The sequence below is a fragment of the Tauraco erythrolophus genome, chromosome 2 (assembly GCF_009769465.1).
Source record: "Tauraco erythrolophus isolate bTauEry1 chromosome 2, bTauEry1.pri, whole genome shotgun sequence".
In the NCBI taxonomy this organism is placed as follows: domain Eukaryota; kingdom Metazoa; phylum Chordata; class Aves; order Musophagiformes; family Musophagidae; genus Tauraco; species Tauraco erythrolophus.
The window spans coordinates 115,540,339-115,684,517 of record NC_141466.1 but is presented as its reverse complement, the minus strand read 5'-3'; the positions used below and the strand labels follow the sequence as shown (position 1 = coordinate 115,684,517).

General features: G+C 41.3%; 2 protein-coding genes across 3 annotated transcripts; one reads left to right on the top strand and one right to left on the bottom strand.

Annotated features, from left to right (window-relative positions):
- The first annotated feature begins 42,049 nt into the window (after window positions 1–42,049).
- Window positions 42,050–122,305, top strand: FBXO11 (F-box protein 11). Of its 2 annotated transcripts, none has more exons than XM_086631781.1 (23): window positions 42,050–42,167; window positions 81,211–81,338; window positions 81,458–81,539; window positions 87,959–88,100; window positions 89,437–89,566; window positions 90,641–90,724; window positions 90,807–90,939; window positions 95,952–96,058; window positions 96,154–96,265; window positions 101,360–101,466; window positions 101,555–101,692; window positions 113,972–114,189; window positions 114,500–114,585; window positions 114,667–114,761; window positions 115,833–115,955; window positions 116,061–116,146; window positions 116,506–116,582; window positions 116,694–116,837; window positions 117,771–117,881; window positions 119,028–119,135; window positions 120,329–120,437; window positions 120,832–120,930; window positions 121,008–122,305. In XM_086631781.1, the coding sequence occupies exons 1-23, from the start codon at window positions 42,059–42,061 to the stop codon at window positions 121,135–121,137; spliced, it is 2,658 nt and encodes an 885-aa protein (XP_086487907.1). In that variant the 5' UTR covers window positions 42,050–42,058; the 3' UTR covers window positions 121,138–122,305. The 2 variants fall into 2 exon arrangements, with proteins under 2 accessions (XP_086487907.1, XP_086487906.1); XM_086631780.1 differs by having other exon boundaries at window positions 87,956–88,100.
- Window positions 122,306–122,355: 50 nt separating this feature from the next.
- On the bottom strand, window positions 122,356–138,427 carry MSH6 (mutS homolog 6). The gene is made up of 10 exons (XM_086630083.1): window positions 138,159–138,427; window positions 136,262–136,464; window positions 132,708–132,883; window positions 128,470–131,014; window positions 126,835–127,100; window positions 126,091–126,208; window positions 124,027–124,116; window positions 123,410–123,564; window positions 123,021–123,220; window positions 122,356–122,479 (listed from the first exon to the last, which is right to left on the bottom strand). The coding sequence occupies exons 1-10, from the start codon at window positions 138,425–138,427 to the stop codon at window positions 122,398–122,400; spliced, it is 4,104 nt and encodes a 1,367-aa protein (XP_086486209.1). The 3' UTR covers window positions 122,356–122,397.
- Window positions 138,428–144,179: the final 5,752 nt, after the last annotated feature.

The window sequence follows — 144,179 nt, the reverse complement described above, 5'->3', positions numbered from 1 at the left end:
TCATTAGCGAACTTCATCTTGTTGATCTGAGACCAGCTCTTCAATTTATCATTTTGCATTCTGATCCTGCCTGCCAGACTGAGCAAATTTTATAAGTGTACTCTATATTTATCCTTCAAATCACTAATAAAAATATTGACTAAAATCAGCCCTGAAGATCTCTGCACATCTGCTCAGAATACTCTCTTGAAATTTACTTCCAGTTTGACATTGAGTCATTGGCAATAATACTTTGAGAGTTTTTTCATTTATTTGTATACACACTGATAATCATAATTTTGCATAAACTGTATTTTGCTAGCTTATATGTAGGAATTCAGGTTACTACTGCCAAAAGTCTTCTTAAATATATTGTCTACTGTTTCTTCTCCTCATCAGTATTGAGATTATAGATATTTATGTCCTGCTACAAAACTGTGTCAATGCAGCTATGTCAGAAAGGAACAATTTTTACCCTTCCTTTAAATGTATTCATTTCATGAAATGAGAGTTAAGTCTCCGTCTTTAATGAAGGAATTGATGAGGAATAGGCCACTTAATTTATGCTGAAAGCTCAGAGGACAAAAAAAAAAAAAAAGAAAAAAAAGAAAAGAAATAAGTAAGCACTGTACCTTTGACTTTGTGTGCAGTATCAGCACAACAAAAACATTTGCTGATGATGTAGATGCTCCTTAATATAGCACATAGGACAGAAATGATGCAAGCACCTATTAATCCTAAAATAGAATTCCTGGTAAAAAGTGAAAAAAAAAAAGAAAAAGACTTAATAACTGTGTCAGTTTCACTGCTAGCACATAATTAGATCAGAAGAAGAGGATTTCAAAATTTCCAGAGCATAACTGCTTCCTGCTATTTAGGTGATATGTTTCTGATTCAGGAGCTGCACTTCATCTTAACTTTTTACATGTAAGAACCTCCAGAGTGGGAGCAAGAGGATGCTCCTACCCAACCTCCAGATTTTATAGTTTGCAGAGGAAAAGTATCTATCCTAAACAACAACAAAAAAAATCACATGCTTATAAAAGGGCCTGTTTTCTCCCTGCATGAGACCTCTCACATGTAACTCCTCTGTTTCTGGCATGGGCTGCAGGATTTTAGGGACGCCATCTATCTGGAATGTAGCATCTGCATGCCAGTCCTCTCAGGTGCTTGGGAAGAGGCCAGGAAAAAAGTTGTCCATAGGCCCATGATGGAAACAAAGAAATTAGTCAACAACCTCTTCCCATAAAAACCTGCGTTAAGGGAAAGCAATCAAGGAGCCAATCTGGGAAACAGCTCCAGGGACAGGGCCAGCAAAACCCGGCTTGTGACACAAGCAATGCAGCAGCAGGACGGATTTGGGTCCGGCCCTGACATTGAACATCCCTCCTGGTTTTGGTGGGGGGTGGGGTGTGGATGGTCACACTGCTTCCCTCTTTTTAAGTTTCCTGCTGCTTTTTCTGCCTAAGCTGTCCCCCTAAGAGCAGGAGCAAACGTCGTTCTGTAGGTGTCTGCAATACAATCAAAGTGGCCCTGATGCAACACCCCATGGAGTGCGTAACGGCAGACGGAGATGAATCATGCTGCCACCGAGTCAGCTCTCACATACAGCCAGTGTAGGTGTTATTATGACTGTAACAGGCTTCGATAGAATAAATCACACAAAAGCCAGGCTGGCAGTGCTTCCCGTTAGCACTGGTTTAGGCAACGCCATCCAGATCACCTTCCACGTTACAATGACTGTTCCTTGAAGGAGGTTTGGCTGTGAACTCCTCCCAGCTCCGTGTTAATTCCTAAGGATAACAAGAGCGTCAATTAGGCACAAGCGTGACTCAGAAGATGAAATATTGCCCTTGGTGGGAAGTCAAGAGAGCGTGTTTTTCCCAGCCTTCGCTGGCGCACGTTGCCCTACCCACTAGGTGTCCCTGCCAGCCAGGGAAACACGCCGCAGCCAGGGCTGCGTTCCCTTCCTGCCATTTGGCTTCGGCTGAAAACATCAAAAACTACCAACAACCCAGGAAACATGTCTGAAATAACTTCTTCTTCTTCTTCTTTTCTTTTTTTCAAGCTCCCTTTTTGAAGCAGCTCGAAATTCACGCAGAACGCACAAAACGGAAAAGGCAGCTCTCCGTTTCGCCGTGTGGGGTAATGGGAAGGTTTTGGCCCAAAGGATAATGGTTTCCCCTCCTGGGTAGTGCTCAGGTGATGAGCTGCTCTGGCCTGAGTGCTATCAGTTCCATCCCTCCAACCTTACCTCTGAATTCTGTAGGAGCCAGACAGATTTTACCATAATCCCTTACCTCAATTTGCTTGTCTTTAAAATAGATGCTATTCTAATTTGCCTTCTCCACCATGGAGCTGTGAGGTTAAATGAAGGGTGCTGATGTTCCTTTTGTTTCCCAGTTAAAAACATACAAAATATAAAAAAAAACACAAAACAAAACCAGATTACTATTAAAGTGCGTGGATGTTCAAGTCTCATCAAAAAATGCCTAATTTGTGGGTAAATAGGGTCAGGTGAATGCAGGTGTCTATAACCTCATCATGGATTAGGTGCAACATGCATGTTCAGTGGCTGCCTCTGTAAAGAAGAGACCTTTTTGTCCGGCTAAGATTTGCTCCAGTAATCCCTGGAGAGTTTCCAGAGGTCAGCAGAGAATCATGGAGGAAAGTGAAGACATTAAAGGAAACACGTACTTGCAGATGTGTCAGTATCTGCCAACCCAGGAAGAGGGAGAGGAAGCAGGAGGTAAATTTTGAAGATACGCTTGGAGTTTTTTGTTTTTGAAAATGTTTTGTTTGTATTACTGAATTGGCGGGGTGGAGGGGAAAGCCTGTTTGCTATATAAGCTGGAAAAACTCATTCCATATTTTTGTACTTCTATTTCCCTATCTGTTGAAAAAGGGCAGCAGCATTTCCCTGTCTTGCGTTGATGCTTGCTTACAAACAGCCTGAGATCCTCAGAAAGGAGAAGGGAAAACACGCAGCAGAACCGGGTTTTCTGAAGCCATCACACGTGATGATTTCTGTATCAGAAGTCTCGTCCGAAGGCTCTGCCTTTGGGAGCCATCAATGGAGATGGCGGCCTATTGTGTCGTGCACTGTACAAACACACAGCGAGAGACCATCCCTGCCACAAAGGACTGACTCTCCAAATAGTGACGACGGAGGAAAAATACGGTGGGAATCAGAAACCAGTTGTCCAGCTCAGAGTTGCACAGTTTGGTGACGACGCCAGAGGCAGAAGCCTGGTATTCGGATTTCCAGTCCAGCAATCTGCTCTTTCTGACGGACAACCACCTTTTGCTGTTCTAATGCTTACGGGCTGTTAACGGCACTAAAGATAATTATATATGACTCGGTATTTTTAACTAGTGGGAGATTTACATACAGGCACACAGCTGCTGAACTCGGTCCCCCCCAGTGACAGTTCCCCTCCTCCCAGCCCTTAAACAGTTCGGAGGGTGCTCAGCTAGTGACTATAAGGTGACCTTCACAGCAGAAATGCGATACAAGCAAAGGGAAAGGAGGAGGGCCCGGCTCTTGTGAAGTCTGGCTGTTGAAACACCTTCACGTCTTGCAACACAAAGTCAAAAAACTCTTTGTCTTAGAGATTTAAGAATAGACATAGGAAGAACTGTATTTATCTCATGTTAATCACCTAGGCAACTGGGAAAGCAGAAGTGAGCTTCACTTTCTAGTGGGTTTTATAATCTGCCAGTTCATTCAAACGCCTTTTTCCGGCACATCAGAAATACATGCAGTCCCACTGCAAATTTGCGTTTTTAAGAAGAAAAATTGTATCGATCAACAATCAGTTTGGGCTTGTAGCTTTTCTTTTAACCCAGCCATTGTGTGCCCGCATGCCTAGGTAGTTACTTAGCGACCCAGGGTCTGCATTAGAAGTAGAGCCTCTCTCCTTATTTTAATTTCTTCTCTCAGGGATCCCACTATTGTGACAGCAAGGATTTGATAGAGACCATAGGAATGGGCTGGGAACTGCCCTTTCTTCTCCCAGTCCATAGTGAAGAGCTAAAAGCCTCTCGCAAAATTGAAAGGTGTTGCGAAGGATATATCCTGGAAATGAAGTAACAGTGGCATACACAGACCTGAAGCTTGTGTTTAACCCTGCAACATAGCTTTCAGTAAATTAAAAACAATCTAGCCTGCCACAGGGGCTTGCAAGATTCAAGTCTCAACTCGTACCTTTACCATGGGCTCAGTCAGGCAGGAGGCAGGAAGGTTGTGCCTTTTAGCAAGGGAGAACAGCAAGGCTGTCTTTTTCCAAGCGGTTCATTCGAATCTAGGGTTATTTTTGCAAATAAAGGTTAGCATTAGCATCTGCTATTTTGCAGAAGCGTGTAAAAAAGCAGAGGTTGAAAATCCTCTGTTGAAACTGATCTTTTGTCAGAAAATGAGACCTTTAGAACATAAAATATTTCACAGACAGCTCCTACAATCCTAAAAAAAAAAAGCTTAATTTTAATTTGATTGTTCCTATTCTTGTCCAGCTTGCCTTGCTTCTGATAGATTTTGATAGCTTTTTCACAGGCTTCTTTATTTCCTAAATGGAAAAACCCCTCCATCCTGGATGGCCCTTTCCTAGAAGAAAAACATGTTTCTGGTAATGTCTTTATTTACATTGTTTCAAAACCTATTTTCCTTGAAAGGAAATGTTTATGAGGTTTGGCTTTTCTCCCTACATTTCCTAGGCAGAGTTGCTGGTGCTTTGCTCTGCCTGCCTAAGCCCAACATGAACTCCAAATCATTAGTATTATTTTATTCAGTGCAATAGATTTGCTGGGCTTTCTAGCTCATTTACAGCTATGCAGAGGGGGTGTGAAACCCTAATATTCTATTTGGGCAACATTTATAAAAACTTCCCCCTTCCCCCCAACTTTGCAAAGTTATGAATAATTATACAAAAGGCGCAAAGCTTTTGAGAAACAAGCCAAGTTTATGAGGCCCAGAAACTGAGGGAATTAGGAAATTTTCCATTCACTTGGATGAGTTTTGGTTTAAACACTAGAAAGTCAGATTCATCTGAACACTGAACAAATGGAAAAGTTACGAAGCTATGGACAACGCGATACACTTCACTCCATGGAGGCTACTGAAGAAGGCAGAGAGAAGAAAAAGCACATGATCAGATTCACTCCCGATCTCTTTTGCAAAAGAGCACAAACCAAGCAAGAATAAGAAGGAACGCAGCAACTCTGTAAATCCTCTTACAGGAGATAAATTCATGGTGAGGGTGAAGGGGAAGCGGTGCCCGTGGCCAGAGCTCCTAAGGCAGAAGACAGCAGAGAACATAACCTGAAGAGCACAGAGCTGAGGGGTCTGTAGGGTGTCAGAACCTGTCTTAGTGTACACGGGCAAAGGAAACCCTTGTACATCCAACATGCAGGCTGCAAAGTTGTTTTTTTTTTGTTGTTTTCTAAAGTCATGCAATGGTCAAGGGAAAAGAATTGAAGGCTTGGAAAATTCAGAAAGTGAAAGGAAGCTGTTTCGATGTTACTTAAATTTACAATTAATAAAAGGTAGAGATATGCTGCTTATATGCTAAGATAGAATTTAAAATGAAACATTAAAGACTCACTCTCAGTTATTTTCAATCATTAGAATTAATGACTGAAATTCCTAATCACACCACATCTGCTTTAAATTATAACAAGGAGCATGACACTTACACGATAAAACCATGCGACTGTCAGCACATGATGGCTCTAGGAAGTACTGGAATCCAATTATTTGCCTGTGGAACCATTTGTTAACATTTTAAAACAGGTAAATAAGAATGCCATTTATTCATTAAAAAGAGGGAGCTCTCAGGACCCTGATACAAGCCTCAGGATCACCAATAAGAAAGGAAGTGTGTGCAGAGCAACTATCATCTCCAAACAGACTTGTTGAACCTGGGCCCAGAAATTATGAATAATTGGGCAGTCTTATGTCCAAAGAAAGACTGTGACATTAGCACACAGAAAATATTAAGGTGGTGGAATAAAAGAAAGGGACATTGGAATAAAAGGGAGGAATTTGGCAAGGAGAAAGGTTCTGTGGCATTGGAAGCTAGCTGCACTGGGGGATCTCTTGGGCTTTGTGGGAAAAAAAGAAGCTAAATCTGCAGGTCACAAAGGGATGTAATATGAAACAGAAGCCATATATTGTCATTTCCACTCTCCTTTCAAAAGACATTCTCTCTAAAGTCTTCATCAAGGAATGGGTTGTAAATCACAGAAGAGGCAGGATGCGAAATTCAGTAATTTCCATTAACTGACACGAGGATAAAACCATAATTGGTAAAAAAGTGGTTTGGGGCAGTCTATTAGCTTCTGCTTTGCTTTTCATCATTCTCACAAGTTCATAAGAGAGTACAAGGCAGTAAGATACCCAGCTCTCTATTAATAATTGATTCAACGTAACACGTGAAGTGTGTGTAATCTGTTTCCTTGTTCCTCCGTTTAATACAATCCATGAATCATTGGTGACCAGTAAAGAGGTTGATTGACCACATGATGCTAACTCTTTTCCTAGCTCCAGCTGCTGACTTGCATTTAAGAAAGCTAAATATCTACTGAACACTTTGTGGTTATAACAGGGATGCTGTGGAAAAGGGAGACAATTAGTCAGTGGAGTAAGATAATGTTTGCTTTTGGATAAGAGCTTATAACTCTGCCTTCTGCTATGTCCGGTAGTCCCAAGCCTGCCAACCATCAGATACTAAAATAATTGCTGTCAAACACAGATCTCTCTCTTTTTGGCCTAGTGTCTTGTCTCTCCCAGACCTAAGGAAAATTTTAACTTGCAAGCAGAAACTGCTTTTATTCTCAACATATTGCTATAGGTATCAGTACCACGATATCTGTCTACCCTACAACCACAAAAGAGTGCCTATTTTCAGTACCATTCCAAGGCGAGGAACTGCTACTCTTCCTCTTTTACTAATAGGGAAATAAGGCCCAGAGAGTGTGTTGAGAACCTGGCTTTGCTAGAGCTTTTAATTGTACTATTTCAGGCGCTTCTGCTCGTGAACATATGTGTGTTTTTCACCAATGCCAAGATTTTCACTCAGTGAGTGTCACTTCCTTTGTTAGCTCCAAATGTGCAGAGGTTGAAAGGGCATCATTACTAGTGAAAAATCTCTCAAGAACTTTTATAAATCATTCAAACTTCTGGTTGAAAATGTTTCCTTTCACACACTTCTTAATGCCAAACACAGGCCCATCTGGAATCATTATTAATTCTGTTGAACTGTTTAATTCCAAGTGGTGGGTTTTTTTTAAGAGAAAGACTTGATTCAGTATTTTATAACCATAATTGGAATAGCGCATTAAGACTCAACAGCTCATTTTTTTGTTCCAGGAAATGGCAAGCAACACATCTTGTACTCAATCAGTTACATTAGTAGAGCAATGCTGAAAAATCTTGTACTGTGTAGCTACCCCCAAGTTTAATTCTTCTTAGACTTTTATTTTCCATACACGCAGAAATTAAAATACTCTTTGAGGGCTTAGGAAAGCTTCTTAAACAGTTTGGAGGACTTTTCTACGCATGCTTCATTGAGCACATCAGCCAGAGAATTAGAAGAATGGATGCCCTGCCACTGAAATGCCCAAGCAAAGTGCAAGGCATACTCCTCCATATACACACTCACATCAAAATGGTTGTTTCTGGTTCATCATCAGGAATGAACTATCAAATTCAGTTTGCAAGCAATGTCCCATTCACATTTCAAAAGATAAAAAGAAAACCACAAAAGACAATTTGTGTTTTTGTGTAAGTTTGCTTACCTATTATTTTTGCATTAAACGTTGGTTGTCTCTAGGATTTGTATGCACGTGTTTACGGGAGGGGAACTGCAAAGTCTGGCTGTCATTGATATCAATGCCACAATTCCCGTTGACTCAAACTCAGGTCAGCCTGGAACTTCTCTGTGTACTTCTCCATACATAAGTGATGTGGGACACACTTAGGTTGTACGTTTGGCTCTTTTGGCAGTTGCGTTGAAGAGCAGTCACATCTCTTCATACATACGTGGGGTTGCACAGCCTGCTCAGTGCCGAAACACAGAGCCGGCGCGTGTGGCTGGCCAGCGAAGGGCAGAGGTTGCATCCGTCACAACTTGTAGATTAAAGCACCAGAAGGTTTTCATCCCTAGAAGCAGGTGATTAATGTTCAGCTACAGAGATCTGTAGGTATGGAACCAGTCGGTTTTTAGAGTGATACAATTATAAATTCACAGCCAGACTGTGATGGTACAAATTAGTCTCAGCACTCATTTGTTTGGCAAAACTCCCATTCTTTGGATGCCTTCCTGGTGGAATTTACTGTGACATGAAAGATATCCAAAGTACAGATAAAAGGAGTACTTTTCCAAGTGCAAAATTCACTACAAGTGTTCGCCATAAACTCACCATAAAATAAGCTGGAAGGGAGCTTTCATGTCTCTGATCCATAGCCCTGCTCAAAATTGGGTCAGCTTTGAAGTGAGATGAGTTACTCAGGGCCTTATTCAGGTACATTTTGAATATATTCAAGCATGGAGAGTCTACAATGTCTCTGAGCATCTGTTCTAGTGCTTGATCACCTTGACTGCGAAGCTCTTCTCCTTATATCTAATTGGGATTTATCTTGCTGCAGCTGGTATTCACTACCCCTTGCTCTTCTGCTGTGCACTCCCAAGAAGAGTCTGGCTCCATCTTCTCTGTAACTACGTATCAAGTAGTTACAGAGAGCAATAAGATACCCCCTTAGCCATCTCTTCTCCAGGATGAACAAGCAGCTTTCTCAACCTGTCCTTGTACACCATATACTCCAGCTCCCTGAACATCCTGGTGACTGTTACTGAACTTGCTCCAGTATAGAATCATAGGGTCACAGAATAGTTTGAGTTGGAAGGGACCTCAAAGATCATCTAGTTCCAACCTCCCTGTCGTGGGCAGGGATGCCTTCCACTAGACCAGGTTGTTTAAAGCCCCATCCAACCTGACCTGAACACTTCCAGGGATGGGGCATCTACAACTTCTCCAGACAACCTGTTCTAATGCCTCACCTTCCGAGTAAAAATGTCCATATCTTCCTTGTAGTGGGGAGCCCAAAACTGGCCACAGCCCTGCAGACATGGTCTTACCATGTCTGTGCCGAGAAGGAGGGAGTAATCATTTCCCTGAGCTGCTGGCTACACTCTTGCTAATAAAGCCAGTATGCTGCTGGCCTTCTTGGCCATGAGGCTACACTGCTGACTCCTGTTCAATTTGTTGTCTACCAGGACCCTCTGGCCTTGCAGTTAAAGCAGCTTTCTAGCCAGCTGGACCCGAGGCTGTGCTGTTGCAGGGCATTATTCCTTAGTAGGCATAGGATTTGAAGTTGCTAAGCCACTATCCATCATATTTCAGAAGTCATGGCAGTTTGGTGAAGTTCCCACTGACTGGAAAAGGGAAAACATAGCCCTTGTTTTTAAAAAGAGAAAAAAGGAAGACTGAGAGAACTACACGCCAGTCAGTCTCACCTCTGTGCCTGGCAAGATCATGGAGCAGATCCTCCTGGCGACTATGCTAAGGCACATGGAAAAAAAGGAGGTGATTGGTGACAGCCAACATGGCTTCACTAAGGGCAAATCCTGCCTGACTAATTTGGTGACCTTCTACAACAGGGTTACAGCTTTGATGGATAAGGGAAGAGCAACTGACATCATCTACCTGGACTTGAGCAAAGCATTTGACACTGTCCCGCATGACATCCTTGTCTCTAAATCAGAGTGACATGGATTTGACGGACGGATCACTCTGTGGATAAGGAGTTGGCTGGACAGTCGCACTCAAAGAGTTGCAGTCAACGGCTTGATGTCCAGATGGAGGCCAGTGACGAGTGGTGTTCCTCAAGGGTCAGTATTGGGGCCAATGGTTTAACATCTTTGTTGGCGACACAGACAGTGGGATTGAGTGCACCCTCAGTAAGTTTGCAGATGACAACAAGCTGTGTGGTGTGGTTGTGAATTTGGTGGAGGTCTGCCCTATTCCATTGGCCAGGTTTAATGAAGACAGTAAATAGTATCAGATCCAGTAGTGACCCCTGTGGAACACCGCTAGTAACCACTCACTAGTTCAACTTTGACCTGCTGCATACTACTCCTTGAGCCCTGTGGTCCACCCAATTTTCCATTCATCTTGTCATTCTCCTTCTCAGGCCTCATGTCTCCAGCTCAGCACCCAGGGTACTACTGGAGACTGTCAAAAGCCTTGTTAAAGTTCAGATAAACAACATCCACTGCTCCCCATTGCCTGCTGAGATAGCCCTTGGCCACTGGCACCACCCATTTCACTGCCCATTGGCACCATCGCCCATAGTGTTGTCCACAGTGTTTGTCGCAGAGACCATGTAAAAGGATCCTAACTAAATTGATTTGCTGGTACAGCTAATAGAGATATGAGGACTTGATTGAATACCAATGCCAAGAGGCAAAATAAATTTTGTGTGAAAATATTTCTGCAAAGTCATCATATCCATAGAGAAGGGTTTGATGTATTAATAATCGACTTCCCTGGAATATTCCTATAATTGTTACGGTTCTTCAGGCATAAGGAAATAATTTTGTGGATTTGGATCACTGTGTTAGTTAGTCTGACAAGCCCAAAATAAAGTAAATTTTCACACATCAATCATTAGCATATTTGCCTAAGAAACAGTGTGCAGAATTCATGCAAAATCAACAGCTTATTCAAGTAAATACATATTCATAATTATTCTATGTGAAATATTGCTTTCTGAGTTTATTCACTGAATACTAACTACATTCCTAACAAATATACCAAAATAACAGTTCCCCTGTTACTATGGAGAGAGAGAGGAGAAAGTGCTGTGCTTGAGGACTAATTGTAAAATCTTTGGAGCAAGAACAAGATAGTGTGATTCCCTCATGTACAGTAATAATAATTCAGCAGCCCAAGGTTTTATGTTCAAGGTTTTGGAGAGAGAAGTGGAAAGTTGCTGATGAGTTGGTCTAGAAACATACTAAAGGGCTGCTTTATGGAAGGGACTTATTTCCACCATTCGGAGATACAAGAAGGGAAAGTGTAATTCTCAGCTGAAGTGAACCAAACATGAGAACAGATTTGGTGTTTGCAGATGTGCCACATCTTAAATTGATTTGAGCTTGTCGGACACAGACGTCGCTATCATAGTCAGTCCCTTTCACATTTCCAGCCAGCAAAGCCAGGCAAGGATACATATCCTTGACGGAATCAGTATGCACGTATGTGCACATACACACCTGCAGGCACACGACCATTTGATTCCTCATCTCCATAACACGATTTTCTTGTAGCAGGCAGAATGCAATCGCTCTGCTCCACTCCTCTGATGCATTGCAAGGAACTACCATCACATATTTTATTACCATAGGTGTAGAAAAATTAGACTGCGAGTCACATTGTTGGTCAGAGCACCAGTAAGGTGCAGAAGGCTCCCCGCAATACGGAGCCTGCAGAAGCACTGCCAAGCAGGGATCGCAGCACTGCCAAGTGTCACTGCAGCGAGGCACAGAGAGACTCACTGCTGCCTTAAATAAAGGAAGGAGCACGCTGCATTTCATAACGCAGCTAAAAATAATATTTTACACTTTATCACCTTTTTGGCGAGGAACGCTAAGCGCTTTGCACGAATTGATGATGTTCAGGTTCCAAGCACCCGTATGTGGTAGTTTTCCATATGGCAGAGGGGCTTTTTCATGCCCAATAGCACGTTGCTCTCATTATTATGCAGTGGATTTTTTGTTTCTGTACACCAGGCCTGGGTTCTTACAAGGAAGTGATTATACTCGCCTAAATGGAGAGTCTGGTGACAAGATAATTTACAATGCTCTGTTGCATAATCATTGAGTCAAGGTCAGGGAAACCATTGATGTAGCATAGTCGGGGCAGTTGTAAATAAAACGCACGTCACCAAAGGGTTCACTCTCAGTCAGAACAGACGGACGAGAAAGAACAGACAAGAACGAACCTCCAGCGCTCTCGCCATGGTAAAATCTTATTCCCCTCCCTTGTCTCCGCAGATCCTGTGGTTGGCTAATTAAAGAAGCAGGTGTAACTATCAATCTAAGCTCACTTCTTCTCAAATTTACCATAATTTCTACTCTTGAGTGGCTGGTGAAATGAAACAGCACTACTACAGTTTTCCATTCATCAGCAGGAAGCAGAACAACTCAGGGAATCAGGCTAAAAATAATTAAGCAGCAGGATCAGGTGCTGTGCACAGGCATCTGTGTCTGTGCATGGGCATTCAGGCACACGGGCGTTTACTGGAGGTAGCAGCAGTAGCAGAGGGGGAGATGAGCACCACCAGTAATTTTATCTCAACGTATTGAATGCTTGCAGATGTACTCACAGCATACTTATTAGAGAGGGAAAAACGCCCAAGAAAACTGCGATCCAATTATGCTATAAACAAAATCAGCTTTTTAAATAAAACCAGCCACCAGAATGATACCGTCAGCAGTGCTGCAGCAGTCACTGGGGAGCTGCTGGGGCCACCACAGCACACGGGGTGCTCAGCGCGTGGACTTTACCCCAGTAGGCTGCGGGCACACAGCAGGTACGTCACCACTGAGCAGGAAGCTCAACTTCTAGAAGCATTGGCATTGTTTCATGTGCATTGTCATTGCTTTGCATATCTGCAGCAATGCTAGAATTTTTCAGAAAGTATCTGAGCAACGGTTCAATGTCCGAGTGGAGGCCAGTGACGAGTGACACCGACCCCTCAGGGGTCAGTACTGGGGCCGGTGCTGTTTAACATCTTTGTTGGTGACATGGACAGTGGGATTGAGTGCACCCTCAGAAAGTTTGCAGATGACACCAAGCTGTGTGGTGTTGTGGACACACTGGAGGGAAGGGATGCCATTCAGAGGGACCTTGACAGGCTGGAGAGGTGGGCCTATGAGAACCTAATGAAGTTCAACAAGGCCAAGTGCAAGGTCCTGCACGTGGGTCAGGGCAATATCAAGCACAAATACAGACTGGGCAGAGAATGGATTGTGAGCGGTCCTGAGGAGAAGGACTTGCGGGTGTCAGTTGATGAGCTGGCAACATGCACTTGCAGCCCAGAAAGCCAACCATGTCCTGGGCTGCATCCAAAGCAGCGTGGCCAGCAGGTCCAGGGAGGGGATTCTGCTCCTCTGCTTTGCTCTCCTGAGACTCCACCTGGAATACTGCATTCAGCTCTGGAGTTCACAACACAAGAAGGCCATGGAGCTGCTGGAGTGAGTCCAGAGGAGGCCCACAAAGATGATCTGAGGACTGGAGCACCTCTCCTATAAAGACAGGCTGAAAGAGTTGGGGCTGTTCAGCCTGGAAAAGAAAAGGCTCCAGGGAGACCGTATAGCAGCCTTCCAGTACCTAAAGGGGGCCTACAGGAAAGCTGGAGAGGGACTTTTTACAAGGGTGTGTAGTGATAGGACAAGGGGCGATGGCTTTAAACTGAAAGAGGGTGGATTTACATTAGGTATAAGGAAGAAATTTTTTACAATGAGGGTTGTGAAGCACTGGAACAGCTTGCCCAGAAAAGCTGTGGATGCCCCATCTCTGGAAGTGTTCAAGGCCAGGTTGGATGAGGCTTTGAGCAATCTGATGTACTGGAAGGTGTCCCTGCCCTTGGCAGGGGGTTTGGAACTAGATGATGTTGAAGGTCTCTTCCAACCCAAACCATTCTATGGCCCTATGATTCCAACTTTTGTATCTTTTCCAGTCAGGCACGCTGGGAGCGAGGCGCAGGGTTGCTGCCGGGGACTGCTCGTCACAGCATGGATGCAGCTGGTTCAGAACCTTCTTCGAAAGACAGACTGATCAGATTCAGTTCAGATATCATCAGAATTGTTCTTCAAAATCTACTCAGATGAGATCGCTGAGAGAAGGAGAACGTACAGGGGCATGAACGAGAATGAGGGCAGGCCTAGGATGGAGGATTGATCTAAAGAAGTAGCTGTTACCTGAGGAATCGGCTATCCAGCAGAACAACTTCTGAGAAAGATTCCCCAACATTACTCCTAGTCATCCTAAATATACAATTAGTTGCCATTTTCCAGGAAAAGTCTAAACTATTTAATTTGCAGCTCCTCTAAAAAATGTATAAAGAAGTGATAACGGGCCAAATCCTCAAGCCAATGTAAATCAACGCTATTTGCTTGCCTCTGCTGGAACACCCACTCTTTATTGCAGTTAAGGAGCTAACACACAGTATCTTAATATGCATTTATGTTGATATTTGCACTTTGCAGGGCTAGGCAGATTGTGTGGCTGGCACACGTCAGACTAAATGTCACTTCCAAAAGCTAAGGGTCCTAACTGGAAACTGCCTTGCAGAGTGACCAGCTGACAACACGCGGAACTTCTCTGGAAAAGCCCTCCCACCTCAAGCACGTCCTTGTGAATAATCTTTCACATAGAGAATACATGTTACTATTTTAAAAAGTTGCATTTTTAAGGACAGAATACATTAATGAACAGAGGAAAACATGAACAAATTAGCACCTTCAAGCACTGCGAGACACATGGAAGGAATACATCGATAGATTAGCCAGGACCCTTCAGAGAGCACAGCTGTAGCCCCTCTCTGCAGCATTGCCTCCTGGCAGCCAGACTGAATCCAACCCCAGAATCCTGACCCCGTGCCAATCACTCCAGAGTGTTATTAAGATGCGTGGCACCACGGCAGAACTCAAATCAACGAAGTGGGCTAGGTAGAAAAGGTTGACACAAAAAGTGAGAGAGCTGCCCAGTCATGACGAGGTTTTGTATCATGCAAGCTTAGAAAATAGTCTGAAATAAAGAATGTGTGCGTTACCGCCTTTCACACTGTGTCCGATCTTGCACTGCTATACGACTTGAACTATGAGTATCTGGCAAAATTTGCGATCATTTTGCAAAGACTTGTCATCCTCCTTCACCAGATCGCTCTCTGTAAGATGTGATGGAGGGGGAGTTGGAATACATCATATTAGAGTGTACACAAATGGTAATGATCATGCTCTCCCACGACACTTCCATTCTAAGGAATCAGTTAATTAACCCCTGAATCGAGCAGGTTTGCTGGTCAGGAATACAGCAGTTGAATTGATAACAGCTTCCTGACCCCTACTTCTCAAGGACAAGATTCGGTAACCCTTCTTTATGTTAAACACTAGCTTACTCTGTGAGGAACCTCCAGAAATCAATAGGGATTGCACTACACAAGTAAGACTGGCAGAATCTGATACCAATTATAAACTCAGATTGGCCCTCAGCTGGGTATTTCTGTCTGCTTTTTTCTTCTTTATTCTGTCTTTCCATATTCCTCCTCCCCCATGTCTGCACCCAAGAAAATACAGAACCGTCCTTCTTATAGAAGCCATTTGAATGGTTGCTTTTTTCTCTTTCTCTTTAATCCAAGAAGTATGAAAATGTCTCGTTAAAGGAAGGTAATGTTTGACAAAACTTGGCAGATTTGGGTGTATTTCTAAACCTGGAAGGAGCCCAGCCTTTTTGACAAAATGGAAGCAACAATTTGTGGCTTTCAAATGTGAAGTGGTTTATTTCTTGAACGAAAAAGTGTAGCTGAAATCACTAGAGAAAGCATTAAGAGAAGCAATCTGGGCTTAAAGAGATAGAAGATCTGCACTTCTTTTTTTACCAAATGCATGAGAGAAGAGGCGGATTGAAACAAGGGGATGTATTTTCCATTTGCCGTTCATTTCCCCAAACTTACCCAGAAGCAGAACAGACTGTAGTTGGGTAGAGGAACTGAAAGCCTAAAGATACTGGTAAAGAGAAGAATACCCGTGTGATGTAAAAGGGAGGTGAGAAAGAAAAATCCTTCAGCATTTTATTTTGAGACAGCTCAAAGTTAAACTACATCTCGCTGCGCCGGGAAACCGTGTCCTCTGAGAGCCACAGCTTGGGTTTCTGTGTCTCCTCTCTGGTCTGGTCTCCCGCATTGGACTCCTTCTCCTATAATGTCACTTCTACGTGTCACGTAGAGCAGGCTCCTCACCCCAGCCCAGCCAGAAAAGTACAGTTTGCTACTGGAGCAGTAGTTAGGTCAGGGAAGCGGGAAGGTGGTGGGGGCAGCTCCTCACTGGCCCCGCAGAGAAGTGACTCACGCACCGAAGGACAGCAAGCTTAGGTTAGGCAACCCTAAAAGCAAGCTGGTTTTTTACATCTTCCAATGAAAGAGTTGTTAGTGTGTTAGAGTTGTTCATGTGGCAGAAGCCACATTTTTCATCAAAAATGTTATTTTAATGGGAAATTTAGAAGCAGGTCTACTCTTACTGAAAAGGAATAGTCAAAAAAAACCCCACTGGGATCTCAGGAACAAAATCACACAGAGATCATCCTTCCAACACTGATGTGCCAGCACAATAGATATCAATGTTTTCTGCTACTGAATGACTATTGTTCCACTCTGCCTTTTTCAAAGCCGAGTGACAGATTGTGCTGGAATTAGACGGGAGGCATCGTTACCTTGAAGCTATGTAACTGTCTGTGACTTTGCAACAGCGACTAGTTTTAAGTCTCTATTTGTCCCCAGTTTAGTAGGTACTTTTCTGTATGAATTGCATGCTTTGAGCTTTTTAGAGCTTGTTTTTCACATCAGACACTGTCTGCCTGCCTGAAACTACTGGATACCTATAAAGCTTAAAAAAAAAAAAAAAAAGCTATATCTGGCTCTGGTGTTTTCTGCTCATGTCTTAAAGCCATGTCAGGTTGAAATAAGGTACACAGCATCTCTCCCATCCTCCTTCTTCGACAGTGTCCTGGTTTCCATGGAAAAGAAAACCTGGAGCATACACTGAAAGGGAACTGCATGATTGTCAAACAGGTCCCTGGTTTAGATGAAGGGGGAAGAAGTTCTGCAGGCATCTGCCCAGCTGTAGAGACAGAGCTGGCAAGTCAGGAGTGTCTTATTCTTTCTGTAGACACAGACAAGATTTATTGCTTAGTGTAGTATTGCCTCTGGGGTTGGAATTGAATTTCTCCCCAAACTGTTACTTTATTTCGTGTTCCTTTCAAGCTCCTCTTCTGTGCAGAAAATTTGAGAAGGAAATGCCACTGGATCACACAGCTGCTGTCTGCCTGGGCTTTAAATGTGCCAGTTTGCATCAGTCTGTAAGGCAGCACTGAGAACAGGCTGGAAGCGACTGCAGCCTTCCTATGTTACTAGTGAGTGGCATCTTACTTGCAAATCTGAAACAATTGAAGGGAAAGGTGCTGTAGAACTAGAGGCAACCAGCTCTGAGCTACTGAAAAATAAAAAAAAAATCCTTCTTTTCTTCTGAGAAAAGCACGTGTGAAACACGGTACTCCTGGGGGATGCCCTACAAGACATCAGCATAAAGCTACAGTAATTGATGGAAGAAAAACGAAGTTCACGAAGTAAAAACGTCCCCATTTGTGTAACTGAACAGGCTGGGAATTAAAATTATTGAGAACAAGCCTGTCACTAAACACACTGAAAACTTTTTAAAGATAAATGGAAACTGCATCAGTGTACTACAAGAAAGCTGATTCCTATCCTTGTTTTGCAGACACAAATAATTTGGATAAGAACCCAACTGCAGAAATGCTGGTTGAAAGTGAATCTCTAAAGCTTTGCAGTTACCTTTTCTGTTAAGAGCTAAGCAATCGTTATGGGAAGCATCACCACGTAGCATCACTACAAAATTTTCTAATGTTACCTTTGCAGCGAGCAGGAGGGTTTTCATCTCTTGGAGAGACCTGCTGTCTTGCTGTTCAGTGTCTGGGTTACACAAGGACTTTGTGCCTTGGCAGACTCAGGAGAAGAGGAGGCAACGTGAACAGCCTGAAAATTGGCTGTCTGCCTTGACTCTTGTTAAATCAATTCTGCTGTTAAGAGTTGTCTCTTGGGAACCAGACAGAGGTGTTGGGCTAGGATTCCTACATGAAGGAACTGCCTTGCATGTTGGCTGCACATCCTCATTTTGGGACTGGTATGTATGTGCGAATAAAGCAATTCAAATTTAGAATACCCTCAGACTTCTTTTATGCCCAAAAGGAAGGCACAAGCATCTGCTAGTGATGGATAGAGCACACAGATGTTAGAAGACAAGGCAACAAAATTCCAATTTGCTGTCATTTGCCCTCCTTTGTATGAGAGACTTTTAAAGGGCAGAGTACAGGAAAAATGCTGTATGTACTCAGTGCTTCCTCAGAGGAAGGTAATAAACCCTTAAGGCACATGTTCTGTTGAACCAAGATAGTAAAGCGTAAGGTTGTTTAGTAACCACCACTCTAGAGGTGCCAACCTTTGCTGAACGGTAACTAACGTTATTTCAAGACGTTTCCAAATATTTGCATCAACAACTTCATGACTGCAATATTGGCTACTCAGGAGTGCCTCGCTCCTCGAGGTTACGTGCTTCATTTCAGTCGGCGTGTTTGAGGAGCTCAGTGCTCAGTATCACGATCTGAGCCTAAGGTAAAGCATGTCAAAGGCCTGAACTTGTAAATTAGCATCCCTGGTTTCAAATGGGGGTGTGAGAGGAAGGAAAAGGCAGACTCTCAAGTTAGCACTTAAAAATTTAAGTAAAGATCATGTAGAATTATTTATAGAAACTAAGTTGGACAGCTGCTGCTATGATTATCTTGCAGGATTCATTAAGGCCCTGTTTGACATTCAAATAAGTTCTTGTTTCTGGTGGCAAGAAAGGAGAGCGTGTACTTTAAAGAAATTACAGGATTTAGAAATGAAGATGAAAGATTCAATACTGTCTTGTAGTACTCTCTGCTCCCCCTGCCCTCTTATAAACTGGAAATATTATGACAAGAGGTACGGTGGCCTCTGACGAACTGCACAGAAAGCAATGAGAAAGTTAATAGGGGAAGCACCAAATTAGATCCCTGAAAGAAGAGGATTAAAAGCCGAATAAGAATATTACATTGCTTGTCAGCATGGCATTACAGAGCCCAGCCTCATCTTTTTTTCAGGCCTCGTTAAGCAAATGACTGGATAGGGCTGCTTCCTTCACAGACCCATGCAGCCTATTAAAAAGGCAGGATACATTTACTCCAGTATTTGAACACCAAAAGCATCCAAGGTCTAAAAATTATTCCACGGCTAATGGAAATTCCAATGGATTTGTATTTTACATCTCTCCCCCTTGTCCCAACCGTACATAACTTTTCCATGTAGCCCATTCTGTGAGCGGGACTGTGCAGAGTCCCACTCATGCTGCTGAGCATCCTCATGGCTGCTTCACAGGCAGTTCTGCAGCCAAGGCACAGATGCTCCTTGTGCTCACTTCATTAAACACGTAAGTGAATAGAGTTTGTATCACCTGATCTGCCCTTCATCCTCACCGACTCTCCTCTCACTCATGCCATGATAGCGTGTAAGATCAGCTGGAAGTTTCCACTATACCTTCAGGGGAACTGAAAACGTGCGTGCATTTTGCTCCTCATTTATCATTCAGCAGCACTCAGACTTGAGGTGTGGACCTTACTGATACAAGATCAGAGTCTGATGCACCTTGAGCAAATGCTTGCAAGCATTGAAGATGTCATTAGCCATTCAGGTTTATTCCTCTTGGACTCCCATTTGTTCCTGAATACCTATCAGCTATATACAAGAGTATTTCTTTCCATATGTGGGCTGTAGGAGGTAATGCTCAAATACTAAGATGATGAAGATAATCTAAAAATATATAAAATCTCAGTAGATTAGACTAAAATAAACACCGACGAGGATGTGTTGGGAGATGATCTTTTTACTTGAGACTTTCACCTTAGTGCGGCAAGGATTGAGATTTTTTTTGCTCTCTTGGTACGTTATAAATCCAGCATTTTTCCCTAGGCAAACAGATGTATTGAGAACAGCGTAAGCAAGTGAAAAATATAAGAACTGGCAGATTGAAGGGTCATGGAAAATCTGCTTTTTATCAGCTTATTATGTGAATTTTATATTTGGTTTTGTGCTGGTTGTATGCCTAGGAAAGATATATTTTATAAATTAAAAAATCAGAAAAAAGCAGCATATTGCAATATCTCTTCACCTGTTATATGCAGGCAAACTCTTCTTATGAACTGGTTCTCACATTCTGGTTTTAAGAAATTGATTTTGACCTTTAAAACCAGTTTTAGTTGTACAGAGGTTTTGAAGCTACCCACATTAAAGACTGAGATGCTCAGATATTGTAGTAACTGGACTGACTGGTACAATATATAGCTATCAGAAACCAGTAGGATTTTCCTCGTTCTTTTCAGTTCATACAGGTTTGTATTGCCTGGCATCTTGCTTTAAAATTTAGCTGGAAATAAAGCTCAGTTAAAAATTACTCTTATCAGGGTGAATTACAAATGGTTTGGAAGGTGGTTTTGTATCCAAGTGCCTCCGTTTCCTCAAGCACTCCTTTCTAGAAATAAAAGATTGAGTTTTCAAGTTAATTAAAAACATTAGACAAGATTCCAGTTGGTCTGATTTTCTTCCACAAGATTTTATCTGCACCTCACAATATCTGGCACATCTCCCTAAATAAGCAAGATATCACATCCCTGTTGCTATGCTGCATCTGTGGGATCGAGTAAGCAAAACCTTTCAGTTATACAGGCATGTTAAGCCTGTGCCACTCATTTCTAGTTCTACCTATACATTCCTTCTTGATTCATCAAAGGCAGCTCCCTTAGATACCTGCTCAAACTTTGTCTGAATTGGCTCACTGGAAACAGAGATCTTGGCATACGTGTCAGAAAAAAGTGAACGGAAGAGGCAGGAGAGTGGAAGGAAAATTATGAGAGAAAGAGCAGAATAACTGTTCTGTACTAGTTAATCTCTTGAGATATTTCTCTTTTCTTGCATTTTGTCACTGTATACCTCTCAAATTCTTAACTACTCCCAAACTGTTTTTTCCATGGTTATTTTTACAGGGACTCTGCAGATTGATCTAGAGGATCTCTATTTGGGATGCTGTTAAGGAAGTATTATCTGCTCATTCTGACAGCTGATCTACGACAAGAAATCAGCTGGTATCATTCCCCTGTCTTTCTCTCGGGTTCAGAAGGAAAGATTTACCTGAAATATTCTCATTGGAAATTTCAGAATTTGTCTTTACGTCTGACATTATCTCGCAAATTCCAGCCAAATCCCAGGGCTGTTTTGAATGTCTTTCATTCAACCTACTCTTCAATAAAGATGAAATGTTTATGTCTTCAACTTTTATATCTGGAACACATCTATACGACAGGAGAGTGCAGTTATAGAGGTGCTACAGCAAGGAGGATAAATGCCCACAGACATGTCACGTCATGAAGATTGATTTATTTTGGTTAAGGCATCTGACACTTCCTTTTTATGTGGGGATGTTCCTAAAAGAGTATCTTGTACTTTGGGAACACCCTTATCTGCTATATTAATCCTCTCTTATACCACATCCTCGGATTTGCCTTTCCATACATTTTATTTCTTCTGCTGAAACTGTTTCCTTGAGAACCACAGTTAACTCTTGTCTCTTTACTGTTTACCGAGGCCACCATCTCTCTTGGAATCAAAATACCATAGTGAAAATCTCCAACTAATTCTTTTTCAGATCCATGTGGGCATCAAATTCCAAAGATAAAAACCCCTTTCCCCATTACAGCATGTTTCCTAATCCCTTGCAATGACACCAGGAAATTGTACCCTGCCCAGCACAGCCTCCTGGCTTCTCTCCAGCTTTCGGCTATGTTTTGCAATTATAGGGGCTCTAGAGCAGCCACACTTCCATGCAGAGTCATGCTCCCTGCCATCTCTAGCCCTGGGCAATAAGTCCACTCCATCGGGTCCTCATTCACTTCAAGGTCACATCCCTCCTGGGACATTTCCATACCTCAAGCTTCATCTTTGTCTATCAGGGAAGAGTTCAAAGCAGTGGTGGGGTCAAGGTTCAGATCCTTTTCTGGAAAAACAAAAGATGATTCTAACTGTAGCTTATGAGGATTGATGCAAAACAACTGATTGCATTTTGTAAAGGCGAATGAACACACGGGCTATCTGATAAACCAATTATTTAAAACAATTTGCAAGCCATATTGACTCCACGTTCTTTTAGGATTCCTGAAGGATCTTAGGGAGACATTTATAGAGGAGTTGTACCTACCAGGAAACAAAGCACTGACTGATACACTGAAAGACTACGAAAGGAATCTAAGCAGTTCCATATTGGAGGGAATTTTCTTCCTTTTCTTGAAATGAGGAAATTTGAAAGTGCAAAGGGATTTCTAAAATGTAAGCAAAGACAACAATAGTAGGATAGCCCAATTCACTAATTCAGGATACCCAGACACAATCTATCACAGAAGTAGGTACTCTCATGCAAAACAGCAGGAAAGAGAAAAGTTGTAAAGAAGTAAGAGGAATGCATAAAACTAAATACTAGCCATATAATTAGTTCATTGATGAGTTATGATAATTAATACACAGTAACACCAGAGAGGATTATTGATCTATAACCAATCTTGAGAACACGAGGAGGACTGACCAAGTTCCCAGATAATGACCAGACCACACAATTATCCCTTGTGCCTGGATAAGATAGAGCAGGAGGAGCGTAACATATCCTGAAGAATTTTAAGATGTTTGAAAGATGTTTGCCACTTAGTAGAATAAGAAGCGGTATAGACAGAAGGTGGTCTGGTGATACAAGCTCTCTCTTTCCGGGCTGTTCAGCCTGGAAAAGAGAAGGCTCCAGAGTGATCTTACAGCAGTCTTCCAGTACCTGAAGGGGGTCTACAGCAAAGCTGGAGAGGGACTTTTTACAAAGGTATGTAGTGATAGGATAAGGGGAAATGGCTTTAAACTGAAAAAGGGGAGATTTAGATTAGATATAAGGAAGAAATTTTTCACTCTGAGAGTGGTGAGGCACTGGAACAGGTTGCCCAGAGAAGTTGTGGATGTCCCATCCCTGGAAATGTTCAAGGCCAGGTTGGATGAGGCTTTGGGCAACCTAGTGTAGTGGAGGGTGTCTCTGCCCATAGCGGGGGAGTTGGAACTAGACGATCTTTGAGGTCTCTTCCAACCCAAACCATTCTAAAATTCTATGATAAGCAGCAACTGAGATAACTAGGAAGAAAGGCTGGTAAGGGTAATTTTCTCAATGATCCTTCCAATGCCATGTGCTTACAAAAATAAGTAAAGACAACCTGAATTCCTTGGACAATATCCCTTGACTTCATGCCAAATTGCTCTAATGACATTAAATCTTGTTTTGAAACTGATAAGGTTATATAGGTAAGGGCAGAAACTGGATCTCCATTCAGGGAGATGCTGACAGTTCTCCGGAGGACCATAGATAATGACACAGACAGAACTTTTGCTCTTTAAACTCGGCATTAATAACACCAAGCAACTCCCCTTTCCACACTCTATTATGACTAGCTGTTTTTGTTATTAGTAGTAAGGATTACTGGCAGTGCAGCAGCACCTAGAGATCTTAACCCTGATCAGCCCTATTGTGCTACGCTCTTTGCAAACACCTAATAAGCCGGAGCTCGCAGCCTCGCCCTGCCCGGGAGCTCAACTCTACAAAGACAAAGCAATCAAATGGTAGGAGGAGACCAGAGCGAGGAGAGACGGGAAGGGAATCAGCCAAAGGTCACATCTCAATGGCAGAAAGAAGAGCAAAATGAGGTGCTGGGCTGGATGGCCGCCAGCGCCGGCCCATGCTAGCAGCAGCTTCTCCAGCCCCGCTCAATTCGCACCGGTACCTTGGTGATACTTTTCCAGCGCCCTGACTCTGACGATGCTGGCTCTTTCAAAACAAAACTTGCACAAAATCCCCAGATTCCTTGCCCACGGTTTCATTTTGTGATGTTTACTGGCTTCTATTAGGTAGCACGGGTTACCTAAAACACCTGATGCATTACATTTTTACGCTGGTACCTGGTTAAAACATTACTGAGCAATTTGAGCCCATGGTACAGTTAACCAGAATAGCTTTGTCTCTTCTTTGATCCATGCATCCTCGGTTCTCTCCTGTTATAGATCGTTATTTGACACAGGCAAAACCACCGCTCATCTCCTCAGCTGCAGCTGAAGGCAGCAAACGTCCAGTGAGAAACACAAAAGCACGTTCGATGAGAGCAACTACAGCCCGAACATCAGCCTCCCATCCGAAGGGATGGCAAAGCACTTTCCAAAACTGATTCAAAGCTCCACTCCACTGCAGGAGGCTGGGAGATGGCAGCCAGGCTGGCAACTGGCACATCCTCGCTGCAGAAGGATGTGGAGGTGGCAATTTTGATCAAGGATCTGAACGCAAATCCTCATTGATACCAGGAGTCATACAATCTGCAACAGGGAATCAGGGGAGGACAAACAGGTTTTGTGCTTTTTTAATCTCTTGAGAGAATTTCAGATGTTTCGTGCCTATCAAACACATGGGAATAAACTTGAACACCCTGGGACAAGTTAAAATAGATATATTTCAGAGAATCCAAATGCTACAATATCATTTATCCCAAAAAATGGAAAAATCGCGAAGTTTCAAGAGGAGTAAATTATTTTTCTTTGGGTTTTTTTTTGGCACACTGCATCATGTTTTCCAGCTTCTCAACTGCAGATACCAGAACTTACTTTTTTTTTCCTAGAAAGCAGTATTTTTACATTATTAAACTATTTTTGAAGTGGGAAGCTTAGCAAAAACACCATCACAAACGGTTTAATAAAACCACCAACAGTGAGACAAGTGCTGGTGATGCCAAAAGCCACTAAGCCATTTCATCTGACTAAACAGCGTAAGGAACAAAGGCCTTCAACTTGCTCACGAGTTAAATCGCAAATTGTAGGTTTCTCTATTAAATATAATATACCGCAAGAAACTTTATCACGAACAATTAGAGCTGGCATTAATTTGTGCTTGGCTTCCACTGCATAAAGCCCAAGTGCACCCCTGAGAGGGGAAATCCTTGTGCCTGTGGAAAATAACTGCGAACTTTGCCCCATGGTGAGTTTGCAAGAGGCTGACACAGGAAAAAAGAAGTGAGTGGAAAGGATCTGACTGGAAACACAATAGCAGACTTAAAAGGCTCTGATAAATGAAAAGTCATTCCAAGATTAGGGTCTCATTCGAAAAAATAACAAAGACATTTTCTGGTATGTGGCTGAAAATAGATTCCATATGAAAACGCTTAGTAGAGCTTATCGATATTTTTCGTTCTCAGCGCTCTTTGAATAAATGCAGCATTTTTAAAAACTAAAATGGCATTTTTAAAACTTCCTGAAATTTAGATGTAAAAGCTACACAATTAACGTTTTCATTTTTCAAACCAATAATGCATTTTACAAAATTTTGATGTTGCAGTTCCTTCACACTTCTTTATCCTTCCATCTGCCCGATCTTGTGCTCACTTCTCGTAAAAATACTACAAGTGAAGAAAAAGAAAACAACTTTTTCAGCTTGAAAACTGAACTGACTTAAAGTCAGTTAATTCAAATGTTCCAGAAGCTTTGTGGAAAATTTAGAGAAAGCAGTGAGAAATGTTTAGCATTTTCAGACCATCTCTAGTATTCAATGAATCTTTATCTCTCTCTTATCAGGACATATCTAAGATTCTGAACTCCGTAAAGGATTGCTGTGGACAGAATTTGTTTTCCTTTTCTGTACGAAAAAACCTGATGGAATAAATCTGAAATGCAATTTTTAAAAGACAAGGCAAACGAAAGAAAACTCTGTAAGTTTTCTCAGGTTGCCTAACATTTCATGGTACAGCATATACAAATTAATATAATTCAGTTGTTTAACAGTAAAAGCACAGCTGGGGAAAAAAGCAATCAGTCTCTTGATACATTAGATAGGAAAGCCTTGCAGCACAGAGTGGAACTTAAGTACAGGCTTGGCTCTACCCCATTTCTTACAAAGTACAGTAACCTGGGTGCAGACATGGTCCTAAACAGCACACAGGCAACCTCCCATTTCAGCCAAAAAACCAAAAAAATACCCAGGGTCCCCAAAGCAATTTTACTCTAAAAATTCACTCCAGTCCAAATGGGCGAGAGATGTTGCTGTCTAGCTTTATAACTCCCATACTTTCCTCCCAAAATAAACTTTGGCTGGAAACTTACAGCCTAGGCCACTCGCACCCTGGAAAGAGGAACGCAGAAGACCATGTAGGAGAGCACCATCTAGTGACTAATACCACCGTAATATCACTGGTGAAAACCGCAAGAGGAAGAAAAACAAACTCTTAACTTTTAATAGCAGCGTGCCGCGTTCAGTTTATTTTTATATTTTTTGTCTCTTTGTCCTTGGAGATGTCTCATTTGACCAATTATTGTTGTAAGTCAAGAGGCAATTTAGTTTAAGTTCAAAACATTGGGTTTTTGGTAAAACATGTCCTCTGTTTTAAAGCAGGCAGGTCTTCTATTAGAATTTGCACTTTAAACACCGTAAATACGCAGTGTAGGAATCTGGGAATCCAAAACACCCAAAACTCAATTCTGCAACCATGACTCAAGTGAATAATCATGAGACATCTGTGGGACTACGTCCAGGAGTAGGAAAAGCAGCATATGTCTCCGAAAGTGCTTAGAGGAGTACAGTTCTGCCAATTTTATCATGAATCTCCTATCTGCTGGTTGAAGCAGCAGCTTCTGGAGTCAAGTGCTTCCATGTGAATCTGAATTTTAACCTAAAAAGAAAAAGAAATTTCTAACTCCAAAGTGCAGAGAAAAACCTTGGGGAAAGTGTGAGACACATGAACCCCCAAACTAGAAATTACCATGAGTAATAAAGTAGCATACTTAAAAATCTGTTTGAATGCCACTGAGAGAGCGTGGGCATGGGTGTCTGGTGATGACAATATGGAGCAAACTCTCTGAGCCTCGCTCTTGCGTGAAGCAGCTCAGGCAGTCAGGAAAGCCCACCGCACCCCAAACTCCATAGGCTTGCTCTTCTGCTGCTGCCGTCCGCTGCTTCTGAACAACCCTGTGAAAGAGGCTGGAAAACAGTTCTGCCTTGCTTTGGGGAAGAAGGGGGAGGAGAGGGGATACTGACAAATCCTATTTATTTTCACAGATCAAATGTGGCAACTGCAGGTAATTACAGCTGTATAACTTGTACAACTTGTAACTACAACGCACCTTCTTCAGCAGAGAAGTGGCCTAAATGTACATACAGCCGCAAGATGACCATGTTCTGCATTGCTTCTCTTTGTGCTTCTATTAAAAATATAAACTACCAGACAAATCTAATTGCATGGCTTGTTTCTTCCCATTTCCACAATTATCCCAGGTTCTCTGGGATAGTAGAACGACGCAACCTGAAGTAGTAAACATTTCCTCTTCGTTGTCTGAAGTCCAGCAGGTCATATGGTTGTAATATGTCACAGGAAACCTATTTTACTGTGTTTCTGTCGGTGTTTTCACCGTTACTTGAATTTTTTGTTGCTGTTCATGCCAGTGTGTACCCTTTAGCTGGAAGTCAGAACAGCAGCTAGACTATGTCTTCAGGTAAAGGACTTTTGCAAGTTGATGCCCATGGTGGCTCTGCTTAGATGTTTGTTCTTGGGGACGAGCAGGCAGGTCTTCCTCCTGGTTGCTTCTGAAAGCATCTTTCTTCACTGCACTTTCCATCTGCACTCTCTTTTGTTTACCATTAAGATAAAGTCTGTGTGCTTTTCCCACTCTGCCTGTTGCATTAGTGGCACTCAGAGAGTGAGACTTTCTCTGGATGGGAAATGTTTGGTGAATTTTTAAACACCATTATTGATTTCACATTAATTTTCTTTATGAACCAGGAAAAGCTCTTATGTGAGGCTGTAACAGCCAAGAAATATCTGACAAGTTGTTTAAAATCTACTGCCCGGAAGCAGTCTGACAGATTGACTTATTTATTTTCCTTATTTTTAAGTATATTCTTTAAACATACCATATCTTCACTGGTGAGTACCATCCATCCTGAAGTATATAGCACAAAAGTGATCACATATCACCTTCAGCAGAGGTGACTACCTCTGGGGCTTCTGCTACAACAGGTATGGATATTTTGCCCAAACCTGCTTTCTTCCTTTCCTTTAATGGCACATGGTTAGAACATCTTTTTCTCTTTCAGGGTATCAAACCTGTAAAAGGGCAAATCTTTTATATAAGCAAACCTCTTGCCTGTTACATCAGTTTATTTCACATCCCATAAGTCTTCTTTTGGATACGGATTATTGACTGCTCTTTAATGAATAACTTTTTAGTCATTCTTTGGCCTCAGCAAATTACCTTTGATATATTTTATGCAAGAGTACTCATTACAAACAATTAATGTACTGAAAACGTCAGCACCTTAAGAAGTTATTATATAAAAGATGAGTAAATTTATGTTCACGCATCATTCAAACTTCCTGCACTTTTCATTCTTCTAAAACGCGCCTTGCGTCATAGTACAATAGCTTATAGGAATTTGATGACCTGAATGGAACAGTGTTGAAATTGCCTTACTGTGTATTTTAGAAAAGGAAAGCAATCAATTAAGAGTTTTCTTTTCTCTACCACTGTTTTTAGGTTAGATATCTGGCAGCTTGACAGTAATCCGAAGTACTCACCCTGGAACACCTCTTTGCATATTTTTTAGTCAGAAGCCAAAAAAATCGGTTCAGAGAAAGCTACAGTCTACATAGAGACATTCATGTAAAGTGGGAACAGTCTTTTGCATCAATTGAGAGTGAAAGGGTTACTTGTACCCACTTATCCTGATATTTATTAAGTCTTAAAATGTAGAATGATCTGAGTCTAAACCTTTTAAACTTTTCCCCTTGATGTGTGGAAGGATCTCAGATTGTTTCACTTCTTTTAGTAATGTTTAAGCCTCAAAAACAATGCAAGTTTCCCATCACAGTCCAAACGCTCTAGAAAGTATTTTAGAGATACTGCCAGCTAATCAAACAAATCCAGGAGCAGCAGATTCTAATCTAATTTACAGTAATGTGAAGTAACAGCATCGGTCACTTTGTTGGTCTGCAATGCTGGAAGGAAGATTAGCGCATAGGTCACTGTACATGACTACCTGCAGTCATGGGTAGCACATACCTCTCTCGTCACATCACAGGACCACACCTAGGAGAAGACAAGCAGTAAAGTTCAGTGGCTGGTTCCTCCTTGGGAAGACCAAAGTCCCCCCCAAAACCAGAGGAACCTTCAGCTCTGAGCTCTCAAAGTCATCAGTCAGCTTCCTCCTCTGGTTTACAAGAGTTGATCTTCCAGGCCACAATACGAGGGCTGTCTTTTTACCTTTTTAGGGGGAGAGGCACAAGAAGGCTGATGTTTGTGAGAGAAAGGTTTATTGATTGGGCTTTATTAATTTTTTGGCTAACAGAGATAATTGCTGAGTCTAACACTGAATTATTAGCAGTATGAATTTTAGACACAAGTCATCAGATTGCAGGCAGATTAGGTATAAATATAATGCCCGTTGTACTGCTTTCATACACTAAAATAAGGGAAATATTGTTGGACTAAGGTCTGTATTTCAATTCAACTATATTTGGCAGGTCAATTAGAATTGCTCACTAACTATAATACAAATATTTCCTCTTTGAGTGTGCTATAGTAATGGATATTTTCCCCTTTTATCTCACGATGTGAGTGATGAACAGGATGATTCTAATTAAAACCAAGGCCAAACATTCCATTCCCCAATCTTCATCTTTTATGTTCCTTTACTGACTACTCTTCCACACCTCCAAAAAATGTGACTCGTAAATCAGACTGCTACCTTCTTTCTCCCACACTTCACCGGCTGAGTATGGAAACATTCACGGCACGTATACACAGGCTAACACAGTGTCTTGCAACAGAACGTAGTTAGCTGTCAAGACACTCACACAGGCTGTGGAAACTCTATGATTGTGACAGCTGGACCTCCCCTATCCACCCAAACACGTTCACAGCTATGCAAAATCCCAGCACTGGGCTGCCACAGCCCAGCACTGCCCAACATTGACTACTGCAACTTATGCCAAGTTGGAACAGAGTTTATATAAAAACATTTGATTTGATGCTTTCCTTCTCAGTTGTTTTCTGCTTCACGTATCACTGAAGAAAATGAAGTAAAATGCCTGACTTCATTTTTTTTTTTTTGTGAACAAATATTACGTTAGTCCATAATGAAAGTGGTTCACATAAATAATGCTATCTACACAGATGTAAATCTTAAAAAAACCCAACTTGCATCAAAACGTGCCTGGTTTTGCCAAGCAATGTTACAAGACAAAGTCATCCACTTAATCACACATGGTAAAAAGATCACCAGTTAGACAACAAAGGAAGACAAAGATCAGCTGTTAAGAAATGAAGATTACAAAACAAACAATAAAAGTTGAACATTTATAAACTTCTAGAGCGACAGCTAGCCTACCTATCTCGAACGTGCACTTGCAGTGACCATCAATAACCTGTATAAACAAAACAGCATAGACACATCACTTCCCTTTACCCTTATCATTCTTAATAGGAAAATTCTCTAAAATGTTAGACTAGTCTTGTCTTACTCAAGTTTTCCTTCTCATTTTAGCTAACTCAGACTTGAAAATACATGATAATCTTGATTTTCCATTTTCCTGTTCTGCTTTGCTGTGAAGTAAATCATAAAAACTTAAGCTGAGGAATGAGAAGATGTAAGATTTTCAGTGACTCAGTAAATCTTAGTTTGTAGTACTGGACACAGACAAGTGGAGGAAAAGCAGACTTTATTTAACATATTTAAACCAGTTCTTTTGTAAGCTGTCCTTACAGTGAATATGCATTTACCTATACTATATAAATTTCTTCAAGGCCAAGATCACACTGATGCTCATCACCAACAGTCAGTGGAGAGGATTTTACGGTGCTATTGATCTCATTTCCACACATATTCCTCTGAATGGATGATCTCTTCTCCACCTCTGCTTGTCAGCATAAAACTGATGAGATCCTGAGACGTTAGTTATAGGTAACTGGGAGAGAGAAGAGCATTTGCTGTACACAGCACAATTATTCTTTATCAGTTAATGTGGATGAATTCCTGTTTTTATGTCCTTTGCATAACAAAAAGGTCACATATCTTTTGGTATTTATGTTCACATGCTGGGTGACATATAGTCAAGACTAGAGAATACACACCTATAGGGCATATACCACACACTCTGCTAAGTAAGCAATGCAAGCACTCAGTTCCTTTCAACTGCAAAATCCTTGAGTCTTCCAGGGATGCAACCTACCACTCCACCACTCACCTTGGCAAGCGTAAACACCCATCATCTCCAGACTAGCTAGCTAGTGGCACATAAACATTCAAGACTCCTTACAAAGATTGTCACCCTGAAAATCAGTGAAATTTCAGTTTTGAAAACAAATCAGCACCCCCCACAAAAAGAGCCTTCACTCAAGAGTCCTGGAGTCTCAAGATGGACAGAGATTAAAGGATTGTGCTTCAACCAGCAACACCACAGTGAAAGGCATCAAGAATGGTGTGTTCGGAGAAGGTGAGAGCTGACCCACTGAGCACAAGAGGACAGAGTTCAGATCTCAACAGAGAAACAGGGTCATTGGGAAGACAAAAAGATCACAACCAAGCCTTTGACTGATGTGATAAAGATGGGATAGGAAAATCTTCTAGAATAACTTCGGATGACAGCTGAGCAAGGATTCAAATGGAGATACCTGCAGCATGCTGCTCTGAAAATCTATTGCGTTTTGTCAAAGTTATCCTTAGCAAAATACTTTCTGCTGTTGATTAGCTGACCCTGCTGAGGTATAGAAATGTTTACATGTAAAATGGAATACAAATAGGAGCACAAATGGAATAACTGGAAAAACCATGCAACACTGGAAAAGTCATTGTAGGTATTGACCTGTACGACATTCCTTGCCAACTTATCTGCCACTTACCCTCAGCAGTGGAAGTCCAAAGCTCCTTGAAGGCAACAATCAACATCACCACCACGTGGCAATGAAGAGAAATTAACTACTTAAAGTCACTACATACCTTAGCGTCTACACTCACTGTGTGATCCTAAGTTGGTCATCTTTTAAGTACATGCTGCGACCTGCTTAAATGGATGGCTCAATCAAGAAACATCATACGGTGCTTCATCAGTGGCCCAAATAGATCTTACAGCAGAGCAGCTACATCTGAGAGTGTTCCAGCAAAACATATCTAATTAAAGGTGACTTTCACCTGAAGGCCCAGGGAAGTGCTACAGGCATGCTTCCAGGATCACAGCAAGCCAATCTGTGTGCAAGCTTCCTTCACCACACAGGGGCCATCCTTTCCTAACACCTCTCTGCACTAACACTTCCACATGTACCTGAAAAATAGCTGCGCTTTCAGCTGGATTAGTTTTCAGACGGATTACCTCCTTGATCTGCCTAACCGGGCTGCTGCATAAATGCTAGTTGATGGAACAGGAGACAGGGTAGGATCAGCAAAATTATACCTGTGAAGAGCAGGATTGCTTCTTAATGGCAATGACAGTTTAGCCTCTAACTGCAAAACACTCTTCAGGACATTCAAAAATCCTTCCTGGGGAAATATATTCCATGAACCAGTCACAAGGATAATTAGACCTTTTTCCCTCTTATCAGACAAGCCATGACTGATGGATCCAACTGAGGCTGAGATGGAGAAAAAGGACTTTAAGACTCCTCTCTTCTTGCTGCCTAACTTAGAGAATGAACAAACTGGAAAGGCATACGTATGTGACATGCTACGTCTTTTTTTTTTTTTTTTGTCTGGTTGGTTGTCGGTGGATTCATGGGAATTAATTTCAGAACCTTTCTATATTTAAGGAACTTTTCTGTAGAAAAGGATAATTTTGGAGCAGGAGATTTAAAATGGCATTGGTCTACCAGGCAGTGAAGTTAAAAATGGTAATATTCCTCATATTCTCCCTTTTTAGCATGAAGAACTTGTTCCCACCAATAAACACAATCAGTTGTTGATAGGGTAAAACAGTCAGATAATACCAACAGCACCCACACCCACCTGCTCTCAAGATCTGAAGTGAATGGAGCTGTACCACATGTATTCACGTGCTGATGGCGAGGCTACAGACACTTTCAGTTTCTTGTCTCCAGGACTGAAAGAGGATTCTCTTCTCACTACTGACCCTCTGTTGAGGTGTATAGAGATAATGAATCCCATTAAGAAGCACCCTTTGGATGCTCTACAACGTTGCCAACAGTTTGACACACTGAAAATGAAGACTGGGATTTCTGGTGCTCATTTCAGATTTAGCTGCTCATAATGAAGATGAAGCAAAGTGTCCTTAACTGCTCCTGCCACTCTAGGCCTGTCTTGGATAAGCATCAGGTAGCATGAGTGCTTTGCAAAAACAAAGAGTTCAGAATCCTACTGATTGGTTTGTTGGGGAGAATTATCCCCCAAACCAGCAAAAACTTCCCTAAAGAAGCCATTTTTTTCCTTTGAAAGGTCTAAATCTGGAGGCAGGCTCTCATACAACTCCAGCTTACTGATATCAAATGATTGATTTTTCCCGTTGGTGGTATTGGAGGTACTTCTTGTAAACCCTTCTCGTTTGGGGCCTGACTCAATTCATTATGTGAAAGATTCGTTCAGGCCATATCCTCTCCAAAGCGACGTAAAAACCAGACGTACCTGCCATATTTGGAGGCAGGAAACCCCAGCTCTACAGACAGAAATTGTCATATGGACGTGTTGCTGGTGCAACGAGCAAAACAAAAGTAGACTCCAAGAAATAAAAATGGAGTCCAAGGCGAATCTGAAACTAGACACTAACAGCAAGATCTAAGGAAATTTCTTAAATCTGAGCCACAGACTTGAGAGGAACTGCAAGTATAAGGTGTAGCCCATGCTTTTTTATCTCTGTACATGCACGTTTGAAAAGGAGTAGTGAGGAGCAAACCTTGAGTGAATGACATCCACTAAGTCAAAACATTATCTATCTCAGTATTATATTAAATATCTAGACAGATCATTCAGGAGAATTATGCTATTTTGACAGGCCACCTGTAAAATTATGTTTTATACCCAATGTGTTTTAATTAATTTTAGCAATGAAGCTTTGCATCAGTTCAGACTATCTGAAACATCCAAATTCAGTACAATCCAGAGGACTGGGCTTGGGGACTTCAGTGGAGGGCAGTGGGTGTCACTGGGAAAACAAAGCTGAAAACATAGATTGGATGCTCAAGACAGTTCTACCTTCATGTGCAACGGATGTCATCCACTCTACTTCCTCAACATAAATTCCTGTCATCGATTGTAGGCTGGTCTGCACAGTGATGTCTCTGCCCCAACGCTACCCTAAAATTGTCATTCAGACTTCACCTCTAGTATAAGCTGTTGCTCCTTTCGCTCTGAGCTTCAGACCTCTTACACTCTTGATTTATAGCTGAGATTGAACACATTTTCTCAAAATTTCATTGACACAAGGGTAGCTATTGAGCCCATTTCCCACATGCTGCCATACACAGCACACCGAGTGCACAAGTGAGCATGGTACCCAGCCCTGCTGCAAGCCTGCTTCTGACTCTCAAGGGCCACTGGGTTAGCCCCTGTGCAACAGCCCTGCCAGAGGCCAGTACCCAGGCCTCTGCGGTAGCAGGCCACAGGACCAGCTCCCCCGCCCCATGCCTCCCTCCTTGCTAGTGACCCAACAATATAAAACTGGGTGCTTTTCCCATCAGCTGACATCGCTCAGATGGAAAGAGCTTCATATCTCTCCCCCTCCCCTGAAAATCATACTCCCAAAAAATCCAGAAGGCAGATGATTGTATATATCTATCTGGTTGTCCTGGTTTTGGCTGGGACAGAGTTAGCTTTCTTTTTAGTAGCTGGAAGAGCTCTCTGTTTTGGATTCAGTATGGGATTTGTTATGAGAAGAACGTTGATAACACACTGATGTTTACAGCTGGTGTCAAGACATCAAGGACTTCTCAGTTTCCCATGTTTCGCCAGTGTGCAGGTGCACAGCAGGCTAGGGGGAAGCACAGCCAGAGAACAAAGAACCCACGACTCCTAGTTTAGGATTTGATCTTAGATTTAAGATTGAGGCCCAAATTAGTCAATGGAACATTCCATATCATGCAATGTCATGCCCAGTATTATAGATGAGGGTTGGCCAGGAAGTTTGAGTTCTGTCTTACTCTTCCAGGGGTACAGTTTCAGGACATCCCTGTCTCAGGATCACTTGCCAGGACAGGCCAGGCATTGGTTACCCTGTGGTGAGCAATTACAGTTTGCATCACTTATTTGTATATATTATTACTTTTATTTTATTTCAATTATTAAATTGTCCTTATCTGTCTCAACCCACAGGTCTCCCTATCCCTTTTCCCCTTTAATTCTCTTCACTATGCCCCAGGGGCGGGGGAGGGTGAGCAAGCAGCTGTGTGGTTTTTCGTTGCTGGCCAGGTTAAACCACGACACTAGTTATGAAATTTCTACCAGGACAGCCAATAACGCTTTAAAACTCAGACACCGTTCCTCCAGGACTTTTTTCAGCTGTTACTTTTATTAAAAAAATTAATGAGAACTGAAGTACCATTCAGGCTTCCAGAGAGCTTTCGTTAGGGCAGAATCAAAATTAATGTTAGATAAACACGTTGCAACAGTCATGTGAGCTTATAGGAAACAACACACATTTCTCCACCCCGAGGTCTTTATTCTTCCTGCAGAAATCAGGTTGGTACAGCAACAGAAAACATCTCAGCCACAGACATTCACCCAGAAGGCAACCCACTAAGGTCAGCTAACATCAAGCTACATTTCAGGAGACACAGATTCCAGGTAAACAGAGTGTAGATTTAAGAGTCTTCTTCTGTAAGAGTGGGAAGACTTGGCTGCATTAGATGGGATGTAAAACACAGCTATGAGGAACTGATGGTCAGAAGTCACAACGAAATGGCATTAATATTTTTGAGCTGCAGAGCAAGCAGGTTCAACCAGTTCTAGGTATCACTATTTCTGAAAGGCTCACTTCTTCCAAGCTTATAAGAAACAACCCTCTAGGTTTAAAGAACTGAAAATCAGTAGTCCACACTGGGTCAGTCCCAAATCTTCAATGCAGTATTTTTAGTTCGGGGATATTAACAGCTTATGAGATGGCTAGAAATAATAGGCAAAAGTCTTATGCTTCTGAAAGCAGTAATGTGACACTGTGGAGAAAGCCTTAAATAAGGACTACTGTACCCTGGCTTCTATTCCTGGCCCTGTTAATAGCCTGTAAATGCTCCTGGGCAAGTCATTTCAGCCCTTTTTTGCTTCACTTTCATCTGTAAGGAGAGGGACAGACATGTGGCTCTTTTGCAAAGCCATTTGAACCAATTAAAAAGCACAATAAAACCCTGACTTGTATTTCTTGTTCAAATCCATGAGCTGTAGCTAAAGGCTCTGTGGTAGGCTTTGTGTAATGAACTGCAACAGTGCTCTCAAAATATTTCTTGTTATTTCACAAATATTAGGAAGCAAAAGGTAGTGAGAATACTGTGCATTTTCCACTTCACTGCAAGCCAGCAGTTCAGTCGTTTGTTTTTTTTTATTTGTAGTTTCTGAAGAATTTTTAAACAGAGGTTTAGGCCGTCATATACAAGTTGAAATCTGTTCATCTTTTGTGAACCCCTCAGAAGTAATCCACAGATCACCATTCATTGAAATCTATTATCCTAGACTTGTTTTGATCCACTGTTAAAGCAATACTCACATCCTCAGGGCAAGTAAGGATCATAACAACTTACATGAATCTGTTTAACATTCAAGGCATTTCTAACAGTCTCAGAAGCAAGACTTTTCAGGTTGCTAGTGGATGTGTACATTAAAGGGAATAAAGTAGTGACATTTCCTGCAGATCACCCTGGCCTGAATCAGCCTTGCTGACTTCACATTTCACACTGCACCACACCCATTTCCCAATCCTGCTTATTCTGTGGTCCCCACCACCTCTAGTCTCTCATCATGAAACAGATTCTCCTGGTAGCTGTACTAAGGCACATAAAAAATAACCAAGTGGTTGGCGACAGCCAACATGGCTTCACTAGGGGCAAGTCGTGCTTGACTAATTTAGTGGCCTTCTACGACAAAGCTACAGCACTAGTTGACGTGGGTAAAGCAACGGATGTCGTTTTCCTGGACTTGTGCAAGGCGTTTGACACTGTCCCACAGGGCATCCTTGTCTCTAAAATGGAGAGACACGGATTTGATAGATGGACCACTCAGTGGATAAAGAACTGGCTGGATGGTCACACTCAAAGAGTTGTGGTCAATGGTGCAATGTCTACATGGAGACCAGTGTCAAGCGGTGTCCCTCAGGGGTCTGTTCTGGGTCCAGTGCTGTTCAACATCTTTGTCAGCGACACGGATGACAGCATTGAGTGCACCCTCAGTAAATTTGCTGATGACACCAAGTTGTGTGGTGCCGTGGACTCACTTGAGGGAAGAGATGCCATCCCAGGGGCACCTTGATAGGCTTGAGAATTGGGCCAGTGCTAACTGCATGAGCTTCAACAAGTCAAAATGCAAGGTCCTTCACCTGGGTTGGGCCAATCCTAGGCACAAATACAAACTGGGCATAGAGTGGGTTGAGAGTAGCCCTGAAGAGAAGGATTTGGGGGTGTTTATAGATAAGCAAAACATGAGCCGGCAGTGTGCTCATGCGGCCCAGAAGGCCAACTGCATCCTGGGATGTATCAAGAGAAGCGTGGTCAGCAGGTCAAGAGAGGTGATTCTCTCCCTCTACTCTGCTCTTCTGAGACCCCACCTCGGATACTGTGTCCAGTTCTGGTGTCCCCACCATAAGAGAGACATAGATTTGTTGGAGCATGTTCAGAGGAGGGCCACAAAGATGATCCAGGGGCTAGAGCACCTCTGCTATGAGGACAGGTTGCGGAAGCTGGGATTGTTCAGCCTTGAAAAGAGAAGACTTCGGGGGGGACCTAATAACTGCCTTCCAATTCCTGAAGGGAACTTGCAGGAAGGCTGGGGAGGGACTTTTTACAAGAGTGTCCACTGATAGGACAAGGGGAAATGGGTTTAAGTTGAAGGAGAACAGATTTAGACTAGACCTTAGGAAGAAATTCTTCAGTACGAGGGTGGTGAGACTTTGGAATAGATTGCCCAGCGAAGTTGTGGATGCCCCCTCTCTGGAGGTGTTCAAGGCCAGGTTGGACAGAGCCTTGAGTAGCCTGGTCTAGTTGAGAGGCATCCCGGCCCATGACAGGGAGGTTGGATTAGATGATCTCTGAAGTCCCTTCCAGCCTATGCCATTCTATGATTCTATGTTCTATTCTCTACTGAGATTCTAGGAAAGGTATACTTAACTGTTCCAGTACCTTGATCAGATCTTCAGGCTGTTTTAACTGTTTTCTTCACTTTAGAGCAAGTCAGCTGAAGCAAAGTTGCTCTTCTGTCTCCGCATGGCACCCTCACAAACAAATAGGAAGCCCTATATCACTAATTCCATCGCTACAAGTTGCAGTATTTCTTTCTATGAATCTGCCTCATCAGCTACAAACCTCTATTCTATGTTAACACATAATTAACAAGTTACTGTTATTATCACTAAGCACTCTGTGGCATCCCTTCCTCCGTGCAGGAAGGTGATCTCTTCTAAGCAGCAGCCGCCAACTCTTCATGTACATACAGAGAACCAAATGCCATTAGCATTTAAATACATACACATTTGAAATTCAGCACGGCTCAAAAGATAGTCTTGTATGATGAGCTAGCACTTGACAACTCTGCCAAACTGCTTATGCTGTAAATGGCTCAAGTAAACTCTTCACCCAGGTCTTGGGCCTTTCTGTTCATAACATGAAGTCGTTCATGGGTCACCAAAAGGTGATTTGTGGCCAACATAACCAGTCTAGCAAGCATTTATATTGTAGACAATTATGCAAAAAAATCACAGTACAGTTTAGTTCCACTTTCCATTCTATCTCTTCCAAATGTAAATAAAGAAAAAGTTGTCTTGACAAAGGCAAAATTATCTTGCCTGTATAAATTGCACCCACATTCAGGAATGGTTTATTAGCACATCATAGAGGATGGCTTAAAGCATTTCCACAGCAGCAAATACAACAAAGCCTTAACATTAGTCTGGACTTTCAGTGTCATTTTCGTCACAGAACAGTGTTTTTCCTCTCAGAGGCTATACAGCAGCAATGGAGGCACAGAATGGCTAAGTATAACATTTTAAAGATTGACCCACAAAACAGAAATTATGATGATCAAGTCCCACTCGCCACAGATCAGATGGGATAGATTTATTTTTGTTATGAGAAGAGACAGAGTTCTAGTCAAAACTGTTCTGAAGAGTTTTCAGGCTTTCTAATGTCTGGCATTCTAAAGCGCAACCAAGAATATCAGACAAGAGTACTCTAACTATTCCTCTAGCAATGAATGCTTACAGGTATCACTTTTTGTAATAGTAATTTATTTAGTAACTTCATCAAGTTTGTGTTACTCAGCATATGAAGTTCTCATCGTATTAACTCAGAGCATTTTCCACAAACTTCTGCATAACCTTCCACTGATGGCCCTCAATGCATTTTGGCTGTCAGTGAGACTACATAGTGGAACTGCTTATACATAGACTCACATTTTTCCTGTTTACAGCAAGTATGCCAGACTCCCACCATCATGTCCCTAACACCTTAAGAAGCTAACTAAGAAAAGTGGGTTTTAGGTCAAGAGATCATTTAGTTTCAACTAGTTCAAGATTTTTTTAAGGAAGTCTAAATTCAGCTCTGATTCAGGTTTTCAATAAAGTTTTAATCTAATATCAAATGCTTTAGATTCTTATATGCTGTGGGTGAAAACTAGCTTCTCATTCATCTTGACCCTTGAACACGTTTTCAAAGATTTAGACAGAGTACTAGAAGTTTGAAGTACATTGATATTGAGCAATTTTGGATAGCCTTGCAACAATAAGAATTCATTTGCTAGATCTTGGTGAAAAGAGCACAACTAGAGCAGTTGAACAGAAATGCAGTTAATCAATTAAAATACTATATTTTAAGGATTATAGGTTTTTAATGATGTGAAAACCCTTAAAAATGTCACAGTGGGTTTTGGCATGGTTCTTGGATACAGTCATTCTTCCCACTCCAAAGTTAAAGCATAGTTTCACAACGTCAATATCAGAAGAAAAAAATATTTTTATGATATGTACACGTAATTATGTAGCTCTACTGAATGTTGACTACTCTAGCCTGGTAATTGTTATGACAGAAACTGGCCTCAAACAGAGTGACATTTATTCTCTTTCCCTATGAAGTTTTTTTTTTCATGAGAGCTAACCTTTATTATTTCTTCCCTTACTATTGGTGGGAAGAAGGTAGTGAGAATTACTTTTCTCAGGCATGGAAAAAAGACCTCCACTGTTTCTCCAGTCATTCTTCAAGGCAACAAAACGCTGTCTAAGAAATGCTCCCTAACAGCTACTGTAAGACTTCTGGTCTGGTGTGAACTTAAAAGTACAACTTCACCGTCATTTACTTTAGAAGCACAAGTATAAAAGTTATTAAAGCTTTTTTTTTTTTAAAAAAAAACACTGTCATTTCCTAAAGTTATATTATACCTTCATCAGCTTTGAACAAGCTCCTGCCTAATGTGCTTTTAATTACAACCATTTATTTACACTTTATACCAGATAACACACTTTCACTTTTCAGGCATAGGCCCTGGTTCCACAGACTCCAAGTGCTTGGTTTAGGTGGGGGAACTACCCACAAACCCACCTTTGCAGCATTAGAAGCACACTCCTGGGCAACCCTGCAAAGAGAAGTTATCTTCCTTACTGCTTGGAATTTGACATCCATTTTATTAAGCGATTTCTGAAAAGGAAAAAAAAAAGCACAACTAACTTCAATCACTTTTTTCCTGCTCTCAGGACACTGGCCGAGCACCAACGTGACAAATGTAATAAAAGCAGGAGAAGCCTCACACACCGGCTAAACCGTCAGTCCAGGATAAACAGCAGGTTATTGTATCAGCAAAAGGTAACGCAAAGGCGAGTATACATACTGGCCAAGGAATGCATGCGTTCCCTGAGTGAAAAAGCTGTTAACAACCGTGGAAAGCGAAGTAAGCCGGTACCCCCGGCCGAAGCCGCCCCACGGCTCAGCCCACACCACGGCGGGCTCGCCAGAGCACACAGCACACACAACATGGCATTTCGGCGGCAGCCGCCGCCCGCCTCCCTGCCTCCCTCCCTCCCGTGCCGCACGCGGCCTCAGCGGGCGCTCGGGCCCCTCCCGCACGCCTCGCCCGCTGCGCTCCCACCCGGCTGCCCACGGGCAGGCTCCGGCCGGTGACAGGCACGCGGGCTGCCCTCACGCGGGCTGCCCTCACGCAGCCCGCTCCCGCCGCGCCGCCCCGCCCCCTCCCTCCCTGGCCCACCGGCCTCAGGCAGATCCGGTGCGACACGGGGCGTCCCTACCAGCTCACGCGCCCTCTCCTCACGCCGCGGCAGCGCCCGCCTCCGCCGGGCCTGGGCCTCAGCCCCGCCATCGCCGCTCGCCTCGCCCCGCCCCGCGCGGCCGCCACTACCCCCCCGCCCCCGCCGCCCCGACCCTTATATCCTGCTCCGCCACCCCACCCCGCGCGCGCCGCCCGCCCGCCCCTCCCCAGCCCGCGCCCCATAGAAGCGGCGCGAGGATTGGTCGCGCAGCCGAGGGCCGGCTGTGTGGGAGACGTTGATTGGCGGAGCGCGGCCGCCAGCGGCTGCCTCCCCGCGAGTGTGTGTCTCTGGCAGTGTCAATGGCTCCTCCTGCCACGGAGCAGCGACGGGCTTGAGACGGGCAGGACCGCGGGGCTCCTTTAAGAGAGGGATTTTCGGGGGGGCCGGGGAGGGGGGCCGCGGCGCGAACGTCCCCCACAGCCAGCGCTCGGGAGAGCCAACGGCCGGCGGCTCCTCTGCCTCTCGAGCGAGCCGGCGAGGAGGCGGCAGCGGTCGGCGGCGGGACTCGCGCCTGGAGACCCCCCCACCTCTCCTTCCCTGCTGCCCGCTGCTGTGAGGCGGCCGCCCCGGGGCTCCCTCCTTTCCCCCCCTCCCCGACGAGGCACCGGTTGCCGGAGGATTCCCCCCCTCCCCTCCCGCCACCCACACGAGTCGGCAAATGAACTCGGTCCGAGCCGCCAACAGGAGACCCAGGCGAGTGTCCAGGCCGCGCCCGGTACAGCAGCAGCAGGAGAGGAACAACGCCGCCGCCGCCGCCGGGGATCGGGGTAAGCCAGGCGCCGCCGCGCCGAGCGGGGGCCTGCGCAGGGTTCGCTGGCGGCGCTGGGCCCCGCCGCGCCCGGCTGGGCACCGGCAGGAAAAGCCCAGGCTGCTTCACCCTTGGCTCCCGCTCAGGCCGCGCTTTGTTTGGCTCGGGCTCTGCCCCGACTCGGGGCCGCTGGGCCCTGCCGCCGAGCGGGAGGGAGGCGGGGTGCTCGGCCCCTTTCCCGGCCGCGCTCCCACGCCCGCTGGGGAGGGGGCAGCCGAAAGCCGCCGGCCTTTCGGAACGGAAAGCGGCAACCCCCCACCCCCCCCGTCCCCGTCCCCGGGGGCTGCGGGAAGGCGAGTCGCCTTCGCCCGGGGGAGCCGGTGCCTCCCCGCAGGGAGCGGCGGGCTGGGCCCCCGGGCCGGCGGAGGGGAGAGGTGACGCGGGGGGAGCGGCGCCCGGAGGGGCTGCGGGGCGGGAGGTTGGGGGGGGGGGGGGGGGGCGCCGGTGCCGGGCAACTTGCGCCGACACCTTCCTGCCTCCGTTGGCGAAATGGTGTCCGGGGGCGGCGGCCCGGGTCTCACCGAGCCTCCGCGGCCCGCCGCGCCGCGCAATGTTTGCTGCGCAGTTCGGAGCCCGGCGGGGGGGCGCGGGCCGCGGCCGATCGGCCATTTATTTACCTCAGCCACACCGCCTCCTTCTCTTCTCCACCCCCCCGCCCGGCCGCCCCCTCCGCGGTAGCCGGCGGCCCCGAGCCGGCCAGAACGGAGCGGCGGCTCCGGCGCCCCGCGCCTCAGCCCTGCTCGGCGGGTCCGCCCGCGCTGGTGGGGCCGGGGCCTAGCGTAAAAACGTTGACGATTTGGAGCTAATGGGGGAAAGCACCATTGTCTGAGGGAATGGGGAAGCGGCGAGGTGGGATTCTTCCCCTAATGGAGCCCGGAGCGGGGTCGCTAGTGCTGGGGTACGGGGGAGTGAGTGTGTGTGTGGGGGGCGAGGGGGTGGCGGCCCCTCAGCCCTGGCACTGGCTCCCCAGTGATGGCTCTTGGAGGGGGGGGGGGGGGGGGGGGCGGCGAGTGTGCGTGTGCTCCGTATGTGCAGGGTTGGCTTTTTTTTTTTTTAAAGGCGAGATGGGGGTGGGATTGGAGGAGACATTTTGCATGTCTTATCTGGTGGATTGGATTTTAATTTTTTATGCATTGGCTGTCACAACTCTGACATGATAAAGGAGACTGATCCGTGGTGCAGCTTTAGATGCACAAATGTCTTTTTTAAAATAAAAAAAAAGCCTTCATTGTCATCTGAATGTCTTTTGTTTTAGTATCTAGGATATCACATCGCGAACAAGGTATTTTAACTGCGGAGATGCATCGTGATAAATATTTCAGTGCGTTTTATGCTATCAAAACATTTTAAGCAAATGAAGTAAAGAAAATTTAATCTGAGGAAGTATTTTTAATTCTCCATTCCTCCCCCCTCCCTCCCCTTCCTTCCCCCGCCCCCCCCCCCTCGCACACATTGGTCAGAGCAAAGAATGTTACCCAGACCAGATTGCTGTGTATATAACCAGAGGATGTGATGTCTTATGCCCAATTATGGGTCTTGTGTAAACCTTCCAAAATCTTAAGTAATTATATAATTAAAATGACTTCTCTGGTATACTGACGTTTAAAAAAAAAAAAGAAAAAAAAAAAAAACAAACCACCCAACGAAAAGAGCTTCCTCCCCTCAACGACATGCACTGAGGATTTTCATCATCGATGTTCCATATACAGAATACAGAATTTTGTCAGGCCCACAGTTTACTTCTTCTTTTAAACAGATGAAAATATAACTTCTGAAAGGCATCTGGAAAGGTGTGCATATGGATTAAATACTGCAATTATTCAGTTTTACATTGGACTGCCTGTCTCAAACTGCTCATGTGTTATTAATTTGCTAAAGATACAGGCAGAAACTTTTTCTGTTAAAATACGAGGCTTCAGTGTATTTGTATTACTCTGATGTTTTGTGGAACTCTGCATTCACATTTTTTTTTTTCACGTTGTTCCTTGCTGTTTACCACTCAGTAGTGATAAAATTGTAACAAAATCAAGTTCCACAGTTTGCTGAAACTACCATTCCATATGGATCCCTGCTAGCTTTTTCCTTGCTTTTTCAAAGGTCAGTTGTGCTAGGTCTGACTTGCCCAAAAATGCATCAACATCATTAGAGTCTTCTGTTATTAATGTTATATCTACTGTCTACGTTTAGGGTGTCTCTAGTGCAGTTCCTGTTCCTATCTTAGAATTTGCGAAGTCTGATCCACTATCTCCGAAAGCTAATGCCAGTTTTACCTGTGACTTTGATGGGTTTGTGCAGGGCTGTTACTGTAAAGGATGATGAATAATGATACTAAATGATAAGCCAATATACTAGGGTTAAGACCATACCACACAAGTCGGTGGTGACTTTTTTCACCTTTATTCTCGAGCGATGTAGGTCATCTTGAAAAAGACTCTACAAAAGAAGCAGTGTAAGTTAAGAAAAGGTTTCTATTAAACTCAGATTTAAATTTTTTTAAGAATAGTGCAGCTGTGATTAAATGAAAATTATTCTTTGTTATTATTAATTTCTTCTTTCATATTACAGCACAGTACTTATAAGAACAAATATCATGGAACAGAGTTGATAATGTAGCACATAGTTAATCTTTGGAACTTCTTGTTTCATATCATTAAAGTAGATTGCTTAGTAAAACATATATTAAGTCTTGAGCTTTATTTATTATTTAATGCTGCGTAAGTAGACAGTGTTTTTCAACTGTAACAGCTGTTACATTTTCACCACTGGGTAAAAATCAAGTTGTGACTCCTGTTACTAATAAATAGATCACTAGAAAAAATGAGTTTATAAAAATCCTCCATCAGAGGTTCCCTGTAAGGGATTAAAAAATAATACAAAACTGTGTTTTATACTGTGAAGCAGTTCTTATTTTAATTTATTTTTTATATGTAGTATGAATAGATCTAATGATCTATGCTATCTATGATCATGCTATCTATATTATATGTTGATAAACAATGATTGCGTACCTATATTCTGATTAGTGGGGAAGGGAGTGATTATTATAAGTGATTGAAGATGAAAAATTCTTTTCCCCAAACTCACTGTGTTGTACAGTCAAGATAAGATGTCATCAGGATATACTTCCCAAGATGTTTTGCCTTATGTTCTGCTGTTCACACCTCCCTCCATCTAAATGAGCCACTCTGCTACACTATGGTACTTCTGTTTTACATTCTCCCTCCTGATGTCTCCCCACTCACCAGTGGGGTTGCCAGTGGTTTACTCAGTGGTTTTGGAATTCTTCATGAAGGATACAGAATAGATGGGTCCTTTCATTTTCTTTAGGACAATGGTCTACCCAAAAGGAAGTCTGGACTGGGTGATGTCTGTGTTTAAATATTCCTGTGTTTACTTACAGTGCTATTTTTTTTTTCCTTGAGGGTATAGGTTTGTCTACAGTTTTAGAAAGAAGACGAGATTAGACACTTATTTAAAAAAAAAAAAAAAATCTTGTCTAGAAGGCAGCTAAAATTGTCAACCTCAGAGCTATTACATATGAATTTTTTTCTTCCTTGTTTCTATTCTTCTCAAAATAATGACTACGTTAGCGCGCATGTGCTTCTTTATACCATCAGTGTATTACTGGATATTGTAGTAATGAGGTTCTGAGCTTTAAGTCCAGCATTAAGTGCTTTTAGGCTTGGATCCTGTGTACTGTTAAGTACTGAATGTGTAGCACCATGGCAGCTGCGTCTGCCACAATCCTGCGCGTTCCTTTTACGTGGTGGTGGTGTCCATGTGACAAGGCAGTGAGCTGGCTCCCGAGCTGCCTGCGCCAAATGCTAACTGCCTTTTTTTTTTCTCCCCAGGTTGATTTTTGGCACAAGTGCTGGTACAAGGGAAGGGATAACACTGAGTGCTTGTGGGTGTGGTGGGACTGTAGCAGCTCCGATTTATTGGGTTAAGCTGGGTCAATACTTTTTCAGCTGGGACATATTTAATACATAAAGCCTGTAAACCTACTTTGCAAGTTTGCTTCCCCCTCCAATGTATTTTCCAAAGAAAACAAGACTTATACACCCGTACAGTCTGTCTGTCACTCTGCAACTTCTGAACTTGATAGCTCATTTCAAGCAGATTTGACAAAGGGGTGTGCAGTTCTTAAGTTCTGTGGAAACTGTTGGCTGCGCAGAGGAAGAAGACAATGAGAGAAAGACATTTATAACTTACCTTCTCTACCCATGCCAAGAAGCAGCAACTAGCTGGCCTGTCAGCACTCAAGGTCATGGATTTAGTTATTTGTCTGCATAGGGGACTTGAGGGCTGGGAGAAAGAGTGAGTTAGGCTGTGTAAGACACAAACATGTAGAAGCTCCAGTAAATTTCTTGATCACAAAGCTTGAATTTTGTAATGTTGAGATAAATATCTCAGGAAAGTCAAGGAGTCTTTGTTTGGCCCTATTTCAAGTGCATGTGTGTAAGCGTGTGCATGTTTTGGTGGTGTTTGTTTTTTTTTTAATATGTGCACCAAAAGGTTTATATTGGTGTGTGCTGGGCTGTAACAGTAACTGTATTAAATGACTCTTACTCTGAAGGAAATGCCCAGACTTGCATCAAAATAACTAAATTAGTTTCAGATTTTGTAGGATCATCTCTTATGGCAAGAAGTCAAGAAGTCAGGCATCAGTTGCTCCAGGTGGAAAGAAATCTAATACAGGTTTTTCCATATTCCTTAAAAGAAAGTCCTAGGCTGTGAAAAGATATATTTACATATGGATATGTAATCCTGGTTTCTGCAATGAAAAGTTTCCAAAGTCTGCCTTACAGATAAAAGTTTAGAATCTGTAAACTTGGTGCTTCCAGTACAACTCCAGTTTCCCAAAGCCTGATTCTGCATCACGAGTATGAAGTAGTGTCTTGGTACCTCTGTTGTCCTTCATGTAGGACAAGTGCCTAAATTTATGCTAAAGCTTTCTTTCTGTTTTGGAGAGATCAAAGTCAAGTGTATTTGTTCTTAGTATGCAAAGTAATGTTCATTGCCCATAGTTCTGGTATATTTTGGTCATTCATAAGACTATTAACATCTGTTATAGTTTCCCAGAAATAGCAAATCTTTTTTTATTTTCTTTCTGTGTTACAAAAACTTTGAGCCCAATGGTGTTAAGTAAAGAAGTAATGAAGTCTCCTACAGCAGTCTGTTTCATGTCTTTCTCCTTTGGGGGAAGATTGTACTGTGTCCCCCTCCTGCTCTGGTGCTTCCTGGGAGAATCACAGTTACAGAGCAGACCAAAGCTTTTACTGCAGGTGTGCAGGGCATTAAGCATAATAAACATTAGGTGCACTGGATAAGGAGGATTTAATGTATATGCATAGAATTGGAGCACTGTGAACACTTTGTCAGCCCAGCAGCTGCCTGGGAACGTCAGGCTCACAGCTTGCTTTACATCGGCAGTTTCCTCACCAGCATGGTAAATCTGGTGTGCCCAGCAAGTGCTGAATTTGCAGTGCCAGTGCGGAGTGACTGCTGCGCTCGTGTGTTTATCCGGCACGTTAAGCACTCTTACTCTGCACATGCACAGTGGTATCATCGGAAGGCAGCCAGGGGGGTCTGCTGCTGTGGGGAGGACAGGACAGCTCATTTGGCTCACCCTCTGGCCTGGGTCACTTCTGTAGAGGGAGTTGTTGGGAGTGAGCGTGCGCCAAACGTGTTGTAACGTGGGTCACCTGTGGTAGAGCTTAAACTTCCTCTTAGAGCTTGTGGCTGTGAACTGTTTGGTGTGCTAGGATGAGGAGATAGTGTGCTTCTCTAAGAGTTCTTGGTTGTGCTGATCACATATATTTAGCTTTATATATTATAAAAGATGGTGTAGGAAAAGTAATCAGAAATGTGTGATGGTAGGAGCAAAGCAGAGAAAAAAACATGACTGAACTAACAGGAATTGAGAAAATGAAAGGTTTGTTCAGTTGACTTTGTCATTACCTAATCCTCTCATGTTTTCTGGTTGTTAAGTACTTTTGTGTCTTGCTTATGTGGTGTTTCTCTGTTGAGCACTTGAATAGGAGGGGAAACATGCTTGGTGATTTTTATTATTGTTCATGGGACTAAACTAGTATCTGAACATAGCCTGGGATTTTCTGTTTTTGATGAAATGTCCGGGAGAAGAAAGGAAGCTACAACATATATTGAAACTGCAGAACATCTATCATAATTCTGCTTTTATGATATATTGCTACTTTTATAAAAGACTTCTAAATTCTTTTAAAAGAGGAGAGCAAGATCTAGGTGTAGATTCGAAAGAAGACACTCCAGAGGAATCTCCTATCATTTAAATTGTACTTCCTATTAGAAAGTTTAATGAACTTTTTTTGAGATGAATCTGAATCTGGAATATTTCTTAAAAGATAACTTACATAGCGGTTTTTGTGGATCTTCTCAATAACTAAGTTTTGCTTGTTATGCTACTGCCAGTTGTTAAAATGTTGTTGTTCATATGTAGAAGCTGGGAAGACACAGACGAGCAACAGATGAACACTTGGAACAGCAGACTTTTAGAGACTGTTTTTTATGCTCTCCTCTGAGATACTTCCTTTAGTTGCGTTTTGACAAGATAATGAATTTTAAAGCCTGGTTACTAGAGGGAAGGGTTCACCATATTATTAGGTCACCTGCTTCTAGCCCCATGTTCTTTTAGCTCCCTGCACCGGATCACCACAGAAACTAAGCCTCCAAAACACCCTGAGCAGTTATCTGCCAGTTTAGCTCTTCGAACTAACTGCAGAGTTTGGTGATTGTGTAAGACAAGTGGTCGTCAGGTGGTCATACGCAGTTGAGAGGGAGAGGAAGGAAGTGGGACAGCCTCTCGTCTTCATGGCTGACCATTGGATCGGTGTAGCCGTCATGGGAGACTCACGCCTTGCACAGTGATGGGCGATGGTCCTGTCCATCTGAGAGGAGCTGTCGAAACGCTGCTGTGGCTCTGCTTTACGGTACGTGCTGTAATACAAACAATGAAACCTACTGTTCATTGTAACAGAAACCTGCAGTTTCCATCCCATGGCCAGGTTCGTCAGGCCCTTCCTGATGTCTTAAATGTGAGAGTTCAGGCACTGCTTTGTTCTAGGAACTCAAACTGCTGTGTAGTTGTTTTCTGCCTAGAAACGTTGTTGCTGAGGCTCCTAGGTTAGTTCCTAATAAGCGGCTATATTTTGTTGATTCTACTTAGTTTATTCAGCAAAAGTGTATAGAAATACAATTCCAGTACATACTGGATATTATTGATATTCCAATATTGAAATACTAGTGGTGTTTATCTTCTTGTGCAACTGGTTCTGTGTTCCAAAAAGCTGATTCAGCTGTATAGCTTTACCATGTGAGTGCCAGTCTAGTGTTGATAGAGCGTACAAAGTTTTTGCTCAGTTTTTCTGTCCTGCTTGACTTCATTGACCTTGGTAGGTGTTTGGATTAGGGTGGATTGTTTGATGATGGCTTTTGCAATTACTAGTAAAAACTGATTTTTAAAATGAGCTAAACCTCATATCAGACATTGCTCTTGGGCTGGGAAAATGCTGGGAGTGGACAGTAAGATTACATGTGGGTTATTCTAGGGGTAGGCCACTGGAAGGATAGTCCTTATGTTCCAGAGAACTCTCTAGTTCCTAGCTCCCAAACACGGCATAGAGAAACAAGCACTCCTGGGAACAAGGTTGGGAAGTAAAAGCTTGGGTTTTGTCTTACTGCAAATTGACATTACAAGGCAAAATTAACAACCATACTTGGAATTATTACACTTGTTTTAAATAACCACTGTCCAGACTAGCAGAAGAGCTGAATTTGCAGTCTCATGGTCATCGTGCTGCATGCATTCTTTTATACCAAAGGACTGGTTAGCACGAATAGGTGATGTTACAGTAACTATTTCCTTTTGGTAATCCCAGTTTCTAGTGTTTGGAAACAGCCTGGCCTTAAGGGATCCAATTTGTGGGTTCTCTTCTGCTCCTTGTTTTCAGCTTACGCATCTGGAAGCAAAGGTTCGAAGGTTTAGCCTCTTGCTTTCTGAATAGGGATGCCTTGTAGCTCTACAGCCAGTCTAAATTTCAAGCTATCTTTGTGTTTGGACAGGTTATTGTAGGATGACAGGTTACCATATGTCAGCTGATCTGTGGTATCTGATTCACAGTAATTGTTCATGTGTATGCTCTTAGCCTGTGGCAAATGGAAGGTAATTTGAGTTAGCTTGACCCTCTTTCATTATGCTCTTTCAAGGCACTCCCTTCTCCACGTGGATTGTTAGACCTGCTGGAGTGCCTTAGCTAAAACAATAACGCAGTTTCTGTCCCCAAGCTTGTTTGGGTGTATCTGTACAACAGTAAGATGAAGACTTCACCACAGTTTCCTGTATTGTTGCTGTTTTGAAACCATACCTTGCTAAAGGAGTGAATACTACAGAGATGCTACCCTGAAAATCAGTCAGATGTTGTTATAATTACCAGGTGCGTTTTTCTTTAGCAAAACTTACAAAAGCTTTATTAATGCATTTTAAAACACTGCAAATAAGTTGTTTATTTCACAGTAGCTTGGTATACTTCTTTCTTGTTTTTAAAGTAGTAGGTTTTACTTTGAGTTTTTTCAGAAGGTGCTTGGTAATTGAAATCATTCTAACACTGCAATAATGGCTTTGAATGCTCTGATTCAAAGCCCACTGAAATCCTGGCGAGCTGAAAGATTCCCATTGACCACAAATGGCACTTGAATTTGATTTGAAATGACATGAAAGGTAAAACAATTGATTTTCTTTTTAGTGTTTAGTTCTTATTTGAAATTCGATTTTGCAGCCGTAAATACATAGCTATCCAGTCTGGTTCATCAATAGTTATTAAAAATCTAAAATACTACTTGAATGTGTATGGGAAAATACTTTCCAGTAGTCAGATACTACCACTCTGTCTTGCTGCCTTACTGATTTTCTGTAGCTCCCAAAGAGAAACTCAGAACTGCCTCTTGAATCTACCTCATTCTCCCTTCTCTCACAGATGAATCTGGTTAATTACTGCACTACTGATCCTATGTGTACATGACAAATAAATAAAGCTTCCTCCCCATTTTTGCTTCTTATTTGGCCAATGAGAGTTTTTTAGGAGGTGTTGGGTAAAATTTACAGTTCCCAAGCTTCTCATACTTGGGAAAGTGAGTGGAAGACTGTGACTTTTTTCTTTACTTGGAATTCAGTCTTCTTAAGACATAGGCCTTGGTGTAGTCCTCTGAGAAATAAATAGTTTTGAAAGTTCTTCAGCATACCTTTAGGGAAAACTTTATGCTGCAGAAGCATAGGAAAACTTCAGGTTTGAATCATTTTTCTAAAAGCCGAAGACAAAACGTATGCTTTTTGGCAAATAAACCTTTCCCGACTATTGGGAAAGCAAGTGACGAGAAACATGACCCAAGTGCTGTTGGGTCATCAGTTTAAGTTGTGTGTAGTAGCTGTTCAAATTAATGTATGCCATTTCCTTGAGTTGTTGTTGTCTTGAAGGAGGAAGGACAGCAACTTTGTTTAGGTTGTTATTATATTAGTATTTGGCAAGACGTGATGCTGCACCTTTCTCTGAAGATGGTAAAATCTGTGACTATCTTTTTTGGCAAAAAGGTTCTGCCCCGTCGCCTTCTTCAAGAGTCATTGAAGATCAGTTATTCAAAATAAACCAGAGTTTACTCTGGAATTTCACTTGCTCCATTTTGACCTGCATTGACTGCAACTGCCCAAGATCATGGATGGGGACAGGAGATAGCTGAGCTCCTTCCTTTATGACCGTGAAAGTTGAAAGACTGAAGGTCTAGGGTGGTTGCAGTGTATAAAAATGAGTAGCAGGTTTTCCATCACAGAATGACCGCATTTGGAGCTTCCTCTCTGGCTCCATTTTTAACTTTCTGCAAAGCTATATAGTAATTGAGCCTCTAAGGCATATGTTTCAGATGGTCATTGAGAGAACCTCCTTCATCATAAGTTGTGCAGTTGTTTGGCTAGCTAAGCATCAGTGGGAAGGCAGGAGATAAATGCTTTGGGCTACTGTTGCTGTTTGGATGATTAGAAGAAGAATGAGTGTGATTGTGATAATGGGTAACATCTGAATGACTTCAGGTGGCCTTTGATAATCAGTTTAGATACTTTCATGTCTTGCTAAATTTCTTAGCAGCAGCTGCTCATTGATCAGCAGCTTGTGATCAATAATCTGCTGATACACTTGACAGTATCAGTATGGATGCTTGCCATTGTGAAATTTTACCTTAGTTTAAAAGGTTTAAGTAACTGAAAAAGGCATACCTGAGAAGGTTCAGTGGGTGTCTAATGAAGCTCTCTCTTCTGAAGATAAAGTCGTCATAGTACATGTTGGTGCGATGCTAGATTTCCCATTTTGTCTTTTTTGACAAAAAACGTTTGAACATCTGAGCTTTTTAATGTTAAAAGTGTTAAGAGGAGATAATATTTTCTGACAGCTGTGTCTCATCTAAGCCTGTTTTTTAAATGCCAGAGAAGAATAGGAGGTGAAATTATTCTGATTTTCAGCTATAGACAAAATAACCTTAATATGTAATTTTAAAGGAAAATACGTTGGTCATGCTAATGTTGAAATAAGCACTTTATCTTTTAGCAGCTTCTTGTGTTAGTGTAGCTGTAATTTGACTGAAAATAAGAAGTGATTATAAAGGAAGTGTTAACTTATTTGTAAAAATATGAGTAAGGGGGGAAAAAGGAGAATGGAAAATAAATTTTAGACAAAATTGTGTTTGAACTTTTCAGTGGTGTTGTTATGTGGGAGTCCAGTTTAAGATCATTTTTTCACATTAACTTCATGAATTTTTCAGCCTATGTTTTTCTGGATAACTTTTTCTAGAAAATGGAGATTTGAGCATGAACTGTGCTGTGGGTTGCTCTTATGCTGATTAATACAGTGGAAGTTAAAAATAGATAGTGTATGGAAAAAAATGATTTTTAAGTGCTCTATTTGAAAGGCCTACCGAGCAATACCTGCCATCCACTGATACTGTAAGAGTGGATTCATGGCCGTCTTGGGTAAACCCCGGCAGACTGACTATGTAGTTTAATTTATTTCAGTCGTCTTAATGACCAAGATCACAAAGAGTGCTATGACCTGCCAAAGTTGCTTTTTTTTTTTTTGTGTAAGATTTAGAAATGTTGTACTATCATGTGAAATCAAGAACAGTAGTTGAAACACTGAGCATGCTGAAATCCTAGTGAGTTGGGCACAGTGATTTTCAGACTAAATACACTTTGGGTGCCACCCCAGCGTTTCTTCCTTAGCAGCAAGGCCGGACCTCCAGCGTTCCTCTGGACTACCACTATTAGCAAACAGATAAGAGTCTGTTGAACTAATACTGTACTGGCCGGGGAAGGCAGAAATTTTCAACTGTTGCTGTCACTTGAATGGTGGAAATAATTGCCACTTTCATAATGAGCAAGTTTAATGAGCAGGTTTTAAATAGTAAGAAAAACTGAAGTGGTCTGTTTCAGTAACTTTGTGATGTTTTGATGCAGATGTAGTCACTAAAATTATGTGTATATGCTGTGTGTTAAACATTGACTATGATTTTTCTTAATATTTGTGTGTAGAGTCCTGTTGGCAGAAAGGTTATAATTTTTCAGTAATAAAAATACTATGTGTGCATTATGGTGGCTGGGGGAACTGCTTGCTCCTGGTTAAGTTTTCTTTTGTGGGATTTCTGGGAAATATATATTTTGTCCCTCTCCCTAATTCTTTAGTACTGCAGAAATGGTCAAATATGTTACAGAAAATTAGTTTTATTTCCTCTAGTTTGTGAAATCCAAATACGATTTGAGAAAGGGGCAAAGAGGGATAGATCAGAGTAGCAAGATTTGAGAACTTGGTATCCACAAATCCTGCTTGTATTGGTTTTGTAGATAGGTTAAAAAAATAAAATCAACCTGCTTCTTTTTTAGTAATACAGATAAGCGAGGCATTTCCTGCCAAGGCATAGCTGTTCCTCCCCCCATCAGATAATTTTCATGTATGTGGAGACAAAATCCTTAAGTATGCCTTTCTCCAAACCTAGCTGGCAAAGCCTCCTCACCTAGATAAATTTCTGTTAGTGAGAGTCTTTGTAAAAGACTTAAGGATCTTGGGGGTTTAAATTAAATGAGAAATTACTTTTTTTTTTCAGTGACTTTTTCTTTTAAGTATAGACTCATATGTATGTGTACATAGTGCTTTTTTTTTTTCTTTAAAGTAAGAGTAATTCAGTGGAGTCTTTGTTTTCTCTTTTAGTATTTCTAGTAATAGTAATGCAGTGGGTGGGGTGAGGCTAAGGAGCAGTTTCGAGTCCAGAAGGTTCCTGACTTACTGATCTCTTCACAGAAATCCTTATTTTTGTATATGCTAAGAGTTTACTTGGGAAAGAGCTGTTCAAGCATTTAGTGATGTGGAAAGATTCTAATCAGTGCACTCAGCTTTAATCCTTCCTTTCTGCTTGAAGGTCTTGCATTGGGGTAGCAGTAGATGTGGCGAAATGTCTCTTATCCCACCGTTTCTTACAGTGATTCCAGTGATGGCTTAGAGTAATTTCACGTACTGGTAAAGGATCCCTTGTTTTACTGATTTGTATGTTTGTCCTGCAGTACTCTGATGTCTTGTAGACTTTCAGTTGTGTCTGTAGCTGTCCTCATTGCACACTTGGGACATAGTGAAGTGCCATTGTTCTGACTTCAGCAGTGGGAAATGGAAGTGTGAAGATGTGATGAAACTTACTGAAAATCACCAGAGAAGGTTTCACTGTTGGTTTAAGCAGTGTAATTGCACAAGACCACCAAAAGAGATTTTCTCGATGGTGCTTTGTTTCTCCCCTTCCTTTGTTGGTTTTAGTGACAGTGCACCTGTACGATCACTGGCCATTGTGTGAGGGAGCTGGTGGAAAAAGGTCTGTATTCTCCTTTCTGGCAGTATTATAACCTCAAATGGGTTTGACTTTATCATGGAACCACATCTATGGGAAAGTACAAAATTGAACGTGATGTTCTTGATTTCCTGTGGTTGGTTGTCTAGTTTTGAACTATACAGTCTCTCTCGGTACAATACTTGTCTTCTTTCTGGACTTATTTTACTGCTCAGGTTGTCCCAGGATCAAAACTGGATGGTTGAACTGGGAGTTATTGCTTTCAGTTGTCATTTGTCCTGTGCTTCCAGCTGATGCTCCTTCAAGGCAAGGATCAGTCACTGAAGGGCTTAAAATATGGTTGCGGTGGCACTTTAATCTTTCAGGGCAGGATATTAAGGTAAATGGGAATTGCAGTTGGCTGGCTTAATTGTGCTCAGCTGAAAACTGGAGCTGCTCTTGAATTGCCACGTGAGCTGCGTGGCCATCTGTCATTGGGGCAACAACTTGTATTCTTAGGGGCAGCTGGCAGAGTTGAAGCTTGCTTCAGCTGGCAGACTCTTTTTTTTTTTTTTTAATTTGCCACTGTGTGTCAGTCAGAGCCCTTATTCGTAGGTAAGGAAAGAGTAGGGGTTGCCTTAATTGTTTGTGCAGTTAACTTAAAAAATCCCAAGAGGAACAGTGGGCCTTTCTGTGAGAATAAATTACTTTCGTATAACTTCGTTCTGTGTCCTTATAGACCGTTTCTTGCAGTTTCGAGATAAAACAGTAATGTGACAGTTGTGAAGGCATAGGTGTGCCTGTGGGTGCACTGAACCATACATATGGCACAAGAAAATTAGACATTCTTAATAAAATGCAGTGTTAAATTGTGAAAGCAGAAATACTGAGGAAACATGTTGAGAGACGACCTACAGAAAGCATCGTGTGGAAGATTCAAACATTTAGATTTTTGCACTAGTTCTTCAGAAACTTTATCTTACAGGCTCCTAAGTAAGGATGTGGGAACTCTTAATAGCATTGATGATACGGACGAATGGCTGAGTGCAGAGAGAGGAGAGAAAGAAAACAAGTAATATAATTTTGTCTGAGGAAGACGACATGGGTTTACGAAAGGTAATTGTTGGGAAAATAAGTAGTTGGAGAAAACACTGCAGTTGGCAGACAAACAATATACGGCTTTTAATTTGCAATGCTTCGAATATTTTTATCAGAAGAGGGGGTACTGTTCCCTCTCTTTGTTTGTTTGGTTGACGTTTTTGTTTTTTCAGGACCAGGGATGAGTTGATAGTTTACTGATTTCAGGAAGTCTCAGGGAGCCCAGGATAGCATTTTATGTTGGCTCTTGCGTAAGTGTGACTGCTATTACTTGTTCATCCCATACAGCCAGCTGACATGCTGGGGGTAGAGGGTAGGAAATAGCATAACTTTAATAATAGATTCTTAGTCCTCAATCATAATGTGAACTGGTGCAGATGATACTCTGTTCTAGTTTAAACCAGCTGCTGACTGCTCTAAAAGGACCTTTATAAAAATGATGATAGCTGGCATACATGTGCTTCGTCCACTGCTCCTGACTTCTCTAGCACAGCCGATGGCCCAGAGATTAGTAAAGGGAATATGTGTAACATACATTTATTGACTTTGTGCTGGTAAAAGACACTGGTTTGGTGTCAGAATCTCAGTGTTGATTGTTCCTTTCCAATGTTTAGAAATAATTGGTAGGGGTCCCCGGGCTGTTTGGGTTGGGAGTCTTATGAACATGTAGTAGAATGTATCTGAAGCATCTCCTCATTGCTACATGTAGCTCATAGAACAGTCTGGAATTAAAATTTTCTGTAGAGCTGTCCTACTAAACTTTGTCATTTGCTAAGTGAAAGCAAATTTTTGATGGGAAACTTTTTTTTTTTTGCTTTTAGATGTGGTGGAAGCATTTGTCTTTAAATAATTGCTTCAGGTTTCCAGAAAATTATATTTAGTGCTCTGTGCTTTTCAATATGAAAAATATAGTTGACTTGGCGGAGGAAAAAAAAAAAAAAAGGAAAGTATAATGACTTGGAATAAAATTTACAGTTGTAAGTACCAGAAAGGGCACTGACAAACTATTGTACTCATTTATACTGGCAAAACGAAGTACAGTGGCACTTTGAAAATTATTTCCAGTGTAATTATTTCTGATAAAGGATTTGCCCGATATTGACTGTATTTTGAGATGTTCAAGTCCTTGACTTAGTTGCCTTGATTTTGATCTGCTCTGGCATGATGCTTCCTAATAGGTACGTTAGAGACAGCTTTATGTTGGGAACCATGCTGTCTTGTGTGAGGCTGTTGCTTTGGGGGTGGGGAGAGGCTGTGGAGTCCTGGCATTATTTACTTTTTTCTAAATGTTTTTTAACTTGTGTTTTAATACACATCAGTCTCCTGTCTCCAGTGTCATTCGTGGTAATGAGTGGGGAGAATGTGGTGCTGGTATGACTTTTTCCTCCCCTTCTTTTTATCTCAAGTCTCTTCTGTGTTGGGAATCCAGAACTCTTCTGTATTTACAGTGAGCAATTAGTTCACAGTAAGGTTTGGCTTTATAGAAGATGCAAATGCATTTTGAACTGCTCTTTACTCAGGATGTCTACAGCTCTGTATTTGTCCGCTAAGGGCACCAAACCAGATCTTTTTTGGTGCTTGTGTCATTGGCGATTTTGTTGCTGTGTTGGTTCTAGTAGTTGTCTCTTTGTATGATTTTTTTTTTCCATTCCCAACACTGTCATAGCTCAAGGTTTGCAGATCTTCAGCCACAGTCCATTACTTTTCATTAAAGGAAAGCTTCCTTCCCGTTTGTTTTCTGAAGAACACAAAAGGTATTTTAAAACAAGGCTTTTTTCTTTCGCCTAAAAATCTAAGCTGAAGTAGCCAAACTGGATTTTGTTTTTGAAATGCATGTGACTTCTTGTATTTTACTTCTTAAGTTTGAGGGCATTAACTCTCATGTGTAAAACATGATTAGAAATTTTTTCAAAACCTGTACCTGTTGCGTTATCTCACAGCTCTTCACTTTGTTTGCAGGAATGCTGACATTTTCTGACTAATAGGTAGCACCATGTGTAGCGTAAATGGTTCTCACCCTTGGAATATAGAGGAGTTTGCTGCAATGAAAGATGGTTTTAGTCTTTTACCTAACTGCTGCTCTTAAAGTCTTGTTAGCATAATACTGTTTTGTGTATGCCTAATTATATGTATTCAAGAGTTTACTGCCTGGCAGTAAATCTAGTCTGAGCTCTGAATATGACATTTACTCTCTCCGTCTAGGTTGTTATAAATGTTTAATGTTTAATTTTTTTCATTCTAGTAACTGCATTTGACTAACACACTTGATGCAGAAAGTATCTAATATGTTATTGCTGTACTCTTTCCTTAGTACTAGATGGGAGCCCTGATATACACGTGAATTGCTTTTCTATATGTTTAATTAAAAGTAATAGGTGTATATTGCTTAAAGGAGCTGTTAGCCCCTTGCCTGTATGCGAGGCCTAGAGCTCCTTGTGGTCTGTTTACATACATAGTTTGCTATGTATGTAAAATCTTTTTTGTTGAGTAATATGAACTGCTATATTGCCCACATCTCAATTAAGATATCAGTATGACATATAGCTGTTACCTAGCACCAGCAGAGCTCTCTCTTTGGAGGTGGGAGGGTTGGTGTTGGGAAGAAAGTATGAATAGCAGTTTCTTCAGCTGAAACTACAGGAGACGTTACTAGAAAATAGGAATTTTTAAGGTTGTATTGAGTAACTTGTCTCCTTCCATCCCCATTCAGGAGAATTGGAGGGTGTACAGAACAAAGAAAAGTGATTTTATTTTTTTTTTCTCTTTTCTTCCTTGCAGAACTTTATTTTTAATTGCAATAGGTGTAGAGGTCAAGTCTAATTTTTTTTTTATTATAACTTAAACTCTGAATGATTAATGTTTGTTGTTTTTTTTCCATTTCTAACTAATTATGTCTGGTATTAATTAGTCTTGCACAAGAATTTAGGTCTCACTTGCTCCTCAGTAGGAGAGGAAATGTCACAGCACTTGTGTTGATGATGGATTCCCTTGACTGGGTGGGTTGCTTGGTTGGTCCTTCCTGTTTCATATTCCCCCCCCTACTATTGTGTTTGATTTTGTTGTCTTTATTGTTGTAGCTGTGTTATTTTTCATGTACTGTTTGTGCACACTCAGATAATAAAAAGTAGGAGGATGGGGATGTTTGGAAACCCAAAACTTTCTACTCGATGCAAGTGAGGCCGATAATTTTTCTGCTAAAAAAAAAAAAAAAGACTTACGGTATCTATTCCCAGCTGTGTCTACAAAGACTAGTCAGTGGCTGCAAGGAGGAAGAGGTTTATAATTTTGCAATTAAGGATGGTAGGAGTAGAGGAGAATCAAGTGCTGGTAAGTGTTCTAACTCAGGACAGATGTCTCATTTTATAGCCTCTTGGTCCTTAAAACTGAACGACCGAACATAGGAATCTCAGCCTCACTGGGAGAAGTCTGCTTTCAGCTCAAAAAACTGAGGTAACTCAGTGGTTGGATGTATCCTGGTGGGAGATAGAGAGGCAAATACAATTCGAAGAGGAAAAGGCAGAGAACATCTTAGCAGTGTTTTATATCGCTGTTACTGATGGGTGGGTGCAGGTGAAATGTGTCAAGCTTCCATGAGAAGGAATTGAAGGGAGAGAATCTTAGAAATGGGTGAATGTGTTCTGGAGTGTGTTTAGTTCTTTGCCTAAAAAATTGCAATAGCAAGCCATGTTTAAAGAGGTAGCATATATTGAGAACTGTGCTGTGAAGGCTTCATCCTCTTGTTTGTGTGTTATGCCTGTGTGTTTCCCTGCCCATGGCAGGGGGGTTGGAACTAGATGATCTTTGAGGTCCCTTCCAACCCTAACCATTCCATGATTCTATGCCATAAACTTTTTGAAATATTTGGGAACTAGCCACAGCTGCTATGGCCGGTCACTTTGTGTAAAGATTCATAAATTTGCAGTCCTCCTGTGCTGCCTTCTGTGGCTTTTTCTGCAAGTGAAATTTGTAGTCCAAAACACTGAAACATCAAGTTTTACAGAAGCTTCGCATTACCTAATATTATATGTATTAATAAATTTGTGCTGGTACATTATTTGAAGATGAGATGGAGAAAATATTTCAGACTTCTAAAACAAAGGACGCATTGCTTCAGAACTTTCTGTTAGGATATGTGAGGAGAAAGTTAGCAAAAGATGAAGAAAATGTGGAAGATGTGAGATGGTGGTGGAATTCTTTGTTTTTCCTGTTGCAAAAAATGAAGTGTCTTCTGGAAGGAGATATATGGTTCTTGATAAATTAATACTGGCCATCGCTCCCTAACAGAGGTAGAAAGTTCATAGAAGAAATACTTGTTCCTACCAATATACTAGTTTTTGAAGTTGGGAAAAACCATTAGTCAACTAAAGCCCAGAAGGCTAACCCAAATGGCATATTTATAGCATCTGAATTTAGGATGGGTATTGATATGTGTGGAGGAAAGAGAGTAAAGATTTCTGTAGAAAAATTCTGGATTAATTTCAGAATGGTGAGATTTGATGCATGCTGAAATTAATATTTTAAAGAATTATTCTTAAAATTTGTATTCTGTGTAAAATAGTTATAAAAATTACGTGTGCACAAATTACTTCAATAAATAAAATGTTTGTTTATTTGTTCAATCTATGGAATAGGAATGGTTTGTTTTTTAAGTTAGCCATAGTTTGAGAATAAACATTTCAAGAATTCAATCTGGCAGCTGTTTAGAATACATCTTAAGACAATTTTTGTGGCTATGTTGAGCATGAATATAACACAGATGGCTAATGTTCCATGTGCTCAACTGAAGTACGGGGGAAACATGGCAAAACTCAATGCACTTGTTGTAAAATATCTGTGATACATATTAGAACACTTATAGTATCCCAGTGTTGCTAGTGGAAAAATAAACAATGAACAGAGATCTGAGGATACTGTTCTGGATGGAGTATTAATAGTTGACAAGCACTGTACATTTTAGTTCAATGGAGAAAAACATCCACTTATTTAGTAGGCTGGATTTAATTGTGTTTGTGACCCATGTGGCATACTTTGAGTGCACAAAATATATCTTACTTGCTAAAAATGTTTTGAATGCTCATGATTTAAGAACAACTCATGAAGGATTCTTTTCTTTTGAATATTTAGTGATACTGAGCCTGCTTGTGGCTATGCTTGCACTTCAAATACAGTGTAACAGACTGGATGAATGTAGTTGTGTAATAGGGGCTTTTTATGCTTCCAAATAGACATATTGTCCGGCACGCATGGGGTTTGAAACTTACTGTGATCCGTTGTACTAAGGCTGAGGACTCCATACTCTCACTATCCTGTGATAGACATTGGTCTGCCAAGAAGGTGGATGTGGCATATAGAGTGGCTGTGTAAAAGATAGTATCATCAGTTTGTAGATGCTCTGCATGCAAGGCTTTCCTCTAGGAAGACTTCAACACTCTAGAGAGGCTCTCTTTGAGGTAAGGATGCTAATGATCAACAAAAACCTCTTGTGTCTAGAAGTGATAGTTGGTACTGGATTGGGGCTGAATTGTTGGAATTGACCAGTGTTCCCTGAAGCACTGCATTTCTCCAGGGTCAAATTATGCAGGAAAGGTGAAAGGACAGGAGCAGAATGAAGTAGGCTGTGACTCTTGTCAGTAATGAAAATTCTTTCTGTTTTATTATCTAGTATCAAGGTGAAAGGACAGGGGCAGAATGAAACGGGCTCTGACTCTTCTAAGTATTCAAGTCTCTTTCTTTTTTATTGTCTAGTATCTGTGTGGACACATGCAGAGCTCTTTGTGACAGAGGTCTTGAACTGTCCTACACCAAAGACAGAACCTTCTGTAATTCCTTTAAGAGTCTGTGATATAAAGCTGAATTTTTTTTTTCTGGAAATACTTTTTTTTATATACTTTGAAAAATATGAGAGGTGTCTGTTAATGGAGATAAATATCAATGATGATGTCTCAGTTTTGTTTACTTGTTCGTTTCTGGTTATAACTGCAAGCTTCCAACTACCGCCGTATTTTTCCAGAATAACACTGTAGATAGTGCAGTGCATCTGTCTGCTACTAGTGTCCGTTGTGCCTATCAATTGGAAATAAAGATTCATTCCATCATAGTTCAGGCTCTGGCCTGTTTCTCATCTTGTGCCAGTATCAGAAATCCACACAGTACTGACATGAAATAATTCACTGACTGCTCAGTATTATGCTTCGAAGATAACAGCCTGATTTGATCTCAGGCTTCATAGTTTTTCAATCATGATTTGACTGATGCACCAAAATTTCTTTGTGCACTTTACTTGTTAGTCCTCAATGGTGGCATATGCTCCGACATCTTTTGGGGGGGGGGGGGGGGGGGGGGGGGGAGCGGGAAGAACCACTGTCAGCCAGCTACTGTAAATGACAGGGTTCTTCACGGTATAATCTGTATTTCAAAGTAGCCTGCCTTCTAGCCTTGCTGGCTGGAAACCTTAGGTTTCACAGGTTTTGATTAATACCTCTTTGTCCAGCCCTTACTTGGGAGCATAGAGAAGCCATGGGCTGTGTGTTTTCTTCACAACTTTAACCACTGCCCGAAGAGCTTTCAGGGGTGGTATGTTTCTGAAATGCATACATGCTTGTATGGCATCAAGATGCCTTTGTTATCTTTGGGGTGGAGGGAAGAGGTGGCTATTCTGTCAAAATTTCAATTGCCCAGTAGTGAGCATGACTGTATAGTTCGCAAATTCAGTAAAGAAAAACGTGGGATAAGTGTGGTTAACAAAATTAAGGACTTCTGGTATTGATTTGATCTTCTAAGCATTAGCATAAAGTAATTCAGATCAAACATTGGAAACTGTAGATCACTAGAAACTCCTTTATTGTCACCAGCAGATTTCAATAGTATTTTCATTCAAATGAGTTCATAGAAAATACTTATTGTATAGCAGTGATGTTTGAAAGAAGCAGCAGTTGAAAGAATATAAACAACAATGTCTTTTAAACCCTTCCTGCCTACTTTTGGAAGACATTAATCATTCATGTGCTCATGAATTAGGTAAAGCATCTTGAAATGACAGCAGCCAGTTCTGGATTGGCTCCATCAATTTCAAGCAAGTCTTTGAGCACAGAGTTTAACACTTAAACTATGTGGCCATCATCCCAGGTCATCAATGAGGAGAAGTGATAGCCATAAGCAAGTCAGCAGGGTCAGAGAGACATGAACGTTGTTCACGTAACCCTAAAACACTGCACAGTCAATATGCAGGTATAAGCTTGTGTGGAAAAAAACCCCACAAAACCTCAACATGATTAGTTTTTGTGTCTGACTTTCTCTGTTCTAGTCTTGCTTGCAACCATGTTCAGGAGCTCTTCAGGGTAAGTTTAGTTTTCTTTCCCTTGCTTTTCGTCTTCGAAGTGACTAACTTGGCTGTGTCTCCAGGTGCTACTGCAAATTAATAACAGTGGAACAATTGAGTAATTTACAGGTGTGTCAGAGTGGTGAGTTCAGAACAGGTGAAACTGTGACAGGATCACTTGATGAAGGAAACTGAAACTAAGACGATGATTACAAAGACTGACAGAAAATAGGGCCAGGAAAATAAATTCAATTTGCTGATGTTATATAACCGTCTTAGTGCAGCCTGTAGATTGATTAGTTTGAGAACATACTTTGTAAGGGAAAGTGATTGCGTGTGGCTTCACTTTTAGCAATTGAGTGTAATTTAGAGTGGAGGTGTAGGAGGCTGAATATATTATTAATCTGGTTTTCTAGCTGGTATGATCATGTCTAGCAGGTGAGTTTTCCAATGTGTTCAGCCAGCATTTGTTCTAGCACACTTTGGTTTACAGTTGCAAAGATCCTTGAAACCATGAATTTGCATAGTAGCGCTTCTTGATTTTTTTTTTTAACACTGAGAGCATAAAACAACAACGTAGAAAAAAGAATGAATTATCTCTTCTTATATCAGGAGGATATTTACAGATTTGTACAAAGATGGTGTACAGTAAGTAATATAAGTATTTCTTTCCAGATGAAAGATACAGAAGGAGGAAATGATATTATTTTGAAGATGATCCTGAAGTAGGCGGTGCTTTTAACTTAAGTACATCGTCCATCCTGGCACAATCAGAAATCATAAAATCATAGAATCATTTGGGTTGGTAGGGACCTTAAAGATCATCTAGTTCCAACCCCCTTGCCACAGGGCAGGGACACCTTCCCTTGATCAGGTTGCTCAAAGCCGCATCCAACCTGGCCATGATCATTTCCAGGATGGGGCATCCGCAGCTTCTCAGGGCAACCTGTTCCAGTGCCTCACCACTTTCAGAGTGAAGAATTTTTTCCTTTTATCTGTTCTAAACTCATAATCTTTGAGTTAAAAGCCATTGCCCCTTGTCCTATTGCTACATGCCGTTGCGAAAAGTCCCACTCCAGCTTTTTTGCAGGCCCCCTTTAGGAACGCTGCTCTAAGGTCTCCCCAGAGCCTTCTCTTCTCCGGGCTGAACAACCCCGACTCTCTCAGCCTGTCTTCATAGGAGAGGTGCTCCAGCCCTCTGATTGTCTTCATGGCCCTCCTTTGGACTTGTTCCAACAGATCCATGTCCTTATGTTGGGGCCCCAGAGCTGGATGCAGTCCTGCAGGTGGGTTCTCATGGGAGCAGAGTAGAGGGGCAGAATCACCCCCCTGGACCTGCTGGCCATGCTTTTTTAGATGCAGCCCAGGATATGGTTGACCTTCTGGGCTGCAAGCACATATTGTTGGATCATGTTGAGCTTCCCCATCAGCCAGCACCCTCAAGTCCTTCTCAGTGCTGATCTCAATCCATTCCCTGCCCAACCTGTATTTAATAATGACTGGAAGAGCACAAGATGGGGACGGGAAGAGAGTGGAGCTTTCTGCAGTTACCTCTGCTGGATGCCCATCCTTTAAGTCGCAGGAGCGCTCAGCATGTGCGGCCCAAGGGTATACGCCTGGTGGGTCTGTGAGCCTGTGCTCAGACTGCTGCACCTGAGAGAGCTTTGCTTCGGAACAGAGATAGGAGTTTATTGCTGCCCTGTTTCCACCCCAGCACTTAATTTTGAAATCTTAATGCTCTTAGGGAAGATCTGTTGGATGTCTTGGACTTGGTCTCACTTCTTTCTCAACTCTAGTGGTAAGGGATAAAGCTTTTCCTATATCTCTGTAATGAAAGCTGTTATTTTTCTTATAACCAAGTTTGAGCAGTGTAAATGAGATCACACAGTCAGGCAGCAGTTTCTTTGCTTCTGTGTGATTGTCTTCAAGCTCACCTTCCAGAGTAAACACAAACATCTCTTTACCTTTTGGAAAATTTCTTAATATGGAAAGGTAGGAGGGAAGCAGCTTGAATCCTCATGTTTAAAACTTCTGCGGATCACCTTTGAGATTGACCTCTTCTGGTTTGTGTTGTTTTTGTTTTTTTTTTTTTTAAATAACTAAAGAAGTGAAAAGTGATGTGTTGATCAGTTACTCCTCAGTGTTCAATTTGTAAAAGGTTGCTACTACTCTCAAATAGCTTTTTGTTACAAACACCTCATCAGTTGCTAGCCCTTCAGCTGTTTGTTATTAAATAAACAGAGTGTGTTTGTAAAGGCTTGGTGATGTTTCACTTGCCTGGTCAAGTGTGTAGGAGTACCCTGTGGTGTTTTACAATCTAACTGTTGGTCAATAGGCTTGGTAATGGTGATTTTTTTCCCCTCAAACCTCTGGAGCAGGAAGATGATGGAACGGGACTAAGTCTAATAGTTGGGAAGGAATGAGATAATGTATATGTTACGTAAATCTAAGAGAAGGGAGTTTCTATAACTGCAGAACATTTTAACAAGTTATGTTTTAGTGCTTTTAATCACATCTTTAAATTACTGTGCTAAGGACGTTTTGATTTAACCTAAAATATAATTCTTACTACTTCATAATAGATTTCTTGCTGACAAAATACATTTTGATACAGATTCTTCAATTGCTTAATGTATTAACACTTGCCAGTGTTGAAAATAGCCATGTTTATGTAGCTGTGTAAGATATGTAAAGCTGTGTAGTTTTACAATATGCATGATTGAAAATACTATGGTCTGTCTTCCTGTCATGATGTCTGGGATTTTTGGATGTGTGGAGTACTCAGTAGAGCAGTAGAGTGAAAATGGGCTGAAGTTTTTGAGATGTTGAAGTACAGGTTTGTTGTATAACAAAGCATTCCTTGGGTAGAAGCAGTTGGGTTGGAGCATCATTGTACTAGTGAGGCTGTGTATATGAAATCTGGAGGGTAAATGCTTAAAGTCTTGGTATGTTCAGCAGGAGTAGAAGAATTGTTACCTGACCAATCAGAATACTGGGGTCAAGCAATGAATGAATCGTGCTCTGATTGCACGCTCTCCCTTTGCTGGCTACATGGCGAGTCTGGGATCCTAACTGAAGTCATCCTTCAGCTTTTGAGCTCATCTTTTACTGTTGAACTTAACTTGGTTGAGCTCAAATGAGCTGTATTAGCAAAGGCATGGCTGCCTTGGAAAGGGGTCACAGACACCACAAACTCTCTGGGCAACCTGTGCCAGTGCTCAGTCACCCCCAAAGTAAAACCAAAAAAAAGTCTCCTTATGTTCAGATGGAATTTTTTTTTAATAATATCCTTCCAGTGCTTAAATGCTTTCCTACCTATTTTGTGTAGAGCTGTAAGTGAAGTTTTGCAGTACTTTGGGCCAAAGAAGTCTTTTATTTAAAATAATATTTGAGCGGTTTGTCCTCTAGAAGAGGTAATTATCTGCAAGATTATTTGTCATACAGAACTTATCTGAAGGTTTGCTAGCTATCTATCTTGTTCGTAATATGATGTTCCTTCTTAATGCTAGTACTCTTTATTCCTGCAGCCTTTTAAGGATATAGTCAGATGATCTAAAAACTACAATAAATTAATACTATGAAGTGGCAGCCCTTCTCAACTGAAGTATTACGACCGACCTAGTCTGTTGACATACTAAGTAAAATTAGTTTGGGTAAATGAGAGGTGTTTATAATTTCTGGTGGATCAGCGTGTTTGGAACTGTTCCAGGGCTGTACACATGTGACTCTTATTTTTGTATGTATATCAAAGTTGTCTGCAGAAGAATGCCTTGACAGCCATGCGTATGCAAACAGCTGCAATTCTATTCTGCATGTATTTGTTCAACTTTTCATCAGCACTAAGAAGTACTAAAAGGCACAGGATCAAACTGTATAGGAATATAGGGGGGGAGTCAGCACTAGTCGTGGGATGGAGGGGAACCTCCCCATGAGGCAGCTGCCATGGGGAGTCTTGAATGAAATCTATTCTCTTGTAAAAAAAAAAAAAAAAAAAAAAAAAAAATCAGGAAGTGCAGGTAAAATAATCAGAAAAAAGTTTTAATGATTCAGGCCTTTTTTCTGCATGTGTTTTGTTCATTGACTTTTCAGAGTATCTTGGTCTCTGAAAACCCTGCTTTGTGTATAGGCCTGAGAGAAAAATACGTGACGCAGACAGATAATGGTGGAACTATCCAGACATGAAAGCAGAAATTGCATATTAAGATGGTCAGTTTTCTAGATAATCTCAAGTTTTTGGCATGGTGATAAAGGACACTTCTTCCTCTTAAAGCCTCTTTAGGTCCTTGTGGCCTTCTAGCTTGAAGATTATTTTTCATGGCTGTTTCAATCTGTATTTTAATGACTCACAACACAGGGTTACTGTCTATAGTGAAGGGCTTTGAGAATCTGGAAGGGGCTGCCTTATTGGACTTTTTTGCCAACCATACCATTTCCCTGTTGCTTTTTGTTGCGTATGTTTAAACAGCTTTTAAAGTTAATGCACATTATTTTTAAATAGTTCTTTTTAAATAGAAACTTACCAGGAGGACCTGTTTAAGAAAAAAAGTTCAGGCTTCTGCTGGAGGTATACAGAAAGACTGGATGTAAAAGTTAGCAGAGGGAGGAAAAACAACACTGTTGAGAACTTTCAGCACTTATTTCTAGATATTTTAGAAAATATGAAAAATTAGTAGTTTCCCTCTGTTCTGACCTATGCTTGCTCTCAGGTAACCAAACTTACACTGCCTGCTTGAACTTAAATTTTGTCTCTTAATGTTGTTAAGAATAAACTTGAAGTGCATATAGCAAGCATCTCCTTCATTACGGGTGGGGATGGTGTAGGGCAGATCTGAAAGGCTTTTGTTTAGGTAGTGTTTCCATATTGCTTAGTAGAACAGAGCTTTAGCCAAATTGGAACTGAATGAAACAGTTGAGTGATGCTGAGAAAAGAAGCTAGATTTTTTTTTTTTTTTAAATAAATTGTCAGTAGTTGAAAATAGTTCGTCATGATAGAGAGCATCATCTGCAGAGTTTTAAACTCGAGAGCATTCACTGCAAACATGTCTCAATTTGGAAACTCTTAAATTAAGCTGGCATTAAGTTTTACTTCAGAATTTCTCAGAAAAAAATACATCTGCAATTAGTGTAATTAGTTGCCAAAAGACATAATGAGTACCCAAAACCACTGATTTCCCTTGCCTGCCCCCCTCCACCTCGTCACACACCTTAGCAGTTGTAGCTGCTGGTGTTTTAGTCTGTGAAATATTACTGAAAACTGAGTTCCTGTGTCAAAATCAGTTGTATTATGTATTAAAAATGTAAGGGTTTTTCTGCAGTTCAAATACACTTTCATATATATGTGTGTGTATATATATAAAAACCCACGTGTAAGAGCTAATCACAATGCAAGATGACTTAATAAAAAATACTAATTGAAATTTAATAGCTGCTTAGAAAAGTAGCTCTTAGAAGTTCATTGATGCAACATTTCATGCACGGTGCTGCTTTTAATGGTAAAAATACATGATCAGTCTGCATCTGACAGCATGGTTCCTTTGCAGTTGAAAACAGGGAGAAGTTAAAACTATAGGTGAGCGTAGAGTGATTGGCTGTGAAGTGCTGTGGAACGGGCTGGGTAATTAACATATATAGAATTTACACAGCGTGTTTAGGTTTAAAAAAAGTAGCATGTATCTTTAAAAAGATGGTTTAAAAAAAGTTCTGTTTGGAAGGAGAGAAAGCAAACAACAAAGGTAGAAACTTGGATTAATGCATCAAAACTGTCGTTTGGTTTCCTAATAAAAAATAGGGCTATAATTCCACCCCCGCCCCCCCAAGATGTCCAGGAGCAGTAACTGCTGGATTGGGGTGCTTAGGGGAGATCCTCACTCCACACGGCAAGGAAGAACAGAGTGTCCTCCCTGTGCTGCAATTTCCTTGAATATGTAATACAAAACCTTATTTCCAGCTTTCCTGATGTTTGTTTTGTACACATGTTGGCAATGGAAAACAGTCATATTCTTCCAGTTTTTATTTTTGTAATGTATTAATATTGTAAAACTTGGTGGCAAACCTATTTAGTCATATCTCCCAGAGTAGAACGTTTGAATATGCATAGTTGTTCTCTGTTACAGGGTTTACTTTCCATTCTCTCTCAAACCAGCTTGAGTTTAGGTGGTCTGTTGGCCCTTAGCACTGCGGAATTTGGTGTTGATAGTGGTGTTTTATTTTTACTGTAGCTCTTAACAAATTCAGATTTGAATTAGAAGTTGCCTACGACACTGAGGCTATATAGTTTGATGACAGTTTTCTTAACCCATCTTAATAACATACGTGCTGGCAAATAAGTAATGAGTAACAAAGCTTTTCTTCCTACGCCCTGACAATGCTTGGCTATATCTAGTTCCACATGTTGTTGTTTCCCTGAAGCTGGAGAGAGCCATGCTTTACTGCTTGTCAGGCACTTTGGAGTTTGTAATTCAAGTAAAAGAATAATAGAGGCAGTCCTTTTGAAAAGTTTTCGGAGTAAGTAATGATCAGATAAGTCTGACTGGGTGCACGCAAAGCTTGCCACAGTTAGCCTTGTAAAATTCAGCCTTATTACAAAGTACGTTAGATACAACATACTTTTGACTGATCTAAGGATTGTAAATGCTTGCACTTTTTTGTGTGCATGTGTGTTTCTGGCATAGCTGTCATCGAAGAGCCTTGCTGAAAGTTGCGTTAAAAATAACTGTATGCTATAAGGGAGTCTGTCTTTTGGCGATGAAAAGAAAAATAATTTGAGGGGATTTAATGATTTTTTTTTTCTTCCTCTCCAGTCTGTAGTGTATTTAGGTTTTCAGTATACTGTTGCTAGTCACGTTGTTCATACAGTGGCATTTCACGGTTTTGGGAGGGTTTTTTTTGTTTTTCATTTCAGCTGTAACATTTGAAGTACTTGTGTAAGTTAAATTGTAGTACTTGAGCAGGAGGAGAAAGTAGTATGTATGTTTAATGTCATTGTAATAATAAGTTCGGGGAAATAGCCAAAAGAGGTAGCAGAATTAGTATTTTACCTTTTGCAGTTCACACAGTTGTCTTTTCCTGGTGATGTGCTGTTGGATATCCAAAACTGTGCGGAACATTAGCTCAAGGTGTTTTTTCCCCCCAGCTATCTGTCAAAGTTAGAAGGTCCAGTTTTTGCCTCTGAACCATTTGGATGTCCCTCTGCTTCTTCCTAGACTAATGATTGGTGTAAATTCCCACTGCTGCTGAACATGACTTGGATGCGTTCCTTGGTACAGTATGTATTTGTCCATCTATACCAGTAGGGATTACTCCAGAAAACTGCTCTTTGTAGTCTGTTGGCTTGTATTATTTCTGAAGGATATGTCAAGCTGTTACCTGGGATCTATAAAAAGTCAAGAATCAAACTGAGGTTTTCTTGGTGACTCTTTGCTCTCCTACAGTTACATTATACCATGTGAAGTGCTTAAGTTGATGGTTCCTGGTTCTTGATTACTATTTGTTTCCTCCTCCAATGTAACATAATTGTGAGATACAGAGAGGGAAGAATAACAGCAAACCCAGTAAGCTTTAAGGTACTACTAATGTACTTTTTCCTCCTCTTGCTTCTTTCTTGGATGAAATAATACTGACTGTACCTGCTTGTTCCCCAGCACACAGAAAGAACTGTCTGGCCTTTCATCTTCGTTGCCACCTTTTCCTTCTTTTTTTTTGCCACTGCAAGACAGATCTGCGATTGCCTTTACTTGTCATGATAGGCATTTCAGACACCTTTAACTCTGAAGAATCTTAGGAAATGCCTAGTTTAGTATGTCAGAACTGCTCCTTGGTATAACTAGATTCCAGCTGGGCCAACGTATTGATAGATGCCAGTCACTTCTGATGTAGAGTCCATATAAGGCAGATGGCTTCTCATGGCAAGTACCTCTGAATCTGCTGCTACTCTTAGTAGCAGGAGATACGTATTTTTTTTCTGCCTGCATTACAACAGTGCTCTGCAGATGTGGCTTATAGCAGAGAAATCTGTGGGAGGCTTTCATTTCCTGAAAATTTGGTGAAATGATTGTGCCCTGAGATTATGTTTTATGGGAGTTATGCTTGAATAGGTGCAATAGTGTTTAGTCATAATGAGGCTTGTAGCTATGTGAATTGGTTTATTACATATAAACTTTCCTGTCCTTTCAAGGGGAGCCATGTTTTTCTGAGCAAGGTTTCTCTTAGCTTCCCGTGCATCACAGAAAATCTCTGCAAGTAGAGTGGTTACGGGCCACAGCAAATTTGAAGTGTACAACATAGATGCGTTAAGTGAACCTCTGCATTCTCACTGAACTTATTCATTGCTATCCTGTGAGTTTCCCCTCTTTTTTTTTTTTTTTTTTGAAGCTACCAGAAACTCAAATGGAGAAAAAAAATGAATGGTGTCATGTTCATTCTTTAGTTCCAGCAGTGCTAAAGTTACTTACTCATGCAGTAAGTTGAGATTAGGTTGGAAATAATTGCCACCGGAAGTTAATAAAACCAGGAATTTACAATTTTAATTCATTCTTTTTAGCGTTTATAGGTATCAAGAATATCCAGATTTACTCTAATTAAAGAATGTAAGCTTTCTGCTTCGTAGCTCAGCTACTCTCTGCCTATTAGAAATAATCTAACCTCAGAAATATCTCATATTTATTTTACATATGCTAGTTATGACATTTTTCTGAGAAAAATGTTATCTAGCCTGAGCCAGGCTGTCAGACAAGGTGGACACACTGGTTCGCCTTAATGGCCATTCCATAAAACTAATTTACTTAATTGTCCCTGCTGACACAGTCAAGAATCTGTCTTCTTCCTAATACAAAAGTTTTAGAGACTGGTTTTTATCCTATCAATGTCCAGCTGTTTTACTAACAGCATATAGTTCAGAGAAGCACATTTTCTGTTGGTTTTGGTGTTTTGATTTGCTTGGTTTGGTGGTGTTGTGTGTTTTTTTTTTTTTTATTAAGTGCTGGTGACTGCTTGGTTCAACAACTCCTCTGTGCCACCGAAGTGCACGAGTTTTGGTTACTTTGATGTTGCTATTGGAGAATCTGTCATTTCTTCCTGCCTGAGATACCATCTCCTGGTAAAGTGAGATTTTTGTAGGGAGGAAAAGGAGGAAGAAGGAGAAAAAAAAACAACGAATGAGAAAACAAACACAAAATCCATCACAGTGGCTCTAAAGGTGTGATCACAGGGTTGCATTCTCACCTATGTTCAGGAACCTTGAAGTACTGCCTGAAACTGAAGTGTGGCGGCTGTGATGCAGAATAAAATGGGAATACTTTAACCTCTTTCAGTGTGTTTTTATTGTTGTTGCTGGCTATGCTTTTCTAATGAGATGAAAGTTGCTGTTGCTGTATTTCAGCCAAAGAGGGAGATGACCTTTGAGACGGGTAACTTGGCTGCTCTAAAAAACGAAGCGATATGACCAGGTAGAAATTTTAATTAAATTGATCCTAGTTGGAAACTTGAGTCAGTAGTCAAAATAGATAAAAAAAAAATCAACTTGTAGTAACCAAGTCTGTTTTCTTTAGTATCTCTCAAAAATGTAATGAAGAATGGCTCTTAAGGACTACATAGGAAAGGCTCTGAAATACTGTATATTCCTGAACCTTTAAAATCTACTTGGTCAGCTTTCTTGCTGTAGCATCAAGGCCACAGCTTTGAAAGTATTGCTTTATTAATGAGGAATGCACCCAAAAAGGGATCCTTGTCCCTTCTCAATGAAAGCTTGTCAGAGCAAAGTAAAGCTGCCTATTAAGCAGGAAGGGAAATTCTCTTAATAAAATACTTGCAAAGCAGCCACCTGGAGATTTGTTTATTAGTTTGCTAAACGGTATACGTGATGCTGTAATACAGTTATCAGTTTGGGAAAACAGTATAATTTAAAAAAAATACCAAAGGAAAAATCTGTCATCTTATTCCGGTTTGTCTGTACTGTTGTTTGAAACCTACTAGTGCTGTTGCAGTAAGCAACTAGAGTTGCTTGTTCTAAGAAAGAGAGTTTTCCTTCACTCTCTAAAATGAATTATCTGACAAGTAGTTCAAGTGTGTAGGTACTTGCACGGTTATTCTGTATGTCTAATAAAAACATGGGTGTTTATGTATTTTTTTTTTTTTAGCAATTTGGTCTTTAACCTGGTGTTAAATTTTATCTCTTTTGGGGGGTGGTTCTGGAAAGAAACTGGAATTTTTCATCAAATCCTAGTTATCACTTTCAGCTCCTGGCTTGTGAAAAGGAAAATATTCTTCATGGTGCTTGGAGGGGTTTTTAACTAGCGTTCACACATGGTTTTTGTGCAAGATGGTTTTAGACTATGAACTCCTGAGTGAACGAGGTTCAGAGATGTGAGTAGCTGTTTGTGATGGTTGATGAGTTTAAAAGAAATGTAACTGGGGACAAGTTTTGGGCTTGCAGCCAGTTCATCTTTCCCAGTTGTCTCCTTTCACTTTCTCTGCTTTGTGCCAGCTCTAAGAACTTAAGTTTTTACCTTGTGCACAGAAGCTCTGTTTTAGTATGCAGCATTTTGAGGGTGCTAGTTGACCTAACAGACCTCTGAGGGAGTGTTGTCTCTCCCATCTGACTTGAGTGACCTATGTAAGAAGGATTTTTGTAGTGGGCTTCACAATGAGCTGAGGAGGAGAAAAGATCAGATTCTTACTAATAAGAATAAACAATAATATTTATTTTTATTAAGTTTATAATCATTTATAACTATATTTAATTAAAAATTAAAATTAATTTATAATTATTAAGAATAAAAATAATAAAAGTTAATTTCCATTAGATCCTAAGAATAATCTGAGCCTTAAGAAACTCTCTATGTAGATACAAGAGATAGTTGCTTTTCTCCTTGTAGAAAATACACTTAAATGTGTTGTTAAAACTAGCGTGAGCTTTTGAGCAAATACAGGTAGAATTGAGTGTCTGATCTATTCTTATTCTTTTTAGGCCATCACGACTGCACGACCTATTTCCAAAGAGTAATAAGCTGTCTCATTTGGGTAGTGATGTTCAAAAGCTTAAAATGTAAATTCCAAAAAGGTGCTGTTTGATTCTTGGGGTGATGGAGGTGATGTGGTTTGTGTTTTTATTTTGCTCTGTAGAAGTACTGAGACTTTTAGCTTAAAAAATAGTTTATATTTTTTTTCTCTCTCAATTTAAGAAGTAATTTCCTTACAGGAAAAATTCTAGGTATTCCACATACTTTTTGTTTATCAAATAAATCATTACAAGTCACAATAAGCCTGCATATTGTTATGTATCTTTGGTTTATTATCAGTAAGAAATTGTATGTATATTTAAAATATTCTAGCAGTCAGTAATGGTTATTGTGTCTAGTTGTTGCTTCCCAGAAGGCAGAATCTCTTTATTCCATATGGTGTTCAGTAAGTCTGATCTTTCTGTAGTCTTTAAGAAAGCATACATTTTTAATGTTAGGTCTCTCCCTTTTCCAAACTGAAAGCTTGCTGCCCTGAGTGGAGATCTGTCTCTGAATCTTTTTTTGCTGGTTCTCTTCCAGTTCCAAACAGCCTTGGCTTCTGTCAGAGATTATTCTTTCTTGTTGACCTGTGCCATCAGAACCTTACAAAAATACCACCTCTTAGATTTTATCTTTATGTGAGTCAAGCTGCTTTGGATATTGCTTGGAAAATACTGCAGAGTTTCTTTCCATAGTGATAATTAAAATATAGTACAGTATTTATTAAAGTCTCTTTGTGTTAGTCCTACATGAGTTTGTTTGTGGCTACCTCTTAATTTAATACCACTTTTTTTTAACATTAACCATAAAATGAAGGGAGTTCCTGTATACATGCCTCCTGTTTCTTTCGGGTGGGTTGGGTGTTTTGCTTTGTTTTGTTGTTTTGAAGTCCGCTTTGGAGAAGTGGAACTTCACAGTGAAAGACCATCAAAATGCTCTTGCCTTTAGGACATGTTGGATCTGGGTTCAGTGAACTTTGCATGTCATCTTTCTCAGTTTTTGAGTTTTTTATTTTATTTTGTTTTTTTGTGGTGGTTGTATTCCTAGCTAGTGGCTTTCTCTTCAGAGATACTCAGATAGCTCTTGAAAGAGAATAGTCTCCATTTCAAGAGCAACCTGCCATCCATAATTTAAACTAACCCCTGAAATGCTGCTCTGAATCAATGGGAAAGCTTCTACTGGTGTGAGAGACTTTTGCTCTGAGGTATAGAGTAAAATGTACTATTTCTGTGCTCGGTGTCTTTCAGATTTTGGTACTGTATCTGCTTTTAAGTGTCAGCCACTTGTTGGGAGTGTTTACAAAGACACAGAATGAGTGTCAGTCACACTATGGATACATACATTTATTTAACAGCTACACTCCCAGAGATTTTTGCCACTTAAAGAAAAATGGTGGGTGTGTGTGTTCTCCTTGGTTTTTGGGTTGACAATTTGTTACTGAGATGTTCATGGTTTTGCAGTTATATGTACAAATACAGAACTCCTGCCTTGTATTTCTGTTCTGAAAGTTATTTTGCCTTTATTGCTATCTCTTTTGTTTGTACATTCCTTTTCTACTCCCTTAACGCTTGTGTCGTCTTCTGCGTTGTGATTTTTAAGCTAATCCAGCAGTGAGGTAGTTGGAGCTGTCGTCTCACAGGTTGGCAGTATGCCTTACCCATGTTTTGCCAAATATATGGCAAGATTCACTCAACTCAAAGCAACTGAGCTGTATCAGTTCACATTTTAGTTGCATTTTTCAGATTTTCTTCTGATTATGAAGATGGACGGTGTTGGCATTTTTTGTCCTGATACTTTATTATTTCATTCCAAAATTGCACCAGTTCTACTTAAGACACTGTATTATGAACTCTTGTTACTGCTGAAATTTGTTTAATAGCCAAGATGAATTACCACTTCATTCAGATATCTTTGTTCTAGGACCTACTCCCAATTTGATATGGGTTCCTCTGTTTTAAAAATAGTCGGTTGTGTTTTTCACCATTTTCTTTCCTCAGTCTGCAGGAACAGTTTCAATGCTGTGTCTGTTTGGGAATATCTGCCATTCCCAGCATTTTGCCTCTCTTGACTACAAAGCTCTTATTTTGTTTGGTTTTCCTCCACGCCACCCCTACCTCCATTTCCCTGTTTTTGGAAGATACAGAAAAACAGCACAAAAAAAAAAAAAAAAGAAACTAGAGTGTTAAAACTAAGTGATTAAACACTGCAGATCAGTATATGACCTTCCTCCCTTGAACACCCTCATTTTTTCTTTTTTTTCTGATAAGAATTCATTTTGGGGGTTTTAAATACCTTTTTTTTTTTTCTTTAAAGCTTTTATCAGCCTTACTGTCTTCACAACAGCTGTCATTAATATTTCCAAGAGTCTAAGGTGAACATGCGTAAGGTACAAGTGAAACCACATGAACGTGTTCTTGTAAAGAACATGATGTGGACATGATCAACTTTCTCTAAAAGTGATCTATTTTTGTATTGTTTGTTTGTTTGTCTTTAAATAAACTATTTTGACAGTCCTCTGTCACTTTTCTGTAACTTACAATACTTGCATGAAACAAAATAAGTTTAATTGTGTACTTTTCAGTGTACACACTTAAAAGTACATATTTCATAGCATTTATGGAAATGCAAGATAGTCTTGATTATAGCAGGTGATAGGGTGGCAGGCTAATTTTATTTTTCTTCCCCTCCTGGAAGTATTCGTGCTTACTGGTGGTGTTGATTTTGTGAGAGGTAAAGCTTGTAGTGTTATGGTTCAGGTGTCATGAGCCATTTTGAGCTATCAGATAAGAGGCTTTCTTATTTAAATTTAAATTTTGACCTGTCAGTGTCACTAAGGTTTTTCACTGTCAATAAATGTTATTTTGTTCAAAATCATTTTATCTTAATATGTAACTGGTGTAAAATATTCAGGTAAATGTTTATTTGAGAGCAGGCTCAGCTTAATTTAATCTCTTAAAAACTGCAAATGTATTGACTTGGTTAAACTGTGACAGCATCTGGCAGTCATTTCAGCAGGTGTTTGTTTGAGGATATTAATATTATGCACACACTCCTCCAAATTTGTTTATTGACTTTTATATTTCTACCATCAACAAATACAATTATAATGCCTTATTTATGTTATTAGATGCAGCAGCTGATACTGTTACACTTTAAAATAGCGTTTTAAAAAATATTATGGAGGCACTGAGATTCTGTATTTTAAAATTGACTTTTCCACTTCTACAACAGGCATATGTGAGTGTGGTGTTTTTAGGAAAGGATTTTCAAAATAAAGTTCTTGGAGTTCCCAGTCTGTATGATGAGTGTTGTGTTGCTTGCTCTGGGAAGGGTAACATCCAGTCTTTAGGAAATAGAGCTTTCTGAGAAGTATTTATCTACGAGCTAGCACTGTAGCTGGTTTAGTCCTTTCAGAGCTTACAGTGGAGCGTTTGGCAGGCTAAAAACGAGCACCAAGGCTACTTCTGTAGCAGATCACTTACGACTTTAAGGTTTCCTGATAGTGTTTCACGTGTCAATAACTACACAGGTCGCATTTGGAAAAACATTATCAGTTGTTACTGTTCCTGAGACATTAGAAATCTATGCAGAGGCTGGCCAGCCCCTCAGAAGGGTGGCAAAAACTGCCAACTCACTTGACTCTCATTATCCTTCTATAGCCAGCAAATTACCTCCGTGCAATTAGAAGGTTGGTGGCAGGGCCAGGCCAGAGGGTCTTGGTTGCTGAAGCGCTCCTCCCAGGGAGCTGCTGTCATGATACATTCCACACACAGGGGTGCCTCCAGACCGGCATTGCTCGGCAGGGACAGGCACCTGGGCACACTTCTGCTTCCCACGCTCTGCGTGGGTTCGTGCTTTCCCCTGGTGCCCTTCTCTCAGCTTCCTTGTTGCTCAGATGGAGAAAAGGAAGATTTTAATTCTCTGGTACCTGCTGTGAATCTGAGTGAATGTGTGTGTGTCCCTTAATGTCATCTGTGCTAGAAAAGTGGTCTTTGGGCGGGACTTCTGCCATCCTCCTAAATCCACTACCAGAAAATGAATACATTTCTTTTCTGCTTAGCCGGCCCCTCAGTGTTTCAGCCAAACTGACCTTTACTTCCATTTTCCCCCACAGGCATCTGCCTTCTCTTTCCAGAAGTAATATGTTTTGTCCTTAGTGGCCTCTGTGGGTTTACTTCTAAGGACCCGATTGGGGTTTGTCTGTGCCCTTTTCATCGCCTACTGAGGGATCAAAATTCTGTGCTTAGATATTTTTTTCCCGTTTTCTTTGCTTATTATGCATTTGCTGTGTTCCATGTGGCAATTTTGAACTATTGTACTGACCATCCAGAGCAGGAGAGAAAAAAACCTCTGCTGTTCAGACAGTCATTTTGTGTCTTCAGTACAAAACAGGAGGGGGACAGGCTTAAGACAAGACACTCAGAATCCCTGAGTAGCATTCTTCTGAGGGATATTAGCATCAGAAATCATAGTTACTGTATCGGATCTTAAACAGAAATAAGGAATGCTGAGTAGTTACATGCTGCAGTGTTTGAGTACATTTAGGTGTTTTGCTAGGAGGGGGCCTTGCTGCTGGTGGTGGCTGCCCAAATTCCCCCTGGTGGGGCCTGCTTCAGTGCCACAGCTCCTTTTCTGCTCTGGCGTGCAAGGGAGGGCTGGGAACTCTCCCATAGCGGTTTTCTCTTCTGCCTGATGATAATCTTGTTAAATTGGTAGGGTATTTTCGGTCAGAAATGAAAAGAAACAGGTAAAATTAGATGACCAAACCGTGAGTATGCAGTGGTTCTGCTCTGGGTTCAGTAACCTCCCGTGGGTGCTTGGTGCCAGCGCTGAGCCTGACACTCCTTCAGAGGAAAACGCGCTGCAGCTTATCTATCAATGTCCTTTAGGATTTTTTAATAATGCATAAATACTCAGCCTTCCTAGGCAGAGAAGTGCTCAGATGCTAGTGAGGTGTGCTGTGTATGTAGCAGACATGGAGAGGGAGAGTGAGGTAGCTTCTAGCTGAAGTTATGGAGGTTGCTCTTGTTTGAAAAAATGGTGGGTTTTTGGCAGAAGCCTCAGAGTTCACTTCTGTCCTTGAAAACCTGTGGTGTTGCAAGAGAGGTGATGGTTCTTCCCAGTCGTGTGGTCTTGTCCCCTCCTTGTGGCTGTGCTGAGGAGGACCAGCTGCTGGGGTGGCCGAAGGCTGGTCCTGGAGGTACTTCGTGCAGGGTGACTTTTCAGGTGGATTAATGAGCTGATGACACTCTCCTCGATTGCCCTGAGCTGACTGTGTGAAGTTGCACACATACCACCAGCTAACTTCATCTTTTTACTGGCTTCTGATCTCTAGTTAGATGTCATGGCAGTGTTGTGATCTATTTATGGTACATGGCAAGGTTTGCAGTTTATAAATATCTGCTAAGGTAGAGGAAAAATTTGGGCCAGAATAGAGCAGGAGGGCACTGAAACAGCTTGTTCTTTAGAATTTTGTCGGTTAGCTGTCACTGATGTAGCAGCTTGGGCTAAGATGACGTGTAATCCCATAGAAATCCTATGGTTTTGTAATTTATGTCAAAAAAAACCAAAAACAACAAAATGAGAAAACATTAGGAAAATCATGAGATTAAGGTCTTGAAATGTAAGGGAATCTTTAGAACTTTTAAAATTGTTTTTCTTTGTGTTTTAAACAGACTGGCTTAATATTTGAATGGTGGGGGATTTATGGTGGGGTATTTTTGATATCAGTCTCTCTTCACCCTAATATATTCAGGAAAACTGCTTACTCTACAATATTGCATTTCTGACTGTCACTTTTACATCATGTTTTACTCAGTTTAAAAACAAAAAAAGCAGTTAAAATGAAAAGGAAGTGCAAAATTCCTTTTCTCACAGTTAAGCATCTGCAGAAAATATATCTTCTACTTAAGTAGAAGACTGGGCTTTAATTCGTTTTCTAGGTGGTTTTTGTTCTGGCCTTTTTAAATTCTTGTAACTTTATTATGTGATGCTAGTTGTGGGCATGCAGTGATAAGTAAGTATTCCTTGCTTGTTTCAAGTATGTTCCATAAATACCTGAACATGGAAAATTGAAACTCATGAATCAAATCTTTAAAATTATATGCATCACACTTTCTGCACTTTTTTTTTTTTAAAGGGTAGTGAGAGAATATACTCCTTACTTTTCTAAGTATAATTTAGGCAAACAGTGTATGTATTTAAAGCTACCTCCGTTTTACTGAAGGATTTGTACACTGGCCTGGGCTATTCTTGAAATGTTTGGGGAAAATTCTGCTTTGAGTTTTGTACTAAATGCCACGTTTACTAAAGGATTTCTTGATCGTATCTGGTTAATAATTGAAACTCCAGCGTTCCTTGTACTGATAGTGTAAAGTGAAAAGACTTGAGGTAATGAGGTAATGGAATTACCACAGTGAATTATATTCTTGCAGGGAGACCGAAAACCTAGGGGGGTAGTGGTGTGGGGTTTTTTTTAAGCAGCTTTTTGTGTAGGTGCTGCGTACATGTGGAGAACATAAGTTCATTCGTGTGAGCTTTCTCATGTGTATGCTGTGTATATTCTGACTCTTCACTAAAAGTTCTCTGTACTCTAACACTTCCCCCCTGCCCTCCTGACGGGATGTATTTATCTGAAAATTTTCATAGCGTTTTTCTGGTATAAAACAAAACTACAATTCTAATTAGCAAATTTCCTTTTTCGTTGACAGATGATGATGTACCTGCAGATATGGTTGCAGAAGAATCAGGTCCTGGTGCACAAAATAGTCCATACCAACTTCGCAGAAAAACTCTTCTACCTAAAAGAACAGCTTGCCCTACAAAGAGCAGTATGGAGGTAACTTTTGTTTGTTTTTAATTGTAAAGTAAATCTTACTGTTTTGAGAATAGGAAGCTAATTAGTACTTTTCATAAGTTACCTAATGACTGAATTAATTCTTATTTATTTCATTAAAGGGTGCCTCCACTTCAGCTACTGAAAACTTTGGTCACCGAGCTAAACGTGCTAGAGTATCTGGAAAATCCCAGGATTTATCAGGTAGTAACTTTTTGTACTAAAAAGGAGGTGGGGGAGAGGGGGAGGAGACATTTTGACTTCACACACACCACCCCCGGACTTATTTTTCCTGTCTGTTCTCGAACTAAGAAACAATAGTGAAAAAACAACTGCAGACTTGTTCTGGACTTCAAATTTGGGAGCATGATTTTAATCTGATTTTTAGAATCTGGTCCTTTAGTGTGCCTCCTTCTCTGCAGGCATGTTGATTTGTGTTGTTTTGTTTTGGTTGCTTTTTATCCTCCTCAAAGCACTGTGTAGTTGTATCCACGATACTGTTGGAAGCAGTAGTGCTGCAATGGTGCAGCACTCTGACTAGGCTTGTTTACCATTTCTCATACTGATGTATTGTTCCAGGATATTGTTTAGAGATAGTTTTGGTATGTCATTATAGCGCTTCATTTTGGAGAGAGGGAGAGAGTTTGTGTGTGTTTATGAATAAAAAATACACATATGCCTACATACCTATATATACATATTTCACACACACAATGTATGTACTTTGTATAAGAAACATACATGGAATACATGTGTATATAATTATATTGTGTGTGTATATATGTGGGTTAATTTTTTTATTTGTGCACATGCACATTTTAAATGTGTATGTGTGTGTATATATAGGCAGACATATCCTGCTTGGCTTTTTTTCTATGTCGTTTCCAGTCTCTGCATCTACCCCTTTTTGTCTCCTGACACACTCTTTAGTTCCAGGAGATCTGCTGTCACTTTTCCCTGGAAAATCAACACCAACGCTTGCCAACTCCCATTGATGTGGTTTCTGTTGCTTTTCTTGGTTTTTTTTTAGTCCATGTCTCCCTTAACATTGTGAATTAAAACTGAGCAGCTGGCACAAGGCTTTGGTCCGTTTTCATTTCTTCTGTTGAAGTCTGCTCTTTCTGGCTTCTCACCTTCTCCTTAGTGTTGATTTTTGTCTTCCAAGCCCGCTGTCTCTTTCCCCCTGTTTTAGTCTCCCTCCTGCTTTGATTAACTTTTAATTTCAGCAACTGCTTAGGAATCATTTAGCCTCAGATTTATATCCTTGAAATAGCCAGAACTGAACATCAACCTGTGTCACTCTACTTCCAGTTTCATTTCCTGATTTGATATCTGAAGTGTTATGCAAAGTTGTCTTGTCATAGACTCGGTTTCTCTTGCCAGTTCTTAGTTTTTCTCCAAGGTCATTCACTTTTGATGCGTTTTTCATTACGCTTTTACTCACATCCTTGCTTTAGTGAAGGTATGTAACTTCAGTCGAGTCCTGTGGTACAAATTACAGCTTGAATGACCATAATTTCTAAAGGAATTCTCCACTCTTTCGCTGCACATTCCTTTTGTTACATTCTTGAGCTCATGTTGGGGAAAGTATGGGGATTATGGAAGCTTCTCCAGCATGGAGTTACCAGAAGAATTGTAAACAATTATTTTTATAATTGTACTTTTAAGATTGTATTCAAATCAGTCGCAATCTCTCCTTCTCAACCCGTTTCTATTAATCTCTTTCCCCGTATGGATGATGGTTATTTTTTATTTTCCCCATGGACTTTTTGAGATATTCTTCTAAATTTGTACTAATATTGATTGTGTTAAGATTTTTTTTAAAATTTATTTTTCTGGGTTTTTTAAGCATAGATAATGATAGCTCTTGTAACTGAGTTTTAAGCATGAGACTTTCTGGATTGTCATCAGTGGAGATTGTATGTTGACGTCTGGAACATATAGCTGTTTATTTTAGAACTGTAGATGAAATGAAGGCATGGGACTAGAAACAGGAAAATGTCTTGGAGAACCATTCCTTCTTGTATGGATTCTGAGTTGAGGAAAATTTGGCGGATATGAAAGGAGAAATGCCAGTCAATTAGTTTCCAACTGGAGTAGAGCCAGTAGATGGAAAAACAGGAGACTGTTCCTTATTTTAATGGTGATTTCAGAATTAGTGCTGCTGAGAGACAGTTGCTATTTCAAATTGTAAGGAGGAAAAAAAAAAAAATCCGTTTCAGATACTGTCAATAAGAACACATTAGAATTTTGAAATATTGACTTTTTTTTTCCTGATATTTGCAAAACTGTTCTCTGGTGGTCTCTGCAGTGAACAATGAGTACTTCAATCCTGAAACAGAAAGATTAATGAATATACAAGAATCTTGATGAGAAAGCAACACAATTATAGAAAATATGTAAATAATTTTTCACTTAAACTCTTAAGTAGAAAACAAAAAAATGAAGGAACCCAAAATTTAGATAGGAAAAAGATGTGATGGAGCTGTGCTGCTAACATCACAAATGACTGGTGAACCTACAAATTCAGCGTTTGTCTGACATCTGTAGAAAAAAAATTACAGCTTTTAGATCTTACTGATCCAAGTGTTTGTATCCTATGCTAATATAATATTTCTTGATTTAGAGAAAGATTTAAATTCAGTATATTCTGTTTTCTTACATTACCTCAACTGTAAATGTATGCTTCTGCTTACTGGGATGTTTCAGTCTTCAGTACCACTTGTCTCATCATGTCATTTTAATCCAGGATTTTAATTGTTTGACATAGCTTTTGTTTATTACTGTGTAAGTTTTTTTTCTTCTCTTGCTTTAAGATCACTACATTTGCATATCCATTTTATACTTGGCAGTTCTTGCTGACTTTTAACCATCTTTGGAAGACTTCAGTTCAGAGACAAAGAATTTCTTTCTTTTCACTGAACTATGGAGTTGCAGTAGATTCTGTGACTCCCATGTTACTGGATCGCTCGTTGATTGTTCCGTACATTAGGTACATGCACAGCTCATAGTTCACAGAATGTACTACCTTTTAAAATTTGTTTTTATCTTTTCCTATTGATTTATAAGATCTTTTTCCAAGAACACTGCATGCCATGTTTTTTTACATATTTCTACTTCTTAACAAGAAAATATTTTTACTAAATGCCTCCTTGTGGAACAAAAGCTATTTGTCTCCATCTTCTCCACTAAAATGGACAAAAAAATAATCCATACAAGACATAATTTATGATTCAGGGTTCATGGGATGGCATTCTTGGTCTTTGTACAAAGGAGGTAATTTACGTTCAGGCAGCTTTCCCTGCCCTTTGTCTTGGTATTGCTATACTAGTTTATATCTACTAGGTGATCAAAACTGAAACTGAATTAGTTTCACGCATATCCTGTGGAAAGAGAATGACATAACCAGTCGTGCTTCTAATTTTCATTTCTCTAGTATATTAATACTTGATTAAAATAATAAATAGTTCAACTTTCATCTTATGTTAGGGTAAAGATTGGTGATGACCTGTAGCGCTTTGTTTTTGTTTTTATTCTTGTCTATTTTTAACACTTATTTGGAAAACTGTCGTCTTTTTTTAATTTAATAAGAGTACATTTTGTACTTAACCTTCATTTTGTCAATAGGCATGAAACTGTCAGGAGTAGCAGCATACGAATGTTTCTATTTTGGTGGCCAGACAAACCTTAAACTGTTTCGGCTTATTTTTGCAAACTGGGAGGAAGAACATACTGAACGCATCCTCGCTTTGGCAGATTACTAAAATATACCCAAAATGTGAAGCGTGAATCCACAAAACAAAAGCATGGATTTCTCTCTTGGAACTAGAGGATGTTTAAGTTTTCACATTAAGAAGCAAATTAGCTTTTTCAAATTATACTGGAAAATTCCACCTAGTAATCACTGCACTAGTGATTTGAGTAGAGAAATCTTAAATCAACCCCTTCTTCTTAATTGAGCAGAAGGGTAATTTAAATTAAATCAAATCTCTTGCTTCTACAGGATTTTGGATAAAGGTGGATGAGGATAGCAAACACCTGTAAAATCATCATCTTCATTTTACACGCAGTGCCTAAGTTTCTAAGTAAATACAATTTGAAAAATTGCACGGGGGGTGGAGTGGTATTGTAGCACTTTTTTTTTGTTTTGTTTCAGTTGCAAGAAGTTTTTTGACGCTTTCAAAGTTGTTCCCTGCCCCTTGCAGTAAGCAAACGCGTCTTGATTTCAATTCTCATTTTGAGATAAGGCCTAGGGAGGAAAATGGGAGTATGAGCTGTTGAGCAATGAGAGACACTAGGCGAGTGAACTCCCATCTTCAATAAAAAAATTAATCAAGGTCCTAACATATATAAACTTAAAGGAAGGAAAAATTCTGCAGGTTGTTTAGGGAAGTAACTGATTGTCTTGAAGAAGATGAAATTGTATGCCTCAGGGATTTGTGTGTTAAAAGGAGAAGACAGGTCGTGGAAGGCTTGTGAGGATTTACTGCCTTGCATTCACAACATCGTGTTTCATCTCGTAAGACAGTAGAAGACTGTATCTCCACATCTAACTGGAAAGCTACCAGAAAAAGATGGATTCAGAAGCAATGTCCAATTATCCTGTGATGCATTTCAAGGGTAATTAGGACTGTAAAATGAATCACTGCTGCCTGTTTGACACAGGAAAGAACCTTTTTATCTCTGGTGGGCAAGGACCTTTTTGAAAAACAGCATTGATTGTTGCATGCAATGTTGTTGTGTTTGTTTTATTTTTTTATGATGCCAAACCATACTCACCTTATGGACTGCTGGTGTGCGTTCCCCAGACTTTGGGCTCCTCAAGTGTATCTTAAGCACAAGACCTTTCCAGACTGTTTGCTTTTTATTAGTTTTGCAAACTTACTGACTTCAGCCTGGGTCATGAGGTTTTGTTTTGGTTTTTAGAGTAAAAGTGATTTTTATTTTTTTTTTTTTTAAATCTGGCATGTGGAATGGGTGAGACTCATCTGTTTTATACAGCATGGATTTTTGTTGGGTTGAAGTAGCACCTACCTGTAGCTTATGACTGTAAGCTGTGTTACTGTTGAGTAGCCGTCAGTCAATTGGATAAATTCCCTCCTAGCATCTCAGAGGAAATCAGTATTTGTGAATCAACAAGATGACGTTCATACAATGGTGCAACAAGGAACAGGTTCAGGGAATGTCATTGCAAAGTCAGTGGTATTTCAGAATTTCTACTGACTGGTCTGACGGCAGATTGTAAGCATGACACCCTGGAAAAATAGCTTTAATCAGGTCTCTCATAGTACACAGGTTCTGGTGATGTGGTCTGTAGGCTACAGTTTAGCATCTTCATAGAATATACAGTTCTGGTCCTTGCATTTCGTGTCTTCTCTCTCTTCTGGCTGGAAATAACATAGTTATTTGTGCTGCTTTGCCCAGTGAAAACCTGGAGTTTATCTTTTTCCTTTTTTTTTTTTTGGGTGTGTGGAATCTTACATGGAAACTATTTTTCAAGATGTTGTTCCCTCAAATTAGTAGGTCATCTTTCTGAGGGTCACTTTAGTAGTCTTCCTGTAATAGCCCAAATCACCATCTTATTGCTCCCTAGGTTCAGATGTTCTAGGAAAAAATGAATAATGCAAGGGGCACTACATGGATGTAGCTGCATTATGAATGTAGCAGGAGCTTTTAATGCCTTGCCTATAAATTCTCTAAACTTTGGAAGCTGTTCTGTACAGTTCTGCCTGAGAAAAGATCCTAAAGACAATAACCAAGCAAGTGAGCCGTGCAGACAGAACTCCCCTGATGTGAGGATGCCTGCCACAGAAGGCTCTCGTGGGAACACAAACTGCAGATGGATGTTTCCTATATGAACTATCATGTGTAGAGTGTGCGTGTGCCCAAGAGCAGGGAAACCCCTGCAAAACAAAGTGCACACGTTTCCACACAAAGATACGGGAATGCCACTTTCCCAGGCCTCTCTGAAGAAATACAACACCTGGCAAGACTAATGCTTCTTCTGGCTTAGATTTTTCGTTTTAAAAGAAAGAGTGTAAATGAGAGTAAGAGGAAGGAGGGGACTTTGGAATTATCAGTGGATACTGGTTTCCTGCATCCCAGACGTCCTTTTTCCTAATGTGTTCATTGTCGGAGAGCAAGGAAGTTGTACTAGTAGTTTTTCCAGACAGTGACTATTTCTGAGTAAATTCTTCTGTGTTTGAAAACATTTACAGAGGTTTTGACTTTGGGACTGGATTATTATTATAATATGGATAATGTGGGTTAATTGAACCACAATGAAGCTAATAGCAGTTAGGAGGTAGGATATCTGGAACGTGCACAGTAGCCTACTTAATGTCTGCAATTGTGTGCAGTTTGATTCCTCCAATAGCAAAGGTGAACTAAAAAGTTTTGAAAGAGGACTTGAAGCCTATAGTTTCTACCTGACTCCAGACTCAACCATTTACCTCTTTTTTGCCTTTAGATTAAATGTACTTTAAAAAAAAAGAAAAAAGGTGCTTTGAGATCATCAGTGTTTTAAATGGGAATCTTTCAAGTGGCAATTTGATGATCTATTTTAGTCAGAATTTGGACTCGTTAAATATGTCAATCTTATATAGATTACTGTTTAATAGCAGCACCTGCAGAACAGTATCTTCAGGAGAAGCTGCCAGATGAAGTGGTTCTAAAGATCTTCTCCTACCTGCTGGAGCAGGATCTCTGTAGAGCAGCTTGTGTGTGTAAACGCTTCAGTGAGCTGGCTAATGATCCAATTTTGTGGTAAGTGAAAAGCTATTCCTCATTATCTTGAGAAATATTAGATGTGCCACACGAGATGCGAGTGCAATAGAAAAATTGAAATGTTGGTTGCAATTAGTTGAATTAAAACCAATTGTATTTTAATGTGTCTGGTTTACTTAAGCATTATTTGTTACTTAACACATATAATCACATATTTATAAACAGGAGAACTTTTTTATTCTCTAGTAGTGTAGATACTAGTTAAATAATGGCTGCTTTAAAAAACCAGTGAGGTATTCCTTCAGTAGCCACTCCTTTCCTTCTTTCCCTCTTTATCCTTTTGCAGGCTTCTGAGGGGATTGTGTTACTTAACTCAAAAGAAATAACACATTCCTTAATGTTAGATGCAAGTTTTGTCTAGTGTTACTTAGATTTTTTTGTTTGATTAGTTAGTTTGATTTTTGTTTGTTTTGTTTAATGGTTGGATTCTCAGGCTGTTTTCCCTCCTATGAATCCACCCTACCCTATTGAGAGCTTGGATAAACGTGATCTAAATTTTTGTAAACTTTTTTTATAAGGAAAAAAAAACCCATATGTTTCTTAGGCTGTGTTTTTAAAACAAAGATTAAAACTAAAAGAAAGAACAAAATTCAACTATAACATCACCAAAAAATAATTATTTTTTTTCTGTCCTAAAGTCAGTTTGGGGGATGTCTTGTCAGATGAATTACGACTTCTGAGATTCAGTGGCATCCTGTAAGTCTGGGCTTAATATGAGCAGGCTCAGACACTGCAATTATTTGTATTCTGGCACTAATCAAAAGAATCCAATTGTTGTGTGCTTCATGTGCCATTTTCTTCTTTTTAAGCCACTGTAATCTGTCCACTGATTAACTCTTTTTGAAATACAGTGCATCATTTGTTCTCAGTGAATGCATTTTTTTCAGCTTTTTTTTTTTTTTTTGGCAAGATGAGGGAAAGGTGGTGGCACACTCTGTCTTAAGTTTTGTTATTCTTATGTTACTGGCTTTCGTAAGTGTTAAAGCAATGCTCTAGTTAATACACTATTAGACTCTGATTCCACAAACTGTGTAACTGCTTAAATTTCTTCATGGAAATTACATACTAAGAACTCTTTCACTTGGATCGTGAAACATGTCGAAATTTTTGTTAGAAAAACACAGAAGTCAGTCCAGCTGAAAAATTGTTTTGGAAGCCTTTTAAAGTGGTCGGTACTGATCTTGGTCAAATTCACTGTCACAAACTGGCAAATGCTGTTGAAAAAAACAGTTTTTAACATTTGGTATGTTCTATTAAAATGGAAGAATAATCAGAAATACGTTAATTTTCTTTTCTGCTTGACGCTTCTTCTCAGGAAAAGATTATATATGGAAGTATTTGAGTACACTCGTCCAATGATGCATCCTGAACCTGGTAAATTTTATCAGATTAATCCAGAAGAATATGAACATCCGAATCCCTGGAAAGAAAGCTTTCAGCAACTGGTAACAGTAGTATTCATTCATATTCCAATTAAAGATGGTTTATAAAAGTAAAAACACCAACTTCTGAAATGTGGCTGACAAAGTAATTTTTTAGGTTTTAGACTTTAAATAAAGATGATGGGACTGAGGAGGTGGGGAGAGATCCTTACATTGTGTTATGCAATAGGGGGATATCAGAAGTTGCTCCCTATTTTGAGGCACTCTTTAGGGGGACACATTATGGTACAGTGGAGTGCTTGGGCATCCAGCTCTTCTGTCTTGGATTTTCCACATTTTGCATCACTGAAATTCTCTTTAGGAGATTGTCATGGTTTGTGGCTTGCACATAAACTTCAAATATATTGTTGTTGTCATGTATTATTAAACCAGTGTGCATGCTGGTTATCAGATTTATATGCATCTTCCTCTAGTAAACCAAACAGTATATCGATAATATCACTGAGACTTAAATAGTGATTTGCAGCTGACGTGACTGGAGCTAAACAAGTTACCTCTAAGGCATGTGATTGAACCTCTAATGCAAAGTGTTCAAGAATGGCTGGGTGTGATATTTGAAAAACATAAGTAAGGGAAATAAATATCAGGGTGAGTGTATTACACAATGCTGTATGTCATTGGTTAATGAAATTCTGAAGCTTGTTGAGGACAAATACGCGACTTGGCTTCTTTGTTCAGTAGTCAAATCAAAAGTGAAGGTATAGGATTCTTTTTTCCTCACCATATAAATTAAGTTTGTTTTGTGGCAAGCTGCTAGAAAATAAAAAGATGGAAATAAGAACATCTGTTGTGGAGTGGATAAGGTACACAGAGCTTTTCAGTCACTTCAGAGGCTTCTGGCTGTGTAAGTAGGTCAGCCTCTTGGCTTAGTTGATCTCTCTCTTAGGTTCAGACTTTTTTTGGTGTTGCCATTTCAAATTGGGTGCCTAATATGGGAGGTCAGAATATGATCCTTATTTCCTGGAACAAACCGATATCAGCAAATCACTTGTTAATTGGGGGATTAGTAGATCTCTTGTCTGTGCATTCAGATCCACCTGTCTGCAAGCTTATCATAAACTATTTTCCTTGTTTCAGTACAAAGGAGCACATGTAAAGCCAGGTTTTGCTGAACACTTCTACAGTAATCCTGCAAGATACAAAGGACGAGAAAATATGTTGGTATGTTTCTAAAGCAGTTCTTAAGAATGTTTATATATCTTTGCATGGATATTTTTCTCTAAACTTGTTCCTTTTCTTCTAGTATTATGATACCATTGAGGATGCTCTTGGTGGAGTTCAAGAAGCTCATTTTGATGGACTTATCTTTGTTCACTCTGGTATATATACAGATGAATGGATATATATAGAATCTCCAATCACCATGATCGGTGCAGGTATTTAAACTGAGAGCATCTTTGTCTCAAAGTGTGACCTGTATTAATTACCACCTTAATTACAAAGATATTCTGGTGTATTAAATATCCAGTATAAATGCCTGGATTATTTACTAGGCTGATGAACAATTTTCTGTACAAGTGTCACTACTAAAAAGCAGGTGATGCTTCAGACTGGAGTACCATTGTCTGCTTGTTAGTTCTTGGAATAACTTATTTATATTTTTATTTCTTTAGGAGAAAAAAAATTGGATTTGTCAGAAAGTATACTCAGTTACATGACTGCAGTTGAAATTTTCAGGTGGTTCTTATGAAATTTGTTTATATATAACCTATCTCCAGAGTAGAATCCAGCCGTGGGAACAAGCCCAAATTAGTATCTGTCCCATTTTCTTCAGCATCTTAATTCCATCTTGAGGAAGGAAATGAGAGCATCCAGCAGAAAGATTCTGAGACTGAAGGTTCTTTCTTTGTTTGTCACCTAACTGTTCCTCTAAAGGAGAACCTTTCTGGAGAAGGAAATAAGACTTTCAGAATAGGAAAGGATTAGGAAGTTAATATAATACACCTGGCTGCAGATTGTGGTGCTTGTGGAGCTGTTTGCTTTTCCTGTCGCTACTGTGAGCATCCTAATCTCCAGTAGCACAATAGTGTGTGTCTTAATGTCTGGTAGAGATCTTGGCTAAGAAGTCTCGGAGCTCTTGCTCCTGTGGTGACCCAGAACTGAATCGCCTGCTTTCTACTTTTTCTGAGATACTATCTGTCTGTGGTTTTTTTGGTCGGTTGGGTATGTTTTGGGGTTCGTTTGGGTTTTTGGTTTGGTTTTGGTTTTGTTGAGTTTTGTTTGTTTTCTTTTGGTTTTTTTGAAAAGTCCCTCTTTTCAGGTATCTATCTGTTCTGCATACTGACTGTTTTGTTCTTGAGTGAGCCTATTCTGTCCCTTCTTGCCTGGATTTTGCAGCCTTGGCAGCAAGAATGGTTTTGAGCAATGCAGTCGTGTTGTTCCAGTGTTAGTCTTAAAACTTGTCCCTGCAGATCTGCAAGATGCGGCTGCATTAGTATGTTAGTTTGTCAGTTCATGACTACATTTCTGAAGCTAACATCCTGAACATCTCCACTTACAGTGTTTTAGTTTGTATTGTGGAGAGGTTTTGGACCACAAACTGGATTCCTTTTGGATGAGACTAATCTAAGAGACGTGTTCCTAGAATACTCTTACTGCACTCTAGTAGTCAGTGTATGTTCAGTCAGAGGGGCCAGGCTAGTACTAGTCCAAAGTCACAATCTCCTCTGCCCTCGCTGTCTTGCAACACACACGGCGTGGATGTCTGACCCTCAGCACTATTTCGCTGTGTTGTACCACTCCTGTTATGCCGCAGTGCTTGCTAATGCAGACGCGGCCTTCGATAAATAACAAAATACCCCCGGCTTCTGTTTCGGAGGGGATGACAGTAACAGATGCTATTACAAATAGGGTGAGTCATATTCGTCAAGTGTTTAAAATCCAGAAGAAACTGGATCAGCACTGTCCTAAGATAAAAAATTTCTCAGTTACTTCATGAAATTTGAAACAACATCTTTGATATCTGGCTAAACTTTTGCATGTTCTCTGGCTCCTTTTAAGTTTTGAAGGGCCCTCTGCTTTCCCTTCCACTGGAATTAACTGTTTTTCTGAAAACCTTAGGTTATCTTCACTACAGTTCTTTAAAAGCAAGGGATCTGCATTGTATATTTTTGTAACAGAATAGCTGTCTTGGGGAACAAAACCTCCAAGAGAAATCCAGAAATGCTAGATGTATTTGTATTTCAGTTTCTGGCACTGCTGACTCTTCGCTTCCTCGGACTCTGTGCACTGAATGGTCAGTGGCATTGTAGAGGGAGTCAATTTTCATTTGTCTGGAAAAGAAAACACATTAAAATGAACCAGTAAGCCTTGGAGAACTACCTCTTCTCTGTTCAGTCTGGCATGCTTTTCAGAATGGTGGGATTAAGGCAGCACCAAATCTCTCTGCAGTTCTACTCAAATTTCTTTAATAGTTTCTTCTGCTGACTTCTGAAGAAGCACAACATTATTAAACAGGCAACTTTACGTACCTCAAGCTTTCAAGAGGCTTCTGCTTTCTCATGTAAGCAAAATGCTCTTACAGAATAAAGCCTGGTGTTCTAGGTTTGTTGTTCCATTTAATTTTAGGGTTATTTATTTCTTTCTTTAAATCTAGGGGAAAGAGTCAGGTTCAGAAGGAAGCCTTTGGAGATACTGCTAGTATTGTGGCTTATCTGAACTGTCAAGTGAGAAGCAAGAGTAGAGGTCCTGTAAGGAAATTGATGCATCTGGCTCAGTGGACAGAAATACCTATGAATTTCTTAAAATAATTGTATTTTTCAGGGATGAGGAGGGGGTGTCAGATTACTGCAGGAATAGAAGCCTTCTGTGAAGTGCTCATCTCACTCGAGACACGAAGTTTCTCGTCTTAATAGCTGAGTTTAAGCAGTTGTACAGACATGTGTCCTCATCTGAGACTATTCACTGAATATGTGTGTTTTCTGTATTTTAGGAGATACAGCTTTCATCTTTTCCCCTTTATTTTCCATTTGACTTAAATAATGTGCAAGTGAGTGAAAAAGGATTATCAAAGGATTTTCCAATCAAGAAAAAAATTAGTAAAACCAATAAGAATCATTCTAATTTTAAGGGTCGAATTAGGTATTCTTTCTCTTTTGAGTGCAAGAGAACTTTAACATGTCTGAACTCTTCTTTAAATACATGTTCTACATCTTTGAATTGAAAATTGTATTTTAGACTAGTTTAGAGCTGTATTCTTGGCTGTGGATTTTACAGACTGCAAGATCTAAAGGGCCTCTGCGGTTTTTTTGCCTGATTCGATTTAACAGGGTCACAATTATTTCCTGCAGAATCTAGTTATTATTCTATTAATGCACTGAAAAGTGAAATTGTTTTGTTCCTTTTGAGGAATAAAAGAATTCTGAGGCAACATTCAGTTAACTTTTAATTCTTTAGGCAGTCCCTTATTGTAGGCCTTCTGTTAAAGTATTTCTAAATGGTTTCATCTTGGTCCTTAAACTGAGCCATGAATTGTGATCCCTGGAACATGACTCCCTTAGACTTCAGCAAATAGACTTCTTGGGAAGACTTCTATGTTTTGCGTGGTTACAAAATTAGTGGTCGTTTTCTTTCTTTTCCCTTTCTGCTACTCATTTCTCTCTTCTATAGTTGTCTAAGCCAAAAATTGAAATATAGATATTTCTCTCAATAATTCTTTTGCAAAGATTCAATAGGATGTTACAGGGAATTTCTTCAATGCATTTATAACGAAACCGGAGTCCCCTTCCCTCTTCAACCTTTTCCTGGGAGGAATCCAAATACAATTGGCATGTTCTGTAATGGGCATTCTGGGACCTCCCAAACTGTAAGGTAACTCGTGCTGAGAGGAAGGAGATACCTGTAGAGAACATCATCCACGTTCATGGCAAACGCCTCCAAGCACAATTCCACAGATCTCTGTGCTTTAGTTTGATAGTGTTTCAGAGCATCCAATGTGAAGTGCAATTTTCCCTTGCTCGTCCAAGAGGGAATACTCTTATGATATTAATTTATGGCTCTTTTATTTCCTGTTAAGGGCTCCTTTTTTTTTCCTGGTTTTGGTTCACTTGCAACAGTGTGGTGCCATTCTTTCTCAGAGGCTGAAGTATATTGATGTGTATGCCACTGCATTTGCACCATGGTGAATACATAGAAATATTACTAGGGCACAGAAAAATATTTTATATGGTGACACAAGTCCTCATCAAAGCCTCTTTTAGTTGTTATCTCATACTCAGTGAATAATGATATGAAGAAGAGCTAGACTACCTTAAAATATTTGCAGCTCTGCAGTAATGAAAGCAGAGATCTGGCTTTTAGATAGTGAGAACAAGCTGGATAATGATGTAAACGCTGCTTCGTTCTGACTGGCACCTTTCTGCCTGAGTGATAAAGAACAGGACGTACCACTTGCTCTACTAGTGTCAACAGACAACAGGAAAAGATCACCTGTGAGAAATCTTGTGCGTAGGCTCTTGAATAAAATATAGAATTTAGGACAAATACTTGATCACATTTGTGTCTTGAACAGTTTGAAATTGCTATCAGATAAGTTATCTACTGTAATATGTGAAACTGCCACTTTCACAGCTCGTGTATTGAGGAAGGCTTCATCTGGCTTCATCTGTGCGGTTTTGAATCAGACAAACTATCTTGCTTGTGAATGAGTGTCATTGAATTTATACCAACGTAAGACCGTTGTTAACTTGTGCTCCCTCTGCTGGCTGTTGCCATACTCACGTAAACATTTCCTTCCCTTGGATTAAGGGTAAAGAATAGAGCAGAGACGTGCTGTTAACACAGGAAAACAAGTTGCAGATTATGGGAGCTTGCAAACGAACCATTTTGGAAGCTTCTGTACATACTTTCATAAGTGTAGTTCAATCTAATTTTATAAGGTTTTCTTCTAAAGAATAATGAGGATATCAATTCAAAACTCTGAATCTTACGTTTGAGAAGTGTGGGGACGTCACTCGTAGGTCATAAGCAGATTACTAAGTAGTTGTTTAAATTGGTTCAAATTAGTGATGGAATGTATGTATTTAGCTTTAATGAAAGGGTTTAGAATACCAAAATAAATTGTATTTAGTAACAGAATTACAGTGCCTCTAGAATGGTATCCATGTCTAAACTGTTCATTCAGTTCATAATAAGTAGCAGTCAAAGACTAGCTCTGTACAAGAGAAGATTTTTCTCATGGTACTAGATACTGAATTGGTGCAAGTTTGTCTTAGTTAAAGACTAGTTTTCTTCATTGTCTTTGAAACTTTTAAAGACTCTTCTGATGTGAAGAGTATTTATGTGACAAGAATAGTGTTCATTTTCCTGTGTTGCTTTGAACAGAGCTCTAAGTTTTTTGAGGATTTTTTCAGCAGCATGAACTAAGACTTGATAAACGTCTTTTTTACAGCACCTGGAAAAGTAGCAGATAAAGTTATAATAGAAAACACTAGAGATTCCACCTTTGTTTTTATGGAGGGTTCTGAAGATGCCTATGTTGGATATATGACAATCAGGGTAAGAATCTCAAACTTCAGAGCTTTTAATAATTTCATTTCAGTGCCTGAGCAGTTAAATCAATGCTACATTTCTGTGTTGTCTTCCTTTTTCAGTTCAACCCTGATGACAAATCTGCTCAGCACCACAATGCACACCACTGCTTGGAGATTACCGTGAACTGCAGCCCAATTATAGATCACTGTATTATTCGAAGTACTTGTACGGGTTAGTGGGCTTTTCATTGTTTGAAATTAACACTGTGTTTAAAGTTACTAAACTAAGCAGGGCACATGGGAGCATCACACAAATTGATTATGATCGCTATTGCCATATCTCATTTTTTGATGCAGGTGTTTAATACAGGTCTGCAAGCCTTATTTACCTTGAAATGGCATTATTACAGTGACTCCTTTGTGACCAAGACCTTTGTGATCATGTATACTTGGTCTTCTATTTGAGTCAGTTTGGGCTCTCTGGGAGGTTAGTTTAAAACCTGAGAAGTGACAGTTTATATAAACTTACCTGGTTTTGGTATATGTAGTTGTAGCTGGCAGGAGAGGGCATTTGAAGGGGGTACACAGTGGGACTTTTGCATTAGGTTCATTGCAATATGCAGTATTGGAATTGATGGCATTAAAGCAGTCATGAGCGCTAACTACTAAGCTAAGTTCACTTTCCTGTCAAGAGTGGAATGATTTGACATACTCGAAGTATGAATTCCTATCTATACAGGCAGAAGAAATGCGTAGTGTGGAAAGTTGGATTCATTTCCCCATCTGAGATAATGAGAAATTTAAACCACTTGATTTTGGGAAACACTGGTAGTCTAGATTCAGGAAAGAAAGGGTGAGAGGCTCGATGGCAGTTCAGTCGTTGGCAGGAAGACATTTTCGTTTGCCGTCGCTAGACACAAGACACGGCAAGTTTAACCAACCAGATGAAATGGAGTTGCAGTATCAGAAAGAGGGGGGGGTACAGGAGAATTACGATATTGAGTCTTTGTGTGCAAATATGAACTTAACATGCCTAACTACAGCTAGTGAAATGAAATGGATCTACACAGAAGGCTGCATAAAGATTAGTCAGCTCAACATAAAGGCAAGGAAACAAGGAGATAGCTAGATATAAGAACTACACTTTTCTGGTACGAACTGCGGAGGAGGGAATTCTACAGGGAACTGTAATAAGAATGGTGGAAGGATTCCTTGTTTGTGCCTTGTAAAGGAAGGTACACTCTTTCTTGGAGGTTTCAGGCTCTAAAACACTACTTCACTTTTGGTCAAGGCAGCTCTACACTTTGCATCACCATCTGCTTTCTTGGAGACTATCAGCTAATAAATGGAAGTGTTGAAAAAAGAGGCACAAGAGACAGCTAGCTGCTCTTGGTATTATCTTGATTTCTTTTTTTAATGATAAATACTGCAAAATCAAAGTATACAAAGACAATTTGTTCTGGAAGTTCCTATACACCAATACCGGGGACCTTGATAACAAATGAGAGGAATTAGATTTGTTTCTTGGGCCATGTTCAGCTTGCTTATAAAAGTAGTTTGAAGAGCTGCGTGGCTTCATATTGAAACGTGCTTGTAGATAAACTAATAGGTCTTGATGTTTTTGTGAAAATTGTGTATTAAAATTAAGCTTCAATATTTTTTTTTCATGACTGCTTCTCATTATGGAAGAATATTTCTGAGAATTTTAGACTCTTGCCCTCTTCAATACTCTGGATTTCTGGATATTTGCTACATTGAATTGTTGCTTCTCTTCTCCAAAGTTAAAATTTCTGGTCAATTTTTGAGACTGTGTGTAGTCTGTACTATCATCACTTATTGATTGTTAATTTTTATTGGGTTTTTTTGTTGTTTTTTAATCTTCCCAAGCCTTGCTATAACCTACTCGGGATGTACTTAGTGTGTGTAAAAAGGGAAGAAGAATGGCTGTTGGCCAGAAAAGGCATTTACTGTTTCCAAGTCAATGACATCTCTGAAATATTGATCCATAAGCATTCAAAATCTCTTTCCTAGCACATGCTTGATACCCTTTCTGAAGATCTCCTAACTGCATTAAAGTGCATTTCTGCATTATGTCATATGTAACGTATGTTCTTAATGTATGTAATATGTAAAGATGGGAGCTGTGTAAGTGTGAGTGACTTTAGCTGGAGGTCTCTTGCTGCCAGTCCAAAGCATCTTTGAAATATTTTTAAATAAAGTGTACATGGCAAGATCCTGAGTCTAGAGGTTCTATTGCATCCATTTTAGAGGAAATCTGTATTAGTCCTCACCTGGATAGATAAAAGTGATAGTGGATGGCAGTGTGCCTTTTTTTAAAGCATTGCTTAAGTGTGTGCAATTATTATATTCTGAGTAAACAAAATAAAGCCTAAACCAGTATTACATGTGCTTGGTACTCTAGGAGGACTAATTTCACACAATTAATAGTGAAGTCCAGAAGTGAGTCAGAATAAAGATGGCTTTCATTTAAATAAGCAAAATGTCATAGAGGTATGCTTTTAGAACATCACACTAGGTTCTCAAAAATCCGTAGTTCCTCGGTGTCACCAAAAGAGGTAGAGGAAAGGGGAGTTAAAGCAATTACGAAATATAAGAAATGAGAAGTTATTTGCAATTAATATAAATAGGAAACTAGAAATTCCAGGAAGCTGTGGGAACCCCCACAAAATACAAACACCCCAACAATATACCCTCCTACCACCTCAAAAGAACTTGATAAACGAGACAAGATGTAACATCTGTCTAGAAGAGACAGTGCTTGTGTCTTAACTTGGGGAACAAAGGGAGTTTTAGCAGTGATGCTGATCCATCATAGAATGGAAGAATTTGAATGGCTAAGTGTTGTGTAATTTTTGTTCCATATTTAATGAGAATAGGCAGGAATGATAAATGTGCTCATGGCCTAGAGGGATAATGAAATACATTCCACTCTTGACAGTAACCGTGGATGAGGTTAAACAGCTGTAAAAATAGACATTCTAAAATCATCATGCAGGAGTTTAAAAAGAACTGGCCAAGAAATCTTTTGGGTTCCTACTATGTATCAACAGTAAATTGAAACCTGGGTGAGATGGTATATGTCCTGGGAGGCAGGTGGGGGGCGGCAGTGGGGAGACTAAACAGGATGAAGTATGGCAAGTAGTACTGCCTATGGATCCTAGATAGAATAATGAGAAAGTAAATAGGGGAATTTGGTCAATCAAGAACTGCAAATTTAGGATTGAGGCAAATTAACATATATTTACAGAAAATTATAATAGTGGCATCACGCTGTTAGCATTTTTGATTACTTTCTTTGACTAAAAGAAGGTAGCAGTCCTGATATAATGACATAGATCCTTGAAAAATATTTGACTTCAACATATAGTGCCTTAACACATCACAGTTTTACGGAATTACCAGAGCACACGTTAAATAGATGAAAAAGAACTTTCAGGATAATGACAAGTGGCTCTTTTGTGGCTATTTCAAAGATGAATTCTTTACCTCAAGTCACTTCATCAGTGACTTGCAGAGAAGAAATAAAATGCATATTGGTAGATGATGAAGACTTAGGGTATAATAAGTAACCAAGAGGATGAGTTGCTGTGCTCTTTTTGGAAGGTGGACTCTCGAACAATATTCACATCAGTGAGAACAAGTGTGAAATTAAACACACAACTCGCTTTTGTTCCTAGTTTTAAGTGATAAACCTCTCTCCTGGGAAGCTGTGTTCCTGGGAAAAGCTGAAAGAGTCATTGTGGGTAAACAGCTAAATGTGAGCCCTCGTGTAGTCGAGCGGCTAAAAGAACTGATGTGGTCCTTAGTTATACCTGTGGGAATATTGAGCAGAAATAGAGAGACTGTGTTATGCCTCTGCTTAGTCCTGCTTCAGAATAAAGTGCTCTTTCCTGGTGTCCATAGCAACATGTTCAAAATTTAGAAACGGTTCGATGAAAAGTCCCAAAAGATAAAGCAGAAAAATTCAGTTGTAATGGGAAGACATACTGACTCCAGTTTGTTAATTTATCAAGGAGGAGGCTGAAGGAGTAAATTGCTTGTACTGAATACGTGCATGCGTTGGGTGTGACATACACTGGTATAAAGAGAGCAAGGAACTGGGTGCTAAAGCTGGAGGAGTTCAAATGAGCAATTAAAGTGTAAATTAACAGGGTGACAGCTCTGTAACCAGCTAACAAGCTTTGTGGTGGTTTCTCGGTTGTTGGAAATATTCAAATAAAAATTAAATGTGTTTCTAAAAGATATGTGCTGAAGCTCCTGCTACTAGAATTGAAGCAGGAATTAATTCGGGGAATTATTGTAGCCTGTATTATTCCTAAGGTCAGGCTTAGACAATCAAAATAATTTCTTTAGGATTTAAAAAAAAGAAAAAGAAAAAAGCTCTGTGAATTATTAAAGTATAGTCTTTGTGATATTATGCTAGAAGGTAATATGAAAACTTCCTTGTAGAGCATGTAGTGGCTTGCTTATTTAGTGCTGTTTAATTGCGGGAAAGGTGTGCGTTACGTAGGCCAGATACCCTGAGATTAGGTCTTACCTTTCAGAAGTCACCATGAATCTGCTGTTGATTTTTTTTTTAGTGGCCGCAGAATTTCGTGTTTTCATACTTTATGGAGTTCAGGGAATTGAGCTGATCTGATGAAGTCTTGAGCAGTTTGAATCCTAGTTGCCTGAAAGGAGTTTTATTTTTCTGGCTAGTGGTATGGCATGGTATGAAATCATCCAAGGAGGAGCAGCAAGGAGTTTTGTAATTCAGCTGAGAAGAGACTTGTCGGTTTCCGATGCGTAGTTCTATACTCGAGGTTGTGCTGTTTGTCTCCTGCTCGTCTTTAGTTAGTGTGTCTTTGTATGCTGCAAAAGTATTATTTGTTGGGGCTCTTTGAAGTACTGGGTTATGAAAGTTTAAATGGAAGCAAAATAAGGCAGTAATTAACATAGAGTTTTATTATATTTCTGTTGTCCTTTGTTGTAAGCAGTAAGTATACATTGAGCCTAATGTAGGGAAATAAATGAGTGAGAATTTTCATAAGCACCAATTAATATATAAACTGTTGTCTATTCTGGTAATCGCGTGCAGCTGTGTAACCTTGGCAGAGTGATTTTAAAGCAGCTCCTACCTTGGTTTTTTGCATCTGCAAAATGGTATTAGTGTTTTTCTGCCTGTGGCTTGCAATGCTTTGGCACTATGCATGCTGAATCTTTTTTAAATATTGGTTCACACTAACTTTTCTTGCAAAAGCACTGCCAGACTATTTATAAATACACTATGCTTTGAAGCTATGGTAACTGTACTGTTTTCTTCCAGTTGGCTCTGCAGTATGTGTTAGTGGCCAGGGAGCTTGTCCTACTATTAAACACTGTAACATCAGCGACTGTGAAAATGTTGGACTTTATATTACAGACCACGCACAGGTATTTTTTGATACCTATTTCTTTACCTTGATAAAATTGTTTACTATTCTTCGTTCCCATCTTAATTTACTTTTTTTTTATTTCCCAGGGCATATATGAGGACAATGAGATCTCGAATAATGCGTTAGCAGGCATTTGGGTTAAAAACCATGGAAATCCCATTATCAGACGGAACCACATTCACCATGGACGTGACGTTGGCGTTTTCACTTTTGACCATGGCATGGTATCGTATATATTTTATTTTGAAGAAATAGATATAAATTTTGCATAGCTGAAGTCTTCAAATTTTGCCCATCACTGAAGAAACGTTTTTAAAAACTATGCTTTTACATATGAACAGATACTTTAAAATATTCCTGTTGTTCTTCGCTTGCCCTTCAATAGGCAACTTCGCTTTAAAGACAATTTTAGCTGAAAGAAGTTTAAGCAAGCTTTTTGCAGTTGATTGGCAGTCTGTTACATTAAATTATGTTGCAGTGGCAAAATACCTCTTGAAACACGATGTAAATGGTAGGCTTACATTTACACGATCGGTTCATTCTTTTTCCTTGGAAATGGAACAAAAAGCAAGGTGCTGGAAGATTTAAAAACGAAATAAAATGCTCTGTGGAGACTTAATCAGTCTTATTTTAATGTTAAATCTCTGAAACAGGTATGTCCAGCTTCTGTGGGAAGAGGACTTTTCTAGCACGGAGTTAGTTGTAGAATTTTAACACTGAATTTCATTTCAGAATTCAGGCCTTCTTTCGTAAAAAAATTGTTTCTGTGGGATGAAGGTGATAAGTTCCATGCACATGTAAAGTAGTAAGTAATGAGTTTACATAGCCCTTGAAATAAGCAGAATGGATTTTTGCCACTGAAACAAAAGATGATTATTTGCTGATTTGTTTCAGAAAAATATTCTGCATATCTTTCAAACAGTGCCAAATCATTTTTTATCCTGCTTGAATGATAAAGTCCCAGTTCCCCCCCACTTAGCTGGCAAAATGAGCAGTTTTCTTCTAGTCACTCTTAAAATGGCAGATCTTTAAGGATGGTTTCCATTTTTAATGAAGGCTTATTCGATGCTGGCTCCAAGCAATCTGTAGTTCACCATTTTAAAGTGATCTTCTTCTTAAATAAATTGTTTATTGATTCAGGTACTAAATTGCTGTAGCTTTCCTACTGAACTTCTACGTGAGGATTTTCTGCGCTGTGTGTTGTGTTGGGGGACTGTTGGCTAGGCCTCAGATCCTAGTTGAATAAAACAGTAATATCTTGTAATAAGATGTTTATTTGGGGAAATAAGTTTCCATAATTTTGAGGAATGATTAATGCAATTATATCTAATATGTAACATAGCAAGCTTTCAGGAAAAAAACAACCATGTAGCTTTATCATGGGTAAGAGGAAGAAGAGAAGCAGCTGGTTTTTGAAGATCAGTATTTTGATGCCTGACTGGGTGTTTTTAGGCTCCCTAAATTTTGGATCTTTTTTCCCTTTGTTAGGATATCTTCCTTCCCTTGTAAGTCCTCGTTCTACTGCTTTAGTTCTAACCCAGACCTGATCGGGTTCTTGGTGAGTGGTGGCAGTCTGGAAATTGTATTAACAGAAAATCCAGTGTGGACTGAAACTAGTGAGGCCTTTCTCCTTTCCACGCAAGTTGCTGGGAAGGTAGGGGTAAAGGAGCACTGCAGTATTAGTTGTACCTAGTACAACAAATCTTCTTGCCAGTGGAGTGTCAAACGTGGTGGGATTCTGCTCTTCTCTGCGCTCTTAGTTACATCCTAAGCAGCATGTTTGTTCTGTGTTGGGCAGAATTATACCAGCCCAGAAGAATGCCCTTCCTAGCAGTCTTCTGACAGGCTTCTTGATATCATGTTATATTCTCTAGAGATGTAGCTGTCTGGCTGTTTGGCAGACAGTGGTGGAAAACTTAAGATGTTATGTCTCTGTTTTATATTATCTCCTCGTTTGGACACTGCCACTGCCTAGTTTAAGCTGTATTTAACATACTATATAAGCACTCCTAATCTGCTTCAGTGGATCCATATATCCATACATCCCTCCAAGACTTAAACAGGCTTGGAAATGTGTAATGAAGTGATTTCAGCTATAGAAAAGCTAGTAAAGGAGAGTGCCTTAGTAGCTCCTGGAGGGGAGATGTTTGTTACATAGGCTTGAGGGTTAATTTGTGAGTCTGGCTAGGAGCTGCTTCTTGCTTGAGTACTGAAGTATAAACATTAAATATATGAGTATTGAAATATTAAAAAAAAAAAAAAAACGCCAGACTGAAATCACTTGATTAATTTTAAATAAAAGTGTATTTGATCTGTGTTTTTACCAGTGGAACACCTGTTCCAATGCTGCGATCAGTGTGATACCACAAGCAAAAGGAAATAGAAATAAATTTTTCTTTTTTGTTCGAAGGAAACACTAGCACATTAAAGAGAACATATTTATCTCAGCTGCAAATATTATTGAAATATTTCTTAGTCATAAACTCCTGTGAAAGATTTCCCCCTCCCCTTCCAAAGTCTGCTTTTGGCAGCGTCCTCTGTTCTGTGTCATGCTAGTGATAGTTGATGACATCATTGGCAATATTTACATACTCTTTAAGTGACGTACTGTTCAGATAAAAATCCTGCATACCTAAACAAGTTAATGGATTTCTATGTTCTCTTCTCTTGATTACCTTCTGTTATTTTTGAATGTGTTGTTTTTTTGGAGTTTTTGGGGAGTTTTGTTTTGTTTGTTTGTTTTTTCATTGCTTGTGACCGTGAAGTGGGATAAGTACATTCCAGTGCTGGATTCCTACCCTACACATTCTTTTCCCGTGGTTTTCTGTGCTGGAGTGCTGGCTCTGAAAGGTTCAAGAGTGCTTTGTTTTTCAGTTTCATACTTGGACTGTTCTTTGTGTTCTGATACTTGTAGAAACTTAACCTCTTATTTCTAAACTGTCGGTGTTCTGGTGTTTGCTGTGGTCCTTGTGCCAAATGTTTAGGAAGCGGACATTAAAACTGCAGCATGGCATTGGCAGCCCTCAGTGCCTTACACTGACCTCTCTTGCCAGTTGCCTGAGACGAGTTAGGAGATGTTTGTCATAAATTATATTCAGTAGTTGTAAGGAAACAAGAGAGAAGTTCCAATTTACTGTAAGAATAAGCACAATTTCACAGCTTAAAGCTGAGATTTAAGCATAGCAGTCTTCATTTTTGTTGTTCCCAAATGAGAAACGTAGCACTAATGGTCACTAATTGTCAGCTGCCAAAGGGAGCTGCTTCAGAGCCGGCCCGACCCGCTGCAGAGCAGCGGATCCTGGCGTCCAGGGGCTTTTCCTGAAGAAGTCAGGAAACGCGAAGGGGAGCGAAGAGACCCCCCAGGAGCCGGTAGCTCTCGTGGGAGATGCGGACATGGCCTGGGTGTTGCCAGAGCAACAGAGATCCCTCCCACCCCTGCCAAAATCAGCCCAGGGAGCACAAGTGACCAGGAGTGCAGGAACAAAGCGGGCAGTCAGGGCATGGCGTTGGCAGTTCACGAGGAAGGGTGCAGGAGAAGGGTGCAGTCAGGCTGCCTGCTCAAGAGGTGAGTTTAGTTGCCGGCCATCACCCTCTCAGAAGGAGCTTAGCTATGGTGACCACCCAGCAGAAGGCCAAGTCCTCTGCACCCAGCAGGAGGGATATGGGAGCGCAGACAGAACTCCCACAGAAAAGACGCGGCTGTCCAGGTCCCAGGCTGCAGGGAGTGCCATAGCCTTTCCCTGGTAAGGGAGGGCAGTGATGAGAACAATTGGCAGAGGTGTGACCAGGTGGATGATCTGCTCAGCATGGTGTCAGAGCTAAGAGCGGAAGTAGAAAGGTTAAGGAGAATCAGGGAGTCTGAGAAACAGAGAGACTTGCGGTGTCAGGCGCTACCCAGCCTGAGACAGCAACAGGAGGAGCCAAAAAAGGACCCCCAAGACGAAGGGGATTCTGTATTCTCACCCCACAAGGCAGAAGACAGTAGCTCAAAGGTGAGCCACAAATGGAAACAAGTCTGCCCAGGGCAACAGGCGAACCCCCTCCTTGCCCACCTTGCCTCCCCAAGTGCCTCTGCACAACAAGTATGAAGCTCTGGAGGTGGAAGGCCCATCGACAGATGGTGTGGCTGAGGGTCCTTCTGTACTGGAGGTGTCACCAGGGTCAGATAGGGACTACCCATTGTATCAAGACCGCCTCCACAAGGAAAAAAAGACGGGTAATAGTTATAGATGACTCCCATCTGAGGGGGACAGAAGGACCAATATGCCGGGCTGACCCTGCTCTGAGGGAAGTCTGCTGCCTGCCTGGATCCCAGGTTAAGGACATCACTAGGAAACTTCCTAGCCTGGTACGGCCCATAGACTACCACCCATTATCGCTCTTCCATGTGGGTGGTGATGAAGCTGAAACACGGAGTCCACAGTTGATCAAGAGAGATTTCAGGGCTCTGGGAAAGCTGGTAACAGGATCTGGAGCACAGATTATCTTTTCTTCTATCCTTCCAGTTGCAAACAGTGACACTGGAAGAAGCAAATACATCCAGTCGATTAATACGTGGCTCCGTGGCTGGTGTCATCGCCACAATTTCAGCTTTTTCAATAATGGGATGGGGCACACGGCACCAGGCCCACTGGCACCAGATGGGACTTGCCTTTCTCAGAGGGGGACAAGGGTCTTAGCACAAGAGCTAGCAGGGCTCATTGACAGGGCTTTAAAATAGGTTTGAAGGGGGAAGGGGGTAATATCAAGATTGATAAAGATATGCTGGAAGCACCTGAAGAGCAGCAGAAAGGAATTCCAGCCACTCCAGCCAGGAAGTCAAATTCATCTGGGGTCCGACTTAAAATGCCTCTACGCTAATGCACGCAGCACGGGGAATAAGCAGGAGGAGTTAGAAGTGTGAGCACGCCTGCTGGAATATGATCTTATTGGCATCACGAAGACGTGGTGGGATGAATCCTATGACTGGAGTGTCAGAACGGTACAGGCTCTTTATGAAGGACAAGCAGGGGAGATGAGGGGAGGTCTTGGTCTCTATGTCAAAGACCAGCTGGAGTGCATGGAGCTGCACCTGGGGACGGATGAGGAGCCAACTGGGAGCTTATGGGTCAGGATTAAAGGGAGGGCAGGGACAGCTGACTTTGTAGGGGGGGTCTGCTACAGGCCACCTGACCAGGAAGACTGAGTGGGTGAGGCCCTCTACAGACAGATAGGAGCAGCCTCACGTTCACGAGCCCTGGTCCTCACGGGAGGACTTCAGCCACCCCGATATCTGTTGGAGGGATAACAGAGCAGGGCATAAGCAATCCAGAAGGTTCCTGGAATGCATTGATGATAACTTCCTTCTCCAAGTGGTAGAGGAACAAATGAGGAGAGGTGCTTTGGTGGACCTTGCTCTCACCAACAAGGAGGGGCTGGTAGGCAGCGTGACCCTCAAGGGCGGCCTTGGCTGTAGTGACCATGAAATGGTGGAGTTCAAGATTCTTAGGGAGGTAAGAAGGCTGCATAGTAAGCTCACTACCCTGGATTTCAGGAGAGCAGACTTTGGCCTCTTCAGGGATCTCCTTGGTGTAGAGTACAATGGGATGAAGCCCTGAAGGGAAGAGGGGCCCCAGAAAACTGGATAATATTCAAGGATCACCTCCTCCAAGCTCAGGAGCGGTGCATCCCAACAAAGAGGAAGTCAGGTAGGAACACCAGGAGGCCTGCATGGATGAACAAGTTGCTCCTGGACCAACTCAGACACAAAAAGAAGGCCTAGAGAGGGTGGAAGCAAGGACAGGTAGCCTGGGAGTAATACAGAGAAATTGTCCGAGTAACCAGAGATCAGGTTAGGAAAGCTAAAGCCCTGATAGAGTTAAATCTGGCCAGGGACATCAAGGGCAACAAGAAAAACTTCTATAGATATGTCAGTGATAAAAAGAGATCTAGGGAAAACGTAGGCCCTCTCCGGAAGGAAACGGGGGACCTGGCTACCCAGGATATGGAGGGGGCTGAGGTACTCAATGACTTCTTTGCCTCAGTCTTCACTGGCAAGAGCTCCAGCTGCACAGCCCGAGTCACAGAAGGCAAAGGCAGGGACGGGGAGAATGAAGAACTGGCCACTGTAGGAGAAGATTAGGTCCGAGACCATCTAAAGAACCTGAAGGTGGACAAGTACATGGGACCTGATGAGGTGCATCCGCAGGTTCTGAGGGAGCTGGCAGACAAAGTTGCTAAGCCACTATCTGTCATATTTCAGACGTCATGGCAGTCTGATGAAGTTCCCACTGACTGGAAAAGGGGAAGCATAGCCCCCATTCTTTAAAAAGGGAAAAAAAGAAGACGCAGGGAACTACAGGCCAGTCAGTCTGACCTCTGTGCCTGGCAAGATCATGGAGCAGATCCTCCTGGCGACTGTGCTAAGGCACATGGAAAATAAGATGATTGGTGACAGCCAACATGGCTTCACTAAGGGCAAATCCTGCCTGACTAAATTGGTGGCCTTTTATGATGAGGTTACAGCATTGATGGATAGGGGAAGAGCAACTGACATTGTCTACCTGGACTTGTCCAAAGCATTTGATACTGTCCCACATGACATCCTTGTCTCTAAACTGGAAAGACGTGGTTTTGATGGGTGGACCGCTCAGTGGATAAGGAATTGGCTGGATGGTCACACTCAAAGAGTTGTGGTCAACGGTTCAATGTCCAAGTGGAGACCAGTGACGAGTGGTGTTCCGCAGGGGTCAGTACCGGGGCCAGTGCTATTTAACATCTTTGTTGGTGACATGGACAGCGGGATCGAGTGCACCCTCAGCAAGTTTGCAGATGACGCCAAGTTGTGTGGTGTTGTGGACACGCTGGAGGGAAGGGATGCCATCCAGAGGGACCTTGACAGGCTGGAGAGGTGGGCCTGTGAGAACCTCATGAAGTTCAACAAGGCCAAGTGCAAGGTCCTGCACATGGGTCAGGGCAATCCCAAGCACAAGTACAGGCTGGGCAAAGAATGGATTAAGAGCAGCCCTGAGGAAGAGGACTTGGGAGTGCTGGTGGATGATAAGCTCAACGTGAGCCGGCAATGTGTACTGGCAGCCCAGAAAGCCAACCGTATCTTTTTACAAGGGCGTGTAGTGAGAAGACAAGGGGCAATGGCTTTAAACTGAAAGAGGGGAGATTTAGATGAAATTAAATATAAGGAAGAAATTTTTCACTCAGAGGGTGGGGAGGCACTGCAACAGGTTGCCCAGAGAACTTGTGGATTGCCCCATCCCTGGAAGTGTTCAGGGCCAGGTTGGATGAGGCGTTGAGCAACCTGATCTTGTGGAAGATGTCCCTGCCCATGGCAGGGGGGTTGGACCTAGATGATCTTTGAGGTCCCTTCCAACCCAAACCATTCTATGATTACTTGGGTTTTTTTTTTCCTTTTTGATGAAAGAAAAGTATAGTACCATGTATCTAAGTTGGGTGTTGTGACTAGTTGGCAGCTCAATCTTTTAAATGCTGCAAGTCAGATAATTTTAGAGAAGCATGTATATAAAGTCCAAAAAGTATAAATGAAGCTTATGTCAGTTTCTGTAGAGTACAGAAAAACTCAGTTGGCCTTTTGCTGTAATTGCAAATTTTTCCTATGCACTAAAAATAAAGGGTCTGTTTTGCATCTCGAATGTGATTTTCTTTATGCTGCATTTGGATTTTTATAAAATCTACCAACTCTTGAATAGAGACCATTCCAGGCTTCAAGAGGCAAATTTTTGTAAACAATTTTTTTATGCTATCAGTCACGCTGCTTATTGCTATTTAATTGATAGAGTCAGATACTCAATTTTTTCTATCTTGATCTCCTGGTTTTTTGTTTTTGTTGTTGTGTGTGGTTTTTTTTTTCCTTACCCTGTTGGGAGTACAGGTATCAATAAATATTTAGAAAGTATTAAAGCTTTGACAATTACCTCTTTTTTTCTCTTTTTGTTTTTAAATACCTGTATTGTGCAAACAATAACAAGAAATACCTCTGTGTTTCTGTAATGTTGTGAACTTTGAGATAGAAAAAGAAAAAAAGCCCTTTTAGAAATATATGGGGAAAAAATTCCTCTGAGAAGAAAAGCCGTGAACAAAATCCCATCCGTTACAAGTTTTAACCCTAATGCATTTCAAAGTACTATTTGTTAGACTAGACAAACTGTTGAAAGAAAGAAAAATCCAAGTAGGATTTCTCAGTTACTGTTGATGTAAAAAGTCTTCCAAGCTTGTCCAGCTGTGCAGGAAGCCTTCTTTGTCATCACATCAGCTTTTTCTGTCCAGTAAGTAGTGTGTGGAAACATCAACGTTACCAGTACTGTGGTATTTGTCTGTTTGTGGTTACTTTCCCTGCTCAGACCTTAACAAACTGCAGCAGTGTGTTCTTGCCTGCATTTTCTATCACTGTAGCTGTCATCTTGTGCCCACAGCTAATGCTCTGCCTAGTATTTTAAATAAATTTGGTGTACAGAGCTACTTTTTAATGCTTAGGATTTTTCAAGCAGAAAGCTACTGCTAAGGTATTTTAAACCTCCTTATACTTGATTTTTTTGTGTAAGATTGTAATATTTTTTTTCCACATGTATCCTTTATTCCTCCTCCCTTATTAATCACAGGGGTCTCTCCTTACCAAGCAGTCCTGGCACTGCCAGGTGCTGTGTCCTCCATTTTTTTCTACTGCTAGTTGATGAATTATAACCAGAAACTATCACAAAAGACAAGTAAAATACCCAGCACACTTGCAAATCATAACACTTGCAGTCCCTCTGTGCAGAGGAGTATTGACCTTCCTGACCTTAGTAGCTGCCTGGCAGAGTGTCCATTAAGGATCTGAGCTTGAGCTGCCTGACAGTTGGATGGAGCTTAAGAGCTGCAGGTTGTGCTGTTAGACAGAAGTGGCAAGAAAGGAACAGGCTGTTTCTACTGGTGGTACTGGTTATACCTGGAGCTGGCAGGGGTTTGCGAACAATATTAGTGGGCCCTATGAATAATAAATTGTTTAACTGCATACTTAGAAACACAATTTCCTTGTAATTTCCTTGTTAACAAAATATTTAACTTCCCAAGAAGAAAATGTTGCCTGAACCCATATGTGACTTCTTAGGATCCAGGTCATGACTTCAAATTAAAAAAAAAAAAAAGTTGTCTTTGAGAGGATATAGTTCAAAGACACAAAGCCTTTGGAAGGAGGTGGCTGGAAGAGATACCAGGGATTGCCTGGGGGCATCTTAAAGACTGAGATAAGTTTAGCCCTTCTCCCTAGGGGGTAAATTTGGGCTAAAGAAGTTGATTTCAACAGAGAATGGCATAGGCAATAGGCAGTCTGGGAGTGAGGTGGTTGCTCGGGACTGTGGACGAGCACGTGTTTCTGAACAGGAATTCTGTTGATTTAACTGAATACAGCTTAATAGTTACGCACACAGGCGGTGTTCAGATGTGGTCTCAACAAGTGCAGAAATACACTGGGTTTAACTGCATCAGCTCAAAGTCAGCAGTTCAGCTGAAGCTGCCTCTGCCTGAGGTGGACTGGACTTTTTATGCAGTTTCTCTTTATGAATATTGAATGTTAGAGGATCTTACCCAGCAGAAAGTCTTGACTTTCTGACCCAGCAGTCAGCCTTGTAACAGAATCTGAGATATAGATTTTTTTTTTTCTTTTCCCACTTTTGAGGAGCACTTCCTTCACAGAGGCTTACAGCAAATTCTCGGTTTCTTATGAATCAGCAGTCTTACTTTCTTCAAGAAGGTAGAAGAGCAGTCATTTTGAAGGCTCCATTTTCTACTTTTTGAAGGAATGCTGGCAAGTGGTGTTATGGTATTTTAGGACATAGCAGGCAGAGTACAATTAATCTACAGGTACCTCTTCTGTTCCTCTCTGAAGTTGCGAATTATGTAGATAACACTGGGACAGAAGCAGAAGCAAAGGAGCCTTCTCTTCCACTTCATTTCCAAGCAAGTTTAAAAGTTACACAATATATGGTATTGTTTTAAGGAACTCAAAGTATTTGTACCAAAATTTCCTTACTATTAAGTAACAGTGCTTGCTGAAGCTCGCAAAGATACTGCTGACTACATGATAAAGGCTCTGCTTCATTTCAGCTTCCACATGGCATCTGAAATAGCTGTGATGAAGTGCAGCTGAAATACCTCTTTTCCTTCATCATGTTGCTGTAGTCGCAGCATATTTGGCACTCAAAGGGAAGATAAAATGTGAAATAATTAAAAAATACCATACCATGTATAGTAATATTTTAATTGAAATTATGTATTCTATTAAGAGGATTAAGCTTTACTTTATACCAAATTGTCATCTTATTTAAGTTTCTCTGAGAGCTTCATTTTAAGTGAAAAGGGGGAAAAAGTGATTCCTTTTGGGATGAGAAGTCCCAAAGACAGCCTCTCGGCATGGAGGTATATTTCTGAGATCTCCTTTAGGTTCCCCTGTTAGTGTGTAGCTTCCTTGAGAACTTTGAAAACATCTTGACTTGACCCAAAGAAATCTAATCCTAGATTCTTGAAAAATACGTATTTTGAACATCTACAGAAAGTAAGGGTTTTCTATTTATTTTTTTTTTAATATGTCACCCCGAGGGGCCTGGGGACCCAAGCTGTGCACACTGATAATAGCTTTCTGGAGAATGTTTAATCAATGCAGTGCCTTTCCTGGCTGCAGCCCTCAAAGTAGGGAGAAGTGCATGCTGTCTTGGTGTCCTCATTGAACTGTATGTATTTCTGCTTTTTTGTAATCACAATATGTTTGGTGAAGTCCCTTAGCAATTCACAGCACATAAGTAATACAACAGTCAAACAGAGTGCTTTCTACCTCAGCTGGCAGTAACTTGAGTAATTTCCATGCGGTAGGTAGTAGAAACTCCAGGACTGAGGTGCTCACGGTAGTAGGTGATGTGAGTACAAAGACTGGAATCCAAGTACACTGAGCAGTAGGAGGAACTGTGCTGTTTTTTTGTAGTTCACAAGTAAAACGAGTCTCAAGATTAGCAAGACTAACTAACTTAAACAGCTACAGGAAAACCAGTATTTGGATGAGGTGCCTCTGAGGGTGACAAAAATCAGTGAAAGTCAGGCCCCTTTCAGATGTTTTAGCTATATACATGGGTCAGATGTTTTAGCTATATACGTGTTACCAGTTCATTAAACAAGTAATCTTTTGCATGATGAGGACTGATACTACTAAAACTATGGCTGGAATCATATATGTTGTTTATACTGTAGGTGGCTTTGCAGAGCACAGAGAGGGCCATCTAGGAGAAAAGAAAGAACTAAGATTGGTTCAGATTGTCTTTCAGCCACGTGTTCTTGGATGTAAGGGACAGTGCAGTTTTGGTTGGTTGTCAGCAGCAGAGTAGGGCTCTGACTGTCACGTGCTCTGGTTTTAGTTCTGCCCTCTGCAGCTGCCTGCTGGAGATGATATGAGTTAGAGCTTTCAGGAGCTTGCATCCAAGCCATCCACAAATTAAAACACGTTACTTGGTGATTGCCTACCATCTCCAATAAGACATGCTTCCTCTCTTTCAGTTGTTTAGTTCTCTTAGTTGGGCAACATGGACATAGAGTGCCATTAAAGTTCACCTCAAAGAATAGGTTGAATTTCTGTGTCAATTTGTTCTAAAACTGTGTCAGAAAAATGCTTTGAAAGGATTGACACAGTTACTTTGCCTGGCCCTGGAATGAACTAGAATCAGAGACATTACTGGGCAGAAAAGAACCATTTTGGCAGATGAATTTTCAGGTGGACCAGTTCATTGTGCTGCTAGACAAGTGCTTGTTGGTGTAGTGGAAGGAGCATGCCTGGGATAGCTTTGTGGAATGTCTTCCCCCCCACCTCATAGCTATGCTGTTTATAAAGCGTTTGTTTAAATACAGTTTTACTGTAGGCCTACCACTATTATTCCAGTGTCTAAATAGAAGTGTACACCATTTAAAAAAAGGGGAGGGGGGGAAAAGTTTACCAGTTGGCTGCTCAGACCAGTCTAGCCCTGGAAAAATTACTTATCTCTCATATTCATATGAATTTATTCTGACCAGTGAATTAAAAAAAATTTAGGACACTTATTCCTAAATAAGTCATATTCTTACCAAATATTTTCAGACCCAGAACCGTATATAAGTAGGTAGTCTTCTCCATAGCACTGTCCTTTTTATATTGGACCTGTAGGTTTTATGGCCTTTGAAAGGAGTCTGATCCTTAGGAGCTGCCAAGGAAACCTGAAACTCAGTCCTCTTCCAGGTGCTATATCCAGAGCTGCCATTTTTTCTTAGTATTCAATGGGTAGTAATAAACAGCAATGCAAACACAATGTCTCTGAAACAGTATTTTATTTTTTGGGAAAAAAATTATATACTGTTCTAATTAGCTAACTAAGTACTTACATATTGTCAATTTTGGTGCTCTTTCCTTTTAAGTGAGGATTTTATTTAGAGGGGAGGGAGGGAATAGCCATTTTAAAAAGGACTTTTACAAGAAACTGCATGTTTTGTGTCTTAAGGGTTATTTTGAAAGCTGCAACATACATAGAAACAGGATAGCAGGTTTTGAAGTGAAAGCATATGCCAATCCTACGGTAGTTCGATGTGAAATCCATCACGGCCAGACTGGAGGAATCTATGTTCATGAAAAAGGAAGAGGACAATTCATAGAGAACAAAATCTATGCAAACAATTTTGCTGGTGTTTGGATTACCTCAAACAGTGACCCAACAATAAGGTACCATTTTCCTCATTGATATTTTACTGCTTAGAAGAAGAGATTTGATGGGGATGGGAAAAGTGCAATTTCATTTCATTTCATTTATAATGAACTGTAAATGCTCCTGTATATGCAAAAATGAAATTGCTGTCTGTGCGCAGTTGAACTGCATTTTTAATTTGTGTGTATACTTGGAAGAACGTGTTTCTCAAAGTGACAGAACATAAATTCTCTATTTTAACTCTGACAGTCCTAGACACTATATACATGTATAGTATTGTACAGTGTATTAAAATAATTTCATAATGTGGATACTTTTGTTTCTTAGGGGCAATGCAATTTTTAATGGGAATCAAGGTGGTGTTTATATCTTTGGTGATGGAAGAGGCCTTATTGAAGGAAATGACATTTATGGTAAACTAATTTGCTTATTGCATCTTGAATTCTGCTTAAAATGAGTTTGTAAGTTGTTAACAAAAATGTTATTTAATACAGGTAATGCATTAGCAGGAATACAGATTCGAACAAACAGCTGTCCCATAGTTCGACACAACAAGATTCATGATGGTCAACATGGTGGAATTTACGTAGTGAGTATTACCTGCAGGCAGGCATGCAAACTGGTTTGCTCTTCGTATAAAAGTTGGAAAAGGGTAAAATGCTTGATTGTACTTACAGTGGCTGAATTTCTTACGTTACAAACTAGGTTAATTGTAATAGACTGAAGGCTGGTGCTGATATTTAAAAGATGAAGGCTCTTATGAATGTCACTAAATTATTTCTGTTACAGAGTAAAAAATTAAAACTGGAATAGATGACAGAATTTCACCATTTCTTGGTTAAAAGCTTTAAAGGCTTAGTTTTCATAGTAGTTCGTCAGTATTTAAAGAAAAAAAAATGAGAAATCTGTTCAGCTCTTGTGGAGTGTAATGTGTTTACCACTAACCTCAGAAAATATTTTTTTTTTTGCCTTCAGGATGATATACATTGCAATTGCTGTACGGTCGTATATTGTAAAAGTGAGGAATAAAGCGCAATTTCCAGCGTGTGCAAGGGCTCTGCTAATTGAACTGAAAGAGCTGTCAGGTTCCCTTAAGCAATATCAGATTTTGAGAAATATTTGTGTATCTTTCTGCCAGAAGTTACCTAAGGTTCAGCTAATGCTGCAAGCATGCAGCTTCATCTCTTCTTTCCGTAAATCTAACCGGAACAGCTTCCCCTGACCAAGAACGCTGTTGCTTTACTTTTAAGCACAAACACATGGTAAAGGTAGTTACCTGAAGAGACGTGCCAATTTTTTGTCGGTCTGGTGGACAGGGCTGGGTGTAGGTTTAAGTGCCAGGTGCCACAGCTTTCATCTAGTTGCACGGTGCTGGGAAGGTACTTCTTCCAACAGCTAGCAGAGATTTGCAAATAAATACTGCTGCAGAGCCTTGAAATACCATGATTTACATGCAGAGTGTTCTTTGTTTCATGGCAAACATTCAAAATCATGATGCACTGCTATTTAAAAAAAAAAAAAAAGTGAAAACATGTACTCAAATAGAAAAGAAATACTTTGCTACAGTAAAGAAGCCATGTTGGGGAGGGATGGGTACAGCCAGAAAAACAGTACTGGCAGTTGGCAGGTTCTCTCAACTCTTAAATTGTCCTGTATTTAGCATGAAAAAGGACAAGGTGTGATTGAGGAAAACGAAGTTTACAGCAATACTTTGGCTGGAGTCTGGGTGACAACAGGGAGCACTCCAGTCTTGCGGAGAAACAGAATACACAGTGGGAAACAGGTGAGTTTTGCTCTGTGGTTACAAGTGAGCCATAGAGAAGAAAGTTGTTCTGTGTTTTTCTACTTCATTGCTTTGGAACTAATAATTTAATTCTTGATGTGTTAGGTTGGAGTTTATTTTTATGACAATGGACATGGCGTGTTAGAAGACAATGACATCTATAATCACATGTACTCAGGGGTTCAGATAAGGTAAAATGTGTTCTGATTTTATGTTAAAATGGATGTAGCTTGTTTTGTGCTCTTTTGTATCTTTTTAACTGTTCTTGTCATTTTGTTTCTAAAAATAATTCTTTTTGAAATTCAGTATGTCTGAATATAGTCTGCTTCAATTTACAAGAAGGCTATTACTAGAACAGCCTGGATGTTGACTAGAATGTGTGGCCCTGAAAGTCTGTAAAGCTAAAATATGTTTGCATGTTTAGAAATGACCATATTTACTAAGGTTTTTAAGCAGCAAGATCTATGGAGCACTTCTGTAAGAGGTGTTCTAAACGTTTGGGAGATAATAAACTGTTTTAAATTACTTCTTTGCTTACATTTCTCTCTAGAACTGGAAGCAACCCCAAAATTAGACGCAACAAGATCTGGGGTGGTCAGAACGGTGGTATTCTTGTCTATAATTCTGGTAGGTTTGTCTTGCACATTTATCCAGAATTGTTTATTTTCTGCAATATTATCTCTTCCCATTTATTATCCTTTTTGATTTTATTTTTTTCCACCCTTCCTTCAATTTTAGGGCTTGGATTTATAGAAGACAATGAAATTTTTGATAATGCAATGGCTGGTGTATGGATTAAAACAGACAGTAATCCTACACTAAGAAGAAATAAAATCCATGATGGAAGAGATGGAGGCATCTGTATATTTAATGGGGGAAGAGGTAGTTTTTTTCCCTTACTGGCATATAATGAATATTGTGGATAAGAGTTTAATTTCAGATTAAGCAGTGTCCTTTTTAAAGTGCTCTTTAGAAACCTAGCTCTTGTCTTCTGAAGTAATAAAATAGTTATAACGAACATACAGTGATTCTTTTTAGCCTTAAATTACATCAGTAATACTGAAATCTGTGGGAGGCAGAGAGGTAATTAATCTCATCCAAGAAGATTGCTGCTTAGGACAGTCCTTTTATCCCATCTGCTTTTGTAAGCTTTGCCATTTGACTGAAAGACAGTATTGAATCCAAGTCATGTAGCCAAAATTGTGCATCTGAAGAGTTCGGGTTCTGCCAGTGTCAAAGATTTAGGGGGAAAAAAAGACAGATCTTTAAGAAATCTCTAGTATACTTGTAAATTTAGAAGTGGTCCTCCTGAAATCCCCTGACTGTTGTGTGTCCCGATGTCAGCTTGTGATATTTTGTAGATAATAACTTGGTGTAAATGAGCTTTAATTTTAAGCTAAGCGTTTCAAAGTAATCCTATCCTGCAATAACAAAAATGCAAGTTGAGCTTTGCTTCGGTAGGCTGCTCGTTTTGGAAGACAAGAACAGAAAGATGTTAGAAAAATTGAAGAAAAAATTTGGACAGTGAAAAGACTCAGTTTTTCCTCAAAAAGAAAATGGAGTTTTCTGTAACGGTGCATACAAAATCCCAAGTTGTATTCTGTGTACTGAGAAAAGGTAACACTGACGTGATCATACACTGAGAATCACTTCAAACTTGTATCACTAACTTCAGTGCTATCGGTGGGTATTCCCCCCATGAAAGGAATTAGCAGGATGATGATACATGAGATGTTTTTGAAAACATGTCACGGAATGGTTACAGAGAAGGAAATGTTAACAAGCTCAAATGTCATGTTTGTTGGTCTGTCATAGGTCTTCTGGAAGAGAATGATATCTTCAGGAATGCTCAAGCTGGTGTTCTTATCAGCACCAATAGCCACCCTGTGCTAAGGAAAAATCGGATATTTGATGGATTTGCTGCAGGTTCGTGTTGCTTAAATCAAATTTTGAAGTCTTAGAGCTTAGAGTAAGCTCTTCACAAAACTAACTCAGTTTCTTTACCCTGCAGTATTTAGACATTTTAACAGAGATTGGGATACCCTTCAGTGTATTCTAGAAATCATTTGAGAATTCAGAGTTGTAGCCCAATTATCTTTACAGCAGTCTCTGGAATTACTAGCATGTTGAGAAACAACACATACTCTCATTTTTCTGTGAAATACTTTTTCATTGTTTCGTTTTAGAAGTAATTGATAAAGTTATCTACAACATACTTATAGTTGATCTGCTGGATGTGCTGGTTTGAATATTTTATCACTGCTTTAAAACCCAGGAAACAGAGCCATATACATTTTAAAGAGATTTGAATTGCATTTCAAGTTCAACTTTTTCACTCTACAAAGTTGAAAAATTATTAAAATGAGCATTTCTTACTCCAAAAGAGATGAAGAATGTTTAATAGTGATTTTTGTGCAACTTGCTGTTCAGTGATCGCAGTTCCATACGTCTTGCATTCCGTTCCATTTCAACTAAAATTGCATTCTTGAGTTTTCTCCCATCTTTCTTTCAGAAGAAGCAAGTTTTCTGAGAAGAGCCCCTAAAGGTGGTGTTTCAGTGTGGTGGGGGGGAGGATAGGTTGCTGTCAAGAGCAGTCCTGGACAAATGACTTGGAAGACACGGGTTACTGATAAAAGCTAAGATTTAAAGAAATGAATTTTAGGTGCCCATCTTGAGAACTTTTCTAAAAAGATATTTTAAAAAGGGTAAGGTGCGTGCACCAGAAGTTTCAAATATACGTGAAGATGACAGCTTTAGGCACTCCCTTGAAAAGACATGATCATACTACCGTTTTATTGTCAGATACCCTCGCAGTGTATTGTGGCTACTAGAAACCGTGCACGCCAGCAGTAGCTCTTTGAAAGGATACAACAGAAGTATTGGAACCTCAGTTTTGTAGCAAATTATGGTGCAATTTCTAGCTATGCCATTTTCCTTTTTTCCCCTGAGTTTATGATAGTTTAAAAAAATGAACAAACTGTAGATCATGAGAGAGAGGTACAAACGCACAATCACTAAGGATTTAACTTTCCCCCTTTCTTTTCTCTTCTTTCTTCCCCTGACCCACTAAAGGTATCGAAATAACAAATCATGCAACTGCGACATTAGAAGGCAATCAGATTTTCAACAACCGCTTTGGAGGTTTATTTCTAGCATCTGGAGTCAATGTCACGATGAAAGGTGAGCCTGAGCCCTCAGTGGTTTTGTTTGTTCACTTGGCATTTTTTTTTAAGAGCTGGGGTTTGAGTTTATTGTACCTTTTTTTTCCATTTTTGGCTCAGATTTTGTACCACTTTAACTCTTAGTTACAACTCAGCTTTTCAGCTGAAGGTAATAAGCCAAGCTAAGCTACCTTAGATCTTTAGACAGCCAGCCACTTTGAAAGGTAACTTAGGCTTTTCCTATCATATTAAAACTCTGTTATTAGCTCTTACGTCTCACAGTAGTTTCCGGACTAGTTACTGGTCTTTGGCCCATGTCAAATTCCAATTCTAAGTTAGTATTACAGAAAGTCTTTTGTTATGTATCTGAAAACAAGTGTGCAATAAAGAAACATGCCTTACTTGGCTTTTAGGAGCTAAAAGCACAAACATTCACAATCCCTGACCACTTTTTTCAGAAACCAGGAACAGTTCATGTACGTAAAATTCCCACGTATCGTGAGGAAGTGTGCATGAGACAAGATCCTCTTGGAGGAGATTGGAGCGATGGTTTGAATGCCAGACAGCTCCAGCAGGTTACTGTAGAAGAGAAAGGTTCAGTTTGCAGAGGTTTTACCTGCTTGGCTGTACTTGTTTGCCTTCTCCCATGCAGATCTTTACACCACTTCAAACACAAGCTCTGGCCTCCTGCTTCACAGCTCCTGGGCTCTCTGACTGCACCAGTCCGTGCTGTGATGCCACTGGGCACAGCCAGCCTCTTCCCTGGGGGAAGAGCTGAGCTGTGCTTTTCCCCTTTATAAGGGGATGTGTAAGTCCTTAACGGTAGCCGAGAGGCTTTCAAACATGTCAGACTTCTCAGCAGAAGACTTTTAAAGCCTGATAGGAAGGCTTGTTTCTCTAACCGTTTATTCACAAACCAGTTCACAGAGAGTATTTAAATGAAGGGTGATCAGGTGTTTTAAGCAATGTGTGCAAAGAGGAGCAGTCTGTCTGGTCCAAGGAGTGCACTGCACTGTCTGGGCATCAGCCTTCTAATCTGACATTGAGGATCTGATATGCTTAAATGCTAAAATTAAAATGCAGGCGTAGAACTGTTCCTAATGGGTTTAGGTCTTCAAAGGGGGAGGGGGAGGCTCTGTTTTAACACCTCAAGAAAAAAAAAGTCATTGAATCAGGTGTGATTAGCTCTTGGCTTTTTTTTCCCCCCAACAGATAACAAAATAATGAACAATCAAGATGCCATAGAAAAAGCTGTCAGTAGAGGCCAGTGCTTATATAAGATATCAAGTTACACCAGCTATCCGATGCATGACTTCTACAGGTAACAGGTTTTCTGTCACCTACAGTAAAATTTTCAAATAAGCACAGTTTCTCTTCTAGCAAGACCCCTAAACCAGTTGCCATGTCTGTTTAGCACATAAACGCGTGCTCTTCCTCAGCTGCAACAGAAGTTCCCATAGTCTGGAATTTAATGTGGGCTTGAGGAAATTGTATTGTTACTGTGAACCTGAGCCGAAGGGTTTACATGGCAGAACTACTTTTTTGACACAAGCAACCAAAAGTATGCCATGAAATCCAAGTCCACGTAAAATTCTCAGGTTTTACAGTTTCAAGCACGTGCTTCCTTTGGTGCTGTTCTGCCCCCACACCCTCCCCGAGCACTTTTCTCAGCTTATGTTTTTGATTTGTGCCTAATGTGATGCGTTTTACTTCAGATGTCACACCTGCAACACCACAGACCGTAATGCCATCTGTGTGAACTGCATTAAGAAGTGCCATCAAGGACATGACGTAGAATTCATTAGACACGATAGGTACGTTTCAAACAAGCACGTTGAGCAACTGTGACAGTTCAGTAAAGTAGAAACTCAAGAGCTCTCTTTCCTCCTAGGTTTTTCTGTGACTGTGGTGCTGGAACACTGTCTAATCCCTGTACGCTTGCTGGAGAGCCCACACACGATACAGATACACTATATGACTCTGCTCCACCTATAGAATCTAATACATTGCAGCACAACTGAATTCCTTTCAGAAAGAAAGTCCTGCCATTCTAATATCATAACTGTTCAAACTTTTTTTTTGGAGGAAGTTATACTTGCCCAATTCTGCAGAAAGAGACTGTATTAAAGCGGATGTGTGAGGTGTTGACACTATGGAGCTCAACCTACCAAAAAAGAAAGTGGCAATATGTTGACTCAGGATAACAGAACTGGGCGTTTTAGCATTACTGTGTAAACAAAGACTTTGAAGGGACAGAAGTGAAGAAAAATAAGCTGCAATTTTGTACAGATACCAACTTCTGAAAGCTGGTGTTTTTACAAGTAGCATTGAAACGCAGTCCAATTTGCAGTAGTACTATTCTGTAGACAAGCAGCATTCTTTGTTGCTGCCTTTATGGACATGGGTACCAATTGCTTTTGTAACATGGTAAAAAAATGTGAGCTAGCACTTCTGCATTTCTTTTGATTTTTTAACATTTATTCAGATTGAGAAATATGATTTTAATGCTTTAATCTCATGTAGTTTGTTTCTAATTTCAAGCAAAAAAATCTTATTGTACTTGAATGTGTCCTGTTTTGTTAGCACACCTAGACTTGCTGTAACTGTACTCATGTCCCAGTATGTACGTTCTTTCTATGAAAGAGAAAACACTAATCTTAAATTATATCCAGCAATTTTTCTGGTGTCCTCTGAAGTTAGAATAATCTCCTTCCCTGCCCCAGCAATAGTCTGTACTCAAACCACCCTAACAAAAAAAAGAGCGAGTGTTTTAAAGAGACTTCCTAGACTATAATGCACTATAAAACAAAGTACCCATGTAACTAAGTTTTGTGAATGAAATTTTACTATGTTTTAAAGTACACAGTAGAAAGTCTCCTCAAAACAGTCTTGTACTTTACTCTGTTCATAGTTTTTTTTGAACAGTCTGGACATTACTTACATAACCTGCTGGAAATCACAGCAATTTCCTGCTCTAATGAAGCTGAGACAAGTATATATACAGCCCTATACAGTTTCATAGCTTTTTTCCATTTATGTGTATTGGTGACAGTGGGTAATCAACAGCCTGAAAGTGTATGCATGTACCATAACATCTAGACTTAATATATTGTGGAGTACTCAATAACCATTATGTAGAGGGTAGGTAAGAATTAAAGGGTTTAATTTCCTAGGAAAGACAATGGAAAAATGGTCATTTTTAAAAAATAAAGTTTATTAGATCATAATGTTGTCTGATACCACCTTCTTGACAAACCGCCGTTACAAAAACACCTGTGTTCTTAAAGGTGACTGATCATAGTGGTGAGTTTCTGAACAGCGTTGGCATCACGCGTGGCACCATCCACCACCTGGCACAGATACCTAAGGGAAACAAAGAAGTCAGCCTTACGGAACACGGGCACCAAGGGGCAGAGTCTGAGCCTCCTCTTCCTCGCATGGCTTGAGAAGACATGGATGCCATTTCACAGGTGGTTTCAGGGCTGCCAGTGGCCATCGGTGCCTGCTGCAGAGGCAGCCACTGGGGGCTCCGGTATGACTGTAACATCCCCCAGTGCCCCCCGACACCGTGCAGGAGCTGTTGGCACTGGGCCTGTTCCCACACTCCTTCAGTTTGGCTCAGGTTGCAGCCAGCTCAGCCCCTCTCTGCAAATTCAGCTCTTGGCCCTAGAGACTAGCAGTGACCCGAGGCTTAAAATACCGCATTACTCATTGTATCTGCCCTCCTCTAGTGAAGCTCTAGTACTTCCCTCCCTCACTGCCGCTGAAGTACGCTTGACAGTCACAAAAATAGTTTAACTTCCCCCTCTGCTGTGAGACTGTAAGCAAAAGCCACTGCCCACATTTTAAAATGGATGCCTACCGAGCAATGTGCCACTTAAAAATGGGAAAACCGAGGCCTTACCTAAATATTCTCAGTGAAACAGTTATTTTTTCAAACTCTTGTGCTTTTCTGTGTCCCTTCTGAATAACTTCCTCTGGAATATTAGCAAGTCTGGCTGCATTGAAGCCATAGCTCTTTGGACATGCTCCTTCAATGAACTTGTACAGGAATGTAATTGTTTCCTGGCTTGGATCTTCACTCTCATTTTCAACCATACATGCCTAGAAAGAGTAAGTTACAAGTTGGTGTATGTAATGCTTCCTTACAGACCAATAAACACATGGACCATCACATCCTTTTCTCAGGACACCTCTGTGACTCTGGGCAGAGCGCAGCATGAGATCTGCCAGCCACAAGGAAAAGCCCTACAAGTCAGTGCCCACAGTTTGTGCCTTACAGCTTACACGTACCATGTGCCCAAGGCGCACAGCCATGTTGTGCGAGTAGTCCTCGACCAGCGAGTGGTAGTGTGTGGAGAACAGAGTCCGACACTGGATTTTCTCTGCGAGTTCTTTCACAACTGCACTCGCTATAGCTGTTCCGTCAAAAGTCGCTGTGCCTCTGCCTGGAGGAGAAACAGAAAAGCAACGACAAACGCAGCGCGTTGTTTGCCGTGTATCAGTTTGTGGTGTTCCTGTGCGGAAAACTGACAAACAGCAGTGTGAAGTGACCAGACTATTTGCCCTAAAACAATCACACTCTCTTCTGCACTGCAGAAAATGACATTTCTGCTCTCTCGAGACTTGCCACGAGCTTGCTAAAGGTTCACTGCAAGTAATTATGCAAAGGAAAGCAGGAAAACTCAGCTAGAAATAGGCTGATACTGATTGGGGGGTGGAGGGTGTTGTATTAGTTCCTAGAGCACTTAAAAAAATACACATTTTAGAGAGATTTACATAGATACCGGCCAGTTAAACATTAGCTACATAAAGTTACCCCTGTGTACTTGGTTGCCACTTACGACAGCCCAACCACTAGTCTTTAATCCCAGATTTAATTTCCATCTATTACAAAATAGATTAATTACCCAATTCATCCACAAGAACAAGGGAATGCTCTGTTGCGTGTTGGAGAATGCTGGAAGTCTCACTCAATTCGACAAAGAAGGTACTTTCCCCTTTAAAAGAAACAAGAACCATGAAGTATCGGTCAAAGATCTGAAAAGCACAACTAAAACCCCATTTAATCTCCATTCCAGCCTCAGTCAAGCTAAAATGAAGCTTGACAGCAAACTATGAACAAAAACATAAAGCGTTTTTTTCCAGCATGAAAATGGTGGGGATTCATTTGCCAGAAAAAGCAGGTTTTGTTTCCTGAAGAATAGAGGCATGGGCAAAAGTATAATTAACTAAGTTTTTAGGCCACCTTATCTACTTTTAAGGCTGTGCTCCTACGTACTCCTCTTGAGTGAAGTAGGACAAAAGAAACGCACTGCTGCTAAGGGCCAAACATCTTCCGAGAGTTCCAGCAACCCAGACAATACGCGGCCTGACATTTCTACCCAAAATCGGTTTTTAGCAGATTACAAGCAGATGTACATACAATTATTCAGACCCTTGTGCACGACAAAATCCACAGGTACAAAGTCTAGATTTACTAGTTCTTTGTAGGGTTCATTCCAAATAATCACATGCAGCAGTAATTAATATAATTCCAGAGCAGGCAAGTATTTACATCCTGTACTCCTGCTGCATGAGCACTGATGTGCTCTGACATAAATTTTTCAACATAAATGATTAAGCTGTGTCCAGCAATCCTGATTTTTCTGCATTTATTTAAAGAAATTTCCAAAGGATTGACTATGTTTTTAACAATGTTTAGGAATAATCATTTATTCACTTCAGAAAATAAACCTCTAAAATGACACAGGCAATTTTAAAATGGTATTACTTAAAATTTACTTCACAGAACTCCTGTTGACATCCATTACACAACGAGTGCCATGGAACAACTTTTCGCTGTGCTTTCATTTCTGCCCAGTGTGGAAGCTAGTGCATCAGTGTTCAGCCTCATGATGCCAAATTTTAAAACATTTGTGTACATATTAGGAAAAGAAAAGAATAGCTCTCAGCTGATAGGAAAACGCTACATCATTTTTCCAGACCACCTCGCTCTTGCAGAAAGGGCAGTTTTTATTTCTACCATAAGCACTTAAGTACTCTTCCATTCTTAAGATTTCTTTTTGTGCTGAGATGAAACAAAATGGAAAACAGCTGGGCGAAGAAAGCCTTAATAAAATTCTCTGTCTGCAAAAAAAAGCCCTGATTTGAGGAAGTGTAAATATTTTTTTTTAATTAAGAACTCAGAATGATTCATTTCCAAATTCCTTATGTGCAACAAGTTCAGTAGGCTTAACTGCTTCCATATTCACTGACCCACATCCTCCAGCAGGAAGATCACAGAAAATCTGCACCCTCCTTAAGTGAGGTGATACTACTCTTATTACTCCAAAAAATACTTTGTTTTTTAGCCCCTTGACACTTCGCCTACGACAGGCAGACTTCCCCATCCTAGTTGTTGTGTTATCCTCCACTTCCGTCTTCGCCTCCATGGAAGAAACAAAATACTCCGAGAACTGTCAACTACTGCTTTCAAGAAGGAAGCCTGCCTCTCTCTCCATCATCTGAAGAAGTCGGATTTCAGACATAAGGCAGGTGTTCTGATTGAAACAAGGGACCTCTAGACCTTGTGAGAAGGTATAAACCCAACTCCTCTACAACAGCTACCTGAACACCACTGTCCTAATTGCAGAACTCTTAGACACCTGTGTAAGTAAAACAGTGTCAACTGTACAATATCCAAAAAGATAATCCCTGGTATTGCTTGAGGTGAAAGGCAGGCTTTTAATATTAAAAATCACTAAAAAGTGGTCCTGTGTGTCTGTCAAAAATAACGAAGGACAAGCATATCAAACAAATGAAGCATAATTACAATCCTGTTTCTACTCTGAACAATGAGAGGTGACAAATTAGTTGCCCAGCTCCCCCTGCTAATTCACCAGACTGCCCCTTTCCAACTCGCCACTCAAAGCACGAAAAGAAACTCTCTCGGTGGCAAAAGTGCTTTACACAGCTGGATTTCAGAAACTCACCTGACATAATTCTGTCTGAGGCGCCGAGCCTCGTAAACACTCTGTCAATCGGGGTGAGCCTGCAGACTTCAGCAGGTACGTAGCATCCCAGTTGAGCCATTATAACCAGGAGACCAGCCTGCAGAACAAATATTAACACGTTTACATTTTTAATATGTGCTTGGAGCTGCAGTTCCACACAGAGAAGCAGGGAATGAAACTGTATTTCCCCTAAAACAAAGACTAGAGTACATAAAGCTTCCTACTGTTTTTACAGCTCCAGGCTGCAGCATCATCATCTCAAGTAGGACTAAACTACTCTGAAAGCCTTCAAAACACAAGTATCACAGCAAGCAGTGTTTACAAAGCAAACTCCCTGTTGCTTTCCCAGTTGCTGCTGATCTCTATTTTCATCTTGTTCAGCCTGCAGAAGCATCTTTTGCCAGATGATGCCAAGTCCTGGGTAAGGCCACTTGAAAAAGATAAAAGATACTCCATCACTTTTTCCCCTACCATCTCTCATAAGGAAAATAAAACTTACTCCTCACTAAAGTAAGACAAGTAGAAAACCTACTATCTAAACATGGGCATTTTCTACCAGATTACATTTTGTCTTTACAGTATAATTGCTGTACTGTGCTGCACACCCTGAAGACCATGGCTGGGACCTCCTCTGACATTTATAAACAGTTAAGTCGTGTAATTCCTTTATGCAGAACACAGAGGTACTCTGGGACATTCAATCTTACATTGATAGTTAATCACCTGTCTCATGAGTGTAGATTTGCCACCCATATTTGGGCCAGTTACTAACACACAGGAAGCTTCACTACTGCTATTGTCATCTTTGCTGCCTATCATGATGTCATTAGGAATAAAATCATCCCCAAAGAAAGTTTTTGTAATGCACGGATGGCGTGAATTTTTCAGTTCCAGGAAGGGAGGAGCACTATCCACAGGCAGTAGAATCACAGGTCGGCACAGTGGTCCATCACCGTCTTGACTGTAGTTAGCAAGGGACATCAAGACATCTATAAGATTAAAAGAAATTCCAGTAAGTCACACTTTCACCTTTCTTTATTCATTCACTGGATTGCATTTACTCATTGAACAGCATTTTTGGAAACACAGTTTTCCATTTCCATTCTGTCTTCCTCTTAAGGAAAACACCCGGGAAGTACTCCAGAAGATCAAGTAAAGGGTGGGGATATTCACGTCTTTCCTCATTCCTTCCGGATTTCTCACGTCAGATTAAAAACCCTCCTCTCTAGTTTTTCTTTTAGAAGTCTTTAAAATATGCATCACATCACTCCAAAAGCTATTTTTTAATGTACATGTATAAATAAAATATTATTTGTCTTACATTGGTTTTTGATTTGGAACATAGTAAGTAAGGAGGAAATCAGCTTCCGTGACAGTGAATTACTTTGTTAGGAATGACAATACTGCTTAAAAGTTGCCGGAATAAACGTACGTAAGTATCAAAATTCTGTTGGCCTAGCAGAAACAGCAGCACAACCCCCCTCAATTAGCCTAGCCCTAAGGTTCTAAAAGCTGGTTACCTACAGAAATGAGACCATGTTATGTGATTTTAGAGACTTTACAGCTCAGCCCGAAAGCTCAGTCTCCCTTGATTTTCCGTCCTTGCCCTGGTACTGTGGTGTGGCTGATGTGACTGCTCCCCAGCTCTCCCAGCCTACCCAGAGAATTCTTTCCTAGACAACGCTCGCTGCCCACCAGTACTCCCTTTTCTGCCCCAGCGGCCTTCAGAGAGTGCTTGCATTTTTCCCTGGAGCAAAGACATCCCAGAGTGCGTCCTGCTAGCAGAAAATTCACAGTAGAAGAGTACGCCAGCTCTGAGAAGGGAACACAGGAGACTGTTCTACCCCAGAAATTTTAGGAAGAGTTAGGGAAGTCTTCTTACTAGACTACCTTCTTCAAGGTAGCGACAATGACCGCTTTTTTATTTTTAAAGGCTGCTGAGAAAGCAGCCTGCTCAGAGGGAAAGGAGATGACTAGCAGGTTAGATTTTTATACCTCCATCTGCCTCACTGCCTTCTATTAAGAAGCTACTCATCCATAAACAAGAATCCTGGATGCAGTGAGAGCCCCACCAGGCTACACTGAACTGTGAGAAATTCTCAGCAGCACACCTACAACCACACCACAGGACCGAAGAAAGAGCTTGCAAACATCAAGACCCAGCAACGGTTCTGCCATTTACCGACAGGAGGGGAACGGGTGGTCACTGGTGAGTAGCAATGCTGTTACCACCATCAAAGTTCTTAAGCCACACATGAAGAGCTGGCAACGAGCCTTTTTTGCTTCTCCAGCTCAGATTCCATCGTTTACTCTGCAAGATTATTTCTACTATTTGATGAAACGCAGAAAAGCTCTTACCCAACACAGCAATGCATTCCACAGCCGTCTGCCAGTCCTTGCTATTTTTATCAAAGTTGTAAAACAAACGCCTCATACAGTCTTTTAGTGCTGCATCTCTGCGCTCTTCGGCATTAACCATTGCAGCCAGCATCTTCTCGATCTCCTTGGTCCAGTAGCGCTTATACCCCTTCCTGGTTGACTTCAACTCGTACTCCTCAGGCAAATTACGCGATACTACACTCTCCGGTATTTCCATTTGGTATCGGTTTTTGCCTGCTCCCCAGTACAGCACGGATTTGAATCCAAGCAGTTTGCGTTGCTTATCCAGGTACTTGTGAAGATCTTCCTCAACAGCTTTAATGTCCTGGAGTGCTTTATCATAATCGGGGTCAAAGCCTGCCTTTGGAGTAATCACTCCTGTCTTTCGAGCCTGGTTATGATCAAAAGCAGTGTCCCACCTTTTAAGCTCTGCACTCAAGTCTGGGAAGCGGCCATCTGGATTTTTGGCTTTGCGGGTGACGAGCTGCTTAAGGACTTTAGACTTGAAGTCACTGGCAACTTCTTCCATGACATCGACAATTTCATTCATTACTTTAAACCCCTCCAGCGCAGACAAAAAGTCAGCAATTTTTTTTTTGCTGTATTTGATTTCTTCATAAAAGACGGCCCTGCTGTCAGGACGGTTCTGACTTTTAAGTGGTGATCCAATACTATGAATTTTGCTGAGCAGCCTTTCAAGGTCAGGAAGTTTCTTCAGGTGCTCACTAACTTCAGACATTTTATCTGGCACTGCCAGAAGGTCCTCAACAGCATCCAAACGATCGTTGATGGATTTAGGATTACAGAGCGGAGCGCAGACCCACTGTTTCAGGAGTCGCTTCCCAAATGGCGTACAGCAAGAATCAATCCTTTCCAACAAAGTACCTTCTGTGCTTCCATTGGTTCCGTTCTGCAGGACTTCCAAGTTCATCAGGGTGACTCCATCCAGCACCATCCGCTGGTCAGTTTTGCCAAAGAAACGACTTGAACTCGTAGTTTTTGCAGTATCAATATCCACAGGGACGTACTCCTCAAAGTTTGCCAGCGACAACAGCTCCTGATCAATCAGACATTTTTTGAGATAGAAGACACATCCCCCGAGAGCTGACAAAGCTAATTCACTGTTTTCACCAGGAGTTAATCCCAGCGAGTCACTCTCTGATGTCAGAGATTTGACTACAGAGGGCAGACAACATCCATTTTCAGAGTTCTCTTTCTCCTTGAAATATCCTTCTTCAAGAAGGACTTTTAGTGTTTTAGATGCATTCCAGAACTGGGAACCAGAGATCAGCCCTTCCTGAATGCAAGAAACAAGCGAGCCCTTCAGTATCTTCTGTGTGTCCACAGACAGGTTCCCCTTCTCGTACAGCACCTGCACAGGAGTGTAATGTGCTACCAAAGTCCTAAACCTCGAACAGTGCCGGTCGTCTGAGAACTGGCCTACATAGAACTTCCCCACCGACGTGTCAACAAAGCAGACCCCATAAACACGTTGTCCAGAGGAGTCTTCTTTCTCCTTAACGCTCAGAAGGTACTTGTTATGGTTCTCAGAGGGATCACAATCCATAATGCTGTAAGTCTGAGTGCCCTTGGTGATGATTCTGCATATTTCTCGCCGTACAACCCTGTCAAATTTTGTTGGGTGGGACATTGACTTGCAGCGTGTTTCCATCATTTCGGGAGTTTCTGTTTGCTCAACACGGGCTACCTTGTAGCCTTTCTGCACCAGAACATCAGAGAATCTGCCAAACGCAGTTTCTGGAAAACCTGAATGGGCCCAAGTACCCTTCATAAAGATCAGGCCCAACTCATTTACGCCAGTGACTGCATCCATATGATACAACTCATAGAATTTTCCAACTTTGTAGAAAATCACAGCATCAAAGTTCTGACTTTTCAGCTGCCACCACCTCCGCATTCCTGGCGTACACTTGTTGAGATAGTCCTCAGGTACATACAGAGTGCATGGGTCATAATCAGGGTCCCTCTGCCGTCTCCTGTGCGCATCCTTCTTCTTCCCTTCTTGCAGCCAATCAAGCTTTTCATGTTCCCATACGGTGAAGCCACCGATGCCTCCGCTGCAAGCATTTGCTTGAGATTCAAAACTTTCAGGTGCTGCAAACGATGTCAGCTTAGACTTGACTTCTGAAGAAACCGTTACTGCTCTTTTGGGCGTTTCAGAACGTTCATTTTCTACGCTACTCCTTTTAGCAGGCTTGCTTCTCTCTCTTCTCTTTCGTTTAGAAGGGACTTTTATGGGACTTTCTGCAACACTCTCTGCATCTGTCTCTGTGTCAGTAGATTCATTTTCATCCACCCCACTACTAGCTTCCTCACTGCTTGCCGCTTCTTTCACATCAGGCTTGAACTCTACGTCAGAGCCATCATGATCACTGTCAGAATCCAACACTCTTCTTCTTTTGGCTTTTATGGCACTTTCCCTGCTCATTACTCGCTTATTACTCTTCACATCCTCCTCACTATTGCAGTTGTCACTGTTGCCTGATGCGCTTTCACTCATCTGCTGAAAAAATAGATTATTTAACCTATAAAAAATTCTGGCTACAAAGTAAAGTATCACTGTTACAAAAAGAAGTACAAAAACATGCAATAATCCGGTAGCTATGATATTTCAAGAAAGAGACACAAAAGCCACAGCCAATTCAGTTTACCTTCACGGAAATTCTTCACTCTGAGGGTTGTGAGGCACTGGAACAGGCTGCCCAGAGAAGTCGTGGATGCCCCATCCCTGGAAGTGTTCAAGGCCAGGTTGGGTGAGGCTTTGAGCAACCTGATTTAGTGGAAGGTGTCCCGGCCCATGGTGGCAGAGTTGGAACTAGATGATCTTTAAAGTCCTTTCCAACCCAACCCATTCTATGATTCTGTGATAATTTAATTTTTTTCTGGATACAGAACTGCTACCAGCCAGTGGTGTAATTACAACTCTTTGTGTTCTTTACAGGCTCATTCATTACTTCGCATAAGTGATGCTGATGAATAAATATTTAAACTGCACAAAAGGTATATGGTATATGAAATCCAGCACAAAGGAGAAATGCCTCCATAAGCCGACACTGTGCTGTAATTTCTTCCTACTGACCTATGTCAGAAATGTGATTGGTTTTTGCAGCATTTCAATAATAGCCTCCATGAGTTTTGCCTATTTTTTTTTTTTGAGTTAACTACCTATTTCCACCTACAAACAGAACACAAAGACTACTAATTTATAGTAACCTTCAAGAAGATCATGCATGTCTAGGAGAAAGGAAAGAAATTCCATTATTTGCCTGTTCAGCCTGAGACTTTAAGAATTCCAGCGCAGCTGCTGGAGAGAAACACCAGTGGAGGGACTGTAGTAAGTGCAAAGTGCCAGTGCCCACTGCGCTGTTGCCACAAACGTAACACAATGCTTGGAGTGGCACCTGTCCCTCAGGGTAATGTCATGCTGGAGAAACAGTACACAGGCCATGACGACAGAAAAGGTAAGGAAAACCACTATCCCATTGATAGTTTCCTCATGCCATCCCTTTCCAGAGAAATCTATTCCAATGCATGCAGTGGTACTGAAATAATATTTGAATCATTCACAATACAACGTAAATACAATATGACAAAAGCTCTCTCTTTAGTTATCCAACAACAGATTTGCATTAACAGTGCAAGAATTTGTATTTTAGTGCTACTCTACAAGATGAGGGCAGGCTCCAAAAATCCAATTTCATGCCTTAAGAGGAACAGTCAAAAACTTAGAAATTACTACATTATGACAAATGAAAACTTCCAATTCAGAACTTAGGGGAACTCGGAATATGAACAGCAGACACAGAAGACAAAAAGATGCAGCAGAAAAAAAGGACTAAATTTATGAGTAAGAAAGTGGGTCATCTGGGCTAATGAGGGAGTGATCAATGAAGAGAGATTATATACTTCAGAGAAGTAAGGTAACTTTTGAGGTCAGTCCTTACCACAGAGAACACCAAAGAGATATCAGACTTGTCTTTCCAACTAGAAAAGGTGACAGACTAGCGTATGATCTGGCAACACAGAGCCAGTACAAAAAAAAAGACATAGGGATACGTATGCATGCATGATTAAAGAGCAGATAAGCTGTGATTAATGTACCAGGGAACTGCAGGGTATTTCATACTTAGCTCCAAGAGACAGCTTTCAAGTTCTAGCACTATTTCTGAAAATGACAGCTAGTAAAAAAATTTTACCTCCATTTCTTCCTCTTCTTCCTCCTCAGTGTCTGATGGTTCACTGCATACTGCCAGTTCAAGCCGCTTGGTTTTATCTTTACTCATTGCATCGTCTGCTAGCACCATGGCTCTTTTAATTTCGGGCTTTGTGCTATAAAACATACCTCCTTTCAGTGTCTCCCCATCTGATGAACCTGTAAAACCACAAATAATTCGTCAGAAACTGAGGTTAGTCTAGCATTTAACCAGTCCTTTAGTTACCGTTCTTACTCACTTTTAAATCTATTCAGACAACTAGTATAACTATCTAACATTCCATGTCGTTACCAGTCATTCTCACATCTTAAATACAGCAACCTGTTACTCATTCAGCCTGACAAAGTACCCCTGGAGAAAGTCTAAACACTCACAAATGAAATGCCTACCAGTACATGAACACTTGAATAACTGCTTCTGTTTCTGTAACTCAATGCCACATCTGAACACTTCTAAACTAAGCTCTGAACATTCTCACACTAACTACAGTTGCTACTGAAGAGCAACCCTTTGTACTAGTGATGCAGCAGACCCGAGACCACACAGCTATTTTAGCAATGATAGGTAAGCTGAACCACAAAGTCATCTTCAAGTTATGGGCATCAGTCATCTATGACATAGACCTCTTTGCTAAAGCTCTGCTGGCCATTCAGACTGCTGCTCTAAGTGCAGCAAGGCGCCCAGACTCGACACCAACCTATTAGCCAGATTAGCTGATCACCAATCACGCTGGCAATTCACCCTGACGCTGCAGGGTATCAAGCAAAGCCTACTATTAATAACTGTGCTGTTCCCTCATCCTCTTTCATATCCCTTCAGCATCACGGTTCCTCCTTCCACTACCCGTATGTAAAGATAAAAACGAAGCCAACTAGCCTACAGACTGCTTTCTAAAAAGGGTCCCCAAAGACGCTGAGAGTCGTCGTAACGCCATACTCAAAAAGTGAACGCTACACATAATACATTATATCTTCAGAGGGAGGGAGGGAAGGGAGGGAGGGAGGGAGGGAGGGGAGGGAAGGGAGGGAAGGGAGGGAAGGGAGGGAAGGGAGGGAGGGAAGGGAGGGAAGGGAGGGAAGGGAGGGAAGGGAGGAGGAGGAAGGAAGGAAGGAAGGAAGGAAGGAAGGAAGGAAGGAAGGAAGGAAGGAAGGAAGGAAGGAAGGAAGGAAGGAAGGAAGGAAGGAAGGAAGGAAGGAAGGAAGGAAGGAAGGAAGGAAGGAAGGAAGGAAGGAAGGAAGGAAGGAAGGAAGGAAGGAAGGAAGGAAGGAAGGAGGAAGGAAGGAAGGAAGGAAGGAAGGAAGGAAGGAAGGAAGGAAGGAAGGAAGGAAGGAAGGAAGGAAGGAAGGAAGGAAGGAAGGAAGGAAGGAAGGAAGGAAGGAAGGAAGGAAGGAAGGAAGGAAGGAAGGAAGGAAGGAAGGAAGGAAGGAAGGAAGGAAGGAAGGAAGGAAGGAAGGAAGGAAGGAAGGAAGGAAGGAAGGAAGGAAGGAAGGAAGGAAGGAAGGAAGGAAGGAAGGAAGGAAGGAAGGAAGGAAGGAAGGAAGGAAGGAAGGAAGGAAGGAAGGAAGGAAGGAAGGAAGGAAGGAAGGAAGGAAGGAAGGAAGGAAGGAAGGAAGGAAGGAAGGAAGGAAGGAAGGAAGGAAGGAAGGAAGGAAGGAAGGAAGGAAGGAAGGAAGGAAGGAAGGAAGGAAGGAATAAGAGTATGTTACAGACAGGGAAGGGCAATTCCTTTTTCTGCTCTTCTAAGGCCCCTGCACCCGCTCTTGTGAATCCCTTCAGAGGCTGCTGTTAAGTGAAGCTCCAGCTCTAAGCCAACGGCAGACAAAAGGCAGCTGGCTTTAGGAGGCCAACTCTCTCAGAAACGAGCCAAACAGAATTCTTCCTCACGTTCATTTCTTTGAGCTCACAGTGGCAAAGCACGGAGTTACAAGCAGCTGCTGCTACAGCACGAATGCAACACATTAACAAACCAGATCTCCATCTTAGTTTTGCGAAGGCAGTGAGACAATCCAAGAATATTTTGCATTTAATATTGACAATTTAGCAACAGCAGGAGAAAAATCTCACCGTATAATTTAACTGCATACTCAAGTGTGCGACACCTGCATATTCACTTAATCAACTCATCACTTCTTGCACGCCCAACTGTCTACCCCTGCGCTGTCTATATTTACTCACTTACAAACACCACAATGTAAGAAACTTCTCCATTTTCTCACCCGAATACTCCAACACTCTTACTTTGTAGACAAAGATGCTTTTTACCTGAATTTAAAAGCAAAGCATGTATTTGAAATATTTTTAATCTGTTCTGCATTAACCTCATTTCTTGTTGACAGACCATTTCTTATTTTTCTGCAATTTTCTTTTGGTAAACAGATCAATTCTCCTTACTTGTATTTCTTTCTAAGTCCAATTGCAAGCTGTTAAAATATATTTGATTCTTTTAAAATACCTTCAGGAGAGATACATAAAACCATGGACCAATTAATTTCCATTAAATTACACCAACACTTATGGTAATAACATTACCATTTTAATGTAAAACTAACTATGGCTCAAGTGCAGTACATTTAAGTACAAACAAGTCAAAAAAAGATGACTATGTGATCACATGAGATGGAACTCTTTCTTGTAAAAAAAGAAGAAAATGTTTAAATTCAGTTATTTCACTGACATAAATAAACATTGACTTCACTTGACATAAAAAAATCCCACAGTGTATGAAAAAATACTGTATTACACCTGAAGTTCTTGTTCGACTAAGTACAAGACATGATTTACACATGACCGTTTACAGCCAATGATTAACAGTTTTCAGGAACAGTAAAATTGTAAACCAGAAGGAAAACAGATCATGATTATTAATAAGGAGAGATTTACTACGCATAAATGCTGTTTAATTCTTGATTACATTTTATTTTCATTAGTTAGCCAAGTCATTTCTGCAAGACAAACACCAACTCTGCTCTGTAACTACGAGCACTACCGTAACAAACACCCTGAATTCTCAAGTATATGTTTTATTACCAAAACTGTACTGCATTGCTTAAAAGAAATAACACAACAGTAGAATTCATTTTAGTTACCTAAAAAACATCCTGTGCCTTATCTTTTGATTCTGGACAAACTGCAGTTCCTAAATACCTGCTTAAAAACTGGGTTTGACATTTCTAACACTTAAAGGACTTCAGGTCTAAAAATTGAAATGGCGAGTTCATCTTTTAGATCTTTTTTATATTGATGGGAGAAATAAACGAAATAACTTTAAAACATAATCGAGCTTTAAGTTTGTGTTCTAATCTAATAAACAAGAGAGTTTAGTGTTTTATGTTCAAAGAACTATATAACTTACACGAATGTATCTGTAACCCACAAAAACTTTAACTCACGAAGTACAAAATGTGCTTTCTCACTCAATACTAATTTTGGTTTTGCTGCTTGTTCTTCGAGGAGAATACCATATCCTGTACTTCATGCCCATTTTTCCAAACAAGTGCCACAATTCCATTTCAAAAAGTTTTATTTACATCTCTTACCTTTATATGGCCTCAGATATTTAATACTGACCCAGCCCCTTGTAGGGCTGTCATCAAAAAACTGTACATGGATACGAGTGGATTTCCCTTTTCCTCTGACTATTGTTCTTTCAGTTGGATGGTTGTATATGAGACACGGCCACCAAGGATAACCTTCCATCTTGGCCCAGACCAAGTCACCAGGCGAATACTCGCAGGAGACACTGCAATGTCAACAGATGTGTAATTTAACAAACACAACCATTTAAAACAGCTCTCTTCACAAACGTAACTGTACACTGCTGCTGAGCAGACTGCCCTCTGAATGTCTTGGAAAGCTCCTAGGTGGTGCAACCTGGATTACACAGTCCTTCTATACCACCATCAATACTTCTCTTTAAATGGATTTTTTTGGACTTGCTCCTCCAAGTTCTACTGGATCCCCACAGAGATAGGCTTTATAGTCACAGGAGACTGGCTGAGGTCAGAAGGGAACTCGAGGTCATCTTGTCCAAGCTCCCTGCTAAGGCAGGGCCACCTAGAGCCATGTGTAACCAGACACTTAGTGGATTTCTTAAGGGAGAGGGAGAGAGTAACTAGGTCCAATCAGACAGTAACTAAAAGAAAAAGATCCCGGACTACATATTATGAATTGCCAACCTACGTAACTAAGGCAAGTTTTCCTGTACAGACTATGCTATGTCTGCTATGAAGACAGGCTGAGAGAGTTGGGGCTGTTCAGCCCGGAGAAGAGAAGGCTCCGGGGTGATCTTATTGCAGCCTTCCAGTACCTAAAGGGGGCCTACAGGAAAGATGGAGAGGGAGTTTTTATAAGGGTGTGTAGTGATAGGACAAGGGGCAATGGCTTTAAACTGAAAGAGGGGAGATTTAGATTGGATATAAGGAAGAAATTTTTCACTCAGAGGGTGGTGAGGCACTGGAACAGGTTGCCCAGAGAAGTTGCAGATGCCCCATCCCTGGAAGTGTTCAAGGCCAGGCTGGATGAGGTGTTGGGCAACCTTGTGTAGTGGAGGGTTTCCCTGCCCATGGCAGGGGGGTTGGAACTAGATGATCTTTGAGGTCCCTTCCAGCCCAAACCATTCTGTGATTCTATGACTAATTCTGAACAGGGCACCTAAAGGAAATGAGCAGGATTTCAAAAAAACCCCAACCCTCTGGCTACAAAAATTAAAAAAAAAAAAACTGCCACCACCGCAAAGCACCTGATGCAGCTCCTACTTGCTCCCTCCTTCCTCCCCGAGCTTTCAACCCAGCCACCGCCACCCCCCGGGCTGGAGGCCGGGGCTGCTCCTGCAGCTGCAGCCCAACAGCCCGCGGCATTCGGGCGGCTGACGTTTGACACTCACCCCCATGACACAGAGCAGACAGGGCACCGAGCGTCTCCAAACAGGAAAAACTAAAAGCAGACACCGCCGTTATCCCGCCGGCAGCGCCATCCCGCCCCCGAAGCCCCGGCCGGGGGAGGGGGCCGCCGGCCCGCACCGCCCGCCGCACGCCGCTGTTGGCACGCCGGGCCTCCCCCTCGGCGGCGGCCACACACGCATCTTCCAGCGCTTCCTCGGGAGCACCCGCCCCGAGCGGCACGGCTCCCGCCAGCGATCGCAGCCCGAGGCGGCCAAAACCGCGGGGCTGGCTCCGAGCCGGCCCCCCGCGCCGGGAAGGCCTCAGTGGGCCCAGGCGGCGGCGGGCGGCCATCGTCTCAAGGAGGCGGGGGGACGACGACGGGGGGAGGGTCACCGGCGCCTCCGTGCCCCGAGGGGTCCCGCTTCGACCGCCGCCGGCGAAGCGCGCGCCCCGCCCCCCTCCCGCCACCGTCCGCGCGCGCGCTGCGGCTCCCGCCCCTCCCCTCCCCTCCCGAAGGCCGCGGTCTCGCGGCCTCCTCTCCCCCGCCGCTCACCTGGGGGCCCCGGCGGGCGCGCCGTCCCCTTCGCCCTTCTCCCTCGCCTCCTTGCGCCGGGCCGCAGCTCTGCCCGCCGCGCCGTTGCTGGCCGCACCGGCGGGGCTGGTGGCGGCCTCGCGGCCATCCTGCTCCCCGGACGCGCGGCGGCAGGCCCCAGCGCTGGCCGGCGGAGGGGCAGGGGCGGCGGCGGGCGCCGGTGCAGCCGCCCGAGGCGTCGCCGGGGCAGCCTTGGGGAAAAAGCTGAGCAAGGTGCTCTGGCGAGACATGGCCACGGCAGGAACCGCGGCCCGCCGCCAGTGCGCGCCAAACGCGCCACCGCCCGCCCCGCCGCGGGGCGTGGCCGCCCCCGGTTCCGCCCCACCCCCCTCCCTCCGAGCGCGGTACCCGCCACCGCGGGCGGGAGCCGCCGTGCGGCCATGCCGGTGGTGCTGCGGGGCCGACCGGCTCCCCGGCCCGCTGCCCGCGCCCACCCTGGCAGCCTGAGCCCCGGCCCCCGGCGGCGCCTCTCACGCCCTCGCTGCCGGGGCCTCCCTGGGCGCCCGCCGCGCCTGAGGGCCTACCGTGTGGCAGCGTCCCGGCCCGTCGGGCCGTGGTCTCCCAGGCAGGCCGGTTCCCCGGCCCGGTAGCTCGCAGCAAGGTCTGTTCTTAATAACTGCAGCCCCTCAAACCCTGCTGCTTGTCTGCAGCGAGCCCACAGTGATTGTTACAGTTAATGTTGAGGTGGGATGAGCTGGGGCGCTCCCAAAATACATCCTCAGAAGGGGAAGCTGTGGCACCGCCATCGGAGAACTTGGCTCCCACCTCTGCAGTAGAGGGCAAGAGCGGCAGTGGTGGGGGCAGAGGAGAAGCTTGGGCAGCTGCCGGTGGTACCTCTCAGCCGGCTTTACTGGCAGATGCACAGCAGAGCTAAAAACGGCGGCTAAAATAACAGGATCTCTTCCTCTGCTCTTCCTACATGTTTTTTTTTTTTTTTTTCATATTCGTGGGTGAGGCTATGTCCTTTAAAAGCAGTTTTTTTGACACATTAGGATACAGTCCATTTCGTGGTTCTCAACTGCTGTGCTTAAGCTACGGCATTATAGAGCAAAAATAAGAACTTACTTTTATCGGCATAAATTCAGAGAAAAATTACTTGCTGTCGCTAGATGTCTGTTAGCATAGCTTTTTCTTTCACTAAAATTGCCGTTTAGTGTTGCCGGCCAAAAGCTCTCCTACCGTTCAGCACATCTGTTCTGTTTTTCCTTAGGCCAATGGCATGAGCTTTAATAAGGCCAAGTGCAGAGTCCTTCACTTGGGGTATAAAAACCCCAAGCATCGCTATAGGCTCGGGGAAGAGTGGCTGGAGAGCTGCCTGGCAGAGAAGGACCTGGGGGTGTTGGTTGACTACCGGCTTGATATGAGCCAGCAGTGTGCCCAGGTGGCCAAAAAGGCCAATGGGATACTGGCGTGTATCAAGAATAGTGTGACCAGCAGGAGCAGGGAAGTGATCCTGCCCCTGTACTCGGCACTGGTGAGGCCGCACCTGGAATATTGTGTCCAGTTTTGGGCCCCTCGCTTTAAGAGAGATATTGAGCTCCTGGAGCGAGTCCAAAGAAGGGCGACTAAACTGGTCAAGGGGCTGGAAAATAAAACTTATGAGGAGAGGCTGAGGGAATTGGGGCTGTTTAGCCTGGAGAAGAGGAGGCTGAGGGGAGACCTGATTACGGCCTATAAATACTTGAGAAAAGATGGTGGGGAGGTAGGGGAAGGACTCTTTACGTTAGTGATGGGTGATAGAACAAGAGGAAATGGGTATAAGCTTAGTCAGGGGAGATTCAGGTTGGATGTTAGGAAGTATTTCTTCTCTGAAAGGGTTGTCAGCCACTGGAATAGGCTGCCCAGGGAGGTGGTTGAGTCCCCATCCCTGGATGTGTTTAAGAATAGGGTGGATGATCTACTTGAGGATATGGTTTAATGGGGATTAGGGACGGTTGGACTCGATGATCTCTAAGGTCTTTTCCAACCTAGAAATCTATGAATCTATGAATCTATGAACTGTAGCCAAAATTATGTCGCAGGCGCGCACCCACCGGGAGTTAGAAAGTGGCACTGCAGGGCGGGGGTCTGACCACAAGAGGTCACGCAAGCCCAGACGATGCTGAAGGATTTGGAAAGCGTGCTCCTTCTAACAGATTTCTGCTCGATTGCAAAGCATGATTTCCGTTCGACTTACCATAAACAATTCGATGTATCCTCAGCTACACACATCTCAAACTGAAGTAGAAAACCAACTGCATTCAGTTTCCCGAGAATAGTCCAGGGGATTCCAAATCACACGGACTGTGAAGTGCTTGGAAGTGGAACATGCTGCAGGACAACCCTCTCAGCAGGTGTTGCTGTTCCCATCAAAAACACTCGCCAGGACTGGTACGTACACAAATGTTTGGGTAGCACATCTTGCTAATCGTTTGTAGGAAATAGGCGACCCCATTTAAATTTATAACTGTCTGGAAAATTACACTCTGATCATCCATCTGGCAGGTAGAAGCGGGGAGATGGGTTGAGGCAGGGAGGGGAAAAACTTGGGAGAATGCAGAAAGCAGGCCCAGTGTTTAAAGATGAAACTTGTTTTGAGCAGACTCCTGATGGATCCTGGTAGCTTCTCCCTGGAGCATTGTCAGTTCAGATGAGGAATGGAGATGACAGAAAAACGTGAAGGGTCATCTGAATTTGGTGGACCCCTGAGCCAACATGATAGAAGCCCCACAGAAGTCACTTTGGTGTTGGGTTCAGTTTTGGTAGCCCTGGGATATCTCCAGACTGACAGGAGCATGTGAGTCAGTTCTGGTGGCTCTGCTGGAAGAGGGACATGTTACTGATTTTGCACAACTCGTGGTGGTCTTGAGAAGAGACTGTGGTCCTTGGAATTTACAGACCACGTGGTTCAGAAGCTTGAACAAAGGGCCTGGAATATGCACCTGTGAGAAGATTATTACTTTGATTTGCAGCTTTTTAATTTGTCCCATGCAATGATACCCGTTCTCCAGGTCTGTGATGTCCCCATGTCTGGGTCTGGGCATTCTCCATTTATGGTGACAGTCACTTAAGAAATGCCACATTGGAAACATATCTAAGTCCATATTTTAGAAAGTCTGGAGCCAATGTCAGATACTCTCCCCAAGGTGGGGTAGCTCTGTACTTTGGTATCCACAAAAATGTAGGAGTTAAACTGTGCAATGTTGAGTTATTCTACATCCTCTTTTCTCTGGTGGGATCAGGCTGGGGGAAACACAGGTCACACCAGTACTTATTAGACAGCCTTTTGTTATGCTGTTATTAATAGCAAGGAGCTCATGGCGTGCTGCATTCGCCAACATGTCTGAATTTGCCTCAGGCAGTTCACCAACATGCACACTCTCTCAGGTGAGAGACCAGCTGCAGCTGTTTATTTAAAAACAGAGGCATGTGTTGATGTGCCAGGGCCTTTGAGGTGACTGTTCAGGAAGTGCCTCCAGATGTTTTGTTTCATCGTATATATGTGTGTGTGTATTTTATATATTTAGGTAGATAGGTAGATAGACAGATAGATAGATAGATAGATAGATAGATAGATAGATAGATAGATAGATAGATAGATAGATAGATAGATAATCTTGTAGTTTTACATATAGCAGCCTTCTTGGATGTAGCCTGGATTGCATGGCCCATGGTTGATACTAGTGGGTTTGAACAGATTCAGCAGTCTCAGTGTTCAGAGTTTATCGAGTTTTGTGGATTCAGCAGGACTGCTAGTCTCTGGAGCTTATCAGTTCTTGGTAGACTTTCACATACGCGCTCAGCGCGAGCTCTCCCTCTCTTCAGCCTGCTTTTTTCTGGTACCCAGTTCTCCATCCACACAAATGTGTGTAGAGCCATTCACACAAACTCACACAAAAGGGACTTTTATGACATGTTCTTCAATTTCTCTCTAGTAAAAGATATAATTCTACTTGTTTTTCTACCAGTCTCAGCAGGGTAAGTTATAGAATAATTAAAACATGAAAGTCATTGAGGTTGTTTGATAGGAGGCTGCGAAAGGTGACATTACCGAAAACTTATTGTAAACATCTCTGTCCTCCCTTCTATTTTGAACATTCCTTTTTTGAAGAGAAAACCATAGGAAATTGTTAAGTTGCTGTAGTGCAGACTTTACACCAAGCTCAGCTGAATACTGAAAAGTACTGTATTTATCTTAATTCTCTTCCTCCCTCTCCCCCTGCCAATGCATACGCAAATACTCCCACACAGCCTTCAACTGTGCTTTTTAGCTCCCTAAGTGGTTCTGAATTTCCATTCTAGGAATGTTGGAAATGGCAAGGATTTGGCTTTTTTAAAGATAATATCTCAGAATTTTTGAAACTGAAGCAACTTTAGTTAGACCTTGCTTTACTAGATTTTACAGTACCTCCTCTACAGCTGATACAGAAAAGAGTGATGGACTGTTGTTAATGGTGGAGCAGGATCCAAGAGCTAGCTTGCAATGCAGAGACTCTCTGCTACACCTAGGCTCTCCTCTAGAGGCCAGAATTAATCATTTCTGTCCTATTAGATGCTGGAATAAGGCAAATGCTAACCAGGTAATTTTGAGGTCTTTGTGGGAAAATGAAGTAATGTAAATCAAGAAGGATACCTAGAACAACCACCACAACAGAAAACCGGAGTACACTTGAGGCCAGGTGCCTGGTTGTTTATCTTCTGTGGTGTTTGCTATCTCCAGTGTTCTTTGGAAGAAACATTTGATAGAAAGGAACCATCATTCCTCAGGTGAGAGATCTTTTCCTTGAAGTTCCTGGGTACAGCCAAGAGCAAACCAGTGAGGCTCAGGGACCAGCAAGAGCAAGGGTGGTCCTGGCACAGGCATTGCCCTTGCTGATCTTGATACAGACTTACAGCATCTGAGTCATAGAATCACAGAGCCACAGAACGGTTTGGGTTGGAAGAGACTTTTAAAGATCATCTAGCCTAACCCCCCTGCCATGGGCAGGGACACCTTCCACTACATCAGTTTGCTCAAAGCCTCACCCAACCTGGCCTTGAACACTTCCAGGGATGGGGCATCCACAGCTTCTCAGGGAAACCTGTTTCAGTGCCTCACCATCCTCAGAGTGAAAAATTTCTTCCTTATGTCCAATCTACCCTCTTTCAGTTTAAAACTGTTGCCTGTTGTCCTATCACTACAGGCCCTGCTGAAGAGTCTCTCTCCATCTTATAAGCCCCCTTTATATACTGAAAAGCTGCAATAAGGTCTCCCTGAAGCCTTCTCTTCTCAAGGCTGAACAGTCCCAACTCTCTCAGCCTTTCTTTATAGGAGAGGTGTTCCAGCCCTCTGACCATTTTTGTGGTCCTCTTCTTGACCTGCTCCAACAGGTCCATGTCTTTCTTGTTGTACTGGAGATCCCAGAAACACAGTACTTCTGATGGGGTCTCACGAGAGCAGAGTAAAGGAGAATCACTTCAACCTGCTGGTCACGCTTCTTTTTCTACAACCCAGCATACGATTGGCTTTCTGGGGTGCCAGCACACATTGCCCACTCATGCCCAGCTTTTCATCCACTGGTATCCCCAAGTCCTTCTCTGCAGAGGCCCTCTCAATCCATTCATCCCCCAGTCTGTATTGATACTGGGAGGTTGCCCCAGCCCATGTGTAGGACTTTGCACTTGGCCTTGTTGAACTTCATGAGGTTCACATGAGGCCCACTCCTTGAGCTTGTCAAGGTCTCTCTGGATGGCATCCCTTCCCTCTAGTACACCACTCAACTTGGTGTCATCTGCAGACTTGCTGAGGGTGCGCTCAATCCCACTGTCTGTGTCATCAATGAAGATCTCAAATACTATTGGTCCCAGTCTGTACCCTTGAGGGACATCACTAATTACTGGTTTCTGCTTGGACATTGATTTGTGTGGGTGGAGCAGGGTACTGATAACCACAACAGCCCCGGACAAGGTGAGGGGATGGATAGGATACAGGGTTCATCCAGGAGACAGGGATGCAGGTGCACA

Bases quoted from the DNA above. Each gene is read 5' to 3' on its own strand.
- MSH6 (XM_086630083.1), bottom strand. From the start codon at position 138,427: ATGTCTCGCCAGAGCACCTTGCTCAGCTTTTTCCCCAAGGCTGCCCCG. The intron at 132,884-136,261 runs GTAAGAGATGTA...GTGGTTTTACAG, and splicing joins ATATCTGAGGCCATATAAAG to GTTCATCAGATGGGGAGACA. The intron at 123,221-123,409 runs GTACGTGTAAGC...TACTCTTTCTAG, and splicing joins CTGTGCGCCTTGGGCACATG to GCATGTATGGTTGAAAATGA.
- FBXO11 (XM_086631780.1), top strand. From the start codon at position 42,059: ATGAACTCGGTCCGAGCCGCCAACAGGAGACCCAGGCGAGTGTCCAGG. The intron at 101,693-113,971 runs GTATCGTATATA...TTGTGTCTTAAG, and splicing joins TCACTTTTGACCATGGCATG to GGTTATTTTGAAAGCTGCAA. The intron at 114,190-114,499 runs GTACCATTTTCC...TTTGTTTCTTAG, and splicing joins AACAGTGACCCAACAATAAG to GGGCAATGCAATTTTTAATG.